Source organism: Adiantum capillus-veneris, chromosome 16 (genome assembly GCF_014529385.1).
Source record: "Adiantum capillus-veneris isolate H3 chromosome 16, ASM1452938v2, whole genome shotgun sequence".
Lineage (NCBI taxonomy): Eukaryota > Viridiplantae > Streptophyta > Polypodiopsida > Polypodiales > Pteridaceae > Adiantum > Adiantum capillus-veneris.
The window spans coordinates 22,367,844-22,512,022 of NC_140946.1; the positions used below are offsets into that span (position 1 = coordinate 22,367,844).

Genomic DNA, 144,179 nt, shown 5'->3' on the forward strand with positions numbered 1-144,179 from the left:
GGAACACGCCCAGCACAAACAAAAGGGCCTCTCTATAGCTTAGGGTATTCACAACACCCCTATCCTCTCAGAAAACACCTTCAAAGAAACACTTAGCACTAGCAGACCACAATCTTTCCAAAAGATTAAGGAGGCTATATCCATCTCTCAACAAAGGCAAAAAGCTGTTTTGCTGACAAGCACAGAAGGGCCCTAACATTTAAAAAGAGAATGATTGGGTCTTACTTAAGTTTCCTAAGACTCGATTGAGGCAAACGACGGGCAAAAATCCTACGAGCCATCAAAAGTATTATGTGAAACTAGCAAAAAGAAACTATGGTCCTTTTCAAGTCTTGAAGCCAATCAATGAGATGGCTTATCAACTCAAGCTGCCCAACCATTGGCTCATACACAATGTTTTTCATGTGAGCCTACTTAAGCCCTACAAAGGAGAGCCACCAAGTGAACCAATTATTGAAGACCCTCCCGAAATCGAAAACCAAGAAGAGGTGCTACAACCCAAAGCTATCCTTTGGCATGAAGACAAGGTACTACAACATGGTAATATTATCCGTCGGTATCTTATTGAGTACAAAAATTATCCTTTTGAAGATGATAGATGGATGGAACGAATACAGCTTAAGGATAGTATGAACCTTGTCAATGCTTACAATGCTACATTAGAGTAAGAAAATGTACATGTTTCTTTTAAATGATCAATGGTTTTGTCTTATAAGACTAATGATCTTTCTATTTGTGCACAAATTTAAGTAGTATACATGCTTAGAATCATGTTTGTGATGACGAGGTCTCTCAAACACCAAGTAGAATTTGTCACTCTACTTGGGAGAATGAAATGGACTAAATAGCAGCCATGCTTGCGCCAGCTACATCTCCCAAGCACGAAATGGATTAGTCATCCACCTTGGAATGATGTCATAGGGTAAAAAGGGATCCTCTACCTGCTAAGAAACATCGACTAATGAATAAGGCTTTATCTCTTCTACCTCATATAGTTGAGGACGACTATGATTTCAAGAGAGAGGTAATGTCATAAAATCTAATATCTAACCAACCCAAATGATTTTTTCATATTAAATTGATCATTTAATGTGGGAGAATAAACAAGAACAAGGGCTAGAATATAAACATGTGCTTACAGATCTATCTCAACACGGGGCTAATGGTAAAAGGGGTCCAAATGAGAGATGGTCTGTCAAAGAGCAAGGCTAGCTAATGGAGCTTAAAGACCTTAGGGTTAGCTTCATTAAAGACCTCCAAAGGTTAGTGTTAAAAGTCCTTTGACCTTAGGCAAGCTAGGGCTGAGCTTGAGGTGGGAACCCGGCCCAAGCTTGAGGTGCTTGTCGTGCTTGCTGACTAAGGTACTTGTCGTGCTTGTTGTTGACTAAGGTGCTCCATGACTAAGGTGCTTGAGGGGATAAGGTGTTCCACAAAGTCAATGCACATCCCTACATAAGTGGGGGCGAGCCCTCATTGTAGGGGCTAGAGAGAGAACACACACAGCCTCACACAAGGCAAGCTTGGTACAAAGAAAGCAAATAGGACTTGTCAAGCTCCTCTTCATGTTGCCGTCATGGTGTGCCTAAAGCCTATTAGTTGGCCTGCCAAGGGGTCCAATGATAATTTAGTTAATTTAATTAATTGTCTATGCATTTATCAAGTCCTCTCTCTCAAAGGGGAAAGGGGGACACTTGTCCCAAGGCTACCCTCGCTGCTTGATGTGCACTAAGCCTGTGATTGGCCAAGCTTGAGGAGGTCCAATCATGTGCAAGATAGTTATAGAAGAGGGGGTGGACCAAAGCAAGGAGGGGGCTAGCTTGGGGGGTATACTCTCCCCCCCACACACACATAAACACACTCTCATGGTGTGAAGTGCAAAGTGCAAGAGCTCCATCTCCTTCTCCAAGCTAGTAGAGAAGTTGAGAGCCTACCCCAACACTCTTGTCTATGGAATGCAAATCCAACCAAGAGCCATGCTTCAATGCTTAAGCTTGCCATATTCTTCATCTTCATTACTATGCTATTATCTATGCTAGCAAGAAGAGTGATGATAAGTGAGAAACTATTTCTTTCTCCTATGAATGTTTCTTGTTCCTCTTCCCTACCCTCATTCCCCGCTAGCTCTCTCCACCTTTGAAGGGGTTTGAGGCCTTGGGACTGAGGCTGGGGATGGTTAATGCTTTTTATGAAGTCTATGTTATGCTTGTGATGCATGAAGCTTTCCATCTTCAATGCATCACCTAGGTGACAAGGAACACAAAGATTGTATTGTACCAAGTCTCTCTTAATGGGAGAATCTATAATACAAAAGCCTATTGGAGGGGGGATCGGCTCCACATAAATACGGTCCTCAAAACTCTCTCTCTTGCAAAAGTATTGTTTGTGCCAAGTTAATTAAGTATTATGATTAAGTTGCTATCGCTAAATAAGTTCGCCCTCTATGTTCTCAAAGTAGTTTCACAAAAATGCTCTCTTTAATTCTCCTAATTCCGCTATTCTAAGAGTTCATAGGCCATTTCCATTACAATTACTCAAGCGAATTAGGTTCCAAGATAGATTAACTTGGACTCATAAACACGATCTTGAGTAGTTTGCTAACCGATCACAAGCTCACCATAAACAAGAGATGTAGTATAAACTTGGAATGGATTTGTTTATTCATGAAAGGATCTTTAAGTATCTCTACAACCTTGCACCATTACATGTGGAATAATTCCACTCCTCTCATTCACTCACACTCTAGTGACTCTAGGACAAAGCTCATACCTTGCAATCCTCCCCTTGAGGTTTGGACTAGGACAATACATTGAAGATTCTTTATCCATTAAGGATGACACATGGTATCCACACAGATGTCAATACATATCTCATACTGCACCGAACCCTCACTCGCACTCACGCCTCTCCCACAACAACGCTATTCACACCTACGTGGAACATTTCAGAATCTTAAACTGACGATGGCTGAGCAACAAGAGCCGTCACTACCACACGGATGGTGGCACTGCCTGCTCTCTCTCTCTCTCTGTCACACACACACACACACACACACACACACACACACACACACACACACACACACACACACACACACAGTCTTGATTGCTTTATAGGGCAAAGAGTAGACTTGGCCTATAGCTCTACCTTGCAACACACAGAGAGAGAGAGAGAGAGAGAGAGAGAGAGAGAGAGAGAGGAGAGAGAGAGGATCTTCTGTAACTGCAATCACATATGGTAGCGATATTTTTATTACAAGCATCATTGCAAGGAATGTTGAAAAGGAGCATCTTACAATAGCTTCTAAAAGCCTATAAAATGTGTACAACATTTGATAGGCACCATGCTTATATCACTCCTTGCACTTCAAAGCAGCATCTTAAAATATATTCTAAATGCCTTAAAAATGTGTACAACATTTGATAGGCACCACGTCTATAGTAGAGCGAACAAATGCGAGAGGGCAACATAGATAGATCGCATGATTGCCCGTGACAAGGTCGCGAGATTAATGCTATTTCGCGATGCACGCCGTAAAAGTGCGCAGCCATGGGGTGATGCTGTCGGAGGAGGTGGGGCCCCGGACAAGTAAGCGTAACCTTTTGCGCCAATCGTGTCCCCGCAAGTGTTTTTACTTGGTGAGCCGAAGGCCCTCTTTGCAATATCTGAACGCAAAAGCCACCATGTGGCATTACATTTATTTATTTATTTATTTAAAACGATGCGCTGCTTTGCTCTGCGCTGCTGTGAAAAGCTCTTCGCTACCAGTAGAATTGCCAGCTTTTATTTAGCACCTGCGTAGCCAGAAAGAATCGCCTGCTTTATTCATTCGGCTATGCGGCCGTTGAGGGGCATGTTCCCTTCTTGGGAGCGGTCCTTACTAAGCGGATGAGATGATCCCGATTGGCATGCAGAGCCGCATGCCGAGCCACATGAGCATCTCATGCAACACAAACAATCACTTGCAGAGGGTCGCCTATTACTATATGGTGACGATGATGGTGATGATGTTGAGCTTCAGCCGGCAATCACCGTTGGTTTGGAAAGATGGTTGAGGGCTTGCGCACTACCTTCACGACTTTGTGTATTTCTTTATGTTTATATAGCGAATGTAGCTAACTATCTGCTTGCATGGAGTGGAGGGCCGCAGCGAGGCTTGCATGAATTACATGAAGAGTGGGCTGCCTCGTGCATTTAAGAAGAAGGCCGCCATGGCATGAAGATGGAAGAGGGCTATTGCTTGAGCTGAGAGCCACTACAGAGGAAGGTCTCCATCTGGAAGGAAAAAGGCGTGAGAAGGAGGGTGAGAGTGTCATGAGTAGAGGGGGGACACAACCTCAGAGGGTGCCACAGGCTAATAGAGTGGAGGCAAGCGTTGTTGAGCATGCGGTCTCAACCTCCCATAAATGCTACTTGTTACTTGGTGAGCCCAGGGAACTTTTTTAAAGTAACGCCACCGTATTGAGCCACGTGGATGCTCTAGATCTCAATCCTGACCTCGCTCGAACAGGCTCTGTTCAACAAAAAAAGCAAGACTCCCCTACAAGAATACAATCAAAACACGGATCTCTTCACAACTCACAACACTGGATGTTTCGATGGCACAAGCACGACTCCAGCTCGGCAACACTGCAAGGTTCGTTATTTGCATCCAACTCCCCGTGACTATGCGTTTGCTTGGTGCAACACATAAACGCTACGGGGCAGGGCGGCATGGCTTTCGTTTCTTATAATTTTTGGAGAGACCACAGTGCCAACTCTCCACCAGACGTTTGTATGGCACTTCTGCATGACGTGCACTATATACTTTGCTTGAATCAAATATCGGCTTGTGGATTGGACAATTGAGAAGCACCAATACAACATTTCAGGTCAGTGAAGCACTTCATTTTTTGCTGCAGTTTATTGACGCAACTCTTTGCACACGTTTACTAGCCAATGCATGTGGTGTATTGTAATAGTCAATGCACAACTAGTGAATGCATGTGATGGATTGCAGTTACTAGCCAATGCATGTGGTGTACTGCAATAGTGAATGCGTAAGTAGTGAATGCATGTGATTTCTAATATCAATCTTTATTATTTGATGTACATAGCTTTGTATCCTTCCATTTACATAATAAGAATTTTAAAATTTACCTACTTCTCTTCAAAACTAAACTAACTCTCTCAAAAATGATTCCTATAATCTTTATTTATGGAAGCATTTAACTTTGTTTCCTCCCATAAATAAACATAATAGCATTTTTAAAATGTATATCCCTTCCAAACAATGCTCTCATTGCCAAATTACTCATGCTCTTGTTTCCTTCAATGCTAGATGCTAAATGTACATCCTTCTATATTCTATAGATGTTACATAGCGAGGCCCACCAAGGAAGACTAGTTCGGGATTTTTGAACTGCGCCTAGGCTAAGCCACCAATAATACTGCGCCACATCAAAAGGCCAAGGTAGAAGTCTCTCTCGTAATTTCTCTAGGAAGGAGTGAGAGGGAGCCTCAGAGAGGAGTCAGGACCATCATATTTACCCTTCCTGCTTTTACCATTCTGGGGCATCAGTTCTGCGCTAGATTGCGTAAACTAAATCCCTATTTTAGGGTAGGCTATGTGGGCATTTGGTTCTCAATAAATACACACTGAGTTTTGTCAGTGTAGTCTGTGCCTTACCAAGCATCGACGTTTTCGATGATTTAAAATCAACAGGGCTCTTGATGGATTGGTCATATTTTGGAGAAGCAGAGGAGGGCAGAAAAGCTGGTGAAGTGCAGGAAAGTGTTAAAGTGCATGAAGAACAGGACCTTGGAATTCATGCCTTGGGAGCTGACCAAGTGTTGGCCATATTGGAGCTTTTGCCAGTGCCATGTATACTTACCTTTGGCATGACATGCAGGAGATTCAGGGACCTTGCAAATACAGATGCACTTTGGTTACACATATGCCGGCGAGAGTGGGGAAGTAGTGCTGTGGATGCTTGGCCTTCCTTGGTTACCAGCCAAGATTTTCGTTGGAAAGACCTTCATATACAGATGCTCGCATTGGGTTCTATACGCTGGCACATGCTCCGTCAAGGGGATGTTGCTCCGGCTCCTCGTGCGTCCCATTCTATGGTAACCACATCAGAGAAAATTATCATTGTTGGAGGAGGTCATGACGGAGGTAAGATATTTTTTGACATCACTACTCTGTGTCTTTGTTAGGGTGCTTGTAGATGTGCGGTCATATATATATGTGGAATATTCTTTGGATTTTGTAAATATATGAGACTCGCATCATAGACTTGCAAATGTCAGGTAGCAATATTCTATTATGTGCTCACGTTCTTGCTTGAACTGGAAAGCACACCAAAACCAGTAAACAAGCCTTTTTTTTCTGCATAAAAAAGATCTCTTATTAGGATTCTTTCAACCGGCCGGCTACATCTCCCCTACGGAGGCTCTCATCTACCCTCAAAAGATTTGAAACATTGGGTACAAACCATAGACCAAGGCTACTGATCAAATCCCATCTGTAGTCTCTCTCTTGTGTCCAAACTGCTGCTGACAAAAATCAGGCATTGGGCATTGCTGAGCTTGAAGCCTCATCTCAAGGCTGCCATGCTGTGCCACAACACAATGCTGACCTTGAGCTGACAAACAATGTTGCGGCCCTCCACATGTACATCATATAATTGAGGCCATCAGTGAAGGATCTGGAGCCATATCTATTGTATTTGTTGGCCGTCCCATAGATAGTGTCTCTTGGTCTCCTGTGGGTGCTACAACCAGGGCAAATTGAGGGGTGCCCATTGTATGCTAGCCTGACCCCCATCGCTTTTTTCTCTCTTTGTGACTAGCCATTGAAAAGTAGTAATTCTACGAAACTTGTGGCTAGCCAGTTACGTGTAATAGGCTTGGACACCTAAGCGAGAAATCAATAGCGACACACAAACAGAAATTGCAATAATTGAACTTGAAGAGAGAGAGAGAGAGAGAGAGAGAGAGAGAGAGAGAGAGAGAGAGAGAGAGAGAGAGTTCCGCTTCAAGATGCACCGGCGCCAAAGATTGGCGCCTCTTTTGGTATTTCTTTCTTTATTGATGATTCGCTACATTCACGTGTGCACTTCACTTGCGCCACGTTGACAAGCTTTTGCTACAGTCTAGCGTCAGTCGTAGTCTAGCTTCGGGCCTAGCCTGGCACTTTGTGAGCCTCTAGTAGGACGTGCATGCCCATGCCGATCATAGTTGCATACCCTCTTTGGCACAATACAGTCAGTCAAGGTAGTTAGGTATGTAGTGTTCGGCACAAATCCGGTTCGTAAGGTACGTAGTACAGAATGGATTGAGTTTTTAGGTACGTAAAAATTCGTACTTTTTTTCACAAAGCCTAAAACTGAGAGTACTTCATATATTTATCTATGTATTCATCAAGACTTCTAATAAAGACTAGCAAATCAACAATAGACCATTGCAAATGCCAAAAACTAGAGTCCATGACTCTAACTGTAAGGTGCAGCGGAAGTGAATGTTGAACTTTGCTCAAGATGAGTGCTCCGAACTGTGCTCAAGGGTTCCTTTTACTTACGGAAGGGAGAGCCTTCCATTCCTTTAGTGAGAGAGTACAATGATAACAAACAAAATGAATGACACTGTGAATGAAGGTGCTGTGAGAGAGAGAGAGAGAGAGAGAGAGAGAGAGAGAGAGAGAGAAGAATACGACACCATACGGTTCTCAAACCCTCCTCCAAGGGCCCCCCTCTCTATGGCGAGAGAGGTCTATGCTATTGATTGCACGAATCTGGTACAATGGTCTAGATGCAATGAACTTGCCGACGATGTCGCGGACAATGACGACGAGGACGAGGATGGGCTGAAATCTGAAAACGCTAGGGATTGAAATGTGCAAATCTGCTAACTGCTGAATTCTGACACTTTGTCGGCGAGGACAGCGATGGGGACGATGCGACGACGATGTGCTGAAAACGCAGATGCTGAAATTGCGGACAGCAGGCTGAAATTGAAAACGTTGGCTGATCTGACGGTGCGGCGAGGATCTACTGCAGGTAGGTGAGATCTGCGAGGCTAGGGATTGGATCTGCGGTGCCCAAGTGCTGAAAAGTGAAAACGCTGATGCAATGGTTGATCTGGTGCCCGAAAACTGCAAAACGCTAGCAAGGTCTGCAATCAATTCTGCTGTTGGCTAGAAATGCTAGGCCTCCTGCCGGTCTTGCTGAGAAGGTGTACTGTAAGTTGGTGGACTTCTGTTGCCTCTTCTTCCAGATAATGCTAGCGCTAGGTTTCTTTTATAGAACTTAGCAAATTTTACCCTACCCAGTTTCTGTTAGGTGTAGCAGAATGAAATGTTTGCGCTTTGCTCACGATGAGTGCTGCAAACTGTGCTCAAGGTTCCTTTTGTTCTTATGGAAGGGAGAGCCTTCCGTTCTTAATGAGAGAATGCTATGATCACAAACAAAGTGAATGGACACTGTGCGTGCAAGTGTATGAGACTGAGAGATAGAGAGAAGAGAGATACGACACTAGAGACGTAAAACCCTCCTCCGAAGGCCCCACTCTCGTCGACGAGAGTGGTCTACTTATGATTGCACAAACTGGTACAAACTGAATGCATGTGATTGATGCAAGTCTAGGCTATGTTGACGACGACGACGGGGATGACGAGGCCGACACTAGGGCTGAAATCTGCAATCTTGTATCTGCTGTCCAAAAACGCTATGGGCTGAAATCTGCTGTTGCCGAAAAACGCTGATTTTGGGGGTGTTTTCTGATGGTTTTTGTCGTTGAAAATCTGCAGGTTTAGGGCTGAAAACTGAGGTTTCTTAAGGGCTGAAACTGATGGTCTTTCCGGGTTGAATTTGCTACTCTTTTAGGGCTGATCTTGATGGTTTTCCTACTGCTGAAATCGCTGCATGCTGTGGCTGAAAACGTTGCAATCTGCAAACGCTGTGACAATCCAAAAACGCTAAGGGGAGCTCTGCAAAAACGCTATTTGATGGGGTTCCTGTGGCGATGATGATGATGCAAAGATGCTAGGCTTAGGCTTGACTGTGGCGAGGACTGCTGATGCAAAACGCTAGGATCTGGGAGGTATGGCGATGACCACCTTGATGGAAACGCCAAGGTGTGGAGTCCTTTGCTTGCAGGGGAGACCACCAAGTTCTTGTTGAGAAGTTGCCTGCTGAGCTTAGCTCCTGTTGCCTCTTCTGCCATTTAGTGCTAGTCTATGTTTGCTTATATACAAACCTACTCAATTTGCCATACCTACATTTCAACAAAAGTCACTTAAAAATAATAAGTGAAAAATGTCAAAAATAGGGAAAATAGACTAAATGCACTGGAAAATTCCCCTGAAGGATTCTGATGGATTCTGATAGGAATGCTTATGATCATGTTGTGTGCAACCAGAGGATATGCATCTATACTAAGTGACTGGGCATGCACGGTCTACGAAGACTCACAAAAGTGCGAGATCACTTCTTGTTAGGTGCAGCGGAATGAATGTTGTATTTCTCAAGATTAGTGATCTTTATTGCTCAAGGTTCTTTTTAGTTCTTAGGGAAGGAGAGAGCCTTCCGTCTTGTGGAGAGTGCTATGATCACGAACAAAGTGAATGGATTGTGCGTGCAAGTGAATGAGACTGAGAGAAGGAGAGAGAAGAGATACGACACCCGAGAGGTTGTAAAACCTTCCTCCGAAGGCCCCACTCTCGTCGGCGAGAGTGGTCTACTTTGATTGCACAAAGATGTACAATGCGAATGCAATGGACTGATGCAATGGGACTATGCCGATGACGACGACGGCGATGACGACGACGACTCGATGGCCGAATCTGTGATCTTCTTTAGGCCGAAATTCTTGGACTGTTTCGGGGCTGAAATGACTGTTTTTCTTGTTGCTTTACTGGCTGAAAATGACTGTTGTGTCGGGGGCTTAGGGCTGAATAAAAACGTTGACCTTCTGCCCTGTTCTGGCTGCGTTTTTATGTCAATCTCTTATGCTGAAAATCGCTGGACAGCAGATCTACTTGAAGCTGAAAACGCTCCTCCTAGCGTTAGTGGTTTCTGATAGAAACGCTGAAATGTAGGGATAAAAACGCTAAGTGCTGAGGTGGTTTGGTCGCGGGAAAACTCCACGGATGGGGCTGATTTGCTGGGAATGAAAACGCCAATGAAGAGGGAAGCTTCAAGGCGATGGTTCTGCTGGGAATCCCCGCGAAGGAGGAGGTCCAAAAACGCTGGGGGGTTCTGGGGGGGGGGGTACTGCTGAGAAGTTGCCTGTTGACCGGGAAGCTCTTGCTGCCTCTTCTGCCAGAAAGTGCTAACTTGGGTTTGCTTATATATTAACGTAGCAAAATTGCCCTACCTACTTTTGTTGGAAAGTCACTTAAAAATAATAAGTGAAAATCCCAATAAATAGGAAAATAGGCTAAATGCATTGGAAAATTCCCCTAATTGATGCTAATGGATTCTGATGGGAATTCCGATGATCATGCTGTGTGCAACCGGAGGATATGCATCTATGCTAAGTGATTGGGCATGCACTGTCTACGAATAGACTCACAAAAGTGCCAGATCACTGCTAATCTAAACTGACTGAACCTTGCTGTGGTGTAGCTTGTCCACGGACACATAGGGTTGGGATGTGTCACGTGACATCCCCTCCTTTCAAAGTGAGTACTGGTACCGAACTGTATGGCGTCGAGGGAGATCGCCAACAGCATCCGGAATCCTGGAAGGGACTCTTCGCTGGCCCACTCTGAGGTGTGGGTTGTGAGGTACTTGAACTTCATAAAGGTCTGCAACGCTTGCTTCTTTGGGCCGCGCCGAAAGCGACACAAAGTCGTGTGAATCTCCTTTCTTGCATCAACTTCGTCTAGAGATCTGCTTCTTTCGTCTTCAATAATCTCCATGGTTGAAAATTCCTGAAACTATCTCCAACACAAAACCATGAACATACCTATTCCATGTAAAGTGAAGGAAAACAATCTTGTCTTCTCTAAAGACTGTGTATGCAATGTAGATGAACCTAGAGACGGAGTGACAAACTGTTCATCGAACACATGCAAACAATGAGGTCGAATCTTTTCTGTTTGACGGAAATCAATCAACTGTGGCAAATCACAATGGAAATGCCTATGCTTTGTGGTCATACTTTTATGTGTTCGTTCGGAAACTGTGTCATGCCAAGGAAGAGACATGGAATGCAACTTCCTGACATACATACTTTTCAACTTTTCACGACAAATCCGCATACATTCGTGCTCATCCATGAGAGAAACGTGCTCAACATACAATATGTCATGTCTAGTAAAAGGGATCACATAACGATGCTGACTAAAATACAGGAAACCTTCACGAATGAAACACTCGAACAATGCGTGCGTATCAATCATGCGAACACATAATACTTTCTGTGATGGTTCTTTGGACCAAGGCTCGAGAGCCAAGATCGCTTCTTCTTGAATGATCGAATCGTCTTGTGGGGGATCTGTGGACCTTGACTCGAAAGCCAAGATCGATTCTTGGTGATTGATCGAATCTGCAACGAGGTTAGCTTCGCTAGAAAAAGCATCCACTAACACCTCATCCTGGTGAACAATCACATCATCTTCATGCAATTCATCATGCTTGTGAGAAATCACATCTTGATCATGCAAATCATCATGCTTGTCATTGGCATCCAAATCATCATGCTTAGCAATATCATTCAAATCATTATGCTTATCTTTGTCATCCAAATCATCATGCTTGTCATTCAAATCATCATGCTTATCATGGTCAATCAAATCATCATCATGCTTCACACAATCATGCAAATCCTGTGTGTCATCATTTATGCTTTGGAGAAGAAGAGACTGAGACAGTCTCCTTTCCGTGATTCTGTGCAAAGTACGCCTGTACTTGAGAAAAAAGTTGCAAGAAGTCTTTGTTTCGTCGGTCGCTCTGTTCTTGTAGTGCTTTGGTCTCACGCGCTATGGCTGCCATTCTGTCTTGGTACTTACGCTCGATGGCTGCCATATTTTCTTTTCAGGCTTTTCTTTCTGCTTCTCTTTCTTGGTCCAACTCCTCCATAGGAGTTAGTGCAATCTTTGTCGTAGATGGAAAAGGGGGAGGGTCGGAAAAACCTCCTGGTGGGGAAAATTCTTCTTCGCCTCTCTCATGCTCATCACCTCCAAGCGAAGTATCCATTCCGCTTCGAGTGATGACCATTCTGAAATTGTAGGTTCTTGTGGGTTCTTGTGTTCTTAAGTCCACGAGGGACTTGGGTTCTGAAGTTCACGAGGAACTTGGGTTCTTGGGGGTCTTGAGGTTCTTGAGTCTTGAGGTTCTTGAGGTTCTTGAGGTTTTCTTTCGCTTGCAAATCGCGTTGGAGAAGGATCTTCTCTTCACCGAAGTTCTACCCTTTTCTGCGGGCGCACCCCTTGGCGGCCTTGCGCTCACACCAAGGTTGCTTTTTCCCACCTCACGTCGATTGGCCGGCCGCTAAGTGCACGGTCCGCTCTCAATGAGTGAAAAGAGACACAAGGGGAGGCTGGACAAGCCCTTCTTTCTTGGGATTCCTGTCACTCTTCAACAAAACACGATTAGGAATCGCCACGCCCAAGTAAACTTGGGTTCGTGCGATTGCAACAAGCAAAAAAAATTCTTGAGGTTCTTTCCTTGAGTAATGTAGAACACTTCCAAAGCTCTGATACCAATGTAAGGTGCAGCGGAATGAATGTTGTATTTCTCAAGATTAGTGATCTTTATTGCTCAAGGTTCTTTTTAGTTCTTAGGGAAGGAGAGAGCCTTCCGTCTTGTGGAGAGTGCTATGATCACGAACAAAGTGAATGGATTGTGCGTGCAAGTGAATGAGACTGAGAGAAGGAGAGAGAAGAGATACGACACCCGAGAGGTTGTAAGACCTTCCTCCGAAGGCCCCACTCTCGTCGGCGAGAGTGGTCTACTTTGATTGCACAAAGATGTACAATGCGAATGCAATGGACTGATGCAATGGGACTATGCCGATGACGACGACGGCGATGACGACGACGACTCGATGGACGAATCTGTGATCTTCTTTAGGCTGAAAACTTGGACTGTTTCAGGGCTGAAATGACTGTTTTTCTTGTTGCTTTACTAGCTGAAAATGACTGTTGTGTCGGGGGCTTAGGGCTGAATAAAAACGTTGACCTTCTGCCCTGTTCTGGCTGTGTTTTTATGTCAATCTCTTATGCTGAAAATCGCTGGACAGCAGATCTACTTGAAGCTGAAAACGCTGGTATGGCAGCCCTCCTAGCGTTAGTGGTTTATGATAGAAACGCTGAAATGCAGGGATAAAAACGCTAAGTGCTGAGGTGGTTTGGTCGCGGGAAAACTCCACGGATGGGGCTGATCTGCTGGGAATGAAAACGCCAATGAAGAGGGAAGCTTCAAGGCGATGGTTCTGCTGGGAATCCCCGCGAAGGAGGAGGTCCAAAAACGCTGGGGGGTTCTGGGGGGGGGGGTACTGCTGAGAAGTTGCCTGTTGACCGGGAAGCTCTTGCTGCCTCTTCTGCCAGAAAGTGCTAACTTGGGTTTGCTTATATATTAACTTAGCAAAATTGCCCTACCTACTTTTGTTGGAAAGTCACTTAAAAATAATAAGTGAAAATCCCAATAAATAGGAAAATAGGCTAAATGCACTGGAAAATTCCCCTAACTGATGCTAATGGATTCTGATGGGAATTCCGATGATCATGCTGTGTGCAACCGGAGGATAAGCATCTATGCTAAGTGACTGGGCATGCACGGTCTACGAATAGACTCACAAAAGTGCCAGATCACTGCTAATCTAAACTGATTGAACCCTGATGTGGTGTAGCTTGTCCACGGACACATAGGGTTGGGATGTGTCACGTGACACTTCTAATCTAAACTGACTGGACTGACTGAACCTTGATCATGCTGTAGCTTGTCCACGGACACATAGGGTTGATGTGTCACGTGACATCCCCTCCTTTTCAAAGTGAGGTACTGATACCGAACTGCATGGCGTCGAGGGAGATCGCCAATAGCATCTGGAATCCTGGAAGGGACTCGTCGCTGGCCCACTCTGATGTGTGGGTCGTGCGGTACTTGAACTTCATAAAGGTCTACAACGCTTGCTTCTTTGGGCCGTGCCGAAAGCGACACAAAGTCTTCTGAGTTTCCTTGAATGCTTTAACTTCGTCGAGAGTCATGCTTTTTCGTACTTCAAGAATCTCCATGGCTGAAAATTCCTGAAACCATTTCTAACACAAAACCATGAACATACCTATTCCATGTAAAGTGAGTGGAAAAAATATTATCGTCCTAATAGACTGTGCATGCAATGTCGATGAACAAATAGACAGAGTGCCAAACTGTTCACCACACACACGCAAACAATGAGATCGAATCTTTCTTTTCTGGTCTAAAGCAATCAACTGTGGCAATTCACAACAGAAATGCCCATGCTTGGTGCTCATACCTTCATGTGCTCTTTCTACAACTGTGTCATGCCAAGGAAGAGACATGGAATGTGACTTCCTTGAATGCATACTTTTCAGGTTTTCATGAGAAATCCACATACATCCGTGCTCATTCATGAGTGAAACGTGCTCAACGTACAATATATCATGCCTAGGAAAAGGAATCACATAAATACGTTGACTAAAATACAGGAAACGATCACGAACGAAACACTCGAACAATGCATGCGTATCAATCATGGGAACACATAATACTTCCTGTGAGGGTTTCTTGGACCTAGGCTCGAGTGTCACAAAGTGATGACGTGGCGGACAGCAGAAACCCTAATTTCTGCCAAAACCCTGAAAAAAACTTGCAAACCCTAATTTTTGCCACAAACCCTAATTTCCGGAAATCGCTAAGGTCAACCAAAAAAAATAAAAAATAAAAAAAAGAAAATATAGGGATAATTCTGAGCGACGCAAATCTCAGCTTTTGGCCAGAAAAGCATAATTGCTTTTTATTGCTCTCATTGAGAGAGAGAGAGAGAGATAGAGAGAGAGAGAGAGAGAGAGAGAGAGAGAGAGAGAGAGAGAGAGAGATAGAGAATTTGCTTTTGCTTTCAGAAACTCTCTATGAGAGAGGGAAAAGAGCTTTTGCTGTCAGGGCTTTTGATTTTGAAGCTTTTGGGGCTCTGGTTTTGGGCATCCCTTGTAACCTTTAAATAAGTGGTTAGGGCTTCACTTCTCAGAGCATCTGGACACAGAGCTTGAGAGTGAAACCCTAGCCACTCTCTTGTACTTTGATCTGATTAATATAAAAAGAAATACCGAAAGGGGCGCCAGTCTTTGGGGCCAATATCTCTAGGCACGGAACTCCGCCGGGCCAGTGTACATCTATTGTGATGTGTGACTTGTTTTGAAGTGGTTATTTGGTGCTGTCGCGGTTGATTCTTGAATTGGAGTGTGGTATCAGAGCACGACCGATTTCTATTCTACGGGAAATCCGATCCCCAATTTTTTTTCCGCGGCACCTATGGCTTCAGTCAATGATCAGTCGACTCCCTGTGCATCTGGAGATGCGGGCAGGGATCACAACGAAGATTCGGGCACGGAGTATGGCCCGCCTAGGCCTACTCAGGCGGAGCAGCAAGAGATGGAGCGTCGTCAATTGATTGGCGATGCAACAAAGATGATGCTCAATTTTGCCAAGGACCCGTAGATGGCAAAATATATGAACCAGACCTCTTTGGAAGAGGTACAGACGGAGTGGCAGAGAACCACAACACCACTCCCGAAACCCGCTCTCAAGAAACCTTCTGCCTCCAAGAAATATACGGAGAAGGAACTCGAGAACGTGGTTGATGCACGGATTGCTCAGCTTTTCGACGTGCAAAAGAAAGACAAAAAGCACGGCAAAAAGCAAAAGAAAGGCACTGCCTTCCCGGGATATTTGGGTCGTCGGTCGACATTCGACAAGGCAAAGAAACAGAAGAAGTGTGTCAAGTTTGAAGGCTTACCCAGTTCTTCTTCTTCTTCTGACAGTTCTTCTTGCTCTTCAGACTCGAGCAAAGAAGACAGAAAAAGCAAAAAGCGAAGCAAGAAACAAACCTTCGGAAAGGGCAAGAAAAAGGCAAAGAAGGCTACATCTCGCCCAGAGACTGACAGTTCTTTCTCGAAGATAAAAGCAAGAAAGTCCGAGAGTTTAAGGAAGGTGGCCACTCGATTAAGTTTGATACTTTTTCAGGATACTCAGATCTTCGAAGGCTTTGTCTTTTATACAGTAGTTTGACATTGCTTTTGCAGGAGGACGCTATTCAGAGTACTCCAAGATTTGGAGAGCTGCCTCTTACTTTAAGAGGAATGCTCGTACTTGGTGGTCCACGCTTCTTTTAAACAAGACTGCGCCTGTTAAATGGCTGAAATATAAGAAGCTTTTTATTTCTTCTTGGTTGACGCAAGAATATGAACGAGATATACGAGCTGCTTGGAACCATCTTCGGATGACCAAGAAAGATACAATCAATGCTTATTGTGAAAGATTCTGGAGCTCTTTTCTACCCGCCTCTTCATTCAAGAAGATCTCATTCAGAGAACAGATTGAGCGGTTTACCTTTGGTCTACCTACAGAGATCCGAGATCACTGCTTGGAACAGAAGTCAGCTTCTATTCAGGAGTTGATGAGTCATGCGAAGCGGGGCTTTGCCATTAACTCTGGCAATCTGACCTACCCACAGATGAGGCCATGACACAACGAGCCGAACAAACTTATGGGAATGAAAGTAGAAAGAAAAAGAGCCACCCAGAGAAAAAGGATGCACGACCCAAGCTTACTCCTGAGGAGAGAGCTCGCTTCATCAGAGAGGGGAAGTGCTTTGGATGCGGGAAACATGGACATATCTCCGCGAAGTGCCCTAGAAAGGCACAGAAAGAACAGAATGATAAAGGCGACGACAGGCCTGAGAGTTCAAGAGCAGCTGAGGAACGTGGGAGAAAAGGCAGATAGAAAAACAGAACTGGTACCACAGAGTGGATATCATCAGATCAGGATAGCGCCAGGAGATGTCTACAAGACAGCTTTTCGGACGACTTTTGGGTTATTTGAGTTTCTGGTGATGCCTTTTGGCTTAACCAATGCTCCTGCGACATTGAACCGGATGATGGACAGGATTTTTCGAGAGTGCAGGCTATTTGTTGGCACTTTCTTCGACGACATCATTGTTTTCTCCAAGAATGAGGCAGAACACAGAGATCATCTGCTTCAAGTCTCTCAGGCATTACGAGATCACACGTTAGTGATTAATGCAAAGAAAGTGAATTTTTCCTACTAGAGATACACTTTTTGGGACACATTGTGTCAGCAGCAAGAGTGGAAATGGACCCGGCCAAGATAGAGACTATCTGTGATTGGCCCGATTTGAGGAATGTCCATGAAGTTAGAAGCTTCTTGGGACTGTGTTCATACTACAGGCTTTTATACGAAAGTTTGCAGAGGTTGCTTCCCCTTTGCATATCTTGACACAGAAAGGAGTACCTTTCTCGTGGGGATCCACAGAGGTGACTGCCTTTCGGACCTTGAAAGAGAAATTGACTACAGGACCTGTTTGACTTTGCCGGACTTGCAGAAGTCATTTGAAGTATATTGTGATGCTTGGGGTCGTAGTCTGGGTGCGGTCTTGATGCAAGGTCATAGCTTATGAGAGCCGATTGTTCTCTAGGCCGGAGATGACAGCATAGATATATGAGAAAGAGATTTTGGCGGTTACCCATGCTCTTACTCAGTGGCGACATTACCTACTCGGAGCGGATTTTACTGTCTTTACAGACCATCAGAGTTTACGCTACTGCTTGTCACAGAAGCAGCTTTCAGAAAAGCAGATGCGGTGGGCGAACATCTTGTCACAGTTTCACTTCCAGATTGTCCACGTGCAGGGACAAAAGAATGTGGTGGCAGATGCTTTGTCTCGGAAGCCGTTGGTTCTGGCTATTTCCACAATACATTATAGGAGCTTCGAGGATATGGTCGATCAGTATGCCACAGACACAGATTTTACAGATATTTTCACACGGATACGGGATGGGGAGATAGTAGCTGGATACTCCCTTCGAGAAGGCTACTTGATGAAAAAAGACTATGTTGTGCGTTACACAACCGTTGAGGGCAAAGGTTATGACAGAATGCCATTGTCCACCTTTTACGGGTCACCGCGGCATTGCTACCACCATGAAGGGGGTAGAGAGATACTTCTTTTGGCCGAGACTCAAAAAGGATGTGGAAGAGTTTGTGCGCAGTTGCTTGGTATGCCAGAAGGTCCAGTTTGACAGGCATAAGGCACAGGGATTGTTACAGCCTTTACCCATACCCACCCACCCCTGGGAAAGTATTACAATGGATTTCATTTTTGATCTCCCAAGAACACAAAATGATCTCGATGATTTTCCGATTACATGGCACGTTTGTGACCTGTCTCCGACAGTGACCTCAGATTTATGAGTTTGTTTTGAAGGCAATTTTGGAGAACATTGACACGCAGTTGCAGTTCTCGTCATCGTTCCACTTGCAGACTGACGGGCAATTTGAGATTGCCAATTCAGTGGTTTTAGATTTATTGAAGTCTTGTATCTCAAATCAGAAGACTCAATGGGAAAAGAACTTACCTTTAATGGAATTAGCCTACAATAACAAGATACACTCTTCGACGGGGAAGACGCCATTTGAGATTGTTGAAAGTGCTGCGAAGGTTCCATCCTTCCTGAGCACGAAGGATTAGATATTTGAAGCGGATGAATATTCGCGAGATTTGGATACGGCTTTTGCCAAGGTTCGCGAGACTTTGCAGGAGTCTCAAGAACGATAGAAAAAGGCAGTGGATCGCCATCGTCGCGACTTGAAACTGAAGGAGGATGATTGGGTGCTCTTACTTTTGAGAAGGCACGCCTAAGAAAGAAAAAGGGAAAGGAGAGGCTTTTTTCAAAGCTTAGTATGCGATACTACGGACCTTTCCAAATCACTGAAAAGATAAATGATGTCTCCTATCGATTGAAACTGCCAGATACTTGGAGGATTCACAATGCATTGCATGTGAGTCTCTTGAAACCTGGTAAGGGTGATGTGCCTGATGATGGGGAGCTTGATGAGCAACCCGCAGTGGAAGAAAACGAGGAGACCCTTGTTCCTGAACAGATTTTGGCACATACGGATACAAAGAAAGGTAAAGTCCGAAGGCGGTTCTTGGTTAAGTTCAAGAACTTTCTTGCATTTGATGCGAAGTGGACGGAGGAGGAGGACCTAGCAGATACTCCTCGGATTGTGAAACTTTACCTCGATGTTTTGGTTTAGCATAGTCTACTCCAAACGGAACCTAGAAATTCAGCTTGGCCGAAGATCTGGTGCAGTGGGATGCACAAGAGGGGAGTTACCCCGCTCCTTTGTCAACAGATGCCTTGATTTCGATACTAAAGTGACTAATGTCTCTGTGAGCTTCAGGGATACTGAGAGCTGACAGTATTCTGCTGGATGACTTTATGAAATGGAATTCTTGATTATGATGCTGATTTGTTCTTGACTTCTTTTGAGTGTAGGAACTAATAGGCGAAATGACTGTAGCATTTTGGTCTACTTGATCTCGAATAGACATGGTTGCAATAGGGGTTAGTCAATCGGACATCGATGCGGTCCCGATTGGACCTAGATGTGATTGCTAGCTACATTGCCGATAAATCATGGTCTAAGATCCGAATGAATGTTGAATATCATATGTCCTGTGATGTCTGGTGATGTCCTGTGATGTCGTGTGATGTGACTGTCGATTTGTTACATGTGCTAGATGTGTGTCCCTAGTACGTAGGTACTAATAGTGAGTGTCTACTAAGACGGTTTATGGCTTTTGTCGGTTTTGCAGGCGTAATCGCGGTCGATTACAATGCTTTCAAGAGGGGGGTATGTCACAAAGTGATGACGTGGCGGACAACTGAAACCCTAATTTCTGCCAGAAACCCTAAAGAAAACCTGCAAACCCTAATTTTTGCCACAAACCCTAATTTCCGGAAATCGCGGAGGCCAACCAATTTTTTTTAATTTAAAAAAAGGATATTTTTGAGCGATGCAAATCTCAGATTTTGGCCAGAAAAGCATAATTGCTTTTTATTGCTCTCATTGAGAGAGAGAGAGAGAGAGAGAGAGAGAGAGAGAGAGAGAGAGAGAGAGAGAGAGAGAGAGAGAGAATTTGCTTTTGCTTTCAGAAACTCTCTGTGAGAGAGGGAAAAGAGCTTTTGCTCTTAGGGCTTTTGATTTTGAAGCTTTTGGGGCTCTGGTTTTGGGCATCCCTTGTAACCTTTAAATAAGTGGTGAGGTCTTCACTTCTCAGAGCATCTGGACGCAGAGTCTGAGAGTGAAACCCTAGCCACTCTCTCGTACTTTGATCTGATTAATATAAAAAGAAATACCGAAAGGGGCGCCAGTCTTTGGGGCCAATATCTCTAGGCACGGAACTCCGCCGGGCCAGTGTACATCTATTGTGATCTGTGACTTGTTTTGAAGTGGTTATTTGGTGCTGTCGCAGTTGATTCTTGAATTGGAGTATCCAAGTCTGGTACCTCGAGAGCCAAGATCGGTTCTTCTTGAGGGGGTTCTTTCTGAGGGGGTGCTTTGGACCTCGACTCGAGAGCCAAGATCGATCCTTCGTGATTGATCGAATCTGCAACAAGGTTACCTTAGCTAGAAAAAGCATCCACTAACACATCATCCTTGTGAACAATCACATCATCTTCATGCAACTCATCATGCTTGTGAGAAATCACATCTTGATCATGCAAATCATCATGCTTGTCATTGTCATCCAAATCATTGGCATCCAAATCATCATGCTCATCATTTTCAATCAACTCATCGTGCTTCTCATAATCATGCAAATCCTGTGTATCATGCTTGGGAGAAGAAAAGATTGAGAGAGTCTCCTTTTCCTGATTCTGTGCAAAGTGCGCCTACACTTGAGAAAAGATTCACAACATCTCTTTCATGTGTCGAGCATTGTGCTCGGTCGCCAAGTGCGCTTGCTCACGCTCACGCTCCAAGTCGGCCTTCCTTTGTGCTTCTCTTTCTGCTTTTCTTACTTTGGCTTCCAAGCGGGCTTGCTCGCTTGCACGGGCTATGACTGCCATTCTTTCTTGGTACTTACGCTCTATGGTTGCGATTCTTTCTTCGCTTTCTATCTTCCTGTCCATCATCCTCTTGTCGAAAGTCTCCATCGGAGTTAGTGCAATCCTTGTCGTAGATGGGGAAGGGTCAGAAAAACCTCCTGGTGGGAAAAATTCTTCTTCACCTCTCTCATGCTCATCACCTCCAAGCGAAGTATCCATTCCGCTTCGAGTGATGACCATTTTGAAGTCGTGGGTTCTTGTGGGTTCTTGTGGTCTTGGGTTCTTAAGTTCACGAGGAACTTGGGTCTTGGGTTCTTGAGGTTCTTGAGGTTTTCTTTCGCTTGCAAACCGCGTTTGATAAGGATCTTCTCTTCACCCAAGTTCTACTCCTTTCCGTGGGCGCACCCCTTGGCGGCCTTGCGCTCACACCAAGGTTGCTTTTTTCCACCTCTTGTCGATTGGCCGGTCGCTAAGTGCACTGTCCGCTCTCAATGAGAGAAAAGAGGCACAAGTGGAGGCTGGACAAGCCCTTCTTTACTGGGATTCCTGTCACTCTTCAAAAACACGATTAGGAATCGACACGCGCAAGCGAACTTGGGTTCATGCGACTGCAACAAGCAAAAAGAAAATTCTTGTGATTCTTGTGGTTCTTTCCTTGAGTGATACAAAACACTGCCAAAGCTCTGATACCAATGTTAAGTGCAGCGGAATGAAATGTTTGCGCTTTGCTCACGATGAGTGCTCTGAACTGTGCTCAAGGTTCCTTTTGTTCTTATGGAAGGGAGAGCCTTCCGTTCTTAATGAGAGGATGCTATGATCACAAACAAAGTGAATGGACATTGTGCGTGCAAGTGTATGAGACTGAGAGATAGAGAGAGAAGAGAGATACGACACCAGAGACGTAAAACCCTCCTCCGAAGGCCCCACTCTCGTCGGCGAGAGTGGTCTACTTATGATTGCACAAACTGGTACAAACTGAATGCATGTGACTGATGCAAGTCTGGGCTATGTTGACGACGACGACGGGGATGACGAGGCCGACACTAGGGCTGAAATCTGCAATCTTGTATCTGCTGTCCAAAAACGCTATGGGCTGAAATCTGCTGTTGCCGAAAAACGCTGATTTTGGGGCTGTTTTCTGATGGTCTTTGTCGCTGAAAATCTGCATAGGGCTGAAAATTGAGGTTTCTTAAGGGCTGAAACTGATGGTCTTTCCGGGCTGAATCTGCTACTCTTTTAGGGCGGATCTTGATGGTTTTCCTACTGCTGAAATCGCTGCATGTTGTGGCTGAAAACGCTGCAATCTGCAAACGTTGTGACAATCCAAACACGCTAAGGGGAGCTCTGCAAAAACGCTAGGGAAGCTCTTGCAAAAACGCTATCTGATGGGGTTCTTGTGGCGATGATGATGATGCAAAAACGCCAGGCTTAGGCTTGACTGCGGCGAGGACTGCTCATGCAAAACGCTAGGATCTGGGAGGTATGGCGATGACCACCTTGATAGAAACGCCAAGGTGCTGAGTCCTTTGCTTGGAGGGGAGACCACCAAGTTCTTGTTGAGAAGGTGCCTGCTGAGCTTAGCTCCTGTTGCCTCTTCTGCCATTTAGTGCTAGTCTATGTTTCCTTATATACAAACCTACTCAATTTGCCCTACCTACTTTTCAACAAAAGTCACTTAAAAATAATAAGTGAAAAATGTCAAAAATAGGGAACATAGGCTAAATGCACTGGAAAATTCCCCTGAAGGATTCTGATCGATTCTTATGGGAATGCTTATGATCATGCTGTGTGCAACCAGAGGATATGCATCTATACTAAGTGACTGGGCATGCACGGTCTACGAATAGACTCACAAAAGTGCCAGATCACTTCTAATCTAGACTGACTGGACTGACTGAACCCTTATCATGCTGTAGCTTGTCCACGGACAGATAGGGTTGATGTGTCACGTGACATCCCCTCCTTTTCAAAGTGAGGTACTGGTACCGAACTGTATGGCGTCGAGAGAGATCGCCAATAGCATCCGGAATCCTGGAAGGGACTCTTCGCTGGCCCACTCTGATGTGTGGGTCATGCGGTACTTGAACTTCATAAAGGTCTACAACGCTTGCTTCTTTGGGCCGTGCCGAAAGCGACACAAAGTCTTTTGAGTTTCCTTGAATGCTTCAACTTCGTCGAGAGTCATGCTTTTTCGTACTTCAAGAATCTCCATGGCTGAAAATTCCTGAAACCATTTCTAACACAAAACCATGAACATACCTATTCCATGTAAAGTGAGTGGAAAAAATATTATCGTCCTAATAGACTGTGCATGCAATGTCGATGAACAAATAGACAGTGCCAAACTGTTCACCACACACACGCAAACAATGAGATCGAATCTTTCTTTTCTGGTCTAAAGCAATCAACTGTGGCAATTCACAACAGAAATGCCCATGCTTGGTGCTCATACCTTCATGTGCTCTTTCTACAACTGTGTCATGCCAAGGAAGAGACATGGAATGTGACTTCCTTGAATGCATACTTTTCAGGTTTTCATGAGAAATCCGCATACATCCGTGCTCATTCATGAGTGAAACGTGCTCAACGTACAATATGTCATGCCTAGGAAAAGGGATCACATAAACACGTCGACTAAAATACAAGAAACGATCATGAATGAAACACTCGAACAATGCGTGCGTATCAATCATGCGAACACATAATACTTCCTGTGAGGGTTTCTTGGAGCTAGGCTCGAGAGCCAAGATCGGTTCTTCCTGAGGGGGTTCTTTTTGAGGGGGTGCTTTGGACCTCGACTCGAGAGCCAAGATCGATCCTTCGTGATTAATCGAATCTGCAGCAAGGTTAGCTTAGCTATTAAAAGCATCCACTAACACATCATCCTTGTGAACAATCACATCATCTTCATGCAACTCATCATGCTTGTGAGAAATCACATCTTGATCCTACAAATCATCATGCTTGTCATTGTCATCCAAATGATTATGCAAATCATTGGCATCCAAATCATCATGCTCATCATTTTCAATCAGTTCATCATACTTCTCATAATCATGCAAATCCTGTGTATCATGCTTGGGAGAAGAAGAGATTGAGAGAGTCTCCTTTTCCTGATTCTGTGCAAAGTGCGCCTGCACATGAGAAAAGAGTCGCAACATCTCTTTCATGTGTCGAGCACTCTGTTTGGTCGCCAAGCGCGCTTGCTCACACTCACGCTCCAAGTCGGCCTTCCTTTCTTCTTCTCTTTCTGCTTTTCTTACTTTGGCTTCCAAGCGGGCTTGCTCGCTCGCACGGGCTATGACTGCCATTCTTTCTTGGTACTTACGCTCTATGACTGCGATTCTTTCTTCGCTTTCTATCTTCCTGTCCATCATCCTCTTGTGGAAGTCTCCATAGGAGTTAGTGCAATCCTTGTCGTAGATGGGGAAGGGTCAGAAAAACCTCCTGATGGGAAAAATTCTTCTTCGCCGCTCTCACGCTCATCACCTCCAAGCGAAGTATCCATTCCGCTTCGAGTGATGACCATTTTGAAGTCGTGGGTTCTTGTGGTCTTGGGTTCTTAAGTTCACGAGGAACTTGGGTCTTGGGTTCTTGAGGTTCTTGAGGGTCTTGAGGTTCCTGAGGTTTTCTTTCGCTTGGAAACCGCGTTTGAGAAGGATCTTCTCTTGACCCAAGTTCTACTCCTTTCTGTTGCTAATTGGACTATTTTCTAATTTTTAATGATTAATTTCTTTCTCTAGGATATTTTATTCTGTACACTAAGAATTGTTAAAAGATTGTAGCTACAGGAAGCGCCATCAAGAACGGACAACTCTGATGTGTCATTTGATGGGTGACGGTAAACATCACGAAGGAGTTTCCGTAAGTTCGGTGGAAAGGGCCGGGTTATAAGTGCCCTTGATGCATCACATGATGGGTGACGGGTGCATCAGAAAGGGGGCATTCCGTAGGCTGAGGAGGAAATCTGAACTGAGTAAGAAAATACACGTAAGAACGCAAGCACAAGAATAAAGATGAGGAACTTTCGCGGGAGGGCAGATGCTTTCCCGCGAGGAGTCTGTGTCTGCATTGCATCTGTGCTCGTGTTCTGCACCCGGGGACGCCTGGAATGTGTTCGTGTAGCATTGTTTTCACGAACTGAGTGAGTTTTTAAAGTTTAAACAAGTTCACACTTTATTTTATAAAGTGGCCGGTCACTTTTAAGTGACCAGCCCTCTTATAATACAAAAAGCAATGCTCTAAAAATCCTACGTTAAAACTCTACAAAAAAAAGCCTAGGCAAGGCTGGCTGAATTCAGCGATCTCTCTCTCTCCTTGCGCTAGGGGCGCCAGGCTTTTGCTTTTCGGCTCCTATTCCCGCCGGGTGCAAGGGCCTATAAAAGGGCAGTTAGCGTTCCAGTTTTACACACGCCAGGAGCAACAGGAGGAGTTAGCGCTGAGAGTTTGGAGCAATCATTGCGAAGGAAATTCAGCAAGTGTTCGTGTGACGACTGAGTACGGAGGTCGCTTTTCCGAGCAAGGAGCTGCAGGTATAATTTGTTGATACGCATTGCGAGCTATTGCTTTGTGTGGTTGTTTTGCAGGAATCCTCCCTTACGGGAAGTAGGACCTTTGCGTCTAAGTCTCTCTCGGCAAGTACGGCTTCGCGCCTAAGTCCCTTACGGGAAAGTACGGCCTCGTGCCTAAGTCCTTCACGGGAAAAGAACGACCTTCAGGTCTAAGATTACCGAACGGGGGGGTTTCCACGGATTCTTGTGCTTGTATATGAACTCTCCTTGAATAAAGAATACTCTTGACGGGGGGGGAGGACCAGCCCATCTTCTGGTCCCCAATATTGTGTCGATCTTTTCCCTTCTCTCACATTTGCAAAGTATTTTATTTTTCAGATTTCTAAGTGCTCGTGTACGCTCCCGTTTTGTGGCAGTGGTATCAGAGCTCGGACTCCTCTCTTTCTCTGCAAAGAAGGACGATTCCGGGAAGAACCATGTCGAGCCAAGGGAGAAGCGTTGAAGAGGAGCTTCAACAAGTGCGAGCTCAGCTTGCGGATTTGCAAAAAATCTTACTATTGCCAGATGTCCAAAAGCTCTTGGGCAGAATGAAGAGAACGAATGGAACCGATGCAGCCGAGCATCCAGACCACACTGTTGGCGTGAGACCACAGGAAGAAAGAGAAGAAGAACGTGCCGAGGTGCACAAAGGATCTTCGGATCGGAATGAACGGCCTACTCCAAGGAAAGGCCAGGAAAAAGCGCTCTCTTTGCTAGACGAGAGCAAGGACATCTGTATTTCATCTCCATCTTACTCCCCTGATTATACTTCTACCTCTCAATCTTCTCGCCAGAAGAAGGAAGCCGCTACTACTACTACCCTACATCAACCTAAAGATAAGGCTCGATTCAAGAAGCATGGTCGCAAGTCTCAACATCGCATGAGAGTCTTCAAATCGGGCGATGAGGACATCAAGTTCGAAACCTACAACGGACGGAGAGATATATCCAAAGCATTGTCCTTCATCAGACAATTTGAAATCGTCTTTACCAATGGGCACTTCACAGAAAGATCCAAATTGCACCATGTGGGGATGCACCTCAAGGAAACGGCCAGTAATTGGTGGTTAGCCAAGATTCTGGAAGGTTCTCAGGCCAGAACTTGGGAGAGATTCAAATCTGAATTTTATGAACAGTTTCTTCCACCCGACTTCGAGCAGGACATACGGAAGGAATGGGACTGGCTCGCCCAGAAGGAACATGAGAGAGTCATGACCTATGTGGACAAGTATTGGTCGGTTCTTCTGAAGGTCAGCCCTTCAGAAGCTGACGCTTCCCTTTCTCCGTTTCTGTGTTTCCTTGAACATCTGGGATTGAGTTCGAGCTTGGTGGAGCGGGTTTCTTCCTTGCTTTATCTTGTCTCGTAGAGGCTTGTTCTTGCCGTTGCTGCTTTAGAGGGCAATCCGGCTTCATATGTCCTTTCTCTCCACAGTAGAAGCATCTTCCTTCCTCTCTGAAGGTTTGGAGTTGAGTAGGAGAGAGATACTTAGTTCGCTTGCCATTGCCCTCTGGCTTCTTAGAATGATCATGGTCCCTAGATGGAGGACATTTTCTTCCTTGGCCCCCTTGGTCATCGTAGACCCCTCTTTGTCTCGCACGGTAATGGGGTCTTTGAATAACCAGTGAGTACTGATTCTTTATGATCCAGGATCCACGGATAACTTCATCTCCCTGGATACTGCAGAACGTTTGTGCCTCACACCGGCTCAGCTTGGCACACCAGCTACATCCGGATTGGCATTCGAGGGGTTGACAACCAATGCAACTCCCGTGCAAGGACAGCTCAATCTTCGGATTGGCGAGTACAAGGACCCCGAATCATTTCTGATGGCACCCATCGAGGGATGTGATATCATCTTGGGTATGCCATGGCACTTCCACATGACACCTGTCCCCGATTATGTGGAAAAGACCCTCACTTTTGATCATGGGGGTAAGAAAATAAAGATTCATGCTGATGTAGGAGATTGGCAGTTCCCAATCGTAAGTCATATCTCCATTAAGAAAGAAATGAAGAAGTGTGTTTCTGCTTACTTGATTTTTGCACGTGAGAAGGATGAAACTAGTGGGGATTCACTCTCTAGTCTAGAAATTAAGCGTTTTCAATTTATTGAAAAGTACAAAGATTGTTTCACAGAAACACTCCCTGATGAACTACCTCCGGTACGCCCGGAAGATCACCTCATAGATCTCATACCGGGTAGCTCGCCTCCCAATCAACCCCCTTATCGGGTGAGTCTTGCTCAGCAGGAGGAAATTTTGAAGCAAGTCAACGAGCTTCTAGAGAAAGGGTTAGTACGGCCAAGTGCTTCACCCTACTGCTCTCCAGTTCTACTAGTGCAGAAGAAAGACGGCACGTTTCGAATGTGCATAGACTATAGGTCTTTAAACAAGATCACGGTCAAGAATCGCTTTTCGATCCCTCGGATTGATGATATACTTGATAAGTTGCAGGGTGCAAGTGTCTTTAGTCGCATAGACTTAAAGAGTGGGTATCATCAGATACGGATCGCCCATGAGGATGTCCATAAGACTGCTTTCCGCACAACCTTTGGACTATATGAATTTTTGGTAATGCCTTTTGGCTTGACCAATGCTCCTGCGACATTCAATCGCATGATGGACCGCATTTTCAGCCCGTATCGAGCGTTTACGGGAGTATTCTTTGACGACATACTCATCTTCTCTAAGTCAGAAGAGGAACATCGGAAGTACTTGGACCTAGTGTTTCAAGAATTTCGAAAGCATGAGTTGCATGTGAATGCAAAGAAGAGCGAGTTCTTTCTCTCAGAGATACACTATCTCGGCCATATAGTCTCTCACAATCAAGTGAGTATGGATCCTGCCAAGATCCGAGAGGTAGAAGATTGGCCTATTCCCACTACGGTACATGATGTACGTAGCTTCCTGGGATTATGTTTGTATTATCGAAGGTTTGTCCGAGGATTTGCCCATGTAGCAGGACCACTTCATGATTTGACAAAGAAGAAGATTCCTTTCAGATGGGGATCGAGACAACAAGGAGCTTTTGATCGGCTCAAGTACTTGCTAAGCCATGGACCTATTTTGATAGTGCCTGACTTAAGGAAACCATTTGAGGTTCACTGCGATGCGTCAGGCGATTGCATCGGAGCAGTGTTAAACCAAGAAGGCCATGCAGTGGCCTACGAAAGCAGACGGCTCAAGGATGCAGAGTTGCATGCATCAATCTACGAAAAGGAACTCACAGCTGTGATTCATGCCTTATCCAACTGGAAGCACTATCTTCTAGGAGCGGATTTTGTGATCAAGACTGATCACCAGAGTTTGTGGTATTTTCTTACGCAAAGGAAACTATCTGAGAAGCAGATGAGATGGGCAAACTTTTTGTCTATGTTTCACTTCCAGGTCCTTCACACGGTTGGGAGTAAGAATGTGGTCGCGGACGCATTGTCTAGGCGGCCAAGGGTGAACGCTATCACTTCGGTGTATCACCAAGAATTAGAAGCACTACCGGATTTGTATCCGAATGATCTAGACTTCTCCACCGTTTGGGGAAAGCTACATCGTGGAGAGAATGAGTTTCCCTATTCCATTCGGGATGGTTATCTCTACCACCATCAGGCCATATGTGTGGCGGAACCATTAAGAAAGAAGATCATGGATGAAGCACACGCTTCGCCTTATGCGGGTCATCGGGGTATTCTCCCTACGACCTTAGCAATGGAAAGATATTTCTTTTGGCCTAGCCTTAAAGCAGACATTGAGAAGTATGTCAGGGAATGCTTGGTTTGCCAAAAAGTGAAGTATGATCGGCATAAGACGCCTGGGTTGCTACAACCATTGCCTGTGCCTAATGAACCTTGGGAAAGTATTGCCATGGACTTCATCATGGACCTCCCTAGAACTCAGACTGGAAATGACGCGATCTGGACCATTGTGGACACTTTATACCAGTCAAGAAAACGATCAAAGCAGATCATAAGGCTAGGGTTTTTCTGGCACAGATCTTTAAGCATCATGGAATGCCTAAGTCTATTGTGAGTGATCGAGATCCTCGCATGACCGGAAATTTTTGGTGTGCCTTGATGGATAATCTTGGTACGAAGTTGAATTTTTCATCTGCCTACCATCCTCAAACAGACGGGCAAAGTGAGATAGCCAATTCCACAGTATTGGATATGTTAAAAGCTTATGTGTCAGACCGGCAATCTGACTGGGAGAAATATTTGCCTCTTGTCGAGTATGCGTATAACAATACCATACACTCATCGATGGGGAAAGCACCTTTTGAGATTCTCTATGGTAAGCCTTTGCTTCCACCGATCCTTTTAACTAAGGATAAGATCTTTGCAGCAGATGAATTTGTTCGGGATTTGGACACAGCCTACGGGCAAGTTAGGAGAGCTATTCTACGCTCTCAGGAAAAGCATAAGAAAGCTGCAGACAAGCATAGGAGGAATCTAGACTTAACAGTCGGACAGTTAGTCTTACTCAAGTTTGAGAAGGCAAGACTTAAGAAACAAGCGTCTCATAAGGGGAAGGTGGTAAAACTTTCTACCCGTTATTATGGGCCGTTTAAGATCACTGATCAAGTGAATGATGTTACCTTCCAATTAGAGCTACCGCCTAATTGGAGGATCCATAATGCTTTCCATGTCAGTTTACTCCGGCCGTATGTGGGACCGCCTCCGAGTCAGCCTAGTGCTGAGGAACCTCCTGAGGTTGAGGAAACAGAAGAAATACTCCAACCGGAACATATAGTAAGTCATCAGGAGCGGCCCCTCAAGTCCGGGAAAAATAACACGGAAGTATTTGGTTAAGTTTAAGAAATATTCGAATCTAGATGCTCAGTGGATGACGCAGGAGGAATTAGCAGCTTATCCCGAGATACTGGAGGTATATGTTCAAGCACTATAGTTGACGTCAACTGTTTAGAAGCCAGAGGGATGTTGCTAATTGGATTGTTTTCTAATTTTTAATGATTAATTTCTTTCTCTAGGATATTTTATTGTGTACACTAAGAACTGTTAAAAGATTGTAGCTACAGGAAGCGCCATCAAGAACGGACAACTCTGATGTGTCATTTGATGGGTGACGGTAAACATCGCAAAGGAGTTTCCGTAAGTTCGGTGGAAAGGGCCGGGTTACGAGTGCCCTTGATGCGTCACATGATGGGTGACGGGTGCATCAGAAAGGGGGCATTCCGTAGGCTGAGGAGGAAATCCGAACTGAGTAAGAAAATATGCGTAAGAACGCAAGCACAAGAATAAAGATGGGTTCAAAGAAGCTTTTTACGAAAAGCAGGAACTTTCACGGGAGGGCAGATGCTTTCCCGCGAGGAGTCTGTGTCTGCATTGCATCTGTGCCCGTGTTCTGCACACCCGGGGATGCCTGGAATGTGTTCGTGTAGCATTGTTTTCACTAACTGAGTGAGTTTTTAAAGTTTAAACAAGTTCACACTTTATTTTATAAAGTGGCCGGTCACTTTTAAGTGACCAGCCCTCTTATAATAAAAAAAGCAATGCTCTGAAAATCCTATGTTAAAACTCTACAAAAAAAAGCCTACGCAAGGCTGGCTGAATTCAGCGATCTCTCTCTCTCCTCTCGCTAGGGGCGCCAGGCTTTTGCTTTTCGGCTCCTATTCCCGCCGGGTGCAAGTGCCTATAAAAGGGCAGTTAGCGTTCCGGTTTTACACACGCCAGGAGCAACAGGAGGAGTTAGCGCTGAGAGTTTGGAGCAGTCATTGCGAAGGAAATTCAGCAAGTGTTCGTGTGACGACTGAGTACGGAGGTCGCTTTTCCGAGCAAGGAGCTACAGGTATAATTTGTTGATACGCATTGCGAGCTATTGCTTTGTGTGGTTGTTTTGTAGGAATCCTCCCTCACAGGAAGTCCCTCACGGGAAGTAGGACCTTTGCGTCTAAGTCCCTCTCGGCAAATACGGCTTCGCGCCTAAGTCCCTTACGGGAAAGTACGGCCTCGTACCTAAGTCCTTCATGGGAAAAAAACGACCTTCAGGTCTAAGATTACCGAACGGAGGGGTTTCCTCGGATTCTTGTGCTTGTATATGAACTCTCCCTGAATAAAGAATACTCTTGAAGGGGGGGGGGGGGGGGACCAGCCCATCTTCTGGTCCCCAATACTGTGTCGATCTTCTCTCTTCTCTCACATTTGCAAAGTACTTTATTTTTCTGATTTCTAAGTGCTCGTGTACGCTCCAGTTTTGTGACACTTTCCGTGGGCGCACCCCTTGGCGGCCTTGCGCTCACACCAAGGTTGCTTTTTCCCACCTCATGTCGATTGGCCGGCCGCTAAGTGCACGGTCCGCTCTCAATGAGTGAAAAGAGGCACAAGGGGAGGCTGGACAAGCCCTTCTTTCCTGGGATTCCTATCACTCTTCAAAAACACGATTAGGAATCGACACGCGCAAGCGAACTTGGGTTCGTGCGACCGCAACAAGCCAAAAAAAATTTCTTGTGATTCTTGTGGTTCTTCCCTTGAGTGATGCAGAACATTGCCAAAGCTCTGATACCAATGTTAGGTGCAGTGGAATGAAATGTTTGCGCTTTGCTCACGATGAGTGCTCCGAACTGTGCTCAAGGTTCCTTTTGTTCTTATGGAAGGGAGAGCCTTCCGTTCTTAATGAGAGAATGCTTTGATCACAAACAAAGTGAATGGACACCCTCCTCCGAAGGCCCCATTCTCGTCGGCGAGAGTGGTCTACTTATGATTGCACAAACTGGTACAAACTGAATGCATGTGACTGATGCAAGTCTAGGCTATGTTGACGACGACGATGGGGATGACGAGGCCGACACTAGGGCTGAAATCTGCAATCTTGTATCTGCTGTCCAAAAACGCTATGGGCTGAAATCTGCTGTTGCCGAAAAACGCTGATTGTGGGGCTGTTTTCTGATGGTCTTTGTCTCTGAAAATCTGCAGGTTTAGGGCTGAAAACTGAGGTTTCTTAAGGGCTGAAACTGATGGTCTTTCTGGGCTGAATCTGCTACTCTTTTAGGGCCGATCTTGATGGTTTTCCTACTGCTGAAATCGCTGCATGCTGTGGCTGAAAACGCTGCAATCTGCAAACGCTGTGACAATCCAAAAACGCTAAGGGGAGCTTTGCAAAAACTCTAGGAAAGCTCTTGCAAAAACGCTATCTGATGGGGTTCCTGTGGCGATGATGATGATGCAAAGACGCCAGGCTTAGGCTTGATTGCGGCGAGGATTGTTGATGCAAAACGCTAGGATCTGGGAGGTATGGCGATGACCACCTTGATGGAAACGCCAAGGTGCTGAGTCCTTTGCTTGGAGGGGAGACCACCAAGTTCTTGTTGAGAAGTTGCCTGTTGAGCAAACTCTGAGAATTGTGCGAAGAATGCTTCGCTGGCCCACTCTGATGCGTGGGTTGGGCAATACTTGAACTTCATGAAGGTTTGCAATGCTTGCTTCTTTGGGCCACGCCGATGGCGACACAAAGTGATCTGTGGTTGCTTCAACGCTCTAACTTCTGCTATGCACGTAGGTCCACCTTCAAGAATCTTTGAGGAGGAAAATTCCTGAAACCATTTCCAATGTAAAATCATGAACATACCCATTCCATGTAGAGTGACTGGAAAAATACTATGCTTCCTAAATGATTGTGCATGCAATTGAGATGAACCAAGTGACCGAGTGCCAAACCGTTCAGCAAACACACGCAAAAAGTGAGATCGAATCTTGACCTTTAGTCCTAAACCTATCAACTGTGGCAAATCACAACGGAAATGCCGATGCTTGATGGACAATCTTTCTTGTGCTCTTTCTAAGACTGTGTCATGCCAAGGAAGAGACATGGAATGTGAATTCCTTGAGTTCAAACTTTTTTACTTTTCGAGAGAAATCTGCATACATCCGTGCTCATCCGTGAGTGAATCATGTGTATCGTACAATACGGAATGCCTATGAAAAGGGAACACATAAAGAGGGTGACGAAAATACAAGAAACTGTCACGAATGAGAAACTTGAACAATGTGTGCTAACTAATCGTGCGAACACACAATACTTCCTGAGTGGGTTCCTTGGACCTCGACGCGAGAGCCAAGATTGGTTCGTCGTGATTGATCGTATCTGCAATGAGGTTAGCTTCACTAGAAAAAGCATCATCTAAACCATCATCCTTGTGAACAATCACATCTTTATCATGCAAACCATCATCCTTGTGAACAATCAGATCTTTATCATGCAAAACATGTGTGTCGTGCTTTGGAGAAGAAAAGATTGAGAGAGTCTCCTTCTCCTGTTTCTTTTCAATCTTCACCTGCACATTGGAAATGAGAGGTAAAGAATGAATAACTTCCTCACCACGAATGACGACGGGAAGTCACTTTTGGCATTTAGAGTGAGAGTATTGTCCGCCCAATCAATGAGAGGGTTATGCTCACGAAACCATCTAATGCCCAAAATCATATCACATCCTAAAAGAGGAGAAACTACAAATTTTATGCGAGAGGACGCTTACTGAACAATGAATAACACATCAAGGCACTCTCGTATAATGAGAGAGTCGATACCGGGAGAGAAGGCCGACACCTCGAGAGATGTCTTGGGAACCTCCAAGCGGGCTCTTTCTACAAGAGAGGCACCAATCACATCATGCATACTGCCTGAATCAAACAAGACCACCATGTGTTGACCATTCAGATGACCATAACACTTCATGAGAGACTCATCAACTGGATGATCTTGAGAAACTTGGGACACACTAGTGTTCTCATTTGTGGCATTAACAGAGGATGTGGGTTCTATGGGTTCTTTAGGTTCGTTGGATGGGTTCTTAGGACATGTGCTCTTTAAATGACCCTTGACGTGACATTGATAACAACGACTTTCCTTAAAATAAATGACTCGTTCTTCTGCCGTTATGTATCCTCCTAAAATTCCTTGTGCAGCTTTTGCATATCGGGTGAGCTTAGGTTTAGCAGGTGTGTTAGCTTTACCCTTATATTCATTTTGAGGGTTCTTTTCCGAAGGACTAGAGGAAGATTGGCTAGAAGAGTTATTGTTCTTACCATTCTTACCGTTCTGTGGGTTCTAAGGAATCTGAGAGATACTGTGAGAAGCCTTGTTCTCCTTAGGCTTTCCTTTGTTGTGCTTCATTTCCTGTGCGAGAGCAATCGCTACCGCCTTGTTGAGATCTATTGGATCGAGTACTTGGACATGAAACTTGATATACTCGTCCAATCTATAAAGGAATGCCTCTTTGTCACAAACTGCTGACGTGTCAAAGCCCTGAAGAATGGAGCCAACTTGCACATCCCGGCCGAGGGGCCTAAGCCCTAAGAAGAACAAGTAACAGAAGAAGAAGTCCTAGGGTTTAAGCCAAGGGTCTAAACCCTAAGAAGAACAAGTAACAGAAGAAGAAGTCCTACCAACTTATGGGGACTCTGTCCGATGGGGCCCCAATGACATAAAGGAATTAAAATAAAGTAGGACCCACCAATACACAACCCGGATTTTCCGTCGATTGCCGACGTGGCAGGATTGTACGGATTTTTGCTTTTCATGCTAACAATGCTGACGTGGCAGTTGTACGGATTTTCGCAAATCGCACTGGCAGATTTTGGCGCTTTTTGGACCAGTTGCTTTTGAGTTTGAAACTTTTCATTGTAACTGCTTTTCAGGCCAAGGGCCTTTAAATATGAGGTTAGGGCTCATTCTCTGGCATGCTTCTTGGAGAAGGTGCAGAGTTTGGAGTATCGGCTTGTACTGTGTTGATGCAATATAAAGAAATACCGAAAGGGGCGCCAAGGTTTGGAGCCAATACTCTTTGGGGTAGAATTCCGCTACTTCGTGTCGCGTGTCGTCTCTCTCTCTCTCTCTCTCTCTCTCTCTCTCTCTCTCTCTCTCTCTCTCTCTCTCTCTCCCTTAGTTCACTTGTTATTGAAGTGCTAAAAGTCTGTTCACTCTGTTCTTTTCTATTGGCACGTGGTGCCCGTCTTGTGACAGTGGTATCAGAGCATCAGGCGTGTGCTTTTCTGAAAGCATACGGGTCCTACCAAAGAGCAGATGTCACAAGACGGGCACCACGTGCCAATAGAAAAGAACAGACTGAACAGACTTTTAACCACTTCAATAACAACTGAACTGAGAGAGAGATAGAGACGACACGCGACACGGAGTGGCGGAATTCCACCCCAGAGAGTATTGGCCCCAAACCTTGGCGCCCCTTTCGGTATTTCTTTATATTGCATCAACACAGTACAAGGCTGGTACTCCAGACTCTGCACCTTCTCCAAGAAGCATGCCAAAGAATGTGCCCTTAGCAATTTAAAGGCCCTAGGCCCTAAACAGCAGTTTACATGAAAAGCCTTTAAGACTCAAAAGCTTCTGGTCCAAAAGCAATGCCAAAGAGCTGCCAACGCGATTTGCGGAATTCCGTACAATTACCACGTCACCAATCAGCGCAAAACGCGGAGCATCCGTACAGCTGCCACATCATCAGTTGTAAGGTGCTGTGGAAGTGAATGTTGAACTTTGCTCAAGATGAGTGCTTTGAATTGTGCTCAAGGGTTCCTTTTACTTATGGAAGGGAGAGCCTTCCGTTCCTTTAGTGAGAGAGTGCAATGGACACAAAGAAAGTGATGAACACTGTGAATGAAGGTGCATGAGACTGAGAGATAGAGAGAGAAGAATACGACACCAGAATGTTGTCAAACCCTCCTCCGAAGGCTCCACTCTCTACGGTCTACTATTGATTGCACAAATCTCTACAATGCTTGGACTCGCCGACGATGAGGACGACGACAAGACGGGCTGAAATCTGAAAATGCTAAGGGCTGAAATCTGCAAATCTTTATCTACTGAATTCTGACTCTATGTCGGTGACGATGTCGATGGCGATGATGTGATGACGACGCGCTGAAAACGCAGATGCTGAAATCTGCGTTTTCCGGGCTGAATCTGCAAACTACGCTGGATCTGACCGTGCGACAAGGATCTGCTATGGGAAGGTGAGATCTGCGAGGTTTGGGACTTCTATTGCGGTGTCTAGGTGCTGAAAACTGAAAACGCTGGTGCTCTTTTGGGATCTGTCGCGGTGAATCTGCAAAACGCTGGTTTGTCAGGCTGATGCAAAAACGCTAGGGCTGATTTGGGCTCTACTGCAAAAACGCTCTGGATCTGCTGCTTCTGCTATTGCCGGGGCTGATCTGCAATGCAAAACTCCAAGGCTGGTTTTGCCATGCAAAAACGCGAGGCTTGGTTGCTGATGAAAACGCTAGGGGAGTCCTGTGGGGGAGTCTTGCTGAGAAGGTGCCTGTTGGATGTCTGGTCCTTGCTGCCTCTTCTGCCAGAAAGTGCCAGCGCTAGGGTTTCTTATATACTTCCTTGTCAAATTGCCCTCCCTAGTTTCCCAACAAAAGTCACTTAAAAATAATAAGTGAAAATTGGCTAAAATAGAGAAAATAGGTTTGTGCACTATAAAAATGCTCCTGATGGGTTTTGATGGAAATCTGATGATCATGCCGTGTGCAACCAGAGGATATGCATCTACTAAAAGTGTTTAGACATGCACGGTCTGCGAAGAGACTCACAAAAGTGCCAAATCACTTCCTAATCTAACTGAACTGAATCCATGTCAAGAAGTAACTTGTCCACGTACACATAGGGTTAGATGTGTACGTGACATCAAATAGGGAAAATAGGTCTATGCTCTGTAAAAATGCTCCTGATAGGTTTTGATGGAAATCTGATGATCATGTTGTGTGCAACTAGAGGATATGCATCTACTCTAAGTGTCTGGACATGCACGGTCTGCGAACAGGCTCACAAAAGTGTCAGATCACTTTTTAATCTAATTGAACTGAACCCATGTCAAGAAGTAGCTTGTCCACGTACACATAGGGTTAGATTTGCACGTGACATCCCCTCCTTTTCAAAGTGAGGTACTGGTACCGAACTGTATGACGTCAAGGGAGATCGCCAACAGGGTTTGGAGTCCTGGGAAGGACTCTTTGCCGGCCCACTATGGTGCGTGGGTCATGCGATACTTGAAGTTCATAAAGGTCTGCAACGCCCTTTTCTTTGGGCCGTGCTGAAAGCGACACAAAGTCATTTGTGGCTCTTTCAATGCTTCAACTTCATCTATAGTCATGTGTCTACCTTCTTCAAGAATCTCCAAGGTTCCTGAACCACGTCCAACACAAAAACATGAACATACCCATTCCATGTAAAGTGACTGGAAAAATTCTAGTCTTCTTTAAAGACTGTGCATGCAATGTAGATGAACACATAGACGGAATGTCAAACTGTTCATCAAACACACGCAAACAATGGATTAGAAACTTGTCTTTTTGATCTAAATCTATCAACTGTGGCAAATCACAATGGAAATGCCGATGCTCGGTGCTCAATCCTTCTTGTGCTCTTTCTGAGACTGTGTCATGCCAAGGAAGAGACATGGAATGTGAATTCCTTGAATGCAAACATTTCAATTTTTCATGAGTAATCCGCATTACATCCGTGCTCATTCATGAGTGAATCGTGCTCATCGTGCAATATGGCATGCCTGTGAAAAGGGATAACATAAGGACGGTGACTAAAATAAAGGAAAGCATCACGAATGAAACACTCGAACAATGCGTGCTGACTAATCATTCGTACACATAATACTTCCTATGGGGGTTCTTTGGACCTCGACTCGAGAGCCAAGATCGGTTCTTCGTGATCGATCGAATCTGCAACGAGGTTAGCTTCGTTAGAATAAGTATCAACTAAACCATCATCCTTGTCAACAATCACATCATTATCCTGCAAATCATCATGCTTGTGAGTAATCACATCTTGATCATGCAAATCATCATACTCGTGAGAAATCACATCTTGATCATGCAAATCATCATGCTTATCATTATCATGAAAATCATGTAATTCCTGTGTGTTGTGCTTTGGAGAAGAAAAGACTGACAGAGTGTCACAAAGTGATGACGTGGCTACAGACAACAGAAACCCTAAAATTCATGCAAACCCTAATTTCTGCCAGAAACCCTAATTTCCGAAAATCACGAGGGTGAATTTTAAAAAATAAAAATAAAAAATAAAATAAAATGAGCGACGCAAATCCTAGCTTTTTGCTACACAAGGATTTTGGATGAGAGAAAGAGAGTTGAATTGCTTTATTTTAACTCTCATTGAGAGAGAGAGAATTTGCTTTTGCTTTCAAGCTTTTGGGGCTCTGCTTTTGGGCATCCCTTGTAACATTTAAATATGCGGTGAGGGCCTCACTTCTCAGAGCATCTGGACGCAGAGTCTGAGAGTGAAACCCTAACTTCTCTCTTATACTTTGATCATTGATTAATACATAAAGAAATACCCAAAGGGGCGCTAGTCTTTGGGGCGGGGCCAATATCTCTAGGCACGGAACTCCACCGGGCCAGTGCAAATCTATTGTGATCTGTGAATTGTTTTGAAGTGGTTATTTCGTGTTGTCGCGATTGATTCTTGACTTGGAGTGTCCAAGTCTGTTACAGTGGTATTAGAGCACGGCCGATTTCTCTTCTACGGGAAATCTGATCCCCAAATTTTTTTTTCCGCGGCACCTATGGCTGCACGCAAGGATCAGTCCACTCCCTCTGCATCTGGAGATGCGGGCAGGGATCACAACGAAGATTCCGGCAGAGAGTATGGCCCGCCTCGGCCTACTCAGGAGGAGCGGCGAGAGATGGAGCGTCGCCAGTTGATCGGCGATGCAACAAAGATGATGCTCAATTTTGCGAAGGACCCAAAATTTGCAAAATATATGAGGGAGACTTCTTTTCAGGAAGTGCATGAGCAGTGGCAGAAAACCACTACACCACCCACGAAACCCACTCTCAAGAAACCTTCTGCTCACAAGAAATATTTAGAGAAGGAATTAGAAGAGGTGGTTGATGCACGGATCGCCCAGCTTTTTGACGCGCAAAAGAAAGCCAAAAAGCACGGCAAAAAGCAGAAGAAAAGCACTGACTTCCCGGGATATTTGGGTCGTCAGTCAACTTTTGATAAGGCAAAGAAACAGAAGAAGCGTGTTCGATTTGAAGAAGTACCCAATTCTTCTTCTTCTTCTTCTGACAGTTCTTCTAGCTCTTCAGATTTGAGGAAAGAAGACAGAAAAGGTAAAAAGCGAAGCAAGAAATAAAGCTTCAGAAAGGGCGAGAAAAAGGCTAAATCTCGCCCAGAGACTGACAGTTCTACTGAGGACTCGTCTACAGACAGCTCAGATTCAGATGACGGAATCTTTTATGCGAACAAGAAGAATTTTTACAAAGCCAACCAGTATGACTTTCTCGAAGATAAAAGCAAGAAAGTCCGAGAGTTTAAGGAAGGTGGCCACTCGATCAAGTTTGTTACCTTTTCAGGATACCCAAATGCTTCGAAGGCTTTGTCGTTTATACAGCAGTTTGACATTGCTTTCGCGGGAGGACGCTATTCAGAGCACTCTAACATTCGGAGAGCTACCTCTTACCTTAAGGGGAATGCTCGTACCTGGTGGTCCACGCTTCTTTTAAACAAAACTGCGCCAGTTAAATGGTTGAAATTTAAAAAGCTTTTTATTTCTTCTTGGTTGACGCAAGAATATGAACGAGATATACGAGCTGCATGGAACCATCTTCGGATGACCAAGAAAGATACAATCAATGCTTATTTTGAAAGATTCTGTAGCTCTTTTCTACCCACCTCTTCATTCAAGAAGATCTCTTTCAGAGAACAGATTGAGCGGTTCACCTTGGGTCTACCTACAGAGATCCGAGATCACTGCTTGGAGCAGAAGTCAGCTTCTATTCAAGAGTTGATGAGTCAAATGAAGCGGGGCTTTGCCATTCACTCTGGCAATCTGACCTACCCCACAGATGAGAACATGACACAACGAGCCGAACAGACTTCTGGGAATGAAAGTAGAAAGAAACAGAGCAATCAAGAGAAAAAGGATGCACGACCCAAGCTTACTTCTGAGGAGAGAGCTTGCTTCATCAGAGAGGGGAAGTGCTTTGGATGCGGGGAACATGGACATATCTCCGCGAAGTGCCCTAAAAAGGCACAGAAAGAACAGAATGATAAAGACGGCGACAGGCCTGAGAGTTCGAGAGCAGCTGAGGAACGTGGCAGAAAAGGCAGATAGAAAAGCAGAACTGGCACCACATGGCGTGGAACCTGCACCGAATCTAATGAATGAAAGTACAAACTTTGCCGCTTTTGGGGCAAAGTGAAGGATCAGGAAGCTCTTTTGAAGGAGCCAAGGCCAACTTCTTTTCACTTGGAATTGGCGGCTCGATTTGGAATTACGCCCGACAGACTGATGCCACAGGCGGAGGTAGTTTGACTGGCACCCGGATGGGATGTTGCCATTATACCAAGCATTGGCAAACTTTGTTTGCAATGACAGGGGTGTTCAGGGCACGCGAGTGACGTTCTTCTCAAGATCCCTTGGTACCACAAGAACTACGCCGTGGTTGACTACCGGGCCGAGAAAGCGACTTTGATAAATGAAGGGCTCAGAGAAGTGTACTTGATGAACTTGAGTTTCTTTACTCATTCTTTTGGGAGAGAACTGAACGATGGATAAAGGTTGAATATGTTTTGACCTGATCGAAAGAACGCCAAGATTTTCTCCACACTCATGCCGATTGCTTTTTAGAGGGCTAGAAGATCAGACCATTGACTTGATACCTGGAAGCACGTCACCGAACCGGCCACCTTACCGTGTGAGCCGAGTACAGAATGAAAAGATTATGAACCCAGTGAAAGACCTCTTGGAAAAGGGTCTTGTCCAGCCTAGTACTTCACCGTACTGCTCTTCATTGTTGCTGGATTTGAAGAAAGACGGATCTTGGAGAATGTGCATCGATTATAGAGCTCTCAACCAAATCACCATCAAGAACAGATTTCTGATTCCTAGGATCGATGATATACTGGACAGGTTACAGGGATCCTCGTGCTTTAGCAGGATTGATCTGAAGAGTGGATATCATTAGATCCGAATCGCGACGGGAGACGTCTAGAAGACAGCCTTCTGGACTACTTTTTGGATTATTTGAGTTTTTGGTGATGCCTTTTGGCTTAACCAATGCTCCTACGACATTTAACCAGATGATGGACGCGATTTTTCGAGAGTACAGGCTATCTGTTGGCACTTTCTTTGATGATATCATTGTTTCTCCAAGAATGAGGCACAACACAGATATCATCTGCTTCAGAGGCTTTTTGGGACACTTTGTCTCAGCAGCAGCAGTGCAAGTGGATTCGGCCAAGATAGACAGTATCCGTGATTGGCCCGATTTGAAGAATGTGTTCGTACTACATGCGGTTCATACGAAAGTTTGCAGAGGTTGCTTCCCCTTTGCATATCTTGACACAGAAAGGAGTCCCTTTCTCGTGGGGATCCATAGAGGTGACTGCCTTTCGGACCTTGAAAGAGAACTTGACTACGGGACGAGTTTTGACTTTGCCGGACTTGCAGAAGTCATTTGAAGTATATTGTGATGCTTGTGGTCGTAGTCTGGGTGCGGTCTTGATGCAAGAAGGCCATGTCATTGCTTACGAGAGCCGATTGTTCTCTAGGCCGGAGATGACAACACAGATTTATGAGAAAGAGCTTTTGGGTGGTTATCCATGCTCTTACTCAGTCACGGCATTACCTATTCGGAGCGGATTTTACTGTCTTTATAGACCATCAGAGTTTGCGCTAATTCTTGTCATAGAAGCATCTTTCGGAAAAGCAGATGCGGTGGGCGAACATCTTGTCACAGTTTCACTTCCATATTGTCCATGTTCAGGGACAGAAGAATGTGGTGGCAGATGCTTTGTCTCAGAAGCCGTTGGTTCTGGCTATTTCTACGATAAATCATAGGAGCTGCGAGGATATGGTCGATAAGTATGCCACAGATATAGATTTTGCCGATATTTTCACACGGATACGGGATGGGGAGACAGTAGCTGGAAACTCCCTTCGGGAAGGCTACTTGATGAAAAAGACTATGTTGTGCGTTACACAGCCGTTGAGGAAAAAGGTTATGACTGAATGCCACTATCCACCTTTTACGGGTCACCGCGGCATTGCTACCACCATGAAAGGGTAGAAAGATACTTCTTTTGGCCGAGACTCAAAAAGGATGTGGAAGAGTTTGTGCGCAGTTGCTTAGTATGCCAGAAGGTCAAGTTTGACGGCATAAGGCGCAGGGATTGTTACAGCCTTACCCATACCCACCCACCCCTGGGAAAGTATTGCAATGGATTTCATTTTTGATCTGCCGAGAACATAGAGTGGTTACGACGGTATCTGGATTGTTATTGACAGATTTAGCAAACAGGCTCATTTCATTCCAATGAAGAAAACAGTCAAGCCGGATCACTTAGCGAGACTGTTTGTGGCCCAGATCTTCAGATTACATGGCATGCCTGAGACGATTGTCTCCGACAGAGACCCCAGATTTATCAATTTGTTTTGGAAGGCAATTTGGGAGAACATAGGCACGCGGTTGCAGTTCTCGTCATCGTTCCACCCGCAGACTGACAGGCAATCAGAGATTGCCAATTTAGTGGTTCTAGATTTATTGAAGTCTTATATCTCAGATCAGAAGACTCAATGGGAAAGATACTTACCTTTGGTGGAATTTTCCTACAATAACACGATACACTCTTCGACAGGGACGGCGCCATTTGAGATTGTTGAAGGTGCTGCCAAGGTTCCACCCTTCTTGAGCACGAAAGATAAGATCTTTGAAGCGGATGAATATTCGCGAGATTTGGATATGGCTTTTGCCAAGGTTCGCGAGACTTTGCAGAAGTCTCAAGAACGACAGAAAAAGGCAGTGGATTGCCATCGTCGCGACTTAAAATTGAAGGAGGATGATTGGGTGTTCTTACAGTTTGAGAAGGCACGCCTAAGAAAGAAAAAGGGAAAGGAGAGGCTTTTTCTAGAGCTTAGTATGCGATCTACGGACCTTTCGAGATCATTGAAAAGATGAATGATGTCTCCTTCCGATTGAAACTGCCAGATACTAGGAGGATTCACAACGCATTCCATGTGAGTCTCTTGAAACCTTTTAAAGGTGATGTGCCTGATGATGGGGAGCCTGATGAGCAACCCGAAGTGGAAGAAAACGAGGAGATCCTTGTTCCTGAACAGATTTTTGCACATAAGGATACGAAGACTAAAGGTAAAGTCCGAAGGCGGTTCTTGGTTAAGTTCAAGAACTTTCCTGCATTTGATGCGAAGTGAATGGACGAGGAGGACCTAGCAGATACTCCGCGGATTGTGAAACTTTAGCTCGATGTTTTGGTTTAACATAGTCTACTCCAAACGGAACCTAGAAATTCAGCTTGGCCGAAGATCTGGTGTAGTGGGATGCACAAGAGGGGAGTTACTCCACTCCTTTGTCAACAGATGCCTTGATTTTGATACTAAAGTCACTGATATCTCTTTGAGCTTCAGGGATACTGAGAGCTGACAGTATTCTGCTGGATTACTTTATGAAATGGAATTCCTGATAATGATAATGATTTGTTCTTGACTTCTTTTGAGTGCAGGAACTGATAGACGAAATGATTGCAGCATTTTGGTTTGATTGATCTCAAATAGACATGGTTGCAATAGGGATTAGTCAATCGGACATCGATGAGGTCGGGATTGCACCTAGATGTGATTGCTAGCTACATTGCCGATAAATCATGGATAAGATCCGAATGAATGTTGAATGTCATGTGATGTCCTATGATGTCGTGTGATTTGACTGTCGATTTTGTACATGTGCGAGATGTGTGTTCCTAGTACGTAGGTACTAACAGTCAGTGTCTGCTACGACGGTTTATGGCTTTTGTCGGTTTTGCAAGCATAATCACGGTCGATTACAATGCTTTCAAGAGGGGGGTATGTCACAAATTGATGACGTGGCTACGGATAGCAGAAATCCTAATTTCTGTCAGAAACCCTAAAATTCTTGCAAACCCTAATTTCTGCCAAAAACCCTAATTTCCAAAAATTGCGGAGGTGGATTTTTTATTTTCCTTAATAGAATGAGCGACGCAAATTCTAGCTTTTTGCTACGCAAGGATTTTGGATGAGAGAAAGAGAGTTGAATTGCTTTATTTTAACTCTCATTGAGAGAGAGAGAGAATTTGCTTTTGCTTTCAAGCTTTTGGGGCTCTGCTTTTGGGCATCCCTTGTAACATTTAAATATGCGGTGAGGGCCTTACTTCTGAGAGCATCTGGACGCAGAGTCTGAGAGTGAAACCCTAACCGCTCTCTTGTACTTTGATCATTGATTAATACATAAAGAAATACCGAAAGGGGCGCCAGTCTTTGGGGCCAATATCTCTAGGCACGGAACTCCACCGGGCCAGTGCAAATCTATTGTGATCTGTGAATTGTTTTGAAGTGGTTATTTGGTGCTGTTGCGATTGATTCTTGACTTGGAGTGTCCAAGTCTGTTTACAGAGAGTCTCCTTCTCCAGATTCTGTTCAATCTGCTTTTGCACCTTAGAAAAGAATCGCAACAACTCTTCGCGGTCACGCGCTATGGCTGCCATTCTTTCTTCGGCCGCCAAGCGCGCTTGCTCACGCTCACGCGCAATAGCTGCCTTTCTTTCTTCGCGTTCTAACTTTCTTGCTTCGCGTTCGAACTTTCTTGCTTCGCGTTCGAACTTTCTGTCCATCATCATCCTGTCGAAAGCCTCCATAGGAGTTAGTGCAATCCTTGGTGTAGATGGGGAACGGGGAGGGTCGGAAAAACCTCTTGGTGGGGAAAATTCTTCTTCGCCACTGCCTTGCTCACCACCTCCATGCGAAGTATCCATTCCGCTTCGGGTAATGACCATCCACTAAAGTCTTGGGTTCTTAAGTTCACGAGGAACTTGGGTTCTTGTGGGTCTTGGGTTCTTGGGCTCTTGAGGGTCTTGAGGTTCTTGAGGGTCTTCTTTAGCTTGCAATTTGTGTTAGAGAAGGATCTTCTCTTCACCCGAGTTCTCTTTTCCGCGGGCGCACCCTTAGCGGCCTTGTGCTCACACCAAGGTTGCTTTTTCCCACCTCACGTTGATTGGCCGGCCGTTAAGTGCACGGTCCGCTCTTAATGAGTGAAAAGAGAGACAAGGGGAGACTGGACAAGCCCTTCTTTCTTGGGTTTCCTGTCACTCTTCGAAAACACGATTAGGAATCAACCTTGGGTTACGTGTGACCGCAACAAGCAAAAAAAAATTTCCTGTGGTTCTTGTGGTTCTTTCCTTGAGTGATACAAAACATTGCCAAAGCTCTGATACCAATGTAAGGTGCAGCGGAAGTGAATGCTGAACTCTGCTCAAGATGAGTGGTCCGAATTGTGCTCAAGGTTCCTTTTACTTATGGAAGGGAGAGCTTTCCGTTTCTTTAGTGAGAGAGTGCAATGGACACAAACAAAGTGATGAACACTGTGAATGAAGGTGCATGAGACTGAGAGATAGAGAGAGAAGAATACGACACCAGAATGTTGTCAAACCCTTCTCCGAAGGCCCCACTCTCTATGGCGAGAGCAGTCTACTATTGATTGCACAAATCTCTACAATGCTTGCACTTGCCGACGATGTTGACGACGATGAAGAGGACGACGAGACGGGTTGAAATCTGAAAATGCTAAGGGCTGAAATTTGCAAACTTTTATTTGCTGAATTCTGACTCTATGTTGGTGACGATGTCGATGGCGACGACGACGCGCTGAAAACGCAGATGCTGAAATCTGCGTTTTCTGAACTGAATCTACAAACTATGCGGGATTTGACCTTTCGGCGAGGATTTGCTGCGGGAAGGTGAGATCTGCGAGGTTTGGGACTTCTATTGCGGTGTCTAGGTGCTGAAAACTGAAAACGCTGGTGCTCTTTTGGGATCTATCGCGATGAATCTACAAAACGTTGGTTTGTCAGGCTGATGCAAAAACTCTAGGGCTGATTTGGGCTCTGCTGCAAAAACGCTATGGATCTACTGCTTTTGCTAATGCCAGGGCTGATCTGTGATGCAAAACCCCAAGACTGGTTCTGCCATGCAAAAACACTAGGCTTGGTTGCTGATGAAAACGCTAGGGGAGTCCTGTGGGGGAGTCTTGCTGAGAAGGTGCCTGTTGGATGTTTGGTCCTTGCTGCTTCTTCTGCCAGAAAGTGCTAGCGCTAGGGTTTCTTATATAGTTCCTTGTCAAATTGCCCTTCCTAGTTTCCCAACAAAAGTCATTAAAAAATAATAAGTGAAAATTAGCTAAAATAGGGAAAATAGGTCTATGCACTGTAAAAATGCTCGTGATGGGTTCTGATGGAAATCTGATGATCATGTTGTGTGCAACCAGAGGATATGCATCTACTCGTAAGTGTCTGGACATGCACGGTCTGCGAACAGACTCACAAAAGTGCCAAATCACTTCCTAATCTAACTGAACTGAACCCATGTCAAGAGTAGGTTGTCCACGTACACATAGGGTTAGATGTGCACTTGACATCAGTTTTGCCCGTGTGTGTGTGTCCTGCTTTATTTTAATCCCTTTATGTCACTGGGGCCCCATCGGACGGCGGCCCCATAAGTTGGTAGGACTTCTTCTTCTTCTGCGACTTGTTCTTCTTAGGGTTTAGGCCCCTCGACCGACATCTGTAAGTTGGCTCCATTCTTCAGGGCTTTGACACATCAGCAGTTTGTGACATCTTCCCTTCTTGAAAGAAAGTAATCGCGGACATCGTTCGCGATTACAACATATCTGCAAAACAACTCAAGTTAGCTCAAAAATTTCCGAGGGTCATTCTGAGGGACATTTCGAGGGAGAATCACTTTGCCCTTTTTGTTAAGGAGTTAGCTTCTCCTTTCGGCTCTTTTGATCAAGGAGTTGGCTTCTCCTTTCGTTCAGATCGGAGCTCTTGATATTCCCGCGTAGTAAAATTAGCCATCACACCCAGACCGCAATGATCTTCCACGGGTTTCTTGATGCACTAAAATTACATACCTAAGCAATCTCATCCAATTAGGAATATCCAGTGGTTGGCACATCACAATGCAACACAAATGCTCACATATGCATGTTACAAGACAGAAACATAAAGCTGTCGATGAACACTCCTCCTGCATAACCTAACAAGGTCCGGGCCGGGAGATATTCAACGACTCCCTCATCACTCCTCCCGCATAACCTAAAAAGGTCCGGGCCGGGAGATATAGAGGCCTTTTACAACCAAACGCCCCCAGACCGCAGCCTGCGTTGTTTGGAGGTGCTGAGAGTAACCACTGCTCAGACTTCTTAATGCTCCTCCCGCCTAACCATCCAGGCCCGGGCAGGCAGTCACAACAACAATACTCCCCCTGTAAAATAACCACAAGGATCTGGGCCATGAGTAAATACAACACTTTTCAATCATCATTTCTCACTACTCCACCCGGGAGTAAAATCACCAATCATTGAAACCAGTATTAAAACCAGAGTCGAACATGGCACCAAAACAAGTTCAAAACAGATACCACCCATTTCAAACAAATTTTCAAACAATTCCTTCTAGCTATAAAGAAAAACAAGTAGAGAGAGTTTATTTGAGGTTTTGTTCGGACAAGCAAACTTTGAGGACGATTGGCTTGTCCTTCTGCATCACGGTGATGGTTCGGTTCCGAACTTGGAGAGTTGCATCATTCTTGTCGTGTCAAGGCATGCCCAAGAGAACGTCGCAATTGTCCAACATCATGATGTGGAAATCAGCTTTTCCATGATAATCTTGAATAGTCACTGGAAGAGCATTAATGAGCGGTACTACTTTTTGAATTTGCCCCGTGGCTAGCTCAGCTTCAATTTCTCCACCCTCTGCATCATAATCAAAGTGCATCTGCTTTAAGAATTCTGGATGGATGAAGTTCTTTGTAGCTGCGGGGTCAAAGAAAATAAGGGCTTTGAATCCATTGACTTTGCCATATGCTCGACACAATTCATTTGTACTCTCAAGGCGTATGCCATAAATACCAGGAACTAGTCCAATAGCGGGTCTAGCTCTCTTAGCAGGAGGTGGCGCTGGGGTTTTGTCGACCGTTGGTGCGGTGTCGGCTCCTCTGGTCTATTAGTGCGTTTGGGAAAATTAGAATGATTATGCCCTGTTTGAAAGCATCCAAAGCATCAGCCTTCTTGTAGTAAGGTGTCTCGTTGTTGAGGCGTCAAACGAGGCCTTTGCGGTTGATTTTCACGAGACTCTCGAGAATTTGTTCGTTGTTACCGAGAGTTGTGGTTAGTGGCTGGAGATTCTTATGTGGTAAAACCTTGTAAGATGCAGCGGAAGTGAATGTTGAACTTTGCTTAAGATGAGTGCTCCGAATTGTGCTCAAGGTTCCTTTTACTTGGAAGAGCCTTCTGTTCCTTTAGTGAGAGAGTGCAATGGACACAAACACTGTGAATGAAGGTGCTGAGACTGAGAGATAGAGAGAGAAGAGAATACGACACCGGGAAGTTGTCAAACCCTCCTCCCAAGGCCCCAATCTCTATGGCGAGAGCGGTCTACTTATGATTGCACAAATCTCTACAATGCTTGGACTTGCCGACGACGTCCACGATGAGGACGACGACGAGACGGGCTGAAATTTGAAAATGCTAAGGGCTGAAATCTGCAAATCTTTATCTGCTGAATTTTGACTCTATGTCGGTGACGATGTCGATGACGACGATGCAACGACGACGCGCTGAAAACGCAGATGCTGAAATCTGCGTTTTCCGGGCTGAATCTGCAAACTTGGCGGGATCTGACCGTGCGGCGAGGATCTTCTGCGGGAAGGTGAGATCTGCGAGGTTCGAGGACTCTATTGCGGTATCTGACTGCTGAAAACTGAAAACGCTGGTGTTTCTTGATGTTCCGTCGCGGTGAATCTACAAAACGCTGAAGTGTGATGCTGATGCAAAAACTCTAGGGCTGAAAATCTGCTACTGGGGAAAATCTACTAATGCTAGGGTTGATCTGCTGTCGTCAAGTGGATCTGCTGTGTCTGCTAATACCGAAGCTGCTCTGCAATGCAAAAACGCCAAGCCTGATCTGTCTTGCAAAAAAACGCTAGCTTGATGCTGTTGCGAAAATGCTAGGCCATGCTATACTGGTCCTGCTGAGAAGTTGCCTGTTGAGCAAGGTGCTTGTAACAGACTTGGACACTCCAAGTCAAGAATCAATCGCGACAGCACCAAATAACCACTTCAAAACAATTCAGAGATCACAATAGATTTGCACTGTCCCGGCGGAGTTCCGTGCCTAGAGATATTGGCCCATAGACTAGCGCCCCTTTCGGTATTTCTTTATGTATTAGAAATCAATGTCAGAGTACAAGAGCGGTTAGGGTTTCACTCAGACTCTGCGTCCAGATGCTCTGAGAAGTGAGGCCCTCACCGCATATTTAAATGTTACAAGGGATGCTCAAGAGCAGAGCCCCAAAAGCTTGAAAGCAAAAGCAGATTCTCTCTCTCTCTCTCTCTCTCTCTCTCTCTCTCTCTCTCTCTCTCTCTCTCTCTCAATGAGAGCAACAATAAAGCAAGTTCTCTCTTTTTCTCTCTTTCTCTCAAAGCGTAGCCTTAAGAAAAACCCCCAAAAGCTGATTTGCGTCGCCTATGCTTTTTTTCAGCTTTCCGTAATTTGCGTCGCAAATCCCGGAAATACGTACCTGTTGCCACGTGGCATTCCCCGCCTGCTTTAGGGCTTCCAGTCAGCAGTTAGGGTTAGGGTTTCTGAAAACTAGGGTTTCTTGCAAAAATTAGGGTTTGCAGGAATTTTAGGGTTTCTGAAAGAATATAGGGTTTCTGTTGTCGGTAGCCACGTCATCACTTTATGACATATCCCCCTCTTGAAAGCATTGTAATCGATTGCGATTACGCCTGCAAAACCGACAAAAGCCATAAACCGTCTTAGCAGACACTGACAGTTAGTACCTACGTACCAGGAACACACATCTAGCACATGTACCAAATCGATAGTCAGATCACACGACATCACAGGACATCACTATACATCATAGGATATCACATGACATTCAACATTCATTCGGATCTTAGAGCATGATTTATCGGCAATGTAGCTAGCAATCACATCTAGGTCCAATCGGGACCTCATCGATGTCCGATTGACTAACCCCTATTGCAACCATGTCTATTCGAGATCATATAGACCAAAATGTTGCAGTCATTTCGTCTATCAGTTCCTGCACTTAAGAGAAGTCGAGAACAAATTAGTATCATAATCAGGAATTCCATTTCATAAAGTAATCCAGCAAAATACTGTCAGCTCTCAATATCCCTAAAGCTCAAAGAGACATCAGTGACTTTAGTATCAAAATCAAGGCATCTGTTGACAAAGGAGCTGAGCGACTCCCCTCTTGTTCATCCCGCTGCACCAGATCTGCGGCCAAGCTGAATGCTGGGTTCCGTTTGGAATAGACTATACTAATCCAAAGCATCGAGGTAAAGTTTCACAATCTGAGGAGTATCTGCTAGGTCGTCCTCCTCCATCCACTTTGCATCCAATGTAGGATAGTTCTTGAACTTAACGAAGAACCGCCTTCGGACTTTACCTTTATTCTTCGTATCCTTATGTGCCAAAATCTGTTCAGGAACAAGGATCTCCTCGTTTTCTTCCACTTCGGGTTGCTCATCAGGCTCCCCATCATCAGGCACATCACCCTTAAAAGGTTTCAAGAGACTCACATGGAATGCATTGTGAATCCTCCAAGTATCTGGCAGTTTCAATCGGAAGGAGACATCATTTATCTTTTCAGTGATCTGGAAAGGTCCGTAGTATCGCATACTAAGCTTTGAAAAAAGCCTCTCCTTTCGCTTTTTATTTCGTAGGCGTGCCTTCTCAAAACATAAGGGCAACCAATCATCCTCCTTCAATTTCATGTCGCGACGATGGCGATCCGTTGCCGTTTTTCGTCGTTCTTGAGACTTCTGCAAAGTCTCGCGAACCTTGGCAAAAGTCGTATCCAAATCTCGCGTATATTCATCCGCTTCAAAGATCTTATCTTTCGTGCTTAAGAAGGGTGGAACCTTTGCAGCACCTTCAGCAATCTCAAATGGCGCCTTCCCCGTTGAAGAGTGTATCGTGTTATTGTAGGCAAATTCCACCAAAGGTAAGTACTTTTCCCATTGAGTCTTCTGATCAGAGATATAAGACTTCAATAAATCTAGAACCACTGAATTCGCAATCTCAGATTGCCCATTAGTATGCGGGTGGAACGATAACGAGAACTACAACCGCGCGCCAATGTTCTTCCAAATTGCCTTCCAAAACAAACTCGTAAATCTGGGGTCTCTGTCGGAGACAATCGTCTCAGGCATGCCATGTAATCTGAACATCTGGGCCACAAACAGTCTCGCTAAGTGATTCGGCTTTACTGTTTTCTTCACTGGAATGAAATGAGCCTGTTTGCTAAATCTGTCAATAACAGTCCAGATACCATCGTGACCACTCTGTGTTCTCGGGAGATAAAAAATGAAGTGCATCTCAATACTTTCCCAGGGGCGGGTGGGTATGGGTATAGGCTGTAACAATCCCTGTGCCTTATGCCTGTCTAACTTGACCTTCTGGTATACTAAGCAACTGCGCACAAACTTTTCCACATCCTTTTTGAGTCTCGGCCAAAAGAAGTATCTCTCTACCCGCTTCATGGTGGTAGCAGTGACCCGTAAAAGGTGGACAGTGGCATTCAGTCATAACCTTTTCCCTCAACGGCTGTGTAATGCACAACATTGTCTTTCTCATCAAGTAGCCTTCCCGAAGGGAGTTTCCAGCTACCGTCTCCCCATCCCGTATCCGTGTGAAAATATTTGCAAAATTTGTATCTGTGGTATACTGATCGACCATATCCTCGAAGCTGCTATGATGTATCGCGGAAAAGCCAGAACCAACGGCTTTCGAGACAAAGCATCTGCCACCACATTCTTCTGTCCCTGAACATGGACAATTTGGAAGTGAAACTGTGACAAGATGTTCGCCCACCGCATCTGCTTTTCCGAGAGCTACTTTTGTGACAAGAAGTAGCGCAAACTCTAATGGTCTGGTAAGACAATAAAATCCGCTCCGAGTAGGTAATGCCGCCACTGCGTTAGAGCATGGATAACTGCCAAAAGCTCTTTCTCATATATCTGTGCTGTCATCTCCGGCCTAGAGAACAATCGGCTCTCGTAAGCAATGACATGGCCTTCTTGCATCAAGGCCGCACCTAGACTACAACCACAAGCATCACAAAATACTTCAAATGACTTTTGCAAGTCCGGCAAAGTCAAATTTGGTCTTGTAGTCAATTTCTCTTTCAATGTCTGAAAGGCAGTCACCTCTGTGGATCCCCACAAGAAAGGGACTCCTTTCTGTATCAAGATATGCAAAGGGGAAGCAACCTCTGCAAACTTACGTATGAACCGCCTGTAGTACGAACACAGTCCCAAGAAGCTTTCAACTTCATGGACATTCTTCAAATCGGGCTAATCACGAACAGTGTCTATCTTGGCCGGATCCATTTGCACTCCTGTTTGCTGAGACAAAGAGTCCCAAAAAAAAATGTATCTCTGAAGCATATGATCTCTGTGTTCTGCTTGATTCTTGGAGAAAACAATGATATCATCAAAGAAAGTGCCAACAAATAGCTGTACTCTCGAAAAATCCTGTCCATCATCCGGTTAATGTCGTTGGAGCATTGGTTAAGCCAAAAGGCATCACCAGAAAAACTCAAATAATCCAAAAGGTAGCCCTGAAGGCTGTCTTGTAGACGTCTCCCGTCGCAATTCGGATTTGATGATATCCACTCCTCAGATCAATCCTGCTAAAGCACGAGGATCCCTGTAACGTGTCGAGTATATCATCGATCCTAGGAATTGGAAATCTATTCCTGATGGTGATTTTGTCGAGAGCTTCTATAATCGATGCACATTCTCCAAGATCTGTCTTTCTTCAAATCCAACAACAGTGGAGAGCAATACGGTGAAGTACTATGCTGGACAAGACCCTTTTCCAAGAGGTCTTTCATTGGGTTTATATTCTTTTCAGTCTGTACTCGGCTCACACACTAAGGTGGCCGGTTGGGTGGCGTGCTTCCAAGTATCAGGTCAATGGTCTGATCTTCAGGCCCTCTCAAAAGCAATTGGCATGAGTGTAGAGGAAAAAAATCTTGGCGTTCTTTTGATCAGGTCAAAAGATATTCAACCTTTATCCATCGTTCAGTTCTCTCTCAAAAGAATGAGTAAAGAAACTGAAGTTCATCGAGTACAATCTCTGAGCCCTTCATTTATCAAAGTCGCTTTCTCGGCCCGGTAGTCAACCACGGCGTAGTTCTTGTGGTACCAAGGGATCCTGAGTAGAACGTCACTCGCGTGCCCTGAACACCCCTGTCCTTGCAAACGAAGTTTGCCAATGCCCGGTGTAATGGCAACATCCCATCCGGGTACCAATCGAACTACCTCTGCCTGTGGTGTCAGTGTGTCGGGGGTAATTCCAAATCGAGCGGCCAATTCCAAGTGAAAAGAAGTTGGCCTTCGCTTCTTCAAAAGAGCTTCCTGATCCATCACTTTGTCCCAAAAGCGGCAAAGTTTGTAGTTTCAGTCATTTGATTCGGTGCAGGTCCCACGCCATGTGGTACCCGTTTTGCTTTTCTATCTGCCTTTCCTGCCACGTTCCTCAGCTGCTCTCGAACTCTCAGGCGTGTCGTCGTCTTTATCATTCTGTTGTTTCTGTGCCTTTTTAGGGCACTTCGCGGAGATGTGTCCATGTTCCCCGCATCCAAAGCACTTCCCCTCTCTGATGAAGCTAGCTCTCTCCTCAGGAGTAAGCTTGGGTCGTGCATTCTTTTTTTTTCTGGATTTCCCTTTTGCTTTCTCCCAGAAGTCTGTTCGGCTCGTTGTGTCATGGCCTCATTTGTGGGGTAGGTCAAGACTGCCAGAGTGAATGGCAAAGCCCCGCTTTGCATGACTCATCAACTCCTGAATAGAAGCTGACTTCTGTTCCAAGCAGTGATCTCGGATCTCTGTAGGTAGACCCAAGGTGAACCGCTCAATCTGTTCTCTAACGAGATCTTCTTGAATGAAGAGGCGGGTAGAAAGAGCTCCAGAATCTTTCACAGTAAGCATTGATTGTATCTTTCTTGGTCATCCGAAGATAGTTCCAAGCAGCTCGTACATCTCGTTCATATTCGAAGAGAGCAGCCGTGGAGAGAGCATGCATCAGCCGAAGAACTCGTAGCCACACCTGCTGGGCCGAGGGACAGTCCCAAAGACAGTGACGCTGACTCTCCATTAGGTGGTCACAAGCTGCACATGCGGCGGAGAGACCACAATGCACTAGCCAGCTCTCAACTGCTGTAGCTTTGTGTGCGATCAGCCTCTGAAACAAGGTGACTCGCCTCGGTTGTCTGGAGTCCCACAACCTCTCCCAAAATGCTGCCAAGAACTCAGTTGTGAGACCCTCCTTTTGCCAATTAGGTGCTGCAGCCGGGCGGGCCTCTCTTTGTGCTGCTAGTATATGACGTCCCAGTCGAACAGTGTACTGAAAGAACGGGACTATTGGGTGGTCTGCAGAAGAGAAGGGATCCCTCCATAGCCACTCACCAGGATCCCACTGTACTCGTGCCAGTGGACAACACTCCCAAGCCCACAGCCTCTAGTGTCCAGTCTCAAGAGCTGTTGGGTCAGGGTCTATGACGCAAGTCCTCCCACAGATGCCCACTACTCGGGTCCTCTGAAAACAGCACTCTGCTACCTGCGGGGCCTCTACTGGAACTCGCTGAAGGCGTCCCCCACCCTGAAGCTCGAAGAAAAGGGCTGGGACAGTCTCTGAGAAGGCCCTGACTGAGATGAGAACCTCCAGCCGTGTGAAGGCTGCCATCCACCGGCTCGAGAGGCGTGAGCCACTCAGCTTGAACTGACTCTGAGATGTCCTGGCACATGCTCTGCACCCCTCTCATGCCCTGTAGCTGGAGACCCTGCACCTCCTTTGACAAACCTGTGAACTCTAGCCAGTCACCGAAAGAGCGTGCTGCTCAACAGGCGCAAGCCACTCTGCTGGAACTGACTCTGAGATGTCCTGGCACATGCTCTACACCCCTCTCATGCCTTGTAGCTAGAGACCTTGCAGCTCCTCTGACAAACCTGTGAACTCAAGCCAGTCACCTAAAGAGCGCGCTGGACCTGCTGCCATGGGACCCCAAGAAACATGAGGCCAACTACCAACCAGGTGGCTTCTTTGAGTGCTAACCATGGGGTTCCAGACAAGGGGCTGCCGTAGGCGCTCCTCCGTGCACGTGGCTGCCTCTGCTCCAAGCCACGCTGCAAGTGCTCCCAAGATCGAAGCAAACTCACAGCGAAGCGGTCCTCCAGTCTCCTGCTCAAACCAACTCTGCGCATCTCTGTAAAGATCCATCTGGTCGAAGGTTGCCAAGGGCCGCCTGCCTGAGGCACCTTATCACGAAGCCGCTGTAGCAAGAACTCCTTCCAGGGCTCCTCACCTGGAAGAAGTCCTCTGACGATGAACTTCCCAAGAAGGGCTTTGCTCTACTGTGGTGGATCAATCATCCCAAGCCCTCCTGTGAACAAGGAAGAGTGATGACCTGCCAAGCCACCTTGGCTCGGGCTATCTGAGTGTCACGTCTTGACCAAAGGAAGTTCCTGATCAGCCTCTCTACCTGGCTGATACAAGAACTTGAGAAGATCCAACAGGAAGTGATGTACCACATAGTTGCCAACAACACCTGGTTGGCAACAACTACTCTGCCAGCCAAAGAAAGTGGTGCTGAGCTCCAGTGTAACAACTTTCTCCTGATAGACAGGAGAAGGGGAGCAATCTGCTGCTCGGGAGACAAGTCCAAACCAACCTGACAGCCCAAGTACCGAACTGCAGTCCCTGGGGGAATCCACCTAAAACCCTCTCCAGGCATCCAATCTGGCACAGGAGCACTACCAACCGAGAAAGCCACTGTCTTTCTCCAGTTGATCAGTGCGCCCAATGCACAACAGAAGGTCTCCAGAGCCTGCTCACACTTGTGAAGGTTGGCCTCTTGGCCATCCAAGTACAAGGCTGAGTCGTCGGCAAACTCAACGTCCAGTAGCTCATCTCCCCGAATAGGGAGTGCAAAACCCCGTAGACCAACTTGTTGCGACACCAAAAACTTGCTCATCGCCTCCACATAGAACAGAAAGAGGAAGGGGGCAAGAGGACAGCCCTGTCTGACCGAGCGTGTAAGCATGAAGCGATCACCTCTACCTCCTGCCAAGAGTACCTGACTATGAGCTTGTCTATACAAAGCTGACACCCCTCTGATCCAAGCATTTGAGAAGCCCATCCTGCGTAGAGTGCCCTCTAGAAAGTCCCAGTCAACTTTGTCGTATGCCTTCTCAAAATCGAGAAGAAGAATCACGAGGTCCTCACCACGGAGCCGTGCCAAGGCAGAAGCCTCCCAAAACGTAAAGATGTTGTCAAGGATATTGCGTTCCTTGACAAAACCTGTCCGAGTCCCATGTATAAGGCTCTCTAGAAGTGGCTGAATCCTCAAACTCAGAGCCTTGGCAAGGATTTTGTAGGCTGAGTTGAGGATGGTGATGGGTCGCCACTGTCGAATCTCATCCAAGGAGCCACCCTCCTTGGGAATGAGGTAGATCAGGCCCTCACTCATGTTGTCAGGCATCACTCCTGTGTGCAAAATGTACTGAAAAGCACTGCAGAGATCTGGGCCAAGTAGGTCCCAATACTCCAAGAAAAAACTGGGAGTCAACCCATCCTCGCCTAGACAGCTACCACGGGGGAGGGCCCTAAGAGCCGTGTGCAGCTCCTCAAGCTGAAGTTGCAGCTTAAGCCTTTGACGCATCTCCTCAGTCACAAGACAAGGCATCTGTGTCCAAACCTGCTCCCTGCATGCATCCTGATGCTCTGACTGGGACTCTGCAGACAGTAACTCACGGTAAAAGTCAATAGCAACTGCACGCATATCCTCGGGCTTAGAAGCAACTGACCCGGCGGGCCTCCTCAACTGACTGACCTTGGCATGCGAGTGCCGAGGTCCCACTGCCTCAAAGAAAGCACCAGTCACTCTGTCGCCCACCTGGGTCCACTGAGATGCCTGTCGGTGGAAAGCAAACTCATGTCGCCTCTCCTCTGTGCTAGCAAGCTCCTGTCGAGCCTGCTGTAACTGCTCCTCCAACCAAGGACTGTCTGGATGTTGCTCCTGCATCCTCTGTAACGAAGCAATGCCCCGTGTAAGACGTTGCTCCACCTCTCTCGTTGCAGCCCGGCGAGTCAGAGAGTCCTGGAGACTGATCTGAGCTAAGCCTGAGGCCACTCTGTCAGCGATAGAGTCCTGCCTTTCCAAGCCCTCTGTCCAGAGAGCCTCTACCCTCTCTCTGAGTGCTGAGTCCAACAAGACCCTCTCTTGGATGCGAAGCATCGTGCTCCCACTCCTCTGCCTGTCTCCTACTATAAGGATCACTGGTGCATGGTCCGAGAAGGAGGTCCCTGCCACGATGCCCACTGTCCCTCCCAAGTCACTGAAGTGGTCACTAGTGTAGAAGCGATCTATCGACGATAGATTCACTCCTCCCACTGTGCGGTCCGATCGAGAGACGACAAGGCTATCTGGGGGCCTCACAAAACCAGAGTGCTGCCAAACATCTGAGACCCTCAAAGTCATACAAAACCTCTCCCAAGCTGCCAACTCAACTCCATGCACAGTAGCATGGCTACCACCAACCCTGTTAGAAGGGTCCTCCAGCATGTTGAAGTCCCCTCCTATGCACCAATGTTCTGCCTGCGGCAGAGACTCAACTATATGGACCAAAACTTTGCACGAGCACTTGCCACATTGGGCGCATAGATGTTCAGGAAACCGACTAGGCCACCCTGAACCTGCATAGTAATCCACTGAGCCCTGCCTGGCACAATAATCCCTCTGCCCACAATGGCCTGCTGCAAAGAGTCCGCAATAGTCATACATACCCCACCCTGGATGCCTCCAGGTCCAAAAGCAGCTGACCAAAAAGTATCATATCGTCCACGTAAGAGCTGACCACAACGTCTAATGCGGCTCTCACACAGATGGTGCTCCTTAAGCATAAGGAGATCAATCTCTATTCCCACAAGGCAACGGTGAAGCTCTTGACGTAGTCGGCCCCGCTGACGCTGAAACTGGGGCCCACCTAGTCCTTGCACGTTCCATGAGACGATCCTCATGGGGAGCGAGAGAGAACAGATGCTCCCGCAGCAGCTAGACGGGCTATCTTCGAGGCTGGCTTGGATGGGGAGTAATCCGCATCCGAGCGTCCTCTAGATAGGCGTGACTGCAACGAGTGCTGGGTCCAAGCCCAAGCAGAGCGAGCCAGATGTAAAGCAACCTCCTCTGTCCAGGAGTCCTCATGAATGTATACATAGCATGGCAAGCATTGTGTATCGGCAAAGAAGTAAACCACCATGTGCCTACATCCTGCTAAGTTTGGAGGTGTCACTGCAAACTTGGCCAATGGCCACAAAGTCTGGAGCATGTCTGTAACTCCTAGTTCTCCCATGTGGTGAGAGAACTCTAGAACCTGTGTGTGTAACCATCCCAACACTGAGTCGAGAGTCCACTCTGTCTGGTCTCTACCGCAAAGGGGGAAGGAGAAGCCAACTGTTGAGTCCAAGGCCTTTGTCCCCCTAGCGGCAAGGAACAAAACATGGACCCTGAAGCAGACTGCCTCATGGTCTACTGAGGGGTCGCCGAGAAAACCAGTGAAGCCGTAGTCGAAGAAGTCCCATCCGTGCCGGATGTCAATGCTCGTCAGACCACGAGGGATAGTTGCAAGGGAAGATGTCTGTACCTGTAGAGGGGGCCGCAAGAATGGCTGTCCCTCTCTCGCTAGGCGACTCGTGGCAAAGGCGCTGCCAAGAGATTGCCTAGCTGCAGGAGAAAGCCCTGCCCCCTGGGTCGACTGTGGAACTGAAGCAGGAGGAGGGGGAGAAGGAGCAGGGGGGAGCGGTGGAGAAGAGGGGCGGGAGGGATTGACAGAGGTAGAGGGGTGGGGGGAAGAGGCGACGGGAGCAGGAGGCGGGGGGGAGGATGAGGAAGAGGGAGGAAACTCTCGGGGGGGAGGGGCTGTCGAGGGTGAAGCTGGGGTGGGGGCTGGAGTAGGGACCTCATCCTGCTCAAGAGGACCAAGACGGTTCCCCGTGGGAACCCACTGCTGCTGAGTAGGCGCCTGAGGACCACTCTGAGTGCCAGGCTGACGTTGTGGCCCCTGTCGTCGTCTACCACGGGCCTGCTGCCATCGCTCGAGCCCCAGGCTCAGAGGGTGGCTCTGCCTGTGTGCGCTGTGTCTGTGGCTATGTCTGTTGGCCAGCCCTTGCAGGCTAGGGCTGAGGTTGTGGTGTAGGTCGAGGCCTCCTCCGTGGACAAGCCTTCGCTAGATGGCCCATCTGTCGACAAATGAAGCACTGGTTTGGGAGACCCGAATACTCCACACTCTGTCTAAAGCAACCCCTACTCACCCGAGGCAGAAGAATAACCTTCGGGAGCGTGTGAGTGTCTCTGACCAAAACGCGAACTGAGGGAATGCCAGCCGCCTTGGCAGCTACTGAGGCTTCCGTGCGAGGTGTCTCCAAGACAGTCCCAATGGCTAAGCCAATCCTGGACAGAAGTGGTAAGTACTCCCTCCGCAAACCCGGAAAGCAGATAGAGATGGGGATGTCTGCCTCCTCTACTAGAACATCCGAAGCAGGGTCGAAACCATGTCTCCACTGTCGAAAGTGGGCACGTGCTGCTCGGATGGTCAGTGGACTCATGGCGATGACCTTGGACGCCATGTCGGAGGTTTCAAACTCGATCTGATAGTAACCTCGTCCAAGTATCTGTACGTCCAAGATCTTGCCCACCTCTGCGAGAAGGCGGGCCTGGAGAAGGTCACGCAGCTCTCCTCTGCTAGGTCGGGTGCCGAGAATCTTGCAGATGACAGAAGTCGCCTGCAAGCGCTCTACCTTTGCGGCTAGGCTTGCTTGCTCTGTCGGCGAAAGAGCAAGTCAAATGGTGGGCTCAACGTGATCGGGTGAGTCCGTCCGTGGGGGAGCTGGAGCCTCCATCTGTGTCTACTGCTGTGTCGGAGAAGCGGATAGCGTGATTTCGCTGCAAACGACCTTGACGAGCACTGTCCAAAGAGTAGCACTGCTAATGCCAGCTGTAGGAGACCTTCGGGAAGAAAGGCAAAAAAAACGAAGGAAGCAGAGGGGGGGGGGGGGGGGGCAATGTGGGTTGGCTAGGATGCGGGATGCGGGCGGGGCAGGGAGAGGGCAGCGGGCTGGGAAGCTGGCGCGGCAGCAGGCGGACAGCTCACGGGGCGGGCGGGGGGGTTGGCTGCGTAGGGAGGCGGGCAAGGCGGGTTGCACAGGGGGCGGGCAGGGAAGGCTGTGCGAGGAGGCGAGGGCGGGGGAGCAACGCAGGGGCAAGGAGGGAATGCAGCGATGGCGAGGAAGGGGGAGGGGGAGCGTGCGGGCAGTAGCAGCGAGCCTTTTAAGATTCTCGTTCATATTCTTGCGTCAACAAAGAAGAAACAAAAAGCTTCTTAAATTTCAGCCATTTAACTGGCGCAGTCTTGTTCAAAAGAAGCGTGGACCACCAAGTACGAGCATTCCCCTTAGAGTAAGAGGTAGCTCTCCGAATCTTGGAGTGCTCTGAATAGCGTCCTCCCGCGAAAGCGATGTCAAACTGTTGTATAAAAGACAGAGCCTTCGAAGCATCTGAGTATCCTGAAAAGTATCAAACTTGATCGAGTGGCCACCTTCCTTAAACTCTCGGACTTTCTTGCTTTTATCTTCGAGAAAGTCATACTGGTTGGCTTTGAAAAAATTCTTCTTGTTCGCATAAAAGTTTCCGTCATCGGAATCTGAGCTGTTTGTAGACGAGTCCTTAGTAGAACTGTCAGTCTCTGGGCGAGATTTAGCCTTCTTTGCCTTTTTCTTACCCTTTCCGAAGCTTTGTTTCTTGCTTCGCTTTTTACCTTTTCTGTCTTCTTCGCTCGAATCTGAAGAGCTAGAAGAAATGTCAGAAGAAGAAGAAGAAGAAGAAGAAGAAGAACTGGGTACTCCTTCAAATCGAACACGCTTCTTCTGTTTCTTTGCCTTGTCAAAAGTCGACTGACGACCCAAATATTTCGGGGAAGTCAGTGCTTTTCTTCTGCTTTTTGCCGTGCTTTTTGGCTTTCTTTTGCGCGTCAAAAAGCTGGGCGATCCGTGCATCAACCACCTCTTCTTATTCCTTCTCTAAATATTTCTTGTGAGCAGAAGGTTTCTTGAGAGTGGGTTTCGTGGGTGGTGTAGTGGTTTTCTGCCATTGCTCATGCACTTCCTGAAAAGAAGTCTCGCTCATATATTTTGCAAATTTTCGGATCCTTCGCAAAACTGGGCATCATCTTTGTTGCATGGCCGATCAATTGACGACGCTTTATCTCTCTTTGCTCCGCTTGAGTAGGCCGAGGCGGGCGATACTCTTTGCCGGAATCTTCGTTGTGATCCCTGCCTACATCTCTAGATGCAGAGGGAGTCGATTGATCCTTGCGTGAAGGCATAGGTGCCGCGGAATTTTCTTTTTTTGGTATCGGATTTCTTGTAGAAGAGAAATCGGCCGTGCTCTGATACCACTGTAACAGACTTGGAACAAGTCAAGAATCAATCGCGACAGCACCAAATAACCACTTCAAAACAATTCACAGATCACAATAGATTTGCACTGGCCCGGCGGAGTTTTGTGCCTAGAGATATTGGCCCCAAAGACTAGCGCCGCTTTCGGTATTTCTTTATGTATTAAAAATCAATGTCAGAGTACAAGAGCGGTTAGGGTTTCACTCTCAGACTCTATGTCCAGATGCTCTGAGAAGTGATGCCCTCACCGCATATTTAAATGTTACAAGGGATGCCCAAAAGAACAGTCCCAAAAGCTTGAAATCAAAAGCAGATTCTCTCTCTCTCTCTCTCTCTCTCTCTCTCTCTCTCTCTCTCTCTCTCTCTCTCTCTCTCTCAATGATAGCAACAATAAAGCAAGTTCTCTCTTTTTCTCTCTTTCTCTCAAAGCGTAGCCTTAAGAAAAAGCCCCAAAAGCTGATTTGTGTCGCCTATGCTTTTTTTCAGCTTTCCAATCCGTACCTGTTGCCACGTGGCATTCCCTGCTTGATTTAGGGTTTCCAGTCAGCAGTTAGGGTTAGGGTTTCGAGTTTTTGGCAGAAATTAGGGTTTGCAAGGATTTTAAGGTTTTTGGCAGAATTTAGGGTTTCTGTCGTTGGTAACCACGTCATCACTTTGTGACAGTGCTCCTGCTGCCTCTTTTGCCTGAAAGTGCTAACTCTCGTTTGCTTATATATTAGCTTAGCAAAATTGCCCTACCTAGTTCCCAACAAAACTCACTTAATAAATAAGTGAAAAATGTCAAAAATAGGAAAAATAGGTTTAATGCACTGGAAAATTTCCCTGATGGATTCTGATGTATTCTGATAATCATGCTGTGTGCAACCAACGGATATGCATCTAATCTAAGTGTCTGGACATGCACGGTCTGCGAACAGACTCACAAAAGTGCCAGATCACTTCCTTTTCTAGACTGGCTTGACTGAACTAAACCTTGGTCATGCTGTAGCTTGTTCACGGACACATAGGGTTGGATGTGTCACGTGACAAATCTAGCTTTCCTATCATCAGTTTGTAGCCGACCGCGGCATGGTCGATAAGTTCTTGCATGGTGGAGACCTGCTTGGATAGACAATATTCCTCCAATGGTGATGGTAGTCTAATGGTGTATCGCTCGCATTGGGCCTCCAAGGGAACAAATCTAAAGGACACCGGAAGGTACACGTCAAGAAACCTTTGGTTATATTCGTCCATGGTTTTGGTGGCAAGCATTTTCAAGTTGCCCCACTCTGCCAAATTTCGTACTTCAAACATAGATGTAACAGACTTGGACACTCCAAGTCAAGAATCAATCACGACAGCACCAAATAACCACTGCAAAACAATTCACAGATCACAATAGACTTGCACTGGCCCGGCGGAGTTCCATGCCTGGAGATATTGGCCCCAAAGACTGGCGCCCCTTTCGGTATTTCTTTATGTATTAATCAGATCAAAGTACAAGGGAGCGGTTAGGGTTTCACTCTTAGACCGCGTATTTATTTGTTTACAAGGGTTGCCAAAAACAGAGCCTTAAAAGCTTCAAATCAAAAGCTAACTCAGTTTCTCTCACAAGCTCTCTCTCTTTTCGTTGGCTTTTACTAAAATAAAGCAATGCAATTCTCTCTCTCTCTCTCTCTCTCTCTCTCTCTCTCTCTCTCTCTCTCTCTCTCTCTCTCTCTCTCATGCTCAAATTGCGTCGCCAAAAGCAGAGAATTCAGCGTCGTAAATTCCGCTTTTTTTTTCGTACGGTGCCACGTCAGCATGTCAGCGCATTATCCGTCATGCTGCTAGGGTTAGGGTTAGGGTTTAGGACAGGTTTTAGACTTAGGGTTAGGGTTTTTGACAGATTTTAGGGTTTGCAGGTTTTAGGGTTAGGGTTTGCAGCATTAGGGTTTTCAGCAGTAGTCAAGGCTAGGGTTCCTGCATGCTCTCGGGCAGACACATCATCACTTTGTGACATACCCCCCTCTTGAAAGCATTGTAATCGCCCTCGATTCCTCTTGCAAAACAAACAGAAGCCATAAACCGTCTTAGTAGACAGACTGTTAGTACCTACGTACTAGGAACACACATCTAGCACATGTACCAATCAACAGTCACATCACGGGACATCACTCGACATCATAGGACATCACGTAACATTCAACATTCATTCGGATCTTAGAGCATGATTTATCGGCAATGTAGCTAGCAATCCCATCTAGATCCAATCAGGACCTCATCGATGTCCGATTGACTAACCCCTATTGCAACACTATGTCTATTCGAGATCAATCAGACCAAAATGCTGCAGTCATTTCGTGTATCAGTTCCTACACTTAAAAGAAGTCAAGAACAAATCAATATCATAATCAGGAATTCCATTTTATAAAGTCATACAGTAGAATACTGTCAGCTTTCAGTATCCTTGAAGCTCAAAGAGACATCAGTGACTCTAGTATCTAAATCAAGGCATCTGTTGACAAAGGAGTGGAGTGACTCCCCTCTTGTGCATCCCATTGCACCAGATCTCCGGCCAAGCTGAATTCTGGGTTCTATTTGGAGTAGACTATGCTAAACCAAAAGCATCGAGGTAAAGTTTCACAATCTGAGGAGTATCTGCTAGGTCCTCCTCCTCCATCCACTTCGCATCCAATGTAGGATAGTTCTTGAACTTAACCAAGAACCGCCTTCGGACTTTACCTTTATTCTTCGTATCCTTATGTGCCAAAATCTGTTCAGGAACAAGGATCTCCTCGTTTTCCTTCACTTTGGGTTGCTCATCAGACTCCCCATCATCAGGCACATCACCTTTAAAAGGTTTTAAGAGACTCACATGAAATGCATTGTGAATCCTCCAAGTATCTGGCAGTTTCAGTCGGAAGGAGACATTATTTATCTTTTTAATGATCTGGAAAGGTCCGTAGTATCGCATACTAAGATTTGGAAAAAGCCTCTCCTTTCCCTTTTTCTTTCTCAGGCGTGCCTTCTCAAAACGTAAGAGCATCCAATTTTCCTCCTTCAATTTCAAGTCGCGAGGATGGCGATCCGTTGCCTTTTTCTGTTGTTCTTGAGACTTCTGCAAAGTCTTTGTCACGTGACACATCCAACCCTGTGTCTGTGGACAAGCTACACCATAACAAGGTTTCCGTCAGTCCAGTCAGTCTAGATTAGAAGTGATCTGGCACTCTTTGTGAGTCTATTCGTAGACCATGCATCCTAGTCACTTAGTATAGATTCATATCCTCTGGTTGCACACAGCATGATCATCAGTGTTCCCATTAGAATCCATCAGATTCCATCAGGGGAATTTTCCAATGCATTTAGCCTATTTTCCCTATTTTTGACATTTTTCACTTATTAATTTAAGTGACTTTCCAACAAAAGTAGGTAGGGCAATTTGGGTAAGAAAATATATAAGCAAACCAAAGCTAGCACTAAATGGCAGAAGAGGCAACAGGAGCCAAGCTCAACAGGCAACTTCTCTACAAGACCCTTGGCGGTACTCCCTCCAAGTAAGAACCCCCATGCTATCGTTTTTTGCATCAGACATTCTCTAGCGTTTTCAAGATCTACACCATCGCCAGCAAGAACAGACACCAACGTTTTGCATCAGCATCACCGTATCACTAACCCCTTGCCTAGCATTTTGCATCAGCAAGGATCGCCAGAAGATTCAGCCAGCAAGCTAGCGTTTTTGGGATACCAGCAAGCTAGCGTTTTTGACCTGCATCAGCAGCGTTTTTCAGCATGGAAAACCTGCAAGTACAACCCTAGAACAGTAGCAGATTCAGCCCCTAAAGGTAGCAGATTCAGCCCATGCAGAAGTAGCAGATTCAGCCCCAGAAAGACCTCAGTTTTCAGCCATTAAACTGCAGATTTTCAGCGTCAAGGAACCACCGAAAACAGCCCCCAAATCAGCGTTTTTGGATTAGTCGCAGATTTCAGCCCATAGCGTTTTTGGACAGCAGATAAAAGATTGCAGATTTCAGCCCTTAGGTCGACTTCGTCATCACCGTCGTCATCGTCGACATAGCCTAGACTTGCATCAGTCTCATGCATTCCATTTGTTCCAGATTGTGCAATCATAAGTAGACCACTCTCGCCGACGAGAGTGGGGCCTTTGGAGGAGGGTTTTACAACGTCTCTGGTGTCGTAATTCTCTTCTCTCTCTCTCTCTCTCTCTCTCTCTCTCTCTCTCTCTTAGTCTCAATACACTTTCTCGCACAGTGTCCATTCACTTTGTTTGTAGTCATAGCATTCTCTCATTAAGAATAGAAAGCTCTCCCTTCCATAAGAACAAAAAGGAACCTTGAGCACAGTTCGGAGCACTCATCTTGAGCAAAGCGCAAACATTCATTCCGTTGCACCTAACAGTCTCGCGAACCTTGGCAAAAGCAGTATCTAAGTCTCGCTTATATTCATCCGCTTCAAAAATCTTATCTTTCGTGCTTAGGAAGGGTAGAACCTTTGTAGCACCTTCAACAATCTCAAATGGCGCCTTCCCCGTCGAAGAGTGTATCGTGTTATTGTAGGCAAATTCCACCACAGGTAAGTACTTTTCCCATTGAGTCTTCTGATCCGAGATATAAGACTTCAATAAATCTAAAGCCACTGAATTGGCAATCTCAGATTGCCCGTCAGTCTGCGGGTGGAACGATGACGAGAATTGCAACCGCGTGCCAATGTTCTCCCAAATTGCCTTCCAAAACAAACTCGTAAATCTGGGGTATTTGTCGGAGACGATCGTCTCAGGCATGCCATGTAATCTGAAAATCTGGGCCACAAACAGTGTCGCTAAGTGATCCGGCTTGACTGTTTTCTTCACTAGAATGAAATAAGCCCGTTTGCTAAATCTGTCAATAACAGTCCAGATACCATCGTGATCACTCCGTGTTCTCGGGAGATCAAAAATGAAATCCATTGCAATACTTTCTCAGGGGCGGGTTGGTATGGGTAAAGGCTGTAACAATCCCTGTGCTTTATGTGTGTCTAACTTGACCTTCTGGCATACTAAGCAACTGCGCACAAACTCTTCCACATCCTTTTTGAGTCTAGGCCAAAAGAAGTATCTCTCTACCCCTTTCATGGTGGTAGCAATGCCGCGGTGACTCGTAAAAGGTGGACAGTGGCATTCAGTCATAACCTTTTCCCTTAACGGCTGTGTAACGCACAACATGGTTTTTCTCATCAAGTAGCCATCCCGAATGGAATATCCCGCTAGTGTTTCCCCATCTTGTATCCGTGTGAAAACGTCTGCAAAATCTGTATCTGTGGCATACTGGTCGACCATATCCTCGAAGCTCCTATGATGTATCACGGGAAATAGCCAGAACCAACGGCTTCGGAGACAAAGCATCTGCCACCACATTCTTCTGTCCCTGCACATGGACAATCTGGAAGTGAAACTGTGACAAGATGTTCGCCCACCGCATTTGCTTTTCCGAAAGCTGCTTTTGTGACAGGAAGTAGCGCAAACTTTGATGGTTTGTAAAGACAGTAAAATCCGCTCTGAGTAGGTAATGCTGCCACTGAGTAAGAGCATGGATAAACGCCAAAAGCTCTTTCTCATAAATCTGTGCTGTCATCTCCGGCTTTGAGAACAATCGGCTCTCGTAAGCAATGACATGGCCTTCTTGTATTAAGACCGCACCCAGACTACGACCACAAGCATCACAATATACTTCAAATGACTTTTGCAAGTCCAGCAAAGTCAAAACTAGTCCTGTAGTCAATTTCTCTTTCAATGTTTGAAAGGCAGTCACCTCTGTGGATCCCCACGAGAAAGAGATTCCTATCTGTGTCAAGATATGCAATGGGGAAGCAACCTTTGCAAACTTTTGAATGAACTGCCTGTAGTACGAACACAGTCCTAAGAAGCTCCTAACTTCATGGACATTCTTCAAATCGGGCCAATCACGTATAGTCTCTATCTTGGCCGGATCCATTTGCACTCTTGTTGCTGAGACAATGTGTCCCAAAAAGTGTATCTCTGGTAGGAAAAATTCACTTTTCTTTGCATTAATCACTAACTTGTGATCTCATAATGCGTGAAGGACCTCAAGTAGATGATCTCTGTGTTGTGCCTCATTCTTGGAGAAAACAATGATGTCGTCAAAGAAAGTACCAACAAATAGCATGTACTCTCGAAACATCCTGTCCATCATCCGGTTAAATGTTGCAGGAGCATTGGTTAAGCCAAAAGGCATCACCAAAATCTCAAATAAGTTGTCTTGTAGATGTCTCCCGGTGCGATTGTGATATGATGATATCCAATCTGCAGATCAATCCTGCTAAAGCACGAGGATCCCTGTAACCTGTCGAGTATAACATCGATCCTAGGAATCGGAAATCTGTCCTTCATGGTGGTATTGTTGAGAGCTCTATAATCGATGCACATTCTCCAAGATCCGTCTTTCTTCAAAACCAACAACACTGGAGAGCAATACGGTGAAGTACTAGGTTGGACAAGACCCTTTTCCAAGAGGTCTCACACTTGGTTCATAATCTCTTCATTCTGTGCTCGGCTCACACGGTAAGGTGGCCGGTTCGGTGGTGTGCTTCCAGGTATCAAATCAATGGTGTGATCTTTAGGACGAGCAGGTGGTAACTCGCGTGGTAGGCCCTTTGAGAAGCAATCGGCGTGAGAGTGGATAAAATCTTGGTGTTCTTTATCAAGTTTAGACAGATTTGTCCTATCCTTATCGCTCAATTCTTTCATAAAGATCGAGTAAATAAACAGACTGGATTTGATTAATTTAGAAATGGCCGAAGCCGATACAATAGGGACAGACTCGCCCTTCAGTTTAATATCAAGTACAATGGTTCTGCCCTTCTCTGCAGTCAATGTCGCTTTCCTCGCCTGATAATCGACCACGATGTTGTTCTTGTGGTACTAGGGAATCCCTAAGAGAACATCACAACCCTCCAAAGGCATTATGAAAAAGTCCTCATGCACCAAATACCCCTGACAATGCAACCGAAGTTTGCCAATGACAGGTGTAATGGCTACGTCTCTGTCGGGTGCCGCTAGAATTGCCTCCGCAAGTGGTCCCATCCGATCGGGAGTGATCTCGAGCCGCGCCGCCAATTCCGGTGAAATGAAGTTGTCCTTGGCTCCTCCATCAAAGAAGATCAGGGCCTCTTGATCTTTCACTTTGTCCCAAGCTCGGCAAAGTTTTGTACTCTCATCCATGTTGTTGGAATCGGTACCCACACAATCTGGAACGAGTCCTGTTTTCATCTTGCCTTTTCTTCCACGTTCCTCAGTTGCTCTCGAACTCTCAGGCCCGTCGTCGTCCTTATCATTCTGTCCTTTCTGTGCCTTTTTAGGGCACTTCGCAGAGATATGTCCATGTTCCCCGCATCCAAAGCACTTCCCTCTCTGATGAAGCAAGCTCTCTCCTGAGGAGTAAGCTTGGGTCGTGCATCCTTCTTCTCTGGGTTGCTCTTTCTCTTTCTACTTTCATTCCCAGAAGTCTGTTCGGATTGTTGTGTCATGGCCTCATCGGTGGGGCAGGTTAGACTGCCAGAGTGAATGTCAAAGCCCCGCTTTGCATGACTCATTGACTCCTGAATAGAAGCTGACTTTCCATTCCAAGCAGTGATCTCGTATCTTTGTAGGTAGACCTGAGGTGAACCGCTCAATCTGTTCTCTGAACGAGATCTTCTTGAATGAAGAGGCGGGTAGAAAAAGCTCTAGAATCTCTCACAATAAGCATTTACTGTATCTCTCTTGGTCATCCGAAGATGGTTCCAAGCATCTCGTATATCGCGTTCATATTCTTGCGTCAACCAAGAAGAAATAAAAAGCTTCTTAAATTTCAGCCATTTAACAGGCGCAGTCTTGTTTAAAAGAAGCGTGGACCACCAAGTGCGAGCATTCCCCTTAAAGTAAGAGGCAGCTCTCCGAATCTTGGAGTGCTCTGAGTAGCTTCCTCCCGCGAAAGCGATATCAAACTGCTGTATAAAAGATAAAGCCTTCGAAGCATCTTGATATCCTAAAAAAGTGTCAAATTTGATCGACTGTCCACCTTCCTTAAACTCTCGGACTTTCTTTCTTTTATCTTCGAGAAAGTCATACTGGTTGGCTTTATAAAAATTCTTCTTGTTTGCATAAAATTTTCCGTCATCAGAGTCTGAACTGTCTGTAGACGAGTCCTCTGTAGAACTATCAGTCATTGGGCGAAATTTAGACTTCTTTGCCTTTTTCTTGCCCTTTCCGAAGGGTTGTTTCTTGCTTCGCTTTTTGCCTTTTCTGTCTTCTTCGCTCGAATATGAAGAGCTAGAAGAACTGTCAGAAGAAGAAGAAGAACTGGGTACTCCTTCAAATCGAACACGCTTCTTCCGTTTCTTTGCTTTGTCAAATGTCGACTGATGACCCAAATAACCCGGGAAGTCAGTGCCTTTCTTTTGCTTTTTGCTGTGCTTTTTGGCTTTCTTTTGCGCGTCAAAAAGCTGAGCAATTCGTGCATCAACCACCTCTTCTAATTCCTTCTCTGAATATTGCTTGTGATCAGAAGGTTTCTTGAGAGCGGGTTTCGGGGGTGGTGTTGTGGTTTTCTGCCACTGCGCATGCACTTCATGAAAAGAAGTCTCCCTCATATATTTTGCCAACTTCGGGTGCTTCGCAAAACTGAGCATCGTCTTTGTTGCATCGCCGATCAATTGACGAGGCTTCATCTCTCGTTGCTCCACCTGAGTAGGCCGAGGCGGGCCATACTCTCTGTCGGAACGTTCGTTGTTATCCCTGCCCGCATCTCGAGATGCAGAGCGAGTCGACTGATCCTTGCGTAAAGCCATAGGTGCCGCGGAAAAAAAAATTGGGGATCGGATTTCCCCTAGAAGAGAAATCGGTGGTGCTCTGATATCACTGTAACAGACTTGGACACTCCAAGTCAAGAATCAATCACGACAACACCAAATAACCACTTCAAAACAATTCATAGATCACAATAGACTTGCACTGGCCCGGCGGGGTTCCGTGCCTAGAGATATTGGCCCCAAAGATTGGCGCCCCTTTCGGTTTTTTTTAATGTATTAATCAGATCAAAGTACAAGAGAGCGGTTAGGGTTTCACTCTCAGACTCTGCGTCCAGATGCTCTGCAGAGTGAGCCCAAAACCGCGTATTTATTTGTTTACAAGGGTTGCCAAAAACAGAGCCCCAAAAGCTTCAAATCAAAAGCTAACTCAGTTTCCCTCACAAGCTCTCTCTCTTTCTGTAGGCTTTTAATAAAATGAAGCAATGCAATTCTCTCTCTCATGCTCAAATTGCGTCGCCAAAAGCTGAGAATTCTGCACCTTAAATTCCGCTTTTTTTCCGTATGGTGCCACGTCAGCATGTCAGCGCATTATCCGAAAATCTGTCCCTGTTGCTAGGGTTAGGGTTAGGGTTTAGGACAGGTTTGAGGCTTAAGGTTAGGGTTGGGGTTTCTGGTAGATTTTAGGGTTTGCAGGTTTTAGGGTTAGGGTTTGCAGAATTAGGGTTTTCAGCAGCAGTCAGGGCTAGGGTTTCCCACATGTTCTCGGGAAGACACGTCATCACTTTGTGACAAAAGAAGTCATGTAACTACGTGCAAAACCTGTCCTGAAAGCTTGCCAGTTCCTTGGAGCATGCGGTTGTGTCGTGATTTAACTCCACCATTGCATAGCATTGTCTTTAAGAAATCTCGCTCCTTGAGAAATCTTGGATTCTTCTGTATAATTTCCCAACGCATAGATGTTGTCAAATTGCTGTAGAAACTGCAATGCTTTCTTGCGATTTTTCACTCCGGAAAAAGTGAAAAATTTGATTGTCATGCCGCCATCTTTGAAATCTTCGGGTTGGTTAGGCACATATCCCGGGTATGGATAATAAGGGTATCCATATGGGCTCCAACCACTGTAGCCTGGTGGCGGCAGTGATGATGGAGGTCGGGGCAATGGAGGTGGCAAAGGCGGTTGCACTGGATCGGGGTCAGATGGCTGCACCATATTCTTGAAAACTCCCCCGATCGGAAAAGACGGCTTAGAAGGTTGCCAGTTGGAAGCTCTCGTACTTTCTGGTGCCGGAGGAAGAGGTACCACTTGGGGCATTACAGGGGGTTACATGTAGTTCAAAAATTGTTGAAAACTTTGCAGCATTGGAAGATTCTGCTGAGGATGCCGCGAAAGAATGTTGTGGAGTTTGTTGAGTAGAAACTGCAAATATTCTAGTGAATCCATGTATTGGGTTCTTTATGGCTTATGTGTCGCGTGACACATCCAACCCTATGTGTCCGCGGACAAGCTACAGCATGACAAGGGTTCAGTTTAGTCCAGTCGGGCACTTTTGTGAGTGTTCGCAGACCGTGCATGCCCAGGCACTTAGAGTAGATGCATATCCTCTTGTTGCACACAACATGATCATCAACATTACCATCAGAATCCATCAGGGGAATTTTCCAGTGCATTAAAGCTATTTTCCCTATTTTTGACATTTTTCACTTATTTATTAAGTGACTTTTGTTGGGAACTAGGTAGGGCATTTTGCTAAGATAATATATAAGCAAACCAAAGCTAGCACTTTCTGGCAGAAGAGGTAACAGGAGCATTGCTCAATAGGCCAATTCTCAAGCAAGACCAACACAAGGACCTGGCGTTTGCAGCAACCAAGGACTAGCGTTTTCTTCAGCATGCATCTCTAGCGTTTTTGAAGACCATCAGACCAGCCTTGGACAGTGCTATTTCAGCCCCTTCAGCCTGGCGTTTTTCAGCATATAGCATCAGCGATTTCCACCAGAAGATTCAGCGTTTTGCTACAGCCAGATTGAGCGTTTTTTACGACTTGCTGTCTAGCGTTTTCAGCCAGCATAAACCAGCGTTTTGTAGCAGCATGAGCCAGTGTTTTATACCTGCAGCGAATAGCGTTTTGGGGACCAGCAAGGGGCAGCGTTTTCGACAGCAAAACAGCCCATAAGAAGTAGCAGAAGGAAGTCAGTTCAGCCATCACAGTCTTCGTTCCGTCGTCTGTACAACATTCAGTTTTCAGCATTAGACTCGTCCTCGTCGTCCACACCGTCGACCTCGACATCGCAACATTTAGACTCATTGCATCAGCCCTTGTATCAGATTGTGCAATCAATAGTAGACCACTCTCACCATCGAGAGTGGGGCCCTTGGAGGAGGGTTTGACAACTTCCCGGTGTAGTATTCTCTTCTCTCTCAATCTCTCAGACTCATGACCTTCACTCACAGTGTCCATTCACTTTGTTTGTGTCCATTGCACTCTCTCATTAAAGAACAGAATTCCCGAAGTAAAAGGAACCTTGAGCACAGTTCGGAGCACTCATCTTGAGCAAAGTTCAACATTCACATTCCACTGCACCTTACATTGGTATCAGAGCTTTGGCAGTGTTATGTATCACTCAGTGGAAGAACCACAAGAACTTTTTTTGCTTGTTGCGGTCGCACGTAACCCAAGACCACTTGGGCGTGTTGATTCCTAATCGTGTTTTTGAAGAGTGACAAGAAACCCAAGAAAGAAGGGCTTGTCCAACCTCCCCTTGTGCCTCTTTTCACTCATTGAGAGCGGACCGTGCACTTAGCGGCCGGCCAATTGACGTGAGGTGGGAAAAAGCAACCTTGGTGTGAGTGCAAGGCCACCAAGGGGTGCGCCCGCGGAAAAGAGCAGAACTCAGGTGAAGAGAAGATCCTTCTCTAGCACAGATTGCAAGCGAAAGAAGAACCTCAAGAACCTCAAGACCCTCAAGAACCTCAAGAACTCAAGACACCCAAGAACCCAAGACCCAGAAGAACCCAAGTTCCTCGAGAACTTAAGAACCAAGATCACAGTGTATGGTCATCACCCGAAGCGGAATGGATACTTCGCATGGAGGTGGTGAGCATGGGAGTGGCGAAGAAGAGTTTTCCCCACCGGGAGGTTTTCCCGACCCTCCCGCTTCCCCATCTACGCCACGGATTGTACCAAATCCTATGGAGGCTTTGGTCAAGACAATGTTGGACATGATCGCACAACAAGAAGCGAATCGTTTGGCGGCCGAAGAAAGACAAGCAGAGCGTGCGGCACAGAGTGAACGAGGCATGCAAGAGTTGGTCCGCCATGTTCTCGCCTCGAAGTCCGAGCCAACCAAAGATAGTGGTAGTTCATCAAGTGGCGCAAGCCGAGATTCGGACTCCAACAACCCAATCACAGAGAAGATCCAGTTCAGTAAGTATGATGGTAAGATGGATGCTATGGTTATTCATTCTTGGTTGCATCAATTTAATGCTTATTTTGCGATAACTAAGAAGACAAGAAATAGCAAGGTTTTAATGGCGGCTATGTACCTTGCCGTTGATGCCATCAATTGGTACCACGCATGGCAAGAGGCACAGTTAGCCGCGCACCTAGAGGAAGTCGACGAATTCACGGCCCTTTCCTTCAATTGGGCCGATTTACAAGACAAGCTGAAGGCACGGTTTATGCCACCTTAGTACCTCGCACGATTGAAGGACGATTGGCGTGGTCTCAAGCAAAATGGTATGCGAGTTATGTCTTTCTCTAATTCTCTAATCGTATTTTGCAGCTCGGCACTCAATCACGCAAATCGGATGCGAAGCGCAAGGAGGCATTCCTTTATGGTTTGGACGAGTTTATTAAGTACGATGTCGAGGTGCTCGATCCAATCGATCTCAGTAAGGCGGTAGCGATTACTCTCGCACAGGAGATGAAGCACAAGGGAAAGCCTAAGGAAACAAGACTTCGACAAGTATCTCTCAGACCTCTGAGAACCCTCAGAATGGTAAAAACGATAACTCTTCTAACCAATCTTCTACTAGTCTTTCAGAAAAAAACTCTTCCAATGAACCTAAGGGTAAAGCTAACACAATTGCTAAACGTAAGCTCACTCCAGATGAAAAGGTAGCACAAGGAATTTTAGGAGGATACATCACGTCGGAAGAGCAAAGCACTTAAAGGTCGTTGTTTTCATTGTCACATTAAGGGTCACATAAAAAGAACATGTCCTAAGCTTGAATCGAATGAATCTAAAGAATCCACAGAACCCACTTCCTCTGTCAATGTAATAAATGAAAACACGAGTGTGCCCCAAGTTTCTCATGACCCTTTTATTGATGAGTCTCTCATTAAATGTTATGGTCATATGACGGGGCAGCGTTTTGTCATATTGTTTGACCGAGGCAGTATGCATGTTGTGATTAGTCCCTCTCTTGTTGAGAGAGCCTGCCTAGAGGTTAGTCACAAATCTCCTCTCGAGGTCTCTGGCTTCGCTCTCGGTATGGACTCTCTCATCACAAAAGAGTGCCTTGATGTGTTGTTTACAATTCAACAAGCTGCCCGTAGAAAATTTTTAGTCTCTCCTCTCTCAGGATGTGATATAATTTTGGGCATTCGATGGTTTCGTGAGCATAACCCTCATTGATTGGGTGGAAAATACGTTCACCTTCAATGCCAAAAGTGACTCTACCATTGTCATTCGTGGAGAGCAAGTTGTTCATTCTCTATCTCTCATTTCTAATGTGTAGGCAAAGATTGAACGGATTTAGTCTCTTGGTCTCGTCTTTTCCAAAGCATGATACACAGGATTTGCATGATGACAAGCATGATGATTTGCATGATGATCAAGATGTGTTTTCTCACAAGCATGATGATTTGTATGATCAAGACATTGGAGAGGGGGAATAGGGAACACACCCAGCACACCAAATGTTTGCCTCTCTATAGCCCAGGGATTCCACAGCACCCCTAAGCTCTCAAATAACACCTTCAAATTGGCTAATTTGCACTAACAATCCCACTTTAGCATACTGAACTACCGCTTCACACCTTGCAAGAAACACCCTTCAGCATAAACACTTCCACACTGCTCAACTCACCCTTTCCGACTCACAAAACACCCCAATTCTACCCTCCTAGTGGCAGCCTTCAAGTTGCAGGCAAACCTTCTGCAAACACCGGCAAGTACACAAAGAGCAAGAGAAAAGAGGGGGGATGGAGAGAAGCAACACAAGATGTAGGGGCTAATACTTGGTATTATTGCATAGGGGGGTAGTACAGTAGAATATGCAACTCCAATGGCAAGCTTTGCACTACATAGGCTGGAAACCTTCAATCATTCCCTCTGGCAAAAAAGCCCTCGAAAAATCACTCCTTTTCTCTTTTATAAGGCTTGGCTAAGGCTAAAAATGAAAAAAACATGAGCCATCTAGCTCGTACAACTTAATTAGAGCTTCTTTTAAAAATTTCCATGTGCATGGCTACCACTTGGCATTTTCTTAGTGTTTGGCATCTGCATGGTGCATACTTACTCAATTTGGTTGCTCGGCTCACGTTTGGGCTCTCATTTTTGACTTGCACTTTGAAGTTTCCAAGTTCCCCCTTGCTATTTTTTTTTGGTGGGATTCCTCCCCTTGACTGGTTTTACCCTTGCTGCCCTTCTTCTCTTTCTCTGCTGTGGGGCACAACCCCTATTATTCATTGGGGAGGGGGAGGCAATAACGAGGTCGCTATTTCTCTCTCTCTCTAAGTTCAAAAATCGGGCCTTATAAGGCTGCGGGCATGGACCCCCAAATGGCGGCCTGCCACGTCATCACCTGGCGACACAACAGCGGGTGCCACCGGTGCCATCTCATTGTCCAAAACCGCCACAGGCGCGCCCACAGGCCGCCCCGCGCCGCCGCGAAACGCCAGAGCAGCCCCCCTCGGGGGTCTGCCATAGCTCACACCACACGGGAGTTTCTCCCCTCCTTGATATCAATGAAGGGTATGTGCTCCTGCCCTTATACCCCGCGCGTATGGCATCTCAGTCCCCATGTGGAAAATTTGCAGTGCCACGTGGTGGCCCTTGGGTGCCTGAGCCTCCATGCATTGAGAAACTTGAAAACCCCCTCCCCCCAAAAAAATCTACTTTTCCCCCTTGTCTGTCTTGCCTGCCAACTGGTACTCAGTGATCCAATCGCTAAGCCGTGAAGCTGTGCCCAATTCCCACTTTACCGGCCCCGGACCGTGCAAACCTCGTCATCTTCCGACTCACGTGAGCCCGCTATCCAAGGCCATAAAAAACTAAAAAAATCATCTGTAAACCAATCCGAACAAGTGCACCTAATCTTCCGACTCCATTATCTCCTCGCTCCGGATTCCGTTTGATGTGCAGTCACTTCGTGGTAGCATCATACGCTGCATACTATGTACCAAACACCTGGTGAGCTCATGAAAACACTAGATGGTGCATTTCCCAATGCGGGCAAGTGGGCTCAGAACTGACCCCTAGAAGAACTTCAATTGACTATATCTTGCTAACCCAAGCTCTGTTTTGCAATCCGAGAAGACAGGTATGCTCCATACCTCGAGCACTACACATGTAACCTTTGACACCTACCCGGGCCACTTGTCCATAGCTGCCCTGTCTGGCAAAATCCTGCAACACCGTGAGTCTTCATCTTTCAATAGCTTGGGCTCGGTAACTCAGTTTGATGAGTTGTTTGGACTTGCTCCTTCAGCACTTCAAGCTCTAGATTACTGGGCCAGAAAACTGCACTTTGCATCTCCTTCATTTGCTTCTCCAATTAGCCCCTCATGGAGCCTTCCTTGGCCTTTATACCACATCAGGCATACATTCCCGCTGCTGCTTGTCAACCCATGATCTTCCTAGCTGCCTTCCTTTTGCCAAGCCTCTGCTAGCCTGCACATATCTGTCCATGCCACCTCTAGAGTCGACACACTTTGGCTGTACCATCATTGCCCACCCCCCAGTTGAGCATTTATGCTCAAGCATATAAGAGCTTATCACGTTATAAACTGCAAACATTGAACACACTATGAGAAACTTCAAAAAAACTTGACCGTATGTACACAGTTTTATTCCTGACATATGGGAGCATTGTTTAGGTTGGTTGCCCAATCCCCTCCATAAGAACCTGATGCATTGTTGGCACCAACTCTTTCTCAAACTAGAGCTTGAGATGCAGACCATTAACCCTGTGTTTGAGGAACCGACCATCCATCCTTATTAATGCATAAGTACCATTGGGAAAAACTTGATGAACCTTGTAAGGTCCCGTCCACTTTTTTTTGTTCTTCTTCTGAAAGGTGAAGTCAAGATAGCTCTCGTACTTGATCACTAGATCGCCCTTCTCAATCCGCTTTGCTGGTAAATGTTGGTTGAATTTTGCTACTCTTTTCTCTCGTTGATTCACATAAAAATCTGCAGCTGCCTCATGATCCATCTTCAAAGTTTCAAGACTTGTAATCCTATCCTGCAAAACATCCTGATGAGTCTTATCGATCCGCCACAAACCTTGGAGAGCCCCTAATTGCACATGCACAGGTAGTACCGCTTCTGTGCTATATACCAACTCATATGAAGTAAAGTTGGTAGCCACCTTATATGAAGTCCTGTAAGCCCACAAACATTTGTCAAGGTTAGATTCCCACCCTTCAACCTGCTTGTATATGTAGTTCGTAAGCATCTTGACTATCTGCCCATTGGCACTCTCCACCAAACCATTGCACTTTGGATGGTATGGAGATGAAAATTGGTGTTGAATCCCCAATTTGTCTACCAAGGCACGCACCAACTTACTTCTGAACCCTTGTCCTCAATCCGATATAAGCACCCAAGGCACTCCAAAACGACAACATATGCAATCAAATACAAACTGAGCAACAATATGTGCATTTACCTCTTTGACCGCTTTAGCCTTGACCCACCGGGTAAGGTAGTCATGGCCACTACCACATATTTCTTACCGCTTTCTGACTTGGGCAATGGACCAATTGCATCCAAACCACCACTTTTCAAAAGCATCATGTGCGATGATAGCCCCTTGCTGCTCGGCTACCAGTCGTCTTTCACCCATCACTTGGCACTGATGACACGTCTTGCACCAATAATGCACATCTTGTGCAACAGAAGGCCACCAAAACCCACTTCTTAAGATACGAAACAAGATTTGACTCTTACCCTGATGACCGCTTTCTTCGTGGCATTGCTCCAAAACCATACTGATCTCCTCCTTGTAAAGGACTCGACGTAGCACCCCATCTATACCGTGCACCATAAGATCTTCTCCAATCAGAGTGAACTTTTTAGCTCTTTGAACAACTCTCCTCTTTTGTAGCTTGGAAAGCCCGTTAGAACATTGACCTGTACTCAAGAAATCATCAATATCCTTCAAAGTCTCTCTACCTGCACAAGTAGCCGGTCCCACATACAAACTCAACACATGAGTCTGAACACGACTGCTAGCCAACCGATCTGCTTCCTGGTTTTGCTCTCTTCTCACATGTTTGAACTGCATTGCTTCAAAAAACTTCAACAGCTTCTTTATGGAGAAAAACCAATTCTTGAGGGAATCCCTCTTTACCTGCCATTGGCCCAAAAGTTGTTTGACAACTAGTAGAGCATCACCTTTTACTACTAACCTTGATATGCCAAACTCAATGCACTGCTTGAGTCCCAGATGTAGAGTAAGATATTTCGCTTCATTGTTGGTATGCACCTCCTCCAAGTCGTAAGCTTTGGAAAAAATAACTGTGCCGTGCGGGTCTTGAATGACCACACCTCCACCTGCTTTCTGTGTTACCCTTCTGTAAGCGCCATCAAACCACATAGAGCAGGACTGTCACGAGGACGTGGCAACTGCTAACCTTATTTGTTGGTTTCTTTCCAATGATTTTTGTTTAATTTTCGAGACTCTCTTTTTGAAGTTGCAAATGGTCGGACATTGTATGGCCAATGTGAACGGTAGTTTCACCCGCAGACGGGAAGTTGGTCGGCACTGGAATTCGTAAAGTAAGAGGATGTCTAGGCTCAGAGCAAGATCATGTAGGTCCCCCCGTCGCACTTAGCAAGTTGGTGGATACTAGGAAGTGAACTCAATAAAGGCATAAAGTCAAGGTGGGATCACCAACAGAAAGTATCCGACAGTTGGGCCATATTGCACTTTTGGATGCGGTCCCAATGAGGATAGATGGTCAGAAGACCAGCGGGAGCCCGACGGAAGCATCTCCTAAAAATTAGGGAACTGCTATTTTGGGCCGTGAAATGTGTTTGCGTCATTACCTTCGGTATGACCAAGGGAACATTTTATTACTTTGCCGCAAAGTCAACTGATGCACCAATTGAGAGATTTTTAAGCAGGAGCCCAGTGCGGGAAAATTGCATGTATGAGTGCCAAGTGGCACTTTTTGGTCAATTTACCAAGTTTGGGAGAAGAGAATCCGTAACTGACTTTTGGGAGCAGTTTTGGAGGCTGTTAACTTTGATTTTCAGCCATTTCTCTCCATTTTTGAGCTTCCCATGACTTTGCCTAGGTCCAAGGAACTCATTTTCAACATTGGAAGGCATCAGATGCGTGTTTACAGGATTGTTTTGCTGCGTTTTCAGCGATACGCAGGTTTTGGCAGCCATGGAAATCTTCTCCTTTTTGCATCTATTTGTTCTCAGATGCATTACAGGTCAAGGGCAGAAGAGAGGGCGCTCGATTTATGCTGGGGGGATGCTTCATTGAGAACCTGTCACACAGGTGAAGAGCTATGGAGTGCTTTCTTTCCCTCTCATGTACAGTGTGGTGCTAGGAGTGATGCCCTGCACGCTACACACTGCTCTCTCTCTCCCCTACGTGCAGTTATGTGATGCCCCACAAGAGGGCTCTTCATTTGACTGATGTACAGTTTCATGCTTTTGTGCTGAGGCAAGAGTCTCCTTGAGCAGGAACAGGGGTAGCTAACTGCTACTCCAAAGCAGGCACCGGTGAGGGTCATAACCTCACCATACAGGTGCGTTTTCAGCGCTGTGTATGCGCTGTAAATTGACTGTTTTTCAGCCATATGGATGCCAGAACCATTGGGAATAGTGCCTCACTAGTAGAGGATAGTTAGGGGACTGTTTGGGGCTGAAAACAGGGCAAAAACCAGTAAATACAGCGTGCTGAGTTTACTGTTTTTTGGCAGGAATCAGAGGGTTTATGCCAATGGAAGTGAGTTCCAGTAGGGGAATTGGTTTCGCGCAAGTTTTGGGGTTGTTATGCTACCGAAATTTGGCCAAATCATGTGGTATCTAGCTGGATACAGGTAAAGGATTTCCAGGACTCTACTTTGTAAATTTACCCTCTCAAAGTATAAAGAAATACCGAAAGGGGCGCCAATTTTGGGGCCTACAGGTTGTCGGCTTCTGCTCGGAGCATTCTAGCTTCTGAGCCGTGTGCGATTAAGTGTTAATTCCCGTTACAGGTCTCCTTTGCAAAGTGCTGTGTGTGTGTGTCTAAAGTAAAGAATTTCGGGTGAAAGCCAACGCCTACCGTCTCACGGGCCGGTTACATGGTTCCATTGCCGGGATATCAATCACTTTTTCCTCAAAGAGTGAGCCTCGGTTGTTTTGGGTAAAGACACAGAGTACAGGAACGCGGGATTACACTATGGCCGACAAAGAGAAGGGCATTATGGAAGAGGGTTCCTCCTCAGAGGATAGACAGGAAATTCCGCATGTATGCCCTGCTAAAAAGTGGTCAAATTAGGGTTGATTTTCTGCTGCGTTTTTAGGGTTTGCAAGTATGAACCAAGATGAGATAGGGAGAGGTCTCACGGTGGTAGATTTGCCACTAGATCTCGTGCGGGAGTGATGTGGGTCTGCCAGGTGGCACGCTGCTCGTCGATTCTCTGAGGCGATTGCTTGGATTCTTTGACGCATTGGTAAATCATGTTGAAATTTAAGCTTACTTGGTCGTGGGTAGTACGCTACAGTGTTGTGGAATTATGCTCGTTTGCAGAGGCAAGAGCCTCTTGCACAAGTAAAAAGTTAAGGGACAGGTTGCAAGATGCTATGTGGTGAAGTTCAAGAACTATCCACCTATGGATGCAAAGTGGATGGAAGAGCATGAACTGTCAGAGTCACCAAATGTATTGTAGCTTTACATCGAGGCCTTTGGGTTACAGCCTACGTATGCCTCAACCCAATGTCTGCAAAGGAGGGGTAATGATAGAGCTAGCACATCAAATGTACTCATGGATTCAGTGCAAAAACAGTGTACAGTTTGACAAAAGTATGAAGGCCTCATTCAGTCATTTGTACACATGTTTTGACAGTCTTTCTTGCGGATACATGCGATGATAAAAGAGTGCTAACAACACAAGATCATCAGTGGCATGTATTTATGGTATGCAATCGAGGACGTTTGCGATTTCAAGAGCGTATGTCACGAGGACGTGGCAATTGCTAACCTTATTTGTTGGTTTCTTTCCAATGATTTTTGTTTAATTTTCGAGACCCTCTTTTTGAAGTTGCAAATGGTTGGACATTGTATGGCCAATGTGAACGGTAGTTTCACCCGCAGACGGGAAGTTGGTCGGCACTGGAATTCGTAAAGTAAGAGGATGTCTAGGCTCAGAGCAAGATCATGTAGGTCCCCCCGTCGCACTTAGCAAGTTGGTGGATACTAGGAAGTGAACTCAATAAAGGCATAAAGTCAAGGTGGGATCACCAACAGAAAGTATCCGACAGTTGGGCCATATTGCACTTTTGGATGCGGTCCCAATGAGGATAGATGGTCAGAAGACCAGCGGGAGCCCGACGGAAGCATCTCCTAAAAATTAGGGAACTGCTATTTTGGGCCGTGAAATGTGTTCGTGTCATTACCTTCGGTATGACCAAGGGAACATTTTATTACTTTGCTGCAAAGTCAACTGATGCACCAATTGAGAGATTTTTAAGCAGGAAGCCCAATGTGGGAAAATTGCATGTATGAGTGCCAAGTGGCACTTTTTGGTCAATTTACCAAGTTTGGGAGAAGAGAATCCGTAACTGACTTTTGGGAGCAGTTTTGGAGGCTGTTAACTTTGATTTTCAGCCATTTCTCTCCATTTTTGAGCTTCCCATGACTTTGCCTAGGTCCAAGGAGCTCATTTTCAGCATTGGAAGGCATCAGATACGTGTTTACAGGACTGTTTTGCTGCGTTTTCAGCGATACGCTGGTTTTGGCAGCCATGGAAATCTTCTCCTTTTTGCATCTATTTGTTCACAAATGCATTACAGGTCAAGGGCAGAAGAGAGGGTGCTTGATTTATGCTGGGGGGATGCTTCATTGAGAACATGTCACAGGTTAAGAGCTATGGAGTGCTTTCTTTCCCTCTCATGTACAGTGTGGTGCTAGGAGTGATGCCCTGCACGCTACAGACTGCTCTCTCTCTCTCCCCTACGTGCAGTTATGTGATGCCCCACAAGAGGGCTCTTCATTTGGCTGATGTACAGCTGTGTGGTTTCATGCTTTTGTGCTGAGGCAAGAGCCTCCTTGAGCAAGAACAGGGGTAGCTAACTGCTACTCCAAAGCAGGCACCGGTGAGGGTCATAACCTCTCCATACAGGTGCGTTTTCAGCGCTGTGTATGCGCTGTAAATTGACTGTTTTTCAGCCATATGGATGCCAGAACCATTGGGAACAGTGCCCCACTGGCAGAGGACAGTTAGGGGACTGTTTGGGGCTGAAAACAGGGCAAAAACCAGTAAATACAGCGTGCTGAATTTACTGTTTTTTGGCAGGAATCAGAGGGTTTATGCCAGTGGAAGTGAGTTCCAGTAGGGGAATTGGTTTCGCGCAAGTTTTGGGGTTGTTATGTTACTGAAATTTGGCCAAATCATGTGGTATCTAGCTGGATACAGGTGAAGGATTCCCAGGACTCTACTTTGTAAATTTACCCTCTCAAAGTATAAAGAAATACCGAAAGGGGCGCCAATTTTGGGGCCTACAGGTTGTCGGCTTCTGCTCGGAGCATTCTAGCTTCCGAGCTGTGTGTGCGATTAAGTGTTAATTCCCGTTACAGGTCTGCTTTGCAAAGTAAGTGCTCTGTGTGTGTGTCTAAAGTAAAGAATCTCGGGTGAAAGCCAACGCCTACTACCCCACGGGCCGGTTACAAGGACTCTCTTCCAAGTCGCGTTCCTCCTTATCCTCCTCTCGTACCACTCTTGGATAAATTGGTAACTCAACCTCCTTGTTGATTAGGATATCCGCCAAATGAGACCGTCTAGTGTGGCCCACTTGAACTCAAACTCAAACTCTTGAAGCTCTATCACCCACTTCATGATTCGTTTCCCTGGCTTCAGGTGTAGCACCACTTCAGCCGAAAGATTGTTAGCAGTCAACACACGAACAATCAAATACACTTTGAACTTTCTGCAGGCAAATACCAAAGCCATCACCCATTGTTCCGCCTCCGTATAAGTAGCTTCCCTTGGACTAATTGTCACATGACACATCCAACCCTATGTGTCCATGGACAAGCTACAGCATGATCAGGGTTGAGTCAGTCCAGTCAGTCTAGATTTAGAAGTGATCTGACACTTTTGTGAGTCTATTTGTAGAACGTGCATGCCCAGTCACTTAGTGTAGGTGCATATCCTCTGGTTGCACACAGCATGATCATAAGCATTCCCATCAGAATCCATCAGAATCCTTCAGGGAAATTTTCTAGTGCATTTTGCCTATTTTTCCTATTTTTGACATTTTTCACTTATTATTTTTAAGTGACTTTTGTTGGAAAGTAGGTAGGGCAAATTGAGTAAGTTTGTATATAAGCAAACCTAGACTAGCACTAAATGGCAAAAGAGGCAACAGGAGCCAAGCTCAGCAGGTAACTTCTCAACAAGACCACTTGGTGGATTTCCTCGAAGCAAAGAAGAACTATCCCCCTAGCCTAGCGTTTTCCTTTCACAGGCATCCCTAGCGTTTTGGCATCAGCTGATCCTCACCGCAAGCAAGCCCAAGCCTGGCGTTTTCTCCATCAGAAGATCATCGCCACAGTACCCCCCATCAGCCAACGTTTTTGAAGACCTTCCCTAGCGTTTTTGGAAACACCTCAGCCTAGCGTTTCTGCATGTCCCAGTCATTGCAGATTTGTAGCATTTATGACCTTGGCCTGCAACATTTTTCAGCAATGAAGTACTTGCAGATTCAGCCCCTAAAGGAATAGCAGATTCAGCCCGGAAAGACCATTAGTTTTCAGCCTAAAGAAACCAGCCCTAAACCTGCAGATTTTTAGCAACAAAGACCCACAGAAACAGTCCCCCAAATCAGCGTTTTTGGATTGTAGCAGATTTCAGCCCATAGCGTTTTTGGACAGCAGTAGAAAGATTACAGATTTCATATAACCGGCCTGTACAACGTAGAGGGCCATACTCTTTCAATCACCTGTTAACTTTACATAGAGCACTGAGAAGAGAAGAGAACACAGTTGCGTCCCAGCGACTAGAATGTCACTGCGCACACGAGACCGACACCCTGTAGGCCCCAAAGACTGGCGCCCCTTTCGGTATTTCTTTATTCAAATTAAGGTAGACGATCCGACCACTTAGCACAAGCTTTCACAAAGCTGTCCAAACATGGCGAGGGCTGAAAACGCATGTTTTCGACCTGATTTTGGCAGCATAACGGCGCAAAAACCCCTGTAGGTCAAAAGCACCTGTCTAGGACGGATTCCCTCGCTATCTGGAAGCTTTCTGTTGAGCTGTCAGAGAAATTCAGCGAGCTGTAATTCCCTGTTTTTCACTGCCGGGTGCCCAAAAGCCTGTACACGCATCCCAAGGCTCACGAGGCTCCCCCGGTGTTCCCTTGCAGTTTAGGTGCGAAACCCTAAACCTGCAGAAAAACACAGCAGGCTGTAATTCGCTGTTTCGGATCGTTTTTAGCAGAGCGAACACGCCTACGCGTGTCTCAAGGGCTCCCACACACAATGGGATAGTTCCCCTGTGAATTGGACGAGTTTTCACGCAAGAAAACTCTCCAAACTCGCAATCTTTTGCGATGGAACTGTGCGTACTTGTGGGGGGATTAGCTAATTACTGTCCAAACTCGCAATCTTTTGCGATGGAACTGTGCGTACTTGTGGGGGATTAGCAATTAGCTAATCCGGTTCCTGTTCAAAAGGCTCTTGCCTTGGCAAACGCGCATAAACCCCCAGAACTGTACATGTTCAACTGAGTAGCCCAACTAGTGGGGCATTACCATATGTGCCAAAGGGGAGAGAGAGATGCACGAGAGCAAGTCATCGCGCTACATGAGACAGAGGAGAAGGCAAGCTTTCCATTAAAGTTGTAGACCTGCACCCACTACTCACACACACTGTAGCTCACTTATGAGTCAAATCAGCCTCCTCTATCGAATTGGGCGCCCCCTCTTGCTGATGAAAGTGGAAAACTGCACCAGGAGCTGCCATGTGTCCAGTTTGCCCCTTTTGAGTTAATTCTCTAGTTCCCACTGACTTATAATGTTGTGACTTTCTGAGTGGCCCAGATTTCATTTGGCGCACACAGGCTGCCATACTCATCAGAATTCAGTGCTAACTGGCCCGACGAGTCCTAGACTGACCGACCCAGACTCCCGCTGTGAGAAACCTATTCGGCCACATCCGTTTCACACTGGCCATGCAATGTCCACTTGCACCTTTTCAAGGGTTCCAGGGAAAAACAAGTAAAAATAAAAATAAATAAAATAGTACTTGTTTACGGAAGGCAACAGAAAAAATACACCTCCTGGTGACACATCCCACCCTTGAAATACTGCAAGCGACCTCGCTTACATGCCAATAATACATGCAGTATCTCCTGATATCACATATATTCTATGATGGGAATCCAAGATATACATGCTTCCGGAAATGTAGCATTGGACGATTAAACAATCCCACCAACCTGGCTACGACACATATATCAAGCATAGAAGTCTTCTAGTGTACTCTCAAGCACAAACTTCTCTAGCTAAATTCTGTATAGAAAGAGTAGATACAATTGCTTAACTACTCTCTTGAGCATCATGAACCATGCTCTTGCCTTGCTCCAGAAAAGGCTACATCAAGTCACTGTGGGTTCCATCTGAAAGGCTTCAAGATACAATTGCAATAGCTGAGGTGAATCAACCAATTCAGACTCTTCCATCCATTTGGCATCCAACGATGGATAGTTTTTGAACTTCACCAAATAGCGTCTTGCAACCTTTCCTCTAACTTTTCTTTCTTTATGTGCCAATATCTGTTCAGGAACAAGGATTTCATCCAATTCTTCCACTTCGGGTTGTTCCTCATCAAGCATATTCTCTAGCACATCACCAACAAAGGGTCTTAAAAGGCTGACATGAAAAGCATTATGTATTTTCCAGCCTTCTAGTAGGTTTAACCTGTAAGCTACATCGTTGATCTTTTCTGAAATCTGAAAAGGACCATAATATCGCATACTGAGCTTAGGAAACAAGCGTTCCTTGCCTTTCCTTTTCCTTAACCTGGCCTTTTGAAAGCTCAAAAGTACCCAATCACCAAGTGAAAATACAAGTTCACGACGGTGACAATCAGCAGCTTTCTTTTGTTGAGCCTGAGTCTTCTCAAGAGCAATCTTTATCTTCCTGTATGTTTCATCCATATCTTGCACATACTTGTCTGCCTCAAAAATCTTAAAATGGGCGGGACTTTCTTCCCTTCTTCCACTATCTCAAATGGTGCCTTACCTGTTGACGTATGCACAGTATTATTGTAAGCATATTCAACCAATGGAAGATGGTGTTCCCAAGTTGCCTTGTGCCCTGACACATAACATTTGAGCAGGTCCAGAACAGTAGAATTTGCCTCTTCTGACTGTCCATTAGTTTGCGGATGAAACGAAGAAGAGAACTTTAGCGTAGTGCCCATGTTCTCAAACAATGCCTTCCAGAAAAGACTCGTCATAAGTGGATCCCTATCATTGACAATTGACTGAGGCATCCCGTGGTATTTAAAGATATTGCTCATGAATATCTTGACCATGTGTTCTGGCTTTATCTTCTTCCTCATAGGAATGAAATGGGCATGCTTACTGAACCTACAAATGATAGTCCAAATCCCATCATTTCCTGTTTGCGTTCTTGGAAGATCAAAGATAAAGTCCATTGCTATGCTTTCCCATTGCCTATCAGGGATCGGCAATGGCTGCAACAATCCCGGTTGCTTTTGTCTGTCAAATTTGACTTTTTGGCATACTAAGCATGATCTTACAAATGTGTCAACATCTTGACGTAAAGTTGGCCAATAGAAGAATGCCTCAACCCCTTCCACTGTCGCATCAATTCCACGATGCCCAGCATAAGGTGGAGTGTGACTTTCCATCAAAATCTTTGGCCGTAACTGTTTAGTAACGCATAACTTTCCATGCATCATGAGAAAGTCATTCTTAAGCATATAGTGCTCATGATGTTGCCCATCAACAAGCTAGTCATAGATCCTTGCAAAATCTGAATCTTCAGCATATTGTGTCTTCATTTCGTCTAGTTCACAATGGTACGGAATTGACACTGCTGAAATTTGGGGCTTTCGTGACAACGCATCAGCCACCACATTCTTTTTCCCTTGCACATGCACAATCTGAAAATGGAACATTGACAAGATGTTTGCCCATCGCATGTGCTTCTCAGACAACTTTGTCTGTGTGAGAAAATATCGCAAGGTTTGATGATCCGTCTGGACAACAAAATCAGCCCCTAGCAGATAGTGTTTCCAACTAGTGAGAGCATGAATTACTGCCAACAATTCTTTCTCATAGACTTGCAAGTTCCTTTCAGTCTTCAAAAGAATTCTACTCTCATATGCGACTACTCGGCCATTCTGCATTAGAATTGCACCAAGACTATGGCCACACGCATCACACTGAACCACAAAAGGTTTTGAAAGATCTGGCAAAATGATTACCGGATCTGAAGTCAGCTTCTCTTTCAAGTGTTTGAACACTAACATTTCCTTGGCTGTCCACTTGAAAGTAACTCCTTTTCCTTGTAGTGCATGGAGTGGAGAAGCAATCTCAGCAAAATGTCGGATGAACCTCCTGTAGTAGGAACATAAGCCTAGAAAGCTTCGAATGTCATGTACGGACTTCAAGTCTGGCCATGACCTAATTGCTTCCACTTTAGCGGGATCCATGCGTACCCCATCCTTTGAAACAATGTGCCCAAGGAAGTGAATTTCTTGCAAAAAGAATTCACTCTTCTTCGCATTAATGAGTAGCTTGTTCTTACGTAACTCATTGAAAACTGCAGTCAATTGATCCCTATGCTCCTCTTCGGACTTCGAAGAGACAATCATGTCATCAAAGAAGGTACCCACGAAGTTTCTATGTGGTCTAAAAATTATGTCCATCATTCTATTAAACATGTCAGGAGCATTTGTGAGACCTAATGGCATGACAAGAAACTCATAGAGACCAAATGTTGTCCTGAACACAGTCTGATGGACATCTTCTGGCCTAATGCGTATCTGATGGTAGCCACTCTTTAGGTCTATCCTTGTAAACAATGACGCTCCCTCAAGCCGATCAAGAATGTCATCTATCCTCCGTATGGGGAATCTGTTCTTGATGTATTCTTATTCAAGGCGCGATAGTCAATGCACATGCGCCATGAACCACCCTTCTTCTGCACTAAGAGTACAGGCGAACAAAAAGGGGATGAACTGGGCTGAATCAGCCCCTTCTTTAAAAGCTCGTTGACCTGACTCATAATCTCTTTCTGTTGGGCTGCACTAACCCTGTATGGTGGTCTATTCGGTGGACTAGAACCTGGCACAAGATCTATAGTATGATCCTCAGGTCTCTCAGGAGGTAACTCCCCTGGCAAAGAGTCCGAAAAACAATCACTGAAACCACTCAAAAAAGTTGACCTGTCTTTATCTAAGGTAGACAAATTAGATACAACTTGAGGTACTTCTTTTGCAAAGATCAAGTACGCAGAAAGATGATTCTTTATTACAGATGAAATAGCAGAAGCACAAACAATTGGAACAGACTCGCCTTTAAGCTTTACATCAAGGACATGAGTCTTTCGTCTATGTACAAGGGTAATCTTTTTGTTGTAAGTATCCACCATAGCATGCAACCTGTAACACCATGGGATACCCAGTAACACATCACAGCCCTCAAGTGGCATATTATGAAATTCTTGCGCATCCACATAGCTCTGAATGTGCAGACGAAGCTTTCCCAAAATGGGAGTAACGGGCTCTGAATGACCTGGGCATGCCAAACGTGCTTCCCTTGTCATACCCATCTCCTCTGCACGAATGCCCAACTTTGATGCCAATTCTGGTGATATGAAATTTGCACGGGCTCTTGGATCAAAGAAAACCAGCACTGTCTGGTCTCTAACTTTGCCACAGAGCTTTGCCCCAAGCTCTGCACAGCTCTGTGGCATCTGTGTTTGGCTGGTCTCCAACCAAATCTGGAACAAGTCTTGCACTTGGCTTTGCTTTCTTCCCTTTATGGTCTGACTTGTCATCCTTATCCTGTGACTTCTTTTGTGGGCATTCATTTGCAAAATGTCCTTCCTGTTCACAAATGTAGCATTTCTTGGCCTCCCTAAGAGCTTTCCTTTCTTCAAAAGTTTTGCCTGAAAAATGCCTTTTTTGTCCTTGTGCTTGTCGTGAAGAAGACTTAGACTGCTTCTTGGACGTATCACCTTCTTCAGTGGAGGGCTTCTTTGTGGGAGGCTCAGAAGGCTTTGCTGCAACATTGCCCTTGGCTGAAAAGTGTTTGCCCTGGGACCCTTTCTTGTGACTATTAAATCCATCGGAATCTCCCTTCGACAGATTGCTGGCCACTCTTGCATTCTCTATCAACTGAAACATATTCATGACAGTAGTCTTTGTGCAGTAGTCCCTGATTTTCTTGGGCAATCTGCAACAGTACTTCTCAATTTGTTTTGACAATGGCACACACCTGTAAGAGGTGACTGGCAACAGTGCGGCCCAAAACTGTTTATTGTACTCTTCCAGATTCGCACACTGTTTAGCATTCAACTCGTGCCATTCTGTCATCACATCCACTTCAAAAGTGTTTGTCAACCATGCAGGCGCAAAAAGCTGTTTGAATTGGACCCACGTTGTTGGGACTTGACCCTGGTTCAACAATGCGGTCCACCATTGAAGCGCATTCCCTTTCAAGAAAGTGGCAGCCTTGCGTATCTTTGAAGATTCTGTGAAGTTTCCTCCAGCATAAGCTACATTGAACTGCTGTATGAAGGTCAAAGCCTTCAATTGATCCTCAGTTCCTCTGAAAGTTTCAAACTTCACTCCCTGCCCACCTTCCTTGTAATCCTTAAGCGGACTCAAAGGAGCCACATTATCATAAACAGGTGCCTGTAACAGTGGTGCTCCATGAGTGTTCATTCCAACACTCGCATCAACTGTTTTCCCTGTCATATCTGCATTTTGTACGTATGGTTGCGAAAAACCAGCCGTACCAAATTGTGTTCCAGGCACTCGAAACTGGCCATAGGCACCCTGAAAACCTGGTTGGACACCCATGTTCGCATACATAGGGTTACCCATGCCTGTTTGCATTGTCCCGAATACATTCCCTGGCATATAACCTGTGGAAGGTCCAGCCATAGCTTGAAACACTGAACCACCTCCAAAATAATCAGGATAAGTATTAGGTAATGGAAGGGTCTGACGCATAGCGTGTTCATTACTCCCTAGACCATTCACAAACGGTTCTTGTCCGGCTAAAGCAAGTTGCTTTGGATCATTGGACACCGCTAGTTGCTCAACCACATGGGCTTTCCCTCGAGCATCATGAGTTCTCTGCGCATTGGAAATCTCCTTTTCCTGCAACGGCTCAGTCATGCCCTGTGTAGGAGGCTGAAAACCCTGTGTCGGAGCTTGTAAGAACTCCTGCATCCTTGGGTTGTTAGCCAATTGCTGAAACATGTCCATGCAGCAACGCAGTTGAGTTCTAAACAACTTGTCCTCTTCTTGAAGAGTTGAAGGAACTTACTCCGTGCCATGTGAGGAAGATCCCTCTTCAGGTACTTGGTCTCTCTTCTCTGCCATAACGACAAGCTCTGTGTTGCTTTCACCACAACAATCCACCCTGCACTTTTTGAAGAAAAAGTGACTATCCCGTCGATGGAACCATATAACCGGCCTGTACAACGTAGAAGGCGGTACTATTTCAATCACCTGTTAACTTTACACAGAGCACTGAGAAGGGAAGAGAACACAGTTGCGTCTAGCGACTAGAAGGTCACTGCGCACACGAGGACGACACCCTGTAGGCCCCAAAGACTGGCACCCCTTTCGGTATTTCTTGATTCAAATTACAGTAGACGATCCGACCACTTAGCACAAGCTTTCACAAAGCTGTCCAAACTTGGCGAGGGCTGAAAACGCAGGTTTTCGACTTGATTTTGGCAGCATAACGGCGCAAAAACCCCTGTAGGTCAAAAGCACCTGTCTAGGACGGATTCCCTCGCTATCTGGAAGCTTTCTGGTGAGCTGTCACAGAAATTCAGCGGGCTGTAATTCCCTGTTTTTCACTGCCGGGTGCCCAAAAGCCTGTACACGCATCCCAAGGCTCTCACAAGGCTCCCCCGGTGTTCCCTTGCAGTTTAGGTGCGAAACCCTAAACCTGCAGAAAAACACAGCAGGCTGTAATTCGCTGCTTCAGATCGTTTTTAGCGGAGCGAACACGCCTACGCGTGTCCCAAGGGCTCCCGCACACAATGGGATAGTTCCCCTGTGAATTGGACGAGTTTTCACGCGAGAAAACTCTCCAAACTCGCAATCTTTTGCGATGGAATTGTGCGTACTTGTGGGGGATTAGCAATTAGCTAATCCGGTTCCTGTTCAGAAGGCTCTTGCCTTGACAAACGCGCATAAATCCCCAGAATTGTACATGTTTAACTGAGTAGCCCAACTAGTGGGGCATTACCATATGTGCCAAAGGGGAGAGAGAGATGCACGAGAGCAAGTCATCGCGTACATGAGACAGAGGAGAAGGCAAGCTTTCCATTAAAGCTGTAGACCTGCACCCACTACTCACACACACACTATAGCTCACTTATGAGTCAAATCAGCCTCCTCTCTCAAATTGGGCGCCCCCTCTTGCTGATGGAAGTGGAAAACTGCACCAGGAGCCGCCATGTGTCGAGTTTGCCCCTTTTGAGTTAATTCTCTAGTTCCCACTGACGTATAAAGTTGTAAGTGACTTTCCGAGTGGCCTAGATTTCATTTGGCGCACACAGGCTTCCATACTCACCAGAATTTAGTGCTAACTGGCCCGACCAGTCCCAGACTGACCGACCCAGACTCCCGTTGTGAGAAACCTATTCGGCCATAGCCGTTTCACACTGGCCATGCAATGTCCACTTGCACCTTTTCAAGGGTTCCGAGGAAAAACAAGTAAAAATAAAAATAAATAAAAATATCTAGTACTTGTTTACGGAAGGCAACATGAACTCCGTCTCTTTGTTCATATACATTGCATGCACAGTCTTTGAGGAAGACAAGATTTTTTCCAGTCACTTTACATGGAATAGGTATGTTCATGGTTTTGTGTTGGAAATGGTTTCAGGAATTTTCAGCCATGGAGATTCTTGAAGAAGAAAGAAGCATGACTCTAGACGAAGTTGAAGCAGTGAAGGAGCCACAGAAGACTTTGTGTCCCTCTCGGCGCGGCCCAAAGAAGCAAGCGGTGCAGACCTTTATGAAGTTCAAATACCGCACGACCCACACATCAGAGTGGGCCGGCGAAGAGTCTCTTCCAGGATTCCAGATGCTATTGGCGATCTACCTCGACACCATACAGTTCCGTACCAGTACCTCACTTTGAAAAGAAGGGGATGTCACGTGACACATCCAACCCTTTGTGTCCGTGGACAAGCTACAGCATGATCGGGGTTCAGTCAGTCCAGTCAGTTTAGATTTAGAAGTGATCTGGCACTTTTGTGAGTCTATTGGTAGACCGTGCATGCCCGGTCACTTAGTGTAGGTGCATATCCTCTGGTTGAACACTGTATGATCATAAGCATTCCCATCTGAATCTATCAGAATCCTTGAGGGGAATTTTCCAGTGCATTTAGCCTATTTTTCCTATTTTTGACATTTTTCACTTATTATTTTTAAGTGGCGTTTGTTGGAAAGTAGGTAGGGCAAATTGAGTAAGTTTGTATATAAGCAAACCTAAACTAGCACTAAATGGCAGAAGAGGCAACATGAGCCATGCTCAGTAATCAACTTCTCAACAAGACCACTTGGTGGAGTTCCTCCAAGCAAAGAAGAACCATCCCCCTAGCCTAGCATTTTCCTTCCACAGGCATCGCTAGCGTTTTGGCATTAGTAGATCCTCACCGCAAGCAAGCCCAAGCCTGGCGTTTTCTCCATCAGAAGATGATCGCCATAGTACCCCCATCAGCCAGCGTTTTTGAAGACCTTTCCTAGCGTTTTTGGAAACACCTCAGCCTAGCGTTTCTGCATGTCCCAGCGATTGCAGATTTGCAGCATTTATGACCTCAGCCTGCAGCGTTTTTCAGCAATGAAGTACTTGCAGATTCAGCCCCTAAAGGAATAGCAGATTCAGCCCGGAAAGACCATCAGTTTCAGCCTAAAGAAACCTCAGTTTTCAGCCCTAAACCTGCAGATTTTCAACGACAAAGACCCACAGAAACAGCCCCCCAAATCAGCGTTTTTGGATTGTAGCAGATTTCAGCCCATAGCCTTTTTGGACAGCAGTAGAAAGATTGCAGATTTCATCCCTTATGTCGGTCTCGTAATCCCCGTCATCATCGCCGACATAGCCTAGACTTGCATTAGTCCCATGCATTCCATTTGTACCAGATTGTGCAATCATAAGTAGACCACTCTCGCCGACGAGAGTGGGGCCTTCAGAGGAGGGTTTTACAACGTCTCTGGTGTCGTATCTCTTTTTTGTCTCTATCTCTCAGTCTCATACACTCGCACGCACAGTGTCCATTCACTTTGTTTGTGATCATAGTATTCTCTCATTAAGAATGGAGGCTCTCCCTTCCATAAGAACAAAAGGAACCTTGAGCACAGTTCGGAGTACTCATCTTGAGCAAAGCGCAAACATTCATTCCGCTGCACCTAACACTAATGATCTTGCTTTCGAAGTAAATAGGCTTATAACTCCTCCCCACCTTTTGTAGCAATACTACTCCAATAGCCACCGTTCCCACCGTCATAGCAATACAAAAATCATCCTCATGGTTAGGAGGGCATACTGTAGGTAGCTGACATAGGATACCTTTCACTTTGTCAAATGTCTCTGAGTTTGCTCATCCCATTGGAATCCATGCACCCGTTGAGCCCTTGTCTGAAGAGGATATACATATTGAGACAACATCCAAAAGAAGCGGGATAAATACTTCAACTTATGCACGAACGATGCCAATCCCGTTGCACTGGTTGGAGGTTCCATAAGAACCAATGCTTTCACCTTCTCTCGGTCTGCTTCAATGCCGTTCTGTGATACCACATGACCCAACAACTGAACCCTTGGTTGTGCTAGGTTGCACTTCTTCGGATTCAATTGACCTCCTCCTTCATCTAGCCTTTGAAAACATAGCCTTAACTTGGACAAATGTTCTGCCCTGGAACTATGGCAACCAATATCATCCATAAACACTCTGATGAACTTACCCAAGTATGGCCCGAACACCTTGTTCATCCAATCTTGAAATGTCGCATACGCATTCACCAATCCAAAAGGCATCCTGCGGTAGGCAAAGAACCCCATGGAGAAATGAAGGTAGTCTTTAACTGGTCCTCCAAAGCAACACCAATCTGAAAATATCCTGAAAAACCATGCATAATGGAATAACGTTCATGTCCGGCAACTTGGTTTAAAATCTTATCCTGAAATGGCAGGGGGTTATGATTCCGCTTGGTCGCAGCATTCAAAGGCTTATAGTCTACACACACTCGCCATTTTCCATTTTTCTTCGGGGTAATGACAACAGGAGAGACCCACTCAGACCCTTTTACTAGATATAGAATACCTGCCTCGAGCAACTTGTTGATCTCTTGCCATAGAGCCTCCTTTTGAATATCTCCCAACCTCCCGAGCTTCTGTGCTTTTGGCTTGTATCCTTCTTTAAGTAGGATCTGATGCTCCACTCCTTTAGCTCCCCTCAGATCTTTATACTCTGCTGCAAATAGGTCGGGATAGGATGCACATAGGTCCATATAGCCTTCCTTCTCCTGCTTTGTTAAATCTGTACCTAGCATATCTTCCACCGCTTTAGCCTTCAGACTACAAACAGAAGCTAGCATACCTTTCCTTGCAATGGTAGAGTCTACTGTGACTCCGAATAAATCTGTATCCAGCTTCAATAAATCCTCGTCACTCTTCTCCTCCTCGACACTGGTCAACCCTTCATCATAAGTAGACTCAGTTTCATACTCATAACTGGTACTGAAATCTCGATTATCTCCGCCGGCTGATGGATGAAACGGCTCTACTTGGTCTTTAGATCCAACACAATCTGTCCTCCATTTTCTCGATCCGGCACGGTAAACACCCCTGTCTCCCAATCTTGCTTGGCTCCAATTGCCAACAACCATGGCCTCCCCAATATAATTGGATAAGGGTTTTCTCCTGCTTTCACGACAAAAAAATCGATAAAGCATTCAACTCCCATAACCTTTACGTTCACATCCTGTGCCACTCCTAAACACCGAGCTTTGGCATGGTTGGCCATCCTCATTCGCACTCATAGCAGATTCAATAATCACACAGACTTGGGCACCACCATCAATGTAGGCTTGAACATGCTTCTTCTTCTCAAGCAAAACATCCACCACTGGAATCACATCGGTCGGACTCCCCACCCTTAAGGCTAGATTTTGTACCGCATACACATCTCCCACTCGAGGAAGCCTCGTACTGACACTGGTTGATCATTGCCTTCTTATCTTAGGGTTTAATGCAAGCAACTGCCCAAAAGTGATGTTAGCCTTTTGATTTTGAACATCTCTTACCGGATCATACTCCGGATTACAACGTCCCAATTGAAAATCCTTTTGAGTAATTCTTCGTCTTCGCTTTCTTCTGCTTGGCTCTGGCTGCTCTCTACCTTCATTCACCTTTTCTTTCTCCTTCTTTGCTCTAGTTTCACGTTCCGTCTTAGTCTCTCTTTCACCTCGTGCTCTTTTGTTGGCCATAATGTGAACCTCCTGCCTGTCAACACCAATAATGTTAACTCTTTGTACTTCATCATTACCTGATGGAGCCGCCTGTGCTGAGTTTTCAACTGCTTGCTGCTCTCTTTGGCCATTAAACTGTGCCTGACCCCTGCCTCGACCAAACAAAGGATACATGCCGTCCCTTTCCCTTGGTGGATGAGGGCAATCTGGAGCATAGTGACCTTCCTCTCCGCAATTGTAACACCTGCCAGGCAATTGCCTAGCCCTGCCTCTTCCTGTCCTTGCTTGACCTCTGTCCATAACACTTAAACGCAACTCTTGCATTTGCTTAGACAAATCTTGAACTGTACGTACCCATTGTTGAGGAACGGTTGCTACCCCTCGATTGGGCTGATTCTCCATTTGAACTTCTTCTCTTGGACTCGAAGTTGGATTTGGAATCATCGCCTCGTACCCCTATGCACCTTGCTCAATCTTCTTCTTTATTTTCCGGCTCTTAGACCGTGCAATAGCAACAACCCCATTGTAATTCTCCGGGCCCTTGAAATCCACCTTTTCACCAACTTTAGGATACAAACAAGCCATAAAATTTTCCAATTTAAAGTACTCACCACCATTGACCAACTGCATGGCCATTGCAAAGTCCCTCCAGCACTCTTCGAAGCGGGCGAGAAAGACACCAAATTCCTCGTTCACATCCTGCTTCAAATTTTTCAATCTTGCATCCAAATCGACAGGAGATACCTCTTTTCGAAAAACTTGGAGAAAACGGGCCCGCAACGCCGGCCACATAAGTCTTGACTCTCCCTCCAAAGCATAGAACCATGTCTTTGCTTTTCCCCGCATCAACAACGGAATCGTTTGCATTTTGCTATCTTCATTTGACATATGCAGTGATAGCATATACAACTCGAAATCGGTCATTCACTCTTCCGGATCTTCTTCTCCGGTGAAAACTGGTGCATAACTATGTGCTGCCATCTCTCCTTGATGGAAATAACCGTCTTTGATCAACACCGACGAGCAATCAGCTGCTCCTCAGTGGGGGCACCAGAAGATGGAGAGGGGGAATAGGGAACACACCGAGCACACTAAATGTTTGCCTCTCTATAGCCCAGGGATTCCACAGCACCCCTAACCTCTCAAATAACACCTTCAAATTGGCTAATTTGCACTAACAATCCCACTTTAGCATACTGAACTACCGCTTCACACCTTGCAAGAAACACCCTTCAGCATAAACACTTCCACACTGCTCAACTCACCCTTTCCGACTCACAAAACACCCCAATTCTACCCTCCTAGTGGCAGCCTTCAAGTTGCAGGCAAACCTTTTGCAAACACCGGCAAGTACACAAAGAGCAAGAGAAAAGAGGGGGGATGGAGAGAAGCAACACAAGATGTAGGGGCTAATACTTGGTATTATTGCATAGGGGGGTAGTACAGTAGAATATGCAACTCCAATGGCAAGCTTTGCACTACATAGGCTGGAAACCTTCAATCATTCCCTCTGGCAAAAAAGCCCTCGAAAAATCACTCCTTTTCTCTTTTATAAGGCTTGGCTAAGGCTAAAAATGAAAAAAACATGAGCCATCTAGCTCGTACAACTTAATTAGAGCTTCTTTTAAAAATTTCCATGTGCATGGCTACCACTTGGCATTTTCTTAGTGTTTGGCATCTGCATGGTGCATACTTACTCAATTTGGTTGCTCGGCTCACGTTTGGGCTCTCATTTTTGACTTGCACTTTGAAGCTTTCAAGTTCCCCCTTGCTATTTTTTTTGGTGGGATTCCTCCCCTTGACTGGTTTTACCCTTGCCGCCCTTCTTCTCTCTCTCTTGCAATAGTGAGGTTGCTATTGCTCTCTCTCTCTCTCTCTCTCTCTCTAAGTTCAAAAATCGGGCCTTGTAAGGCTGCGGGCACGGACCCCCAATTGGGCGGCCTGCCATGTCATCACCGGGCGACACAACAGCGCGCGCCACCGGCGCCATCTCATTGCCCAAACCGCCACAGGCGCGCCCACGGGCCGCTCTGCGCCGCCGCAAACTGCCAGAGCAGCGCCCCCTCGGGGGTCCGCCATAGCTCACACCACACGGGAGTTTCTCCCCTCCTTGATGTTAATGAAGGGTATGCGCTCCTGCCCTTATACCCCGCGTGTACTGCATCTCGCTCCCCATGTGGGAAATTTGTAGTGCCACGTGGCGGCCCTTGGGTGCCCGAGCCTCCATGCATTGAGAAACTTGAAACCCCCCCTCCAAAAAAATCTACCTTTCCCCCTTGTCTGTCTTGCGTGCCAGTTGGTACTCAGTGATCCAATCGCTAAGCCGTGAAGCTGTGCCTAGTTCCCACTTTACTGGCCCCGGACCATGCAAACCTCGTCATCTTCCGACTCACCTGAGCCTGCTATCCAAGGCCGTAAAAAACTAAAAAAATCATCTGGAAACCAATCCGGACAAGTGCACCTAATGTTCCGACTCCAATGTCTCCTCGCTCCAGACTCCGTTCGACGTGCAATCACTTCCTGTTAGCATCATACGTTGCATACTATGTACGAAACACCTGGCGAGCTCATGAAAACACCAGATGGTGCATTTTCCTATGCTGGCAAGTGGGCTCAGAACTGACCCCTGGAAAAACTTCAATTGACTATATCCTCCAAACCCGAGCTCTGTTTTGCAATCCGAGAAGACAGGTATGCTCCATACCTCGAGCACTACACATGTAACCTTTGACACCTGCCCGGGCCACTTGTGCATAGTTGCCCTGTCCGACAAAAATCTGCAACACCCTGAATCTTCATCTTTTAATAAGTTGGGCTTTGTAGCTCAGTTTGATGAGCCGTTTGGACCTGCTCCTTCAGCACTTCAAGCTCTACATTACTGGGCCAAAAATTTGCACTTTGCATCTCCTTCATTTGCTTCTCTAATTAGCCCCTCATGGAGCCTTCCTTGGACCACATCAGGCATCAAGGTGGAAAGGTACGTAGTGTACGGCATGTTTTAGGTACGTACGGAACGTACTTCCGTACTGAACCACCTTTCAGGTACGTACCATTTGTAAAAAACTCATGTTTTAGTGAAAAACCCATAGACCCATAAACAAATTTGCATTACAAATTACAATGCTGAAAATGAACATATTGACAATTGGACATAAAACTCAAATGCCTCAAGCCTCAATGATAAATCATAAACCTAAGTTCAACTACAAGCATACTGTCTCTGGCGTTAGTCAAAAGCCGGCACTGTTAGTCTTATACAAACTAAAACAAAACAATGAGACATAGGTACAACCGTCCAAAACTACAAGCATAATGTCTATGGCATGAGCCACAAGCCGGCATTGTATATGCCATACAAACGAAAACAAAATAATGAAACACAATAAAAGTTTGTTGCTCTACAAAGCATGCACATAGGCTATTAGGTGGCATGCCTTATAGCCTCAAAAGTGTGTCAGATGCTGAAGATGAATCGTCAGTAGAGATTATGCCCCCATCATCAAGGACATTGCGAACTCCCGAGTCCTGTCTGTGAACTTCTCTGCAGTCTCTATAGTCTCTTTTGCTCTCTTGAAAGTTACGTGCAATGAGTATAAGGCATACAGCCTTGGGCTATTAGCCTATGAACATTCCAGACCACCAAAAGGCCCCAAATCGGCTCGCGTTCCAGGTTCGCACGCTAACGCTGCACTTTCGGATTTTTTTAAATTGTAGCACCGTACGGTACCGTATCTTACGTACCTTACCGTACCGTACGGTTGTGCCGTACGAAAGGTAAGGTACGTACGTACCTATGCAACCTTGTCAAGCATACATTCCCGCTGCTGCTTGTCAACCCATGATCTTCCTAGCTGCTCCTTCCTTTTGCCAAGCCTCTCCTAGCCTGCACATATCTGTCCATGCCACCTTCTAGAGTCGACACACTTTGGCTGTACCAACGTGATTGTTCACAAGGATGATGGTTTAGTTGATGCTTTTTCTAGCGAAGCTAACCTTGTTGCAGATTCGATCAAAACATGACGATGTGATCTTGGCTCTCGAGCCTAGGTCCAAAGAACCCTTACAGGAAGTACTATGTGTTCGAATGATTCGTCAACACGCATTGTTCGAGTGTTTCATTCGTGGTCGTTTCTTGTATATTAGTCAGCGTCTTTATGTGATCCCTTTTCCTAGGCATGACATATTGTACATTGAGCACGTTTCACTCATGAATAAACACGGATGTATGCGGATTGTTCATGAAAAGCTGAAAAGTATGCATTCAGCGAAGTCACATTCCATGTCTCTTCCTTGGCACGACACAGTTGTAGAAAGAGCACAAGAAAGTATGAGCATCAAGCATCGGCATTTCCATTGTGAATTGCCACAGTTGACTGATTTAGATTAGCAAGACAAGATTCGATCTTATTGTTTGCGTGTGTGTGGTGAACGGTTTGGCACTGCGTCTATTTGTTCATCGACATTGTATGCACAGTCTATTAGGACGACAAGATTTTTTCCACTCACTTTACATGGAATAGGTATGCTCATGGTTTTGTGTTGGAAATGGTTTCAGGAATTTTTAGCCATGGAGATTCTTGAAGTAGGAAAAAGCATGACTCTCGACGAAGTTGAAGCATTGAAGATGACTTTGTGTCGCTTTCGGCGTGGCCCAAAGAAGCAAGCCTTGCAGACCTTTATGAAGTTCAAGTATCGCACGACCCACACATCAGAGTGGGCCAACGAAGAGTCCTTTCCAGGATTCCGGATGTTATTAGCGATCTCCCTCGACGCCATACAGTTCGGTACCAATACCTCACTTTGAAAAGGAGGGGATGGTCACGTGACACATCCAAACCTGTGTGTTCGTGGACAAGCTACAGCATGACAAGGGTTCAATTCAGTCCAATCAGTTTAGCTTAGGAAGTGTTTTGGCACTTTTGTGAGTCTGTTCGCAAACCGTGCATGCCCAGGCACTTAGAGTAGATGCATATCCTCTGGTTGCACACTGCATGATCATCAACATTACCATCAAAATCCATCAGGGGAATTTTCCAGTGCATTAAACCTATTTAGCCTATTTTTGACATTTTTCACTTATTTATTAAGTGACTTTTGTTGGGAACTAGGTAGGGCAATTTTGCTAAGATAATTTATAAACAAACCAGAGCTAGCACTTTCTGGCAGAAGAGGCAGTAGGAGCATTGCTCAACGGGCCAATTCTCAAGCAAGACCAACACAAGGACCTGGCGTTTGCAGCAACAAAGGAGTAGCGTTTTTTTCAGCATGCATCTCCAACGTTTTTGAATACCATCAGACCAGCCTTGGACAGCGCTATTTCAGCCCCTTCAGCCTGGCGTTTTTCAGCCTATAGCATCATCGATTTCAACTAGCAGATTCAGCGTTTTGCTACAGCCAAATTCAGCGTTTTTTAGGACTTGCTGTCTAGCGTTTTCAGCCAGCCTAACCAGCGTTTTGTAGCAGCATGAGCCAGCGTTTTATACCTGCAGCGAATAGTGATTTGGGGACCAGCAAGGGGCAGTGTTTGCGACAGCAAAACAGCCCATAAGAAGTAGCAGAAGGAAGTCAATTCAGCCATCACAAGAGTCATTCCGTCGTCTGTACAGCATTCAGTTTTCAGCATTAGACTCGTCCTCGTCGTCCACACCGTCGACCTCGACATCGCAGCATTTAGACTCATTGCATCAGTCCTTGTATTAGATTGTGCAATCAATAGTAGACCACTCTCGCCATCGAGAGTGAGGCGCTTGCAGGAGGGTTTGACAACTTCACGGTGTCGTATTCTCTTCGCTCACTATCTCTCAGACTCATGCACCTTCACTCACAGTGTCCATTCACTTTGTTTGTGTCCATTGCACTCTCTCATTAAAGAAGGGAAGGCTCTCCCTTCCCTAAGTTAAAGGAACCTTGAGCACAGTTCGGAGCACTCATCTTGAGCAAAGTTCAACATTCACATTCCGCTGCACGTTACATATGTCCTGTAAGACAGAGCGATGAAGACAAGAGCGCGCCCGATGTGCGATGAAGTAAGGGTGAGAGAGTGCCTAATAAGTCCGAGGTCGGGACCCGAAAGTTCGTCAAATAACAATTTCCAGTACTGTCTGGTTTACTCTGTCTACTCTTTTGTAGGACCGGTATGCTTTCAGAAAAGCTCACGCCTGATGCTCTGATACCATTGTCACAAGACGGGCACCACGTGCCAATAGAAAAGAACCGACTGAACAAATTTTTAACACTTCGATAACAACTAAACTGAGAGAGAGATGACATGCGACACGAAGTGGCGGAATTACACCCCAGAGAGTGTTCGCCCCAAACCTTGGCGCCCCTTTCGGTATTTCTTTATATTGCATCAACACAGTACAACCCGGTACTCTAGACTCTACACCTTCTCCAGGAAGCATGCTAGAGAATGAGCCCTTAGCACATATTTAAAGGCCCTAGGCCCCAAAAGCAGTTTACATGAAAAGCCTCTAAAACTCAAAAGCTTCTGGTCTAAAAGCAATGCCAAAAAGATGCCAGCGCGATTTGCGAAATTCCGTACAACTGCCACGTCACCAGTCAACGCAAAACACGGAGCATCCGTATAGCTGCCACGTCATCAATTTTGCGCGCGCGTGTGTGTCCTGGTTTATTTCAATCCCTTTATGTCACTGGGGTCCCATCGGACGGGGTCCCCATAAGTTGCTAGGAATTCTTCTTCTTCTGCTACTTGTTCATCTTAGGGTTTAGGCTCCTCGGCTGGCATCTGTAAGTTGGCTCCATTCTTCAAGGCTTTGACCCCGGACTTATTTGCTACTCCCACCCTTACTTCATCGCGCATCGGGCGCGCCCCCGTCTTCACCCCTGATGTCTTACAAGGCATAAGCCATAAAGATCACTTGCAAGAGAAGGATCCAAGATTTGTTTTGAGCTACTGTTTTTCTCAGAGACAGTGCCATGCAGATATTGATCTATTTTTCTCAGAGACAAGTGCCATGCAGATATTGATCTCTATAGCTACCAAGCCGCACACTCCAAGGACTTTCCAAGCTTTCAAGAATTTTCTTTCCCCGAAGTTATATGGTTTCTGACATCTTCCTTCGGAGTGCAACTTTTGGCAGAGTCGGGTATCCTGAAATTCTTGCCATGAAAACCCTAGCAGATTATAACTTGAAATTTCTCGACATCCCTCGGTAGATGTCTCTTCTTGAGCTGATAACCTTGGAGGTCCGGTGTGATTGCTATGTCTTGGGACTACGATCGTCGCTAGAGGAACACTATCTGTCCAAGAGCTGATGGACGATACTGTGGTCGGCTACAACAATCTAACCCTAATTTTTGGTGCAGGTTACATGATGAAACTGGTGAGGGCGCTTCGAGAAAGCGACCTTGATTCGAGCAAAAGTCCAAATCATCGTCGAGACCTTCTCAAGAGAAGAAGAAAGCCAAAAATGCTTCAGTTTGTTGATGCAATGAAGAAGGGGGCTTGCTTCGGATTTGGCAAGACAGGTCACCAAATTAAGGATTGCCCCAAGAAGAAGACAAAGAAACCGCAATGTCGTCCTTCGGTTTAGATTCACGAGTTCTCGGGTAACTCTGATGTCATTCAAGTTGAAATCCATCATTTAGCGCACAATTCATGCACTAATTGTACTTTTAGCACCAAAGTGTTTTATAAACACGATCTTCTTTGTTTTCCCGGGAAGATCAATGGTCACGACGTGACCGTACTCCTTGATAATGGAAGCTCACACAATTTTGTGGATGCAAAATTGGTGCAGAAACTGAGCCTGCAGACGTGGGACAGTGACTATGAGTGTCGCCTGAAAATGGCTCGTGGTGAGGATACGGGTACATGGAATGAGATGGCTCCAGGGAGATCGCCAACATCGTCTGGAATCCTAGAAAGGACTCTTCGCCGGCCCACTGTGATGCGTGGGTCATGCGATACTTGAATTTCATAAAGGTTTGTAACGCTTGCTTCTTTGGGCCGCGCCGAAAGCGACGTGGCTCCTTCAATGCTTCAACTTCGTCGATAGTCATACGTCTTCCTTCTTCAAGAATCTCCGATGATGAAAATTCCTGAAATCACTTCCAACACAAAAACATGAACATATCCATTCCATGTAAAGTGATAAAGTGACTGGAGAAACTCTGGTCTTCTTTAAAGAATGTACATGCAATGTAAACGACCATATAGACGGAGTGCCAAACCGTCCATCAAACACGCGCAAACAATAGAATCGAAACTTGTCTTTATGATCTAAGTCAATCAACTGTGGCAAATCACAATGGAAATGCCAATGCGTGATGCTCAATCCTTCTTGTGCTCTTTCTGATACTGTGTCATGCCAAGGAAGAGACGTGGAATGTGAATTCCTTGAATGCAGACATTTCATCTTTTCATGAGTAATCTGCATACATCGGTGCTCATTCATGAGTGAATCGTGCTCATCGTGCAATATGTCATGCCTATGAAAAGGGATCACATAAGGATGGTGACTAAAATACAAGAAAGCATCATGAAGGAAACACTCGAACAATGCGTGCTGACTAATCATTCGAACACAGAATACTTCCTGTGGGGGTTCTTGGGACCTCGACCCGAGAGCCAAGATCGGTTCTTCGTGATCGATCATATCTGCAACGAGGTTAGCTTCGCTAGAAAAAGCATCAACTAAACCATCATCCTTGTGAACAATCACATCTTTATCCTGCAAATCATCATGCTTGTGAGTAGTCACATCTATATCATGCAAATAATCATGCTCGTGAATAATCACATCTTGATCATGCAAAGCATCATGCTTATCATTATCATGCAAATCATGTGTTTCGTGCTTTGGAGAAGAAAAGACTGAGAGAGTCTCCTTCTCCTGATTCTGTTCAATTTGGGCCTGCACACTAGAAAAGAGTCGCAACAACTCTTTCATGTGTTGGTTTCTCATTGCTTTTCTTTTTTTCTGCTCACGATCCAATTCTGCTTTTCTTTCTGCGGCCTCCAAGCGTGCTTGCTCGCGCTCACGCTCTATGGCTGCCATTCTTTCTTTGTGTTCAAGATTAAATTCTGCCTTTCTTTCTGCTCTTCTTGCTTCGTGTTCTAACTTCCTGTCCATTTTCAGCTTGTCGAAAGCCTCGATAGGAGTTAGTGCAATCCTTGACGTGCATGGGGAAGGGGGAGGGTCAGAAAAACCTCTTGGTGGGAAAAATTCTTCTTCGCCACTGCCATGCGAAGTATCCATTCCGATTCGGGTAATGACCATACATTGAAGTCTTGGGTTCTTAAGTTCACGAGGAGCTTGGGTTCTTGTGGGTCTTGGGTTCTTGAGGGTCTTGAGGTTCTTGGGTTCTTGAGGGTCTTGAGGTACTTGAGGTTCTTGCGGTTCCTAAGGTTCTTCTTTAGCTTGCTATCTGTGTTGGAGAAGGATCTTCTCTTCACCCAAGCTCTTCTCTTTCCCGCGAGCGCACCCCTTCGCGGCCTTGCGCTCACACCAAAGTTTCTTTTCCCCACCTCACGTCGATTGGCTGGCCGCTAAGTGCACGGTCCGCTCTCAATGAGTGAAAAGAGGCACAAGCGGAGGTTGGACAAGCCCTTCTTTCTTGGGTTTCCTGTCACTCTTCAAAAACACGATTAGGAATCAACACGCCCACTTGGGTTACACGATCGCAACAAGCAAAAAAAAATTATGTGGTTCTTTCCTTGAGTGATACAGAACACTGCCAAAGCTCTGATACCGATGTAAGGTGCAGCGGATATGAATGTTGAACTTTGCTGTGCTCAAGGTTCCTTTTACTTACGGAAGGGAGAGCCTTCTGTTTCTTTATTGAGAGTGCAAATGATCACAAACAAAGTGGTAGACACTGTGAATGAAGGTGCTGAGATTGAGAGATGGAGAGAGAAGAATACGACACCAGAATGTTGTCAAACCCTCCTCCGAAGGCCCCACTCTCTATGGCGAGAGCGGTCTACTATTGATTGCACAAATCTCTACAATGCAATGGACTTGCCGACGATGTTGACGACGACGAGACGGACTGAAAAATGAAAACACTAAGGGCTGAAATGTGCAAATCTTTATTTGTTGAATTCTGACTCTATGTTGGTGACGACGATGCAATGACGACGCGCTGAAAACGCAAATGCTGAAATTTGCATTTTCTGGGCTGAAACTGCAAACTTCGGCGGATCTGACCGGGTGGCGAGGGTCTATTGTGGGAAGTTGAGATCTGTGAGGTTTGGGGCTGGTTCTGCTGTGTCTTGATGCTGAAAACTGAAAACGCTGGTCTAGATGGAGGATCTGTCGCGGTGAATCTGCAAAACGCTAGCGGGTTGTGCTGATCCAAAAACGCTAGGGGCTGATTTGGGTCTTGCTGCAAAAACGGTAGGGGATCTACTGAGTTTGTTGTTGCCAGGTTGGTCTGCAAATGCAAAACGCTGGGGCTGATTGGCAATGGATGACAAATGCTGGCTGATTCTTATTGACGGCTGAAAACGCTATGTTATTCTCTAGGGAGGCTCTTGCTGAGAAGGTGCTCTACTGGATGTCAGGTCCCTGCTGCCTCTTCTGCCAGAACGTGCTAGCGCTAGGGTTTCTTATATACTTGCTTAGGCAATTTGCCCTACCTAGTTTCCCAACAAAAGTCACTTAAACACAATAAGTGAAAATTGGCTAAAATAGGAAAAATAGGTCTATGCACTATAAAAATGCTCCTTATCGGTTCTGATGGAAATCTAATGATCATGTTGTGTCATGTGACACATCCAACCCTATGTGTCCGTGGACAAGCTACAGCATGATCAGGGTTCAGTCAGTCCAGTCAGTCTAGATTAGAAGTGATCTGGCACTTTTGTGAGTTTATTCGTAGACCGTGCATGCCCAGTCACTTAGTGTAGATGCATATCCTCTGGTTGCACACAGCATGATCATAAGCATTCCCATCAGAATCCATCAAAATCCTTCAGGGGAATTTTCCAGTGCATTTAGCCTATTTTACCTTTTTTTGACATTTTTTCACTTATTATTTGTAAGTGACTTTTGTTGGAAAGTAGGTAGGGCAATTTTGCTAAGTTTGTATATAAGCAAACCAAAGTTAGCACTTTCTAGTAGAAGAGGCAACAGGAGCCAAGCTCAGCAGGCAACTTCTCAACAAGACCCCTTGGTGGACTTCCCTCCAAGCGAGACTCAGCCCTAGCGTTTTGCATCATAGCCAGCCCCCCTTTTTCCATGGTGTTTTTCATCAGACACAAGCCCACAATACCCCCTTGCCCTAGCGTTTTGCATCAACCATCACCAACAGAAGCTCAGCAACCTAGCGTTTTTGATAGAGTTCTGGCCTAGCGTTTTCAACAGGAACAACCTCAGCATGCAGCGTTTTTCAGCCATGAAGAACCTGCAAATTCAGCCCTAAGAGAGTATCAGATTCAGCCCAGAAAGACCAGCAGTTTCAGCCCTTAAGAACCTCAGTTGTCAGCCCTAAAACGTGCAGATTTTCAGTGACAAAGACCTACAGAAACAACCCCCAAAATCAGCGTTTTTGGACTAGCCGCAAATTTCAGCCCATAGCGTTTTTGGACAGCAGATAAAAGATTGCAGATTTCAGCCCTTAGGTCGGTCTCGTCATCCCCGTCGTCATCGTCGACATAGCCTAGACTTGCATTAGTCCCATGCATTCAGTTTGTACCAGTTTGTGCAATCATAAGTAGACCACTCTCGCCGACGAGTGGGGCCTTCGGAGGAGGGTTTTACGACGTCTCTGGTGTCGTATCTCTCTTCTCTCTCTATCCTTAAGTCTCATACATTTGCACGCACAGTGTCCATTCACTTTGTTTGTGATCATAGCATTCTCTCATTAAGAACGGAAGGCTCTCCCTTCCATAAGAACAAAAGGAACCTTGAGCACAGTTTGGAGCACTCATCTTGAGCAAAGCGCAAACATTCATTCCGCTGCACCTTACATTGGTATCAGAGCTTTGGCAGAGTTCTGTATCACTCAAGGAAAGAACCACAAGAATCACAAGAATTTTTTTTGCTTGTTGAGGTCGCACGAACCCAAGTTCACTTGGGCGTGTCGATTCCTAATCGTGTTTTTGAAGAATGACAGGAATCCCAGGAAAGAAGGGCTTGCCCAGCCTACCCTTGTGTCTCTTTTCACTCATTGATAGCGGACCGTACACTTAGCGGCCGGCCAATCGACCTGAGGTGGGAAAAAGCAACCTTGGTGTGAGCGCAAGCCCGCCAAGGGGTGCGCCTGCGGAAAGGAGTAGAACGCGGGTGAAGAGAAGATCCTTCTCAAACACGGTTTGCAAGCGAAAGAAAACCTCAGGAACCTCAAGAACCTCAAGACCCTCAAGCACCCAAGAACCCAAGACCCTCAAGAACCCAAGTTCCTCGTGGACATAAGAACCAAAGATCATAGTGCATGGTCATCACCCGAAGCGGAATGGATACTTCGCATACAGGTGGTGAGCATGAGAGAGGTGATGAAGAGTTCTTCCCACCAAGAGATTTTTCCAACCCTCCCCTTCCCCATCTACGCCACGAGTTGTACCAAATTCTATGGAGGAGATGGTCAAGTCGATGATGGAGATGACGGCATAACAACAAGAAACGAATCGAGTCGCGTTGGCACAACTAGCAAGAAAAGCAGAACAACAGGAAGCCAAGGACCACGAGCGCGAAGAAAGAAACGAAAGAGTTGCCGCATAACAAGAAGCAAATCGCATTGCTTTGGAACGCGAGCGCGATGAACGAAACGAAAGAAAAGAACAAAGAAAGGCCGAGCATGAAGCTGAAAGAGCGGCCTTGGAGGCCGAGCGTGAAGCTCAAAGAGTGGCGTTGAAGGTCGAGCGTGAGGCTCAAAGAGAACTACGCACTCATGAATTGGTTCTACAAGTACTTGCCTCGAAGTTTGAACCAGCCAAAGATCGTGGGAGTTCCTCAAGTGGCGTAAGCCACGATGCGGATTCCAACAATCCAGTCACCGAGAAGTTGACTTTCAGTAAGTATGATGGTAAGATGGATGCTACGGTTATTCATTCTTGGTTGCATCAATTTAATGCTTATTTTGCGACAACTAAGAAGACATGGAATAGCAAGGTTTTGATGGCAGCTATCTACCTTGCCGGTGATGCCATCAATTGGTACCACGGATGGCAAGAGGCACAGTTAGCCGCGCACCTAGAGGAAGCCGACGAATTCACGTCCCTTTCCTTCAATTGGGTTGATTTCCAAGACAAGCTCAAGGCGCGGTTTATGCCACCTCAGTACTTCGCACGATTGAAGGACGATTGGTACACTCTCAAGAAAAATGGTATGCCGGTTATGTCTTTTTCTAATCGTGTTTTGCAGCTAGGTACCCAGTTATGCAAGTCGGATGATGAACACAAAGAGGCATTCCTTTTTGGGTTAGACGACTATATCAAGTTTGATGTAGAAGTCTTTGACCCAATCGATCTCAACAAGGCAGTAGCGATTGCTCTCGCACATGAGATGAAGCACAAGGGAAAGCCTAAGGAGAACAAGACTTCCACAAGTACCTTGCAGACTTCTCAGAATCCTCAGAACGGTAAGAATGGTAACTCTTCTAACCAATTTTCCAATAGTCTCTCAGAAAAGAATTCTTTCAATGAACCTAAGGGTAAAGCTAACACAATTGCTAAACCTAAGCTTACTCCAGATGAAAAGGTAGCACAAGGAATTGTAGGAGGATACATCACGTTGGAAGAGCAAAGCACTTGTTCTAAGGAAGTCGTTGTTTTCATTGTCACATGAAGGGTCACATAAAAAGAACATGTCCGAAGCTTGAATCGTATGAATCTAAAGAATCCACAAAACCCACTTCTTCTGTCAATGCAATTAATGATAACATGAGTGTGCCCCAAGTTTCTCTTGACCCTCCCATTGATAATTCTCTCATTAACTGTTATGGTTAGGTGTCGGGGCAGCGTTTTGTCATATTGTTTGAGCCAGGTAGTATGCATGATGTGATTAGTCCCTCTCTTGTTGAGAGAGCCTGCCTAGAAGTTAGTCAGAAATCTCCTCTCGAGGTCTCTGGCTTTGTTCCCGGTATGGACTCTCTCATCACGCAGGAGTGTCTTGGTGTGTTGTTTACAATTCAACAAGCTGCCTTCACTAGAAGATTTTTTGTCTCTCCTCTCTCAGGATGTGATATGATTTTGTGCATTCGATGGTTTCGTGATCTTAACCCTCTCATTGATTGGGAGGCTAACACTTTCACTCTCTATGCCAAAAGTGATTCTCCCATTGTCATTCGTGGAGAGGATATTGTTCATTCTCTCTCTCTCTCTCTCTCTCTCTCTCTCTCTCTCTCTCGTTGCTAATATGTAGGACAAGATTGAAAGGATTCATGAGAAGGAGACTCTCTCAGTCTCTTCTTCTCCAAAGCATGACACACAGGATTTGCATGATTATGAGAAGCATGATGATGATTTGGATGACAATGATAAGATGATTTGCATGATCAAGATGCGATTTCTGACAAGCATGATGATTTCCATGATGATCAAGATGTGATTCTCACAAGCATGATGAGTTGCATGAAGAAGATGTGATTGTTCACAAGAAGGATGATGTGTTAGTTGATAATTTCTCTAGTGAAGCTAACCTCATTGCAGAGATGATCAGTCACGAAGACCCGATCTTGGCTCTCGAGCCTAGGTTCAAAGAACCCTCACATGAAGTATTATGTATGCGCATGATTGATACGCACGCATTGTTCGAGTGTTTCATTCGTGATTGTTTCCTGTATTTTAGTCAGCGTCTTTATGTGATCCCTTTTCCTAGGCATGACATATTGTACGTTGAGCACGTTTCACTCATGAATGAGCACGAATGTATGCAGATTTTTCATGAAAAGCTGAAAAGTATGCATTCAAGGAAGTCACATTCCCTGTCTCTTCCTTGGCATGACACATTCGTCGAACGATCACATGAAAGTATGAGCACCAAGCATGGGCATTTCCGTTGTGAATTGCCACAGTTGATTGCTCTAGATCAAAAGAGAAAGAGTCGATATCATTGTTTGCGTGTGTGTGGTGAACGGTTTGGAACTCGGTCTCTTTGTTCATCTACATTGCATGCAGAGTCTTTGAGGAAGAGAAGATTTTTTCCACTCACTTTACATGGAATAGGTATGTTCATGGTTTTGTGTTGAAAATGGTTTCAGGAATTTTTAGCCATGGAGATTCTTGAAGAGGAAAGAAGCAAGATTCTAGACGAAGTTGAAGCATCGAAGGAGCCACAAAAGACTTTGTGTCGCTTTCGGCGCGGCCCAAAGAAGCAAGCTTTGCAAACCTTATGAAGTTCAAGTATCGCACGATCCACACATCAGAGTGGGCCAGCGAAGAGTCTCTTCCAGGATTCCGGATGCTATTGGCGATCTCCCTCGACGCCATACAGTTCGGTACCAGTACCTCCCTTTGAAAAGGAGGGGATGTCACGTGACACATCCAACCCTATGTGTCCGTGGACAAGCTACAACATGATCAGGGTTCAGTCAGTCTAGTCAGTCTAGATTAGAAGTGATCTGCCACTTTTGTGAGTCTATTTGTAGACCGTGCATGCTCAGTCACTTAGTGTAGATGCATATTCTCTGGTTGCACACAACATGATCATAAGCATTCCCATCAGAATCCTTCAAGGGAATTTTCCAGTGCATTTAGCCTATTTTATCTTTTTTTTGACATTTTTTCACTTATTATTTTTAAGTGACTTTTGTTGGAAAGTAGGTAGGGCAATTTTGCTAAGTTTGTATATAAGCAAACCAAAGTTAGCACTTTCTGGCAGAAGAGGCAACAGGAGCCAAGCTCTGCAGTCAACTTCTCAACAAGACCCCTTGGTGGACTTCCCTCCAAGCGAGACTCAGCCCTAGCGTTTTGCATCATCGCCAGCCCCCCTTTCTCCTTGGCGTTTTTCATCAGACACAAGCACACAGTACCTCCTTGCCCTAGCGTTTTGCATCAGCAACCATCGCCAACAGAAGCTCAGCAATCTAGCGTTTTTGACAGAGTTCTGGCCTAGCGTTTTCAACAGGAACAACCTCAGCATGCAGCGTTTTTCAGCCATGAAGAACCTGCAAATTCATCCCTAAGAGAGTAGCAAATTCAGCCCGGAAAGACCAACAGTTTCAGTGTCACGTGACACATCGAACCCTATGTGTCCGTGGACAACCTACAACACGACAAGGGTTCAGTCAGTCTAGTCAGTCTAGATTAGAAGTGATCTGGCACTTTTGTGTGAGTCTATTCGTAGACCGTGCATGCCCAGTCACTTAGTGTAGATGCATATCCTCTGGTTACACACAACATGATCATCAGAATTCCCATCAGAATCCATTAGAATCAGTTAGGGAAATTTTCCAGTGCATTTAGCCTATTTTACCTATTTTTGGCATTTTTCACTTAATAATTTAAGTGACTTTCCAACAAAAGTAGGTAGGGCAATTTTGCTAAGAAAATATATAAGCAAATCCAAGTTAGCACTCAATGGCAGAAGAGGCAGCAGGAGCACATGCTCAACGGGCACTTTCTCAGCAGAACCCCAGCAGTAGCCTTGGCGTTTTTGATCCCCATCCTCGCCACACATCAGCCCCAGCGTTTTTAGCTTGCATCATCGCTGGAAGTCCTCCAAGCCTTGGCGTTTGCAGATCGCTGGCAGCAGCACCGGATTCCCTAGCGTTTTCCAGTTGCCATCGCCAGAACTTCCCAGGCAGCCTAGCGTTTTTGCTAGCGTTTTTCACTTACTGCAGCGTTTTCATTTTCTACCGTTGATGAGGCACTTGCAGCAGCGTTTTCAGCATCCTCCACAGCAGCAGATTCAGCCCTTGAAGCCATAGAAAACGCAGCCAAACAGTCATTTCCAGCCACCGAAACAGTCCCGAAATTTAGGAGATAGAAGACCACAGATTTCAGCCCTAAAGTTGTCGTCGTCATCACCGTCGTCGTCATCGGCATAGTCCCAGATTGCATCAGTCCATTGCATAGTCATTGTACCACTTTGTGCAATCAATAAGTAGACCACTCTCGCCGACGAGAGTGGGGCCTTCGGAGGAGGGTTTGACAACATCTCTGGTGTCGTATTCTCTTCTCTCTCTATCTCTCAGTCTCATACACTTGCACGCACAGTGTCCATTCACTTTGTTTGTGATCATAGCATTCTCTCATTAAGAACGGAAGGCTCTACCTTCCATAAGAACAAAAGGAACCTTGAGCACAGTTCGGAGCACTCATCTTGAGCAAAGCGCAAACAATCATTCCGCTGCACCTAACATTGGTATCAGAGCTTTGGTAGAGTTCTGTATCACTCAAGGAAAGAACCACAAGAATCACAAGAATTTTTTTGCTTGTTCCCCTCATGTCGATTGGCCGGCCGCTAAGTGCACGGTCCGCTCTCAATGAGTGAAAAGAGACAAGCGGAGGCTGGACAATCCCTTCTTTCCTGGGATTCATGTCACTCTTCAAAAACACGATTAGGAATCGACACGCCCCAGCGAACTTGGGTTTGTGCGACTAGGTGTGAAAAAGAAACCTTGGTGTGCGCGCAAGGCCGCCAAGGGGTGTGCCCGCAGAAAGGAGTAGAACTCGGGTGAAGAGAAGATCCTTCTTATACACGGTTTACAAGCGAAAGAAAACCTCAAGAACCTCAAGACCCCCAAGAACCAAGACCCCTAAGAACCCAAGTTATTCGTGAACTTAAGAACCCAAGACCACAAGAACCCACGACTTCAAAATGGTCATCACTCGAAGCGGAATGGATACTTCGCTTGGAGGTGATGAGCATGAGAGAGGCGAAGAAGAATTTTCCCCACCAGGAGGTTTTTCCAACCCTCACCCTTCCCCATCTACGCCAAGGATTGCACTAACTCCTATGGAGGAGTTGGAGCAAATGTTTATGGAAAGACAGTTAGAATGCGAAGAAAGAAAAGCAGAAAGAGAAGCAAAAAGAAAGGCCTACGAAGAACGAAGGGTAGCCATAGATCGTGAATACAAAGAAGAAATGGAAGCCATAGAGCGTCAGTACGACTTGGAAGAAAAAGAAAATGAAGCCAAATTTGACCGCGAGAACAAAGAAAGACAAGCAGAATTTGATCGCGAGAACAAAGCCATGAAAGAGAAGAGCGACCAACACATGAAAGAATTCTTGCAACTCTTTTCTCGAGTTCAGGCACAGATGCAAGAGATTCGGGAAAAGGAGACTATCTCAGTCTCCTTTTCTCCAAAGCATGACACACAGGATTTGCATGATTGTGAGAAGCATGATGATTTGGATGATAAAGACAAGCATGATGATTTGCATGATCAAGATGTGATTTCTCATGAGCATGATGAGTTGCATGAAGATGATGTGATTGTTCACAAGGATGATGTGTTAGTGGATGCTTTATCTAGCCAAGCTAACCTCCTTGCAGATTCGATCAATCACGAAGAACCGATCTTGGCTTTTGAGTCGAGGTCCAAAGAACCCCCACAGGACGATTCGATCATTCAGGAAGAAGCGATCTTGGCTCTCGAGCCTAGGTCCAAAGAACCCTCACAGGAAGTATTATGTGTTCGCATGATTGATACACACGCATTGTACGAGTGTTTCATTCGTGATCGTAACACGTACGTGAAACATCCAACCCTATATGTTCGTGGACAAGCTACAACACGACAAGGGTTCAGTCAGACCAGTCAGTTTAGATTAGAAGTGATCTGGCACTTTTGTGTGAGTCTATTCGTAGACCGTGCATGCCCAATCACTTAGTACAGATGCATATCCTCTGGTTGCACACAGCATGATCATCAGAATTCCCATCAGAATCCATTAGAATCAGTTAGGGAAATTTTCCAGTGCATTTAGCCTATTTTACCTATTTTTGGCATTTTTCACTTATTAATTTAAGTGACTTTCCAGCAAAAGTAGGTAGGGCAATTTTGCTAAGAAAATATATAAGCAAATCCAAGTTAGCACTCAATGGCAGAAGAGGCAGCAGGAGCACATGCTCAACATGCACCTTCTCAGCAGAACCCCAGCAGTAGCCTTGGCGTTTTTGATCCCCATCCTCACCACACATCAGCCCCAGCGTTTTTAGCTTGCATCATCGCCGGAAGTCCTCCAAGCCCTGGCGTTTGCAGATCGCTGGCTGCAGTACCAGATTCCCTAGCGTTTTCGAGTTGCCATCGCCGGAACTTCCCAGGCAGCCTAGCGTTTTTGCTAGCGTTTTTCACTTGCTGCAGCGTTTTCATTTTCAGCCGTTAATGAAGCACTTGCAGCAGCGTTTTCAGCATCCTCCACAGTAGCAGATTCAGGCCTTGAAGCATTGCAGATATCCCCCATTTTCAGCCATAGAAAACGCAGCCAAACAGTCATTTTCAGCCACCGAAACAGTCCCGAAATTCAGGAGATAGAAGACCACAGATTTCAGCCCTAAAGTTGTCGTCGTCATCACCATCGTCGTCATCGGCATAGTCCCAGATTGCATCAGTCCATTGCATAGTCATTGTACCACTTTGTGCAATCAATAAGTAGACCACTCTCGCCGACGAGAGTGGGGCCTTCGGAGGAGGGTTTGACAACATCTCTGGTGTCGTATTCTCTTCTCTCTCTATCTCTCAGTCTCATACACTTGCACGCACAGTGTCCATTCACTTTGTTTGTGATCATAGCATTCTCTCATTAAGAACGGAAGGCTCTACCTTCCATAAGAACAAAAGGAACCTTGATCACTGTTCGGAGCACTCATCTTGAGCAAAGCGCAAACAATCGTTCCGCTGCACCTAACATTCAGCCCTTAAGAATCTCACTTTTCAGCCCTAAAACCTGCAGATTTTCAGCAACAAAGACCTACAGAAACAGCCCCCAAAATCAGCGTTTTTGGACTAGCCGCAGATTTCAGCCCATAGCGTTTTTGGACAGCAGATAAAAGATTGCTGATTTCAGCCCTTAGGTCGGTCTCGTCATCCCCGTCGTCATCACCGACATAGCACCCACCCACCCACCCACCCACACACACACACGTGTGCGCACACACAAAGGTACTGCTAGTAACTGAATGTAACTTCATCTATTTTCACACACACACACATACTCACATATAAGTTGCCTTTTGACCATGCCCTCACAACTCTCCCTCCAAAAAATGGGGATATTTTGACCTTGAGGTGTTGCTTTACTTGTATAACGTACATTGTCTGATCTTATTAGTTGCCTCTTTTGAGGTAGTTAACCACCAACTTTGCTCAATTAACAAAATTACATCAGTAGTGTGGATTTTTCACTTAAACCCCATGCGGTGACCTATGCATTTCTTTGGTATTTAACACCAGGCGCCTAGCTTGTATAGCCTACCTCCCTTATAAACATGGAGCCTAACCCCCTGGAAGTCCTTATGCGAGTACTGCCTTCTTAAGGGGCCAGGTTTTTTAGCCTACATGGGACTCCATCCTTCACAGGGCGCTTGCCTTGCCACTCACTAACTCTCGATATTTGTAAGACATTATGACCGGCTGGTAGTGCACATGCATAATGACACATATCACGCTCCATATTGTGCCTCACTCTCTGCCCCGCTATTGACTCTCTCTCTCTCTCTCTCTCTGAACCACTTGCGGGCTTGCTGCTCATGACAGTCCGCCTCTCTCCTAACTTAACCGCTACAGTGAACAGCATGGCAGCCACCTCTCGTTTTCTTGAGCCTTGAGATTTGGGCTGGACTGAATGTGCAGATCGTGTGGGAGATCTTCCACGCTTGGCATTACTTGATGCCTCCACCTGCTGGGATTTCTATATAACGAGGTGAGGTTGCTTGGCCCCCTCACTTAGCCTTAATTTGCGTATTGTGTGTGTATGAGAAAGTGAGGAGTGAAGGCTTTCTTTCCGCTTGCTTACTGTGGTGCTATGGAGCTGGTTGAACATGATGTGGCTTCTTAGGTCGGTAACCTTCGAAATGGCTTTGTTCTGCAAAATTACATTCTGCTCCATTTTCTGTACTTTGCACTGATGTACCATTAATGACTATGCATAATAGGTTGGTTTCTTGGCGCATGTATGGTTTCTGCATCATATTTATTGTTCGAGTCTAATGCCAAACACTTGTTTTTTGACGCATATAATAAAAGGTAGTTCATTTTGTATCATGTTGGACTTGATTAATGTGGTTATCTCATGAGAGTACTATGGTTTTTTCCGTTTCACCATTTGGTAAATATGACACAAATTTTTTTCACAACACCTGCTTGGGATTATAGTAGGTTGTTGGACTGTTTTTTATTGTCCCACTGTTAATGTGCAAAAATCCGATTGAGCTGAAGTTAAAATTTTTGTACAAAGATGATACTTGTCAGATTTTTTTGGTTAAAACGGCTGAGATGGTTGTAAATTCGTTAATTGACCAAAGTTAGTGGTTCAGTACCTCGATCTTTTGATTGATTTTTTTTTTTTGAAACCTAGTGGGCTCTATTTTTTTAGGGTCTATACTCACTTGAAATGACACAACCTGGATTGTGGATGCAATGGCATTTGGATTTCGAGGCTACACATTGCTTTTTTCTTCTCTAGGATATACTACACTCTGTCGTGGTGTCGTACTAGTTATAGTCGTTTAAATTGAAAGTTTTTAAACTGTAAAGTACCTCACAAAATGATGGGTATAAAAGACACAAAACGCTTTATGAGCAAAAAATAGGAATAAGACACTTGGATCAGAAAGGGTGGTGGCCTTTTGATCAGAATTTTATTTATATGAATAGTTATTTAAATTTTTTAAATTTATTTTTTTGGGTATATAATAGCCTTACCTTAACCTATATAAATGCACTTGTATCTTAAAGGAGTGATGAACTTTTTGATTACAAGTTTAAAAAGAACTTAAAAAAAACTCACACCTTATACTATTCAAAAACAGGAATAAATAATTAAGTTTGGATAGTAGTTTTAAGTTAAAAAGGTTGTAAGATTGGACATGGATAAGAAGTCTATTGACACTTGTAAAACGCATTCAAGGCTGACATATCTGTTGTTTTGTTTGAATAGATGCAAGTTTCTTGGAATTTTTTTGGCTTAGCCGTTGTCCGTCACTATTATACCAGAATCTTGCTACTTTTGTGAAACGATTAGTTCATATTACCCCATGTGTATAAACACTAGAATGAGACCTGATTCTTATAGCTATGTACAAAAATAATTCAAAGGATGAGTTGTTTTTCTACTACCTCTTGTCACTTGTCTAAAGCCAGCTATCTTTTGAACTTTTATGTTCTTTTGTGTATATTTATTAATGTAAAACAGCAACACACACACACACACACACAAGTTAACAGATTGCTGAATTGAATTTTGTGTGTTTCATTTTGGAGGCCTTTCCTACTAAGGAGAAGAGAATGTGTAACACAGAGTCCGGCTCTCAAAGCATCCTTGTCAATTGCCCTTATATCTCCTCCACTCGTGAATAAACATTAAATTTGGCACACGAGTGACGCTGTGCGGTCTTTGAGCAGATACGAGAAGACTTTTCTATTCAATGTTCTTATAACATGTTTGTTTTGCAGGTCGTCATCTAGCTGACACGTGGATGGCCCCCATACCTGCCGATACGTCTGAGATCATTTCTTGGCAGCAAACCAGTGTTGGCATTCCTGGTGGAAGATTTGGACAGAGTTGCACAATTGTTGAAGACATGCTTGTGTTATTTGGAGGGATAAATGATAATGGAACGAGGCAAAATGATACGTGGGTGTGCAAAGGTGTCAATCATCGGAATACACCATCTTGGCAACTGTTAGAAGTTGCAGCAGCACCTTGTGCCCGTGGTGCCCATGCAGGTTGCTATGGGGGAGAAAACAAGGTAGTGGTCTATGGTGGCATTGGATCAGATGGCATACGGCTGGATGACACGTGGCTTCTAGACCTCTCTGAAAGACCTTTACCAGCATGGCATAGAGTGAACACAACTACCTCACCCCCAGCTCGGTCAGGACATAGCTTGACCTGGGTAGGTGGAAATTGCATGATTTTGTTCGGCGGGAGAGGAACTAGGTTTGAGGTTCGAAATGATGTTTGGCTACTTGTAATGAATGATGAATTTGCAAAGTGGGTAGAACTTAGAGCATCTGAGCTGCATCCTAAGCATGGAGTTCCATCGCCCCGGGCAGGCCATTCAGCAACTCTTATATTTGGGGGAAGGGTTCTCATTTATGGGGGAGAGGATGATAGAAGGGGTCGCAAAGGGGATGTGTGGGTTCTTGACTCAAGTGCAGGCACTCCTCTAGGTGATTTGTCCACAAGTGTTGGCCTCTACCAAAGGAAATCTAGCAAACCGCAAGAAAAGCTTGAGCGGAAGTTTTGGAAGAAGCTGGAGCAGTGGGGACAAGCACCTAGTAGGAGATCTTTCCATGGAGCAAGCCCGGTGCTTTCTGGACGAGCTGTCCTCATCTTTGGTGGTATGGTGGATGGTGAGCTTTTGCCATCTGCTGCAGCAGGACTATCATTCGATGGTGGACTGTATCTATTACAATTGGCACCATAGATTTAAGATGGCTATACTCTGTAAATCTGCAAGATAATGTAAATATGATGGGTGCTCAAAAGTTCTAAAGAGCTTTCATTTGTCTCCTTCCCTAAGTGATGCTTTGGTTATTTCTTTGAAGATGGAGTACAAATTTATGTGTTGGGCTGCCATCGAGGGGTGACCGGGATTGTTGAGGCAGTGGGCATTGAGGGATCTTTTGCACTCTTGGGTGTGCTTATATATCCCCTTTCTACTAGAATGTACTTCCTGATTAAGTATTTTGATGTGAGCTTCGTAATATTGGGATAGAAACAGAGTACACATCTTGCTCACTAATTTGTTGTTGCCTTTTGTCTGACAAGGATTTGCTCACTTTTAACTGAGCTCATATGATGGATAAGTGATAGGTCTCTATGAGCCATCTGTACCTTTAGTGTAGATGCGTGGATTTGTAAATTTAGTGCTCAAGTTTTCTGCGTTATGAATGTTCCTTTTTCCAGAGTTTGGGTGTGTGATCATTCCTTATCTATATTACAATTGCCACCATAGATTTGAAATGGCTATACTCTGTAAATCAGCAAGTAATGTAAGTAAAGTCGGGTGCTCAAAAGTTAATAGAAACCTTCATTTTTCTCGTTTTCTGTCACAGTACGGTTATCTCCTTGGGAGTTTGAATACAATTTATGGGCCAAGGCTATATATACTCTGTAAATTGGCAAGAAATGTAAATCAATCAGTGCTCAAAAGCTATATAAAGCTTTCATTTGTCTCCTTTTCTGTCGCATTCCGGTTATTTCCTTGGAGTCGGAATACTAATGGGCACTGACTGCATTAGACGGAATGTTATAGTATTAAGTTAATGTTCTGTGTGATGGAGCTGATGGTTATATTGTCTTATGGGGAACTACCATGAGTGTATATCTTGCACTTTCCTAAGTTGGGCTTATCCTGGATTCAGTTAGGTATACAATTTGTGGGCTAATAAGGCTGCCCAGCGGGTGGTGACCATGCAAGAGTCGTATATTGTGTTTGGGTTTTCGGACTTGCAAGAGGGTTTCTCAAAGAGTTTCTAGGGTTTCCAATTCCTTTCTTCTGTTGGGTCATTTGACAGGCTGGTAGCTGTACATGAAACTTTGGCGTGCACAACTTTATGTGATCCAAGTTTATCACAGATTGATTCTATAATGCAAAAGCAAGACATGGAGAAACAAAGCACAATGGTTATTTTGGGCGAAGGTGCCATTTCACTTTGTGCATTGTTTATACCTATAATAGCAAAATGCATTCAAGAAGCAAGCAACCATATCTATGACTCAGAACATTGTTAGCACAATTCGACAAGAGTGAGTGCTCTCTCTCTCTCTCTCTCTCTCTCTCTCTCTCTCACACACACACACAACTGCCATAGGAGAAAGATGCCACAATATTTTAAATATGCTCGTAGTTTCCTACGACGTTAAAACGATCTTCTTCTTCCTCCCCCCCCCTCCCCCCCCCCCGGTAGTGCCATAGGAGAAAGATGCCATGGCATCTTAATCATGCTGATATACATCTTCCCATTAGAGAGATGCCTTGGGAGAGAGCTTTGATGGTATCTTGAGAGAGAGCTTTTGATGATATCTTGTATATTTTGATTGAGGGATGTACTTTTAGGTGCTTTAGACTGGTTCCTACTTCCCCAAGTTGAGAGACATTTTCATTGCATGTACCATTTAGGTCTCATGGGCCATATTGACCTCTCTCTCTCTCTCTCTCTCATATGCAAGTTTGGGTGCTAGGAAAAAAGGCAGAGAACATAAATACATTGCTTTCCTTATGTATTGAGAACATTCTAAGGCCAGGTGATGTTTGTAGTATTTTAGGAGGTATTTTATATCTGTACCATGTAAAATTTGACAGGGAGTTAGCTCCATCTCATTATATTTTGAAAAGTAATTTCTTTGGTTGAACAAGTTTTGGACAAAGTGAACCTTTCCTTGGTGCGAAGATAGACACGTAACAACATGTCCATTCTTTTTCCATCTAAAATAAAGAGGGTTATATAAATTGATGATATGCATTGTTATAGAGAGTGGCTTGCTCCCCATGACTTTTTTGTTTCTTTCACTAGTGCAACAAATTATGGTGGTAGATTATTCTGAGAGCGTTGGGGAGAATCAAAAGCAACATTGTTGACTTTGCATATTTATGCCTCAAGAATCCACCTCTAAGCAATGAATCCACCTCAACAATATTTAGGTCCGTTTTTTTTCGAGAAGTGAGCTTGCATTGAAAAAATGTTGATCATTAACCCACGTTGTTTTAGTCATATATTAGTTTGTTCAAATGTTCTCATTCCATAATTTAACTTAAATTATATCAAGGAATAAAAAATGACCACTTGTTTTTTTGTATCAATCACTTGCCTATCACCTATGTTGTTTAAGTATCCTATGATCAATGCATTATCAACGTGACAATATACATTGTTCAAAAACAGCAATAAAATGTTTCATATTTTACTAGGTGACTTCGATGGCAAAATGATGCCTACGTCAACTTTAGCAAAATGTGGCAACAAGATTATAAAAGGTAGAACCAAGTTGTGTTGCCCCTCATGTACGTTTAACAACTCACAAATTTAGACACAAATCAAGAGCCACTCAATGTTAACCACTACTTTTTGTATGGTCAAAGCTACCAAGAGTATCACTTGTACACTTTTTTCACTCTATGGTGTATGTACAACCTCTAATCTTTGCTCATTGAGTAAGTAACATCTTGACATGTAACCTTCCTCACCTCAATATCTTTGGGACGGTTCTTATGTATTTTCTTCTCATTAAATATGACTTCAATGCTATGGACCATTTAGAACAAATTGGGTCCCACAAATGATAGTCCATCTTGCCAAATTCTCCATAGCCAATATAAATGCACTTTGCTAACCTTGGTTCAAGCTTCTTTTTGAGCTTCTTTGGCAACTGCACACAGGAACCAAAGACTTTTAAATGATCATACAAAGGTTTACAACCACTCCATAAGTCTTTAAAAACACCACCATCTAGTGGCTTAATTGGTGTTCTATTAAGCTACAATCTTCATATCTTAAACCAAAAACCATCTAACGACTTAGCATGAGATAAGATAGTATGAACTCTCTCTTGCATCGTGTAATTCATCCTCTCAAAAACTCAAGTTTTTGGGTAGGTGTATCAGGAGCTATGAACGCTCTCTCAGTGCCATGCATATCACAAAAGCATTGGAATTTATGAGAGACAAGCCCTTCACCAGTGTTTGTCCTCAAGCACTTAAGATTCTTGTTTGATGTACAAAATGCAATTTTCACTGTGATATGTAATGCATCATCGTTATGCTTCTCAAAGGATTTTTCCAAACCTACAAGCTGCATCATTTGTGAAAATAATGAAGTATGTAGCACCACCTAGTGACTTGGTAGATATAGATCTGCACACATCAAAATGCACTAGCTACTTCTTGCCTAGAAAAATAACATGATCTAATCTATTATGTTTACCATAAACACAATGTTCACTGAGTTCAAATTCTAAAAAATGAACATAGATAAATGAACCCAAAACAAATAAGGTTTTTCTTCCATTTTGGCTCAACTGGCCTACCTAGCTATGCCAAAAAGAAGTGTTACATTGCTTGGTTATGTTTACACTATAACCTTGAACAATACATGCATGTAATAGATAAAGGGTTCCACATTTATCTCCTCTGGCCAACACCAAGCTCCCTAGGATTTTCCATGAGCCATTGCTAGTAGGTAGGCTCTCTTCAAATGATGCACTGGATAGCTCTATAATAGGAAGCTTTATCCTCTCCTATGATTAAAACTGAAAACAAACTCAGAAGATACAAACAAATTAGCAAGAGGAGGGCCACTCCAAAATCTTGGAAATATAGCGAGAGACTTACATTGTCGTGTAGAGCTTTCACTTGAAAGCACAATGCCATTCTTTGAATTGAAACAGAAATCTCGTGAGGGAGATATGTGCAAGTTAAGTAAGAGGGTAGACATTAGTAGTTAGTCGGATGCGAGCTCAAGTCATTATCCAAAAAACTTACATCAATTCTACAAAAATTGGCTCATATACTTTAGCCAAAAGGTCCAAAAAATGTTTTCCTAATCAAAACGACTCTCAAAACTTGCAACTAAGTGCCGTGAATAGAAAAGATACAATCTAGAAGGCAACTTTCCCAATCTAATCTAGAATGTCTCATGTAGAATCATAAAAATAATAAGTTATAATCATATACTATGATAAAAAAGTTACAAAATAGCCACGAAAATAGGCATTTGGTGGCCCTGAGCTAACATCCCTTCCTTGGCCATGTAATCCCTTGACATGCCTAATTGTAAGTAGATATTTGTGCATGTTACCGTTGAGTCAGCTACTTTAGTCTCCGCATCCAAATTTCATATCTCTACTTTTGCTCCTTGTTCATTAGCATCTCAAAGAGTGAGTTTTTGAGCTCAATTGAGGAGGTCGTCAAACAATCTTGCCCTAATATCTACAATTGTTGGGGCCAAAGATGTGCGACCTCAGCTCAAATAAGTCGGTGTAGAAAGCTTCTTCAAATGTCTCCATAAAGTATGATGGTAAGAAGGTCAAGCGAGCATAAAAGGCAAATAAGACATCAATGGATGGCGGCTCCAAGAGATCTTAGCACAATCCTATAGCACCTTTTGAAAAGATCATCCATGGAGCATCTATATACTCACCATTGTTGAATGTCTCGATGCAGGTGAGCAATATGCGACAGATCTTTATCACCATTACACATCAAATCTGGTACAACTTATAGTGTCTTTGCCATACTATCAATGGTTTCCTTCATGTAAGCTTCTTTTGCAAGACTTGCTCTTGGCCTAGGTAGCAATGTGTTGGTCAATTTTTTTGCATGTACCAAAATGCGTCACATGCTCTCCTTCTTAGTAGTGAACGAAAGTGGGATGTTCTCTTAGTTCTGCTCCAATGAAATGGATTTTCAATCTTGGGTGTTTTTGTAGCCAGCTCCTCTACCAACTGGGTTTTTTTGGTGGAAAATATTTTGATGCTGCCTTTGAAATGCAAGACCTCATGCTTGATTAGCAGGTAGGGGAGCCTTTTTTAATGCCAATAAGATATGATGGTTTCTGGCTTAACCATGGTTGCATTCATATTGTGAATTACCATCTTTTCCCAATCCATAATTCACCACAAAATTCATCCTCTTTATGTTGGATTTTTGTTTAAGTTCTCTTTAGACTGCTTGATGTAACTTTCTCTTTTTGCATCTTTTGAGGTAGTAGCCTTGCCTGTGCCTTGATCTTCGGTGGTCTGTCACCCAATTGAAATCCAAAAATTATGAGCCTACTCTACCAACGGAAATTAGGCTTTCAAAGATTGACAGCTCAGTGGCTAGTAGAGTTAGTGGACCTCTAGCAATGAGATCTTCTCTAGCTAGTTGGTCTCCAATTTTTGCACTTTAGCCTTAAAAACATCTACTTTAGCTCTTGCATCTCATCCTTCTTCTTTAGGAATCTTGTTACAAGCTTCTTTCTTTGTGTTTGCTCGGCTCTGAGATCAAACTTCACCTAACTGTACTTTGTCTCTAGCTCTTTGTATGCTACATCAGTAGATGTAGCAATTGTGCTAGATCCAAAGTTTGTATTTTCTCTTGTCAAAGTTGGTGATGCGAAAGCATACAATGAGAGAGAGAGAGAGAGAGAGAGAGAGAGAGAGAGAGAGAGAGAGAGAGAGAGAGAGAGAGAGAGAGAGAGAGAGAGATCTTACTGAACCAACCAACTAGGCAATGAATTAAATTGATAATACAATGGGGGATGAGGGTGCACTTATATACAAACCTGTGGGCCTTTTGTACCACCCTCATCAAATAGCCCTACCCAGAATCATGTCAAATAAGTAAAATAATTACCTACTAGAAAAATTTAATACCAGGTTAACATTGTGCCAGTCACTTGAGATGCTTAAACTTTAACACCAGGTTTGTAGCTTATAGTGGGAATATGTAGGAAGACAAGTCAATGAAGTAGCTACCATGGACACCCCATCACTAGCACTGGGATATTGGATACACCTCGGACTTGCTACCACCAACCACCACACTACATCCAAGAATCCCCATTTTAAAACTGTGAACACGTCACGTACAAAATTTCCAAGACAATGAACTTTTTGGAACACATCCTGTCCATAATCTGGCCAATCATAATGAATTCTGAGCACATCCATATTGTTTTGTACACATTGCGTAGGATCATTGCTAGTGGGTCCTTGCCCCTCTTTGTTGCTCAAAAGCCTCTCTCTAGCTAAAGGATGTTGCAACAACTACCACTAGACTAGAAAGCTCAAACCAAGGGCAATGTGGCCACTGCCATATGTGCCTTGTTGCTCTACTTGGTGGAAAGATTGTCACTACTAACCCCATCAAGATTTCCTTTTCCTTTTTCAAATTGTGAGATCTTTCTCTTGCCCTTAAATTTGCAATCTCGAGACAACATGAGCCACATATGCCTTGAGGACTTTATGTGTGTGGAGGCTGCTAAGTGAGTACTAGTTAATACACTTTCCATAGCCAATGGTTGATTTTGATTCTTCTTCATTGATCCTCAGGCTTTGTAAAAACACCTGCTATCCTTTGCATTGCCTCCACAAGACCAATCCTAAGGGCGTTCCAAAAATATATCTACACCTAAAGAATTGAAATTGGCCTTGCATCTCAAGAAACCAACATGTATAACAAACTCAACAAGCATGTAGTAATCCAGCACGTCTCAAAATGCAACACAATTGTTGGTGGAAAATCGCAAAGCGTGTCAAAACACTAGAAAAAGAACAACCAATCAGGCTCCTTTGGAACTTGCATTTTAGAACAAAACTAAGGAGAAACTTGTTGTTGCCTCCACATTCCTATCGATCCTCTGAGCCTTTTTCTTCTCTCCTTCAATGTTTACAACTCCTGACACTCTGATACGATGTCCAAGTCGACAATTCAAAAGCATTCAACTACCATGAGAGAGAGAGAGAGAGAGAGAGAGAGAGAGAGAGAGAGAGAGAGAGAGAGAGAGAGAGAGAGAGAGAGAGAGAGAGAGAGAGAGAGAGAGAGAGAGAGAGAGAGAGAGAGAGAGAGAGAGAGAGAGAGAGAGAGAGAGAGACATTTTTGCTGCAGCCTTCCCTCAATTTGTGCAAATTGGGCATTTGACAATGTCAGGTGCATTTGCCACTCCTTGGTAAGAATGCTCTACCCTACAGTGGAGGTGCTATGTGAGATGGCATGGGAACTAGAGGTGACACCAATTGAGTGTGGTGTGAAGATGCTTCCCCTTGCTCATCTCTAACCTTTTCATGTGCATGGTAGTTATCATGCCAGTCTTTTCTTGATTTTTACCTTGGCTCTTAGCTTGATTTTCACCTTGATTTTGTGGTGGTGATTGAATTAAAGGGGGAGATGGTAGGGGGTATGTTTACATGGTGCTGTTCTTGTTCCTCTACGCTCTTCCTACCTGCTTCTTCTTCTCTTTGGTGTTTCTTCTTTTTCAAACATTCTCTTGGCCTCTTCTTATTCTCTCACCTTTGATCAGGCTCTCTCAACTACTCTTCTATGTTCTTCTAGTTGCTGAAATTGTTCTTGCTCTATCTTTTAGGTCTTTCCACTCTTCTTTGTACTTTTACAATTGCCACTCTATCTTGCTTAGACTTAGCTTTCATTTTTGACTTGTTCCTCATGGCTTCAAACATAGCTTTGGCTTTCCTTTGTCATTCTGCTACTTTCTTCTTTTCCTATGCCAATCCTTTAGATCTATCATGATAGTGTTTTTCTATATCATGATATTCTTTTTCTCTATCTAGTTTTTCCCTCTTTTGGGCTTGAGTTTTGTGCACTTCTAGATTTCTCTTCCTTAATATAGCATGTGCCTAGCCAATTTTCTTCTTGGCTTGTTGTTCTAGTCACGCTTGTAATTCCTCATCCCTAAACCATCTTCTTCATCTTCAATGGAATCATCTCCTCGATTGCTCTCTTGGTTGGTGTCTTCATCTGTTGAGGAGGCATATACCAATTTTCTGGCTAATCTTGTCCGTAGTGGTGGTGCCATCCTCTATTATTTGTCTTCTGGGCCACTCACTTGCTCTTGGGATGGGGGCAGATTATCTACCATACCAAGTGCATGGTATGCAATTCTTGCTAGAGCTTGTCCATACCCAATGTAGTTCACTTTTTTTTCCTTTCAAAGCTTGCATCTTGGTCAAATTCTCATGGATAATTTTGTAAAGTTAACCTATTTCCTAGAGCATGTAGACAAGATGTGTGTGAAGGCGTTTGCCATTACATGATTTGGAGTAGTGCACCAGGTTGGCTTGGTCTTGCAAAATGTAAATGCTATTGGTAGAGTCTCAAAGGGAGCTCTATTTTTGGCATGAACAAGTCCCAAAATGTTGCTACTACTCTAGCTTTTGTGAAAGCTTCATCATTTGACTTCTCTCTTATCCAACTGGGTTCTCAGGTCGTCGAGGTCTTCAAAGCTTCAACCACTATAGCTTCAATTATTTGAACTTGTTTTTTTTTGGGTTTTGCATTGGGATCGGAAAATTGTGTAATTCCATCCTCCTTGATGGTAGATAAAGGCTATAGTGACTCCACATGGTGCAAGCTCAAAGTAGCCTTGAAGCCCATCCTTAAGAAAATCCTATTTACCCCTATCACTTTTGGTAGGTCCTCAAGATCTTTTGGAATAAGTGACACTTCAAATGTGGTGCCCTCTGCATCGTTAAACTTTCCCTAGAACATTGTTGTGGAGTTTACTCGAAGATGCTCTTTATCTAACCAACAAGTTGATGGTTGTCTGATGGAATTTTCTTCTAGTTGATAGGGTGGGGGACTTGCTAGCCTTTCTTTGATGGAATTGCTATTGGTATTGGTCCCTGTGATGGTTTCTGTAATGGTTAAGATTTTAGAGTTGAGAGTGTTTTTTCTGTAATGGTTAAGATTTTAGAGTTGAGAGTGTTTTTTTTGTAGATGGTTTTTCCTTATGGTTGACCAGTGAATACAACTTCTAAACATAACTTTTTAGAATAAAACATGTCTAGGCACTTAGAAGAATGCAAATAAGTAGCCAAAAGAGAAATTTTGCAAGCTTCTTAAGAATTAGGATTATTAACATTATGCTCATGATTGTGTATGTGCTCATTGTCATCTCCATCTTTGTGCTAGGCAGGATACCCATGCCTTGTGGAAGCACATTTCCTCCTATTGTCCCTGTGAGCATTGTGGGCTAGGAAGGAATCATTCTCCCAGATACCTCTAAATCATAGCAATTCTCTTGCTTGAGGGCGTCTGTCTGTTTGCGAGATGAATCATTATCACCCTTTGCCTTCTTCTTTTCCTTTTGCTAGTCTTTGTAGCACCTTGCTTACTCGTGCATTTTTGTGCATTTCATGCATTTTCGTGCCTCCAGATGTATGCTTGTTACGTTTCCATCCCATAGAGTCTCGAATGGTTTTTCCTTTCAAGGTTTTCTTGGCGATATTTGTTGGGTGTGTGTAGCTAAATTTCAACTAAAATCTAATAAATTTTTTAAATTAATGCACAAATAGATTATGATAATCAATTGATGTGAACATTCAAGACAAGAAAAAATAGACACTGACTTTTCATTATGATGAGAAGTACAAGTACATACAACAAGGAATGCTAATCTATTGATCTTTTCATTATTTATTACGCTCTATGAAGGCTTAGAACTTCAAAAATCATGTAATTAATAGCTCTATTTTGGTTGCTTTGGAAAATTAGCTAAATTATAGTTTAATTAGGAAACTTAAAGTTAGAATTACTTATTTATTGCACGTTAAGAGACATGTATTATTAGTTTTTGTCAATTTTTATCCACACATCTAATTTTTGACCTATTAAAATAAAGTGAAAATTATTTTTGTGAAAACTTAAGTTGGATTTAATTTCCCTAAAACTTTAGTATATTGTGAAGGGAAATGGTACAATTATGCTATCGGATTTTTCACTTTATGTAATTTTCTAGTTAATTTAAAAATTCCTAGAATATAGAAAATTACATTAAAGCTACAAGTGTAGTAAGAGGAATGTCAAACGGTTTTCTCTCCATTATGGAATAGGGTTGGAGACCGATCAAAGGTACCCAATACTTTGTTTTGATTGAGTGGGGATCTCACGCTAGTATTATAGCACAATTTAGTAATCCTAGGAGATTGACGTGTTTTTCTTATAGTAGGGAACAAATGTTTGATATTTAGTTGCCTTAAAAATACTATTTCTCTGTGCTATATAGGCTTACAATCAAAATTTCCCAATGTAGGGAGATATTCATATGGCTTACCAGAAGTGTACAATATTCTCTATGATGAGTGAGACTGCTTGTCAATCCCCGAAATATGGTTTTCAAAAGACGGTGGTGATGGAGATTCTTAACAAGTTGTTTGTAACACCTGCCTCAAGAATTTAAAGAAGTTGGAGGATTGATTGGATACCATCTGGTTGCTGAGATGTCAAGCTCAACATGTACTACTCTTGGATGACTATCATCGACAATCATCATCACTCGCGTGCCTTGCTGGATACACATATCTTCGCTAGTGTTACTACAACTCGCCTACACCAAATTAGTACATCTATCAGAGTGATGGCACATTTATGCATGTAGTTCACTCACTAGAGGTTCACACTAGACCATTGTACTAGTTTTCCCTTATGTTGTACTTTCCCTTTTATGCTTTGTAGACCTCTTATCTTGTGTAATTGAAGAAGAGGTAGAAGGTTTACCTCCATGTGTGTGTGTCCATGTGAGCTTCTCTCTAACACTATAAAACCTAAAACTATATCGATCTTTAACCTAAAGCATCTTAACACTAAGATTTACAACCACTTTGCATTTGGTAACCATAAGTTGCTAACATTATTAACAATTTGACCTACGATATGTCACAACTTAAAAGTATCGTGTAAAATTTAAATAAAATTGCATAAATATGAATAATTAATTATGAATAAATCTAAACTAAAATAACTCAAAACTTTTTCTTTTATTAAATATTTATGATTAATAAATTTTAATATATTTGGTTGTGAATAATAACATTTAGTCAAAAATTTAAAAATAACAAATTTCATAGAATTTTTTTAATTTTTAATATTTTATTTGAAAATGTGTGTGTGTGCATGTAATGTGTTTAATTATGTGCAAATATATGTGCATGTGTATTTTTTAATGTGTTTATGTGCATGTTTGTGTGATTATGTGTGTGTGTGTGTGTGTGTGTGTGTGTGTGTGTGTGTGTGTGTGTGTGTGTGTGTGTGTGTGTGTTTGTGTTATAGAAATATGCTAGTATCTATGGAGACAAGCTTTGTGTGTCATCCATGAGAATTATAAAGTTTAGAGCTTAGGTCAATATTCAATTCCCATACCATAATAGTCTAAGATTTACCTTATGCACCTATTAGAACTTTGTCGCATTCTTTTGCATTTTGCGACGTTGATCATGTCTTTTTTCAATGCAAGCACCATGTCCTAGCAATCAAAGCGTGGAGGTGGTGACCCCCATAGCAGCCCCATAGACACCAGAGCAAGCATCGGCACCTCCTGTTCCTACACCCTCTCTAGCGCACATACACACTTTGGCGCAGGAGTTGCTTCGTGGGGCAGAGCTCCTTTATAGTCTTCCATCCTACCCAAAGTCTTGTTAAGTGGAAAAGACCTTGGAGGATATTGTAGCTACATTCACCTTGAATTCACAACCCCCGTGCCTTCAAAGAGTGGGTAGTCATGCATTGTGTTGGGCATGTAGGTTTATTGTGGCGTAAGGTGGAGGCCCTTCCTTTGATACACTCTCTCACTTTGTAGCAGTTTTGTCCCTGGCTAGGAGACTTAGTGCCACGAGCACCCTTTTGGTGTACATAGTCATTATCTTGTATTTCAAATTCCTATTTTAAAGAATGTATCAACATTTTGAGTAGTGATAAAGAAGAAGAAGCAGCTTTTAGGCCCATCTCCAACGTGTGATGTCTTGGTTGCGTACGTGTGTGCTTGTAGGAAATTCCATTCTCTCCTTATGCATCTCTTTAAAATATTCAAATATTCATTTCCACTATCTGAGGAAGTGACCAATCAATAAACACATGAGTGCTCATGCTTCTAAGTCTTGTTCTTGTCGTTTGGTTTGTGTCATGGGAAGCAAGTAAATAGGCTTACTAGGCCAAGTTGGTGGCTAGGTGTCTTGAGCATCTCCAAGGGCATGTTCCTTTTGGTGAAGGCATGAGGGGTTTGCACCTGTAAGATTTGAGGGCTTGCTACCAATAGTATCTCCACCTGGTCATGAGATTACTACCTTGGAAGCAACAACTCAATGCCATTGAGGACTTGTAACTTATAAATTTCTTTAAAAAAATCAAAGCGAAACAATCTAAAGGGGATTCTATCCAAAGTATTTGCTAAAATACGGATGGGGGATGGACAATTTTGGGGAATTTTGCAAGAATGAGGGTGGGGGGGGGAGGGGGGGGGGGGGGGGGGGGGGGCAAGGAAATAATGTTGACTAGTGCACCACATGGCAAGGATGGGAGGGTTTGGGCTAAAAGATGCATCCCCCCTTGGCAACATGCACATGGTCCTATCTATTTTCAATGTGACCTAGGGTAGAGGAGCTAGTTATGAGATGAGTTTCAATTTAACGAGGTATCAACACCCAATTTAAGCACTATCCCCAAAATGAGTCATGTGGCTAGCCTAGTCATTGTGTAGGGTGATCATTTGTAGGATTTGAGTTGTCCATCTCTCTCTCTCTCTCTCTCTCTCTCTCTCTCTCTCTCTCTCTCTCTCTCTCTCTCTCTCTCTCTCTCTCTCTCAATGTTCACTAAAAGCTTTTTAGAAACCAATGAAAAAAAGGAGAGCATTGAAAATTTCTCAGTTTTAGGGGACTTGCCGGTTTTTACACTAAAGTCCTCCAAATATGGTGGCCGTTTTCCATCAAGGTGACCCTCCAAACTCAATTTTTAGTGAAACTTTAGGGGACTTTCCGGTTTTAACACTAAATTCCTCCAAATGTGGCCGGTTTCCATCAAGGTGACCCTCCAAAATAGCCGAGAATTTTTAAGTTATCTAAAAATATAGTAAAGGCCGGTTTTTTGTGAACACTGAGTCTGTCTCATTCACTCTCTCCACATTTCTTTCTCTCTCTCTCCACATTTCTCTCTCACTCTCTCTCACACACATTCACTTTCTCCACATCTCTCTCTCTCTCTCTCTCTCTCTCTCTCTCCCTCTCTCTCTCTCTCTCTCTCTCACACACACACACACACACACAGTGTTTGGGAGAGATGCAGGTGTGCCGATGTGCATGTGTGTGTGTGTGTGAGAGAGAAAACCAGGCTTGAGTGTCTTGTATGTGTGTCAGAGAGAGAAGTAGGTCATTGCACTAGACTGTGTGTGCATGAGAGAGAGAGAGAGAGAGAGAGAGAGAGAGGACCTCTGAGTGTGTGTCCTAGGTGCGTCAGGTCACCATGTTTGATGCTTGAGATGCTTGCATCAACGTCAATTGAGGGCCGCTCTTTGTAGAACTAGCTGTGGTGTGCTTGATCTTCTGGATGTCACAAACTCAATCTCAACTACGAGAAATGTACGACATCAGCTACGTGGTCTCCTCAACTAGAATTCCATGACGGCATTCAACATCAATCCACTGTAGCCACCACGTAACTGATCGAGTTACATGGCTTGCTTGAGTGTAGAGCAACGTGGATTTGCCATGTAACTTGTTGAGTCACATGAACAGTCCACGTTGGCATGGACTTGGTACACCTCTTTCACCATTGTAAAGTGGGCACGTAACTGGGCGAGTTATGTGGACACTCCATTTAGTAACTCAGTGAGTTTTGAGGCTATGCCACATGGCACAAGTTGGTGCTTTGGGAGCAAGTGTAACTTGACAAGTTAGCTGCATAGCACATAAATACTATGTATGCAAATGTGGAAAAATATGGTGTTAATGTCTAGTATGTGGATTCGGGTGCATCCAATCTCATGACTAGTCATATTGAGTGGTTCAAGAGAATGTAGACTTTGTAGAGTCCTAGCTATATAGAGATTGAGGAATGATATTGCACATCCTATTATGCATACAAAAAATGTACCATTATCTATGACAGATGGTAAAGTAAAGTACTTGGTTGATGTACTGTATGTACAGTAATATCACAAAGAATTTGGATTTTGTTGGTTTCTATTGGACAGATGGTTGAGTAGGGTTTTCTAGTCATGTTTAACGTTGATGGTCTCTTTGTCAAAGAGCATAAGAAGAATTGAAAGTTGGTTGCATAAGGAAAGAAAGTGGGTAAAATGTTTACTATAAATGTAAATGTACTCAAGGTGAATGTTGCCATGTTTGCACAAGGTGTAGGAGTTGTTGCAAATATTGAGATTTGGCAAAAACACATTGGTCATGTAAACTTGCAAAGGCTAAGATTATGCAAGTTCAAGATATGATTAGATATTTTTCTGCCTTTTAAAGTTAATAAAATGTAAAAAATTTGTGAGGCTTGTCCGTTTGGGAAGCAGGATAAGGCATCCTTTCCTCATGACAAGCATGCTCACAAGCTCACAAGCATGCATTTTTGCTTACATGCTCACAAGCATGTAAGCAAAAATGCATTGGATTTAGTATATATCGATATGTGGGGTTTAAAAAAGAATGCATCTATGGGTGGATGCAAGTACTATGTGAGATTTATTGATGACCATACAAGGAAGGTATGGGTCTATTTCATGAAGCAAAAAAGTGAGGTGTTTATGCACTTTCAAAATTTCAAGGCTTTGGTCAGAAGTAGACTAGGAAACATGCAAAGTGAGATCAGATTGAGGGGGCGAAGACTTCTCCAATGAGTTCAATGGTTTTTTGAAAAAGCATGGAGTTTAGAGGTAGTTTTCATGCAAGTATACTCCACAACAAAATGGTGTTGCCGAGCACAAAAACAGACACACAATAAAAGTTGCTAGAGCAGTGATGAATACGAAGAACATGGCTTATTATTGTTGGGTTGAGGCTGTTGCTATAGGTGTTTACATTATGAACATGGCCCCTACAACTATGGTACATGAGGGTAGAAGGTTTCCACCACAATTGGACATCTACAACATAGCTGTTTGGCACTAACATACTGTCAATAATCAAGGAAGCGACTCGGATGGGGCATGAAGACTCTTTGAGGGTGTAAACCTCAAGACTTGAACCTACAAAACAAAGCTATCTTGAGCACTAGCAAATCTATCACTCTCTACTCAAGAAATTGTCCTATGTCCTATGTCACCACTCTAGGTTGTCACGCCATTTGGCACTCAAACGAAGTCAAAATGCAACAAAAATTTAAGAGGAGTCTAAGAGGTCTAGGGGGCACTATCCTACCAAGTTTGGCCACAATCCAACATGGTAAAATATCACAATCTATCATGATAGCAACAAAACTACTCAAAAGGTCTCCCTATGGTCTAGGAACATTCGCCTATGGTCAAAACGTCAAAAAACAACCACTTATGCACTCAAAACAATAGATTTAGCTCACACACAGGTAGTTCTGAACCACAATAAAACCAAGAATGATTACACTTAGCTTAAAGAGCATGAGATAAGGAACACAATGGACTTGTCAAAAATCAAAATTTGATTAGTAGAGCTTGAGAAAAACGGATTATAAAGTGCTTGAGAGTATTCGCTTGCAGTTGTACGTTTTAGAGTTCTCCAAAACTTTAGATAATGATACAATGATTGTGTTCAAAGTTCAAACTTGAAAATTTGAACTTTATACCTAGGGATCATTTGGCCAGTGGCCATTGGCCAACTTACAAGGTTAAAATCTCAAGACAAAGATTACAACTCAGATTTTACAATGATATGGCTCAATAATCATCTAGCTTAATTATCATAGCTACGCTTTTTTACAAGGCTTTCTATTAAAAAAAAAGGATTACAAAAAATAATGGCTTTGTGAAGATGTGGCTGACTAAGAGTGTGTCCCTTGGGTCCATCTGCTTACATTCCCCCCTTCCTAGTCGTTGCACATCCTCATGAAAGATTGAGCTTTAGCTTTAGTATTCAAATGCTCTCTTCTAATGTTTTGGTAATCATTCTGAACTTTTTTGCACGGGCCACCATGTCTGCTTGAATGGCTAGATCTTTGAAAGGATTGTTGATTACTACACTCTAATAAGCTATGTGGTGCACCTACAGATCTTTCATTAGTGGGTTGAATATGGTGGATTCCATCTCAGAAAATGTGGTCATGAATATCTCTACAAAGGCAAAAACATGACCCGAGCATACTATTAGTGGGTTGTTGCGATTGAACATCTACATCATAGTTGTCTAGCACTAACATACTGTCAATACTCAGGGAAGCGACTCGGATGGAGCACGAAACTCTTTGAGGGTGTCAATCTTAAGAAGTGAACCTACAGAACAAAGACATCTCTAGCACTACCACTATCACTCTCTACTTAGGCAATTTGTCTATGTCTTGTCTCACCGCTCTTGGTCGTCATGCCATTTTGGCACTCAAACAAAGTTGAAATGCAACAAAACTGTAGGAGGAGGTCTAAGAAATCTAGGGGCACTATCCTACCAAGTCTGGTTGCAATTTGGTAAGGTACCAAAATCACGATCCATCATGATAAGGATCCTAAAAATTGCAATAGAGCTATTTAAAAAGTTCGCCCTATGTTTAGGAACACTCTCCTATAATCATAACGTCAAAAAATAACCACTTATGCACTCAAAATAGTAGATTTAGCTCCTTGACATGTAGTCACAAACCACAACAAAATTGAGAATGGTTACACTTAAATTAAAGAACACAACACATGGAACACAATGCAAATGTGGAAAACGGATTTGGATTACCTGAACTTGAGAAAAAAAAAATATTAACCACCGGCGTCCACTTCTAATAGTCATGGGCCGGGCTTGTTGGTCCAATAGGAAAAGGGTAAGAGTGATCGCCGATGAGAGGCGCACTCTAAGTGGAACATTCAAGGGTTAGTTGGCTAAGCATGGGCACCCAAGTGTGAATGGGTGAGTTTATATAAAAACCTAAACTTAGAAATCACTCATTCTCTCATTTGTGCAATTGAAGAGTGCTCTTGCTCCATCTCCATCTTCTTCTTCATCTCCTTGTGTGTGTGTGTGTGTGTGTGTGTGTGTGTGTGTGTGTGTGTGTGTGTGTGTGTGTGTGTGTGTGCGCGCGCGCGCGCGCGAGAGAGAGAGAGAGAGAGAGAGAGAGAGAGAGAGAGAGAGAGAGAGAGAGAGAGAGAGAGAGCATTGCGACGGCACGGCGGCGGTGAGGCAGTTGAGTGCGGCGCGGTGGTAGCTCCCTCTTCTTCGCGGTGAGAAATCCTCCACAAAGGTGAGCATAGGGCGGTAAGTGACACACCCTTGCTCTTTTGAACTTGCTAGATTAGTCTAGTTGTGTGCTTGCAGCCATTTGTGGCTCGCACACAGTGTATGACAAGTCCCTTGCTTTGACACGTGCGACAGATGCGCACATTTTTGGTGCCATTAACGGGGAAATGCCCTGCACTAAGCTCGAATAGAACTCTTTGCTGCTTTGTGGTGCAATGTGAAATGTAGAAAAGGTAGAGAAAGAAGGTGTGTGGCTTGTTGAGAAGGATTTGTGAACTTTGTTTTTGCTGTAGTATACTGTTTTCTCTTAATAAGGTGTTAGATTTTTTGTTGTAAGGTACTGTTTTTTGTTGATAAGGTGTTAGATTTAAGGTATTAGATCTATAATGTTAGATCTATAAGGTACAGTAAGTAGATCTGTTAGTTAATTAGTTGTTGTAGTACTATGTTAGTGTGTAACATTAGCTCTATTAGTTGCAAGTAGGTAGGTTAGGTGTGTGTGTGTGTGTGTGCTCGCGCACACGGTGCACCGCGACGACCTTATCCAAAAAAAAAAAAAGTAAAGAATTTTAAAGGTAGGACCGGGATCGGGAACATTCCCCAGACCCAAGCTCAAGCCCACACTCAGGCTTAGACCTCAATCACCCTTTGGAATTACTTATTTTAGCCTCACGTTGTGAGTGGGATGGAAACACACACAACGTCTCTATAATGACCCGACACACACTCTTGGGATGATATATACACACACACAATATGGGACACCACTCGGCTTACACAACCCACCTGGCCGAAACAAGGAACACACCGATGGAGTGACAAGAGAGAGACTATCCATTTGCCCACTCCACACAAAAGACACACACACACACACACACACCCAAAAAACTCAGCTCAAAAAAGGAAAATTTTTGATGTTTAGATACAATTGAGCTTGGGCCAAAACTAATGGAGAAAATAGCTCACACAATATGGGTAAAATATGCCAGATACAATCACAAATTGGACCAAAAGCTTCGCTCATAGGAGAAACTTACACAACCAAAACAATAGAAAAACAGTGAGGAATTTGGCAAAATGGACAGCGCCATCGCGTCCGGAACGGCCCAAAACCCCATTCTACAATGTCAAAGTGCTCAAATCCTCCTCTTCTCTCCACGTTTTTTTTTGTCTTCTCTCAAGTTTTTCAGTTCCCACACTTAGCTTTATTAGTTGGGCACCTTTGGCCTTTTAGTTGACCTCAAACGGACCCCGAACAGGCCAAAAAGTGGCCTCGCAGTGCATAGTTGTCACCCTGCTGCATCCATCCGCACACCTGGCACTCAACTTTTTTCAATAATGCATCCCGCCACCATGTGAAGTGGCCCCAAAAGATGGTCCTCATGATGACCTTTCTGCATAACTATCACAAGAAAACACCCACGTTGTGTCCGTACTTATCCACGTGCAAGTATTGACCCCATTCGACCTCCTGACGCCATTGGATGCCATCTGACGCGGCTGCTTACCTCATGTTGTCGACCCCCGGATAGCTTCCTCGAGAAGTTTTACGCGCTACCAACTCCTCATTATTATAGAAAAAACATACTGATACTGGTGACGATGAAAATCGATGCACTATGTACATGTTGTCCTACCTGTACACATGTGGGCCCCACACAACCACCTAGCTCTGAAAAATGGGCAATCCTTTATTCGATGCACCATGCATGGGTATGTACATACGCACAATCAATTCTTCCAAAAACTCCTAACATAATTTGCCCATCCCCTAGCCTGCTAGATCATTCATGATCAGCAACATCAAAAAGAGATATGAGACTCGTCGCGTCACATGTCTCCTCATCCCTCACAGACATTACTTGTTTTGCAGATAGCTCATCTTGCTCCACCATCATCAATCTAGCATGATACAATTTAAGTCGCAATCCATTTACCATTGACTTATGTAGAATCCCATCCAGGTTAGCCAGCTGATATGTACCATTCGAAAAACACTCCACTACCTTGAAAGGGCCTTCCCACTTAACTTGAAACTTCTTTTGGAAGGTATTGTCCAGCTCACTATTGTAGTGCAAAACCAAGTCATGTTTCTTGATACCCTTACTCTTGACCTTGTCATTTATCTTTCCTAAAGCCTTATCTTGCATCTGCCCATAATGTTCCAATGCGCTCATCCTATCCAACTGAACCTCTTGTAATTGTAAGAGCCTCTCTTTGAATGCATCACTAGGCGGCCCAAGCAACTTCTCTAGCATCTTGACCGCAGGCAACTCTACTTCCACACGCAATAGTGCTTCCTTTCCATACACCAAATGAAATGGAGTAAACCATGTACCTGTCTTCACCGAAGTACGGTAAGCCCATAATGTACTAGGCAATTCCAAATCCCAATTCTTTCCTTGGTGCTCTGTCACTTTCGAAAGAATTTGTACCAACTCACCATTGAATCTTTTATTTAAGCCATTACACTGCGGGTAATAAGGAGTGGTATGCTAGTGCCTAATCTTCATTTTTGCGCATAAAAAGTCTAGCAGTTTAGCTCTAAATCCTAGACCCTTATCCGAAAGTAGCTCCAATGGCACCCCAAACTTGCAACATATTTCATCATACACAAATTTTTCCACATCCTTTGCAGTGATCTGTTTTACTGTTATAGCCTCTACCCATCTAGAGAGATAGTCCAGTGCAGTCAAAATATATGTTTTGCCCCTGCTTGTGATAGGTAACGGGCCTATTGCATGAATCCCCCACTTTTCAAACACATCAAATGCCATAATGGTATTTTGTAACTCTGGCTTCAACACTCTCTTCCCAAATGCTTGACACCTATTGCAAGACCTACACCAATGGTGAACATCCTTGTGCAGACTAGGCCATACATACCCTTCTTGCAAGATCTTATGCAAGGTGATCTTTAGAGAAAAATGGCCGCCACATGCGCCTTCATGATTCTCTTCCAACACTTTGTAAAGCTCCTCCCGCCAAGGTACACGTCTCAACACAAGATCAGCCCCTTTCATGTATAAGACATCACCAATCAATTTGTACCTGGATGCTCTACACACAAAACCATACTTCTAAGACTCTTGAATGTCCTTTGGAATGATTCCTGTTAGCAAAAACTCCTCTTCTTGAGCCAAAATTTCCCGGCCATGATAAAGAGGTAAATTGGTCCTCAACACAAATAGCTCCCCAATCATGCTTTGAGCTGCTTCATGTGCCTCTCCATTTAGAGCACGTTCAATGTGTCTGATGCTCCATGCTTCAAATTTTTTTAACAGGCCTTTAATTCTAAAACAGATTTCCTTCAATGAGGTGTTCTTGCTCTTCCACACACCCAACACTTGCTTCACAACCAACAAGGCATCACCTTTTATGCTCAACCTTCTAATCCCATGCTTCAAACAAATGTGTAATCCATCTTCCAAAGTAGCATATTCAGCCTCATTGTTACTATGCGCATCCAACTTGAACCCTCTCTTGCACACTAGCTTCCCCTCTGGATCATAAAGTGCTATACCCCCGGAAGCTGCATCATGGATCTTTCTGTATGAGCCATCAAAGAATAACACATGTGCATTGCTGATCTATGGCACTTCTTCAACTACCCTTCCCACCACCTCTTCCTTAACAAGAAGAGGATTCTCCTTGTAAGTCAACAAATCAGCTAGGGTAGCCCTTGTACTGTCTTCCACTTGAAAAGAGAACTCAAACTCTTGCAGCTCAATTACCCATTTCTTGACCACATTTGACATGTTAGTGTCATTAATTAACTGTGGCAAAAAGGCGTAACTCGTCATCAAGAAAAAAAAAGGTCGTGGTAGCAAGTAATGACGAAATCATTGACAAGAAAATATTACACTGGTCATCACTAGCTCTACTTTCGAGAATTTTCTCTCTGCTACCAACTTCACTCGGGTTGCACAATACACTGGCCTCATATAATGGTTGCCGTTCCCCTTTTGCAATAGCATGGCTCCAATGGCATCATCCCCTATTGATGGATTTACATAAAACACTTGCTCCCAATCAGGAGCCTTCATGGCTGACAACCCCCCTAACACCTCTTTCACCTCTTGAAACATTTCTTCACACTTGTCATCCCATTGCAATGGATCATGCTTTGCCACTTGTTGTAATGGATAAAGGAGATGTGAAGACAATGGAATAAACCGTGCCATGTAATTTACTTTGTGTATAAAGGTTGCCAATTGCTTTGTACTTGTAGGTGATGGAAGAAGAATAATAGACTTAACCTTGTCTGGATCAGCCTCAATGCCATTTTCTGACACCATGTGGCCCAATAACTTCACCCTTGGCTGTGCTAGATGACATTTCTTTGGATTTACTTATCCTTCACATTCATTATATCGAGCCAATACCATCTACAACTTCTCATGGTGTTCAACCCTACTGTTGTAGACATAGAAGTCATCCATAAAAGCTTTAACACAACTACCAATGAATGGTGCCAATACCCAATTTTCTCTCTCTTGATATAAGGAAGGTCCATTTGTCAACCCAAATGGCAATACCGTGTAACAATAACAACCCCAGGACGTAACGAAAGCTGTCTTTGTTCGGTCTTTAAGAGCAATCTTCAATTGAAATTAGCCTGAAAAACCATCACACACACTATACCTTTCATAACCTGCACTGAATCCAATATCTGATCGCTCAATGAATGGGAGAGGATATGGGTTCTTCTTAGTGGCTGCATTTAAGGATTTAAAATTTACACAAATCCTCCACTTCCCATCCTTCTTTGGCCTGACTACTATTGGACTCACCCATTCTATGGTTTCCACTGGGACTATGAACCATGCCTTCAATAACTTGTCCACCTCTTCCCGCAAGGCTTCCATTTGATCTTGACCCAGTCTTCTTAGCCTTTGCCACACTGGCTTAGCGCCTTCTTTCAACTCTATATGCATCTCTTCTCCCTTGAACCCTCTAATCTCTTCATATGAAGTAATGAACAAATCAGGAAAACTAGCCAACATGTGCAAATATATTTCCTTCTCCATAGCTGAGAGGTCTCCACTAATCATTTGTGTCATCAATTCCTCCTTCTTTGACAATTCAACCTTGGTTTGCATCAGCCCTTCAATCACTTCATAAGGCCCTTCACTTTCATCTTCAATCTCATTTTCAAATGCAACTAAACCAGACTCCTGGATTTGTTTGTCCATCAAAAGAAATGCAACATCAACATCCTCATCACTGTTGGTAGTACTATCACTGTCCTTATCAGTCACTGTGGAATAGTCTTCATCACTAGACTCATCCTCATCTTCATAAGGCTCTTCGAATAATTTCCTTGTGTCCATATTATATAGCTTCTTGGCACATGTCTTTCCATAGAGGCTAATTGTACCACGTCTCCAATGTTGAACAGCTCCCACTGTACGTAACCATGGTATGCCCAATATAATAGGATATGCTCCCAACCCCGCTAGCATCACATGAAAATCAACCACCGCCTTTGCATCATACGCCTCCACTTCTAAGCTCTTTACAACACCCAAACATTTTACTTTTTATGGTTTTCCAATTTGATCCAAAAGCCTGACACCCCAGTCACTGTAAGACCCATCTTCTCAACGCATGAGTGTGTTATGACACATATTTGGGCTTCGCCATCCACATAACCTTGTCCCAGATTTTTTCTTTTGTGGCACACATCTACTATTGGACAAATGTCTGGTAGCTGGTCCATTGCCAACACCTTTACTGAACCTCTCTCTGGCTCTTTCTCCATTGGGCTAACCATCCTCTCCCACTGTCACTTTAGCTTAGGCACCATTTCTATAAGCTGCCCAAAAGTAACATCTGCCTTCCTGCTTGTCAGATCCTCCTTCAAGTCATAACTTAAATGCCCATCCCCTAGTGGAAAATTTGAAACATGAAACTTGCGACGAGCCCTTCTTTTCCTTTTGGCCTTGACATCCTCGCCTTCATGGCTCTTTCCCTTCTTCTCACTAGGACCTGGGGCACTTCTTCCTTCCTTATCTTGTGTGGTCCTCTTCCCAATAGGCATCACTAATGTATCCTCTAGCTTCGATGCCTTCTCCAAGGTGACCACACTTATCACTTTTGTCTTTCTCTTTTCCTCTTGGGTTAATCCATTGGTC

At 44.7% G+C, this 144,179-nt stretch overlaps 1 protein-coding gene across 1 annotated transcript; it reads left to right on the forward strand.

Annotated features, from left to right (window-relative positions):
• The first annotated feature begins 5,441 nt into the window (after positions 1-5,441).
• LOC147438708 (F-box/kelch-repeat protein At1g51550-like) lies at positions 5,442-120,721 on the forward strand. The gene is made up of 2 exons (XM_086484709.1): positions 5,442-6,154; positions 119,658-120,721. Exons 1-2 carry the CDS (start codon positions 5,710-5,712, stop codon positions 120,632-120,634), a joined length of 1,422 nt encoding a protein of 473 aa, XP_086340835.1. The 5' UTR covers positions 5,442-5,709; the 3' UTR covers positions 120,635-120,721.
• Positions 120,722-144,179: the final 23,458 nt, after the last annotated feature.

Excerpts from the sequence above, each read along its gene's own strand:
- LOC147438708 (XM_086484709.1), top strand. The coding sequence starts at position 5,710 with ATGGATTGGTCATATTTTGGAGAAGCAGAGGAGGGCAGAAAAGCTGGT. Across the intron at positions 6,155-119,657 it reads TGGAGGAGGTCATGACGGAG|GTCGTCATCTAGCTGACACG; the intron begins GTAAGATATTTT and ends TTTGTTTTGCAG.